The sequence below is a fragment of the Macaca mulatta genome, chromosome 1 (genome assembly GCF_049350105.2).
Source record: "Macaca mulatta isolate MMU2019108-1 chromosome 1, T2T-MMU8v2.0, whole genome shotgun sequence".
Classification (NCBI taxonomy): domain Eukaryota; kingdom Metazoa; phylum Chordata; class Mammalia; order Primates; family Cercopithecidae; genus Macaca; species Macaca mulatta.
Window position 1 is genome coordinate 130,464,711 of NC_133406.1, and position 107,413 is coordinate 130,572,123.

Below are 107,413 nucleotides of genomic sequence, written 5' to 3' on the forward strand. Positions count from 1 at the left end.
GGAAAAGAGAGTCCAGCGCAATTCTATGAAAGACTGTGTGAGGCTTACCATATGTACACTCCTTTTGCTCCAAATAGCCCTGAAAATCAGCTCATGATTAACATGGCCTTAGTTAGTCAAAGCGTGGAAGACAGCAGGAGAAAATTGCAGAAACAGGCTGGGTTTGTGGGTATGAATACCCTGCAGTTACTGGAAATAGCCAATCAAATGTTAGTGAATAGAGATGCAATAAGCTGCAGAGAAAGTCGTGAAGGAAGGTGAATGCCAGGCCAGGCGAAACGCCGACTTACTGGCCACGGCCATTAGGGGAATTCCCCCGAAAGGAGATGGAAAGGGGGGTTCTGGGAAGAACAAGCAATCTAATAGCCCACACTTGCATTGTAACCAATGTGCCTATTGTAAGGAAATAGGACATTGAAAAGATAAGTGTCCTCAACTGAAGGAAAAGCAAGGTGATTCAGAGCAAAAGACCTCAGATAAAGACAAGGGAGTTTTGTACAATCTGGCTGAAGGACTATTAGACTGAAGGGGACTGGGCTTAAGTGTTGGGGTCCGCGTGTTTCCTAAACAAAGGAATGAACACACAAGACAACACAGGATGAGACAAACATGGCAGCTGCCCCAAACGACACGCTCTGCTTTATTTTATACAGTCGTTTGTGGAATGTTGCCAAGTCATAAGACACATTGTTGTTTTTCTGACCTTTCCCTGACTTTCTGGATTTTCAAGATGTTTACACATAAACCAGCCCCCAGGGTCTGCTGTTTGCAGCTGGCTCCTTTGTCCTCCCTGTTTGCAGGGAAGGAACACCCTGCTTTGTTTGCAAGAGCAGGACTTATCGGGAACATCTCATTAGCACATAGTCCTCTACACTTAAGTGCCCCCAAGGAGCCCACAGTCAGGATTACAATTGGGGGCAAGGACATTAAGTTTTTGGTCGATACTGGTGCTGAACATTCAGTAGTGACCACCCCGGCTGCCCCCTTATCCAAGAAAACTGTAGATATAATCGAAGCAACAGGAGTTTCCACTAAGCAGGCTTTCTGTCTACTGCGGATCTGCTCGGTGGGGGGACGTGAAATAGTTCACCAGTTCTTGTACATGCCTGACTGTCCCTTGCCTTTGCTGGGAAGAGACTTGCTTAGCAAGCTGAGAGCCACCATCTCCTTTACAAAACAGTGCTCTTTACAGCTAAAGTTACTGGAAATAGGAGTTACCATGGCCCTTATGGTCCCCCGGGAAGAAGAATGGAGACTTTTTCTAACCGAGCCAGGCCAAGAGATAAAACCAACTCTAGCTAAGTGATGGCCCAGAGTATGGGCAGAGGATAATCCTCCGGGACTGGCGGTCAACCAAGTCCCCGTACTCATAGAAGTTAAACCTGGGGCCCAGTCAATTAGACAAAAGCAGTATCCAGTTCCCAGGGAAGCTCTAGAAGGAATCCAGGTTCATCTCAGGCACTTAAAAGCCTTTGGAATTATAGTCCCTTGCCAGTCTCCATGGAACACCCTACTCCTGCCTGTCCCCCAAGCACTAACAGCTAGTACAGGACTTGTGTTTGGTCAACCAAGCTACAGTGACTCTGCACCCAACAGTTCCTAAGCCTTACAAATTGTTAGGGTTGCCGCTGACTGAGGACAGCTGGTTTACCTGTCTGGACTTAAAAGATGCCTTCTATAGCATCAGACTAGCTCCTGAGAGCCAGAAGCTGTTTGCGTTTCAGTGGGAAGATCCAGAGTCAGGTGTCACTACTCAGGACAGTTGGACCTGGCTTCCCCAAGGGTTCAAGAACTCCCCTACTATCTTCAGGGAGGCCCTGGCTTGAGACCTGCAAAAGTTGCCTGCTAAAGACCTAGGCTGCATCTTGCTCCAGTAAGCAGACGACCTTCTGCTGGGACATTCCATGGTGGTCGGGTGCACAAAAGGGATGGATGCCCTGCTTTGGCACCTGGAGGACTGTGGGTATAAGGTGTCCAGGAAGAAAGCTCAGATCTGCAGATAGCAGGTATGCTACCTGGGATTCACTATTCGGAAAGGGGAGTGTAGCCTGGGGTCAGAAAGAAAGCAGGTCACCTGCAGCCTACCGGAACCTAAAACCAGAAGGTAAGTAAGGGAATTCCTAGGAGCTGTGAGGTTTTGTGGATTATGGATTCCAAACTGCAGTACTAGCCAAGCCTTTGTACAGGGTTACAAAGGGGGGTGACTGGGAGCCCTTTGAATGGGGACCTCTACAACAGCAAGCCTTTTGTGAGTTAAAGGAAAAACTTACGTCGGCCCCAGCCCTAGGACTACCAGATTTGGCAAAGCCCTTTACACTCGATGTGTCAGAAAGAGAAAAAAATGGCAGTTGGAGTTTTAACCCAGACTGTAGGGCCCTGGCCAAGGCCAGTGGCGTATCTCTCAAAACAACTAGATGGGGTTTCCAAAGGCTGGCCCCCATGTCTAAGCACCCTGGCAGTGGTGGCCCTGTTAGCACAAGAAGTAGATAAGCTAACCCTTGGGCAAAACCTGAATATAAAGACCCCCCATGCTGTGGTAACTTTGATGAATACCAAAGGACATCATTGCCTAACAAATGCTAGATTAACCAAGTTCCAAAGCTTGCTATGTGAAAATCCCCGCATAATCATTGAAGTCTGTAATACCCTAAATCCCACCACCCTGCTTCCAGTATCAGAGTGCCTGTTCGAGCATAACTGTAGAAGTGTTGGACTCAATTTATTCTAGCAGACCTGACCTTTGGGACCAGCCATGGGCATCAGTAGACTGGGAGTTATACGTGGACAGGAGCAGCTTCATCAACCCACAAGGAGAAAGATGTGCAGGATATGCGGTGGTAACTTTGGATGTTGTCATTGAAGCCAAATCGTTGCCACAGGACACTTCAGTCCAGAAGGCTGAGCTCATTGCTTTAACTCAGGCTCTAGAACTCAGTGAAGGTAAGGCTGTAAACATCTACACTGACTCTCTATATGCCTTTCTAATCCTCCAAGTGCATGGAGCATTATATAAGGAAAAGGGGGGTTAAACTCTGGGGGAAAGGACATAAAATATCAACAAGAAATTCTACAATTATTAGAGGCAGTGTGGAAACCTCAGAAGGTGGGCAGTCATGCACTGCAGGGGACTTCAGCGAGACTCCACCTCAGTGGCCTTAGGAAATTCCTGAACTGACTCACAAGCTCGAAAAGCAGCATCTACCCCTTACTGGGCATCAGTAGCAGGCCCTTACTCCATCAAACACCTCACCTGGTACCTACCTATTCTAAGGAAGAAAAAGACATTCCATGCAGAAGTGGGGCAAGTAATAAAAGAAGGATGATCAGACTGCCAGATGGGAGGGTAGCTGTGCCGCAGTTGCTGGGAACCACAATCGTACTGGCCGTGCACGAAACCACTCATCTAGGTCAAGAGTCAGTTGAAAAGTTGTTAGGCTGGTACTTCTACATCTCACACTAGCCAGCCCTTGCCAAAGCAGTAGCACAGCAGTGCATTACTTGCCAACAGCATGATGCAAGGCAAGGTCCCACTGTTCCACCCGGCATACAAGCTTATGGAGCAGCTCCTTTTGAGGCTCTTCAGGTGGATTTCACAGAAATGCTGAAATGTGGAGGTAACAAGTATTTGCTGGTACTTGCGTGTACTTACTCTGGGTGGGTGGAGGCTTATCCAACACAAACTGAAAAGGCCTACAAAGCAACCCGTGTGCTTCTTCAAGATCTTATTCCTAGGTTTGGAATGCCCTTATGAATTGGCTCAGATAATAGGCCAGCATTTGTGGCTGACTTGGTACAGAAGACAGCAAAGGCGTTAGGAATCACTTGGAAGCTACATGCTGCCTACCGACCTCAGAGTTCCGGAAAGGTGGAGCGAATGAATCAAACCATCAAAATTAGTTTAGGGAAAGTATGTCAGGAAACAGGATTAAAATGGATACAGGCCCTTCCTATGGTATTGTTTAAAATTAGATGGACCCCTTCTAAGAAAACAGGATACTCACCTTATGAAATACTGTATCATAGGCCTCCTTCTATACTATGGGGACTTCCAGGCACTCCCTGAGAGTCAGGTGAAATTGAGTTACAGCGACAGCTACAGGCTTTGGGAAAAATTACACAGACAATCTCAACTTGGGTAAATGAGAGGGGTCCCATTAGCTTATTCTCCCCAGTTCACCCTTTCTCTCCAGGTGATCACCTATGGATCAGGGACTGGAATGTAGTCCCTTTGCAGCCACGGTAGAAAGGACCTCAGACCATCATCCTGACCACCCCCACGGCTGTAAAGGTAGAAGAAATCCCATCCTGGATCCACCACAGCTGTGTGAAACCTGTAGCCCCTGAAACCTGGGAGGCAAAACCGAGCCTGGACAACCCCTGCAAAGTGACTCTGAGGAGGACGACAAGCCCTGCTCCAGTCACACCTGGAAGCTGACTGGTCCATGCACGGCTGAAGCATGAGAAGAATTATCATGGGACTCATTTTCCTTAAAATTTGGACTTGTACAGTAAGGACTTCAACTGACCTTCCTCAGACTGAGGACCCTTCCCAGTGTATACATCAAGTCATTGAGGTAGAACAAAAGGTTGCTACAGCCCTATTATTTTATGGTTATTATAAGCGTAACAGGACTCTAAAAGGAACTTATTTGTATAATGCTATACAAGGTATGTAGCCCAGGAAGTGACCAGCCTGTTGTGTGCTATAATCCATCTGAGCCCCCTATGACTACTGTTTTTAAAATAAATTGAGAGACTGGCAACTTCTGGGACCTGAAAAACCTCAATTATTAGACAATAGTGCAAGGGTGAGGAAGGAGTTCACCCTTCCTTTGGGAAGACTCAGCTACCTTGGGCAAAAACTGTATAGTACTACAAAAACAGCCACTTGGTGGAGTTCAAACCACACTGAAAGAAATTTGCTTAGTAAATTCCCAAAGTTGCAAACCATGTGGACCCACCCAGAGTCCTGTCGGGACTGGACAGCCCCCACTGGATTATACTGGATATGTGGGCATAGAGCTTACACCAAATTACCTGACCAGTGGGCAAGTAGTTGTGTTATTGGCACTATTAAACCATCTTTCTTCCTACTGCCCATAAAAATAGGCGAGCTCCTGGGCTTCCCTGTCTATGCTTCCCACAAAAAAAGAAGCATAGCTATAGGAAATGGGAAAGATGATGAATGTCCCCCTGAAAGAATCATACAATATTATGGGCCTGCTACTTGGGCACAAGATGGCTCGTGGGGATACCAGACTCCCATTTACATGCTCAACCAAATCATACGGTTACAAGCTGTCTCAGAAATAATCACTAATAAAACTGGCAGAGCCTTGACTATTCTGGCCCAGCAAGAAACTCAGATGAGAAATGCTATCTATCAAAATAGATTGTCTTTGACTACTTGCTAGCAGCTGAAGGATGGGTCTGTGGGAAATTTAACCTTACTAATTGCTGTCTACACATAGATGATCAAGGGCAAGTAGCTGAAGACATAGTTAGAGATATGACAAACCTGGCACATGTGCCCATGCAAGTGTGGCATAGATTTGATCCTGGGACCATGTTTGGAAAATGGTTCCCAGCACTAGGAGGATTTAAAACTCTTATAATAGGAGTTACAATAGTAATAGGAACCTCTTTACTGCTCCCTTGTTTGCTACCTGTACTTCTTCAAATGATAAAAAGCTTCATCACTACCTTAGTCCACCAAAATGCTTCAGCACAAGTGTATTATATGAATCACTATTGATCTGTCTTGCAAGAAGACATGGGTAATGAGGATGAAAGTGAGAACTCCCACTAATGAGTAAAGTTCTCAAAGTGGGGCAATAAGGGAGGAGACCACCCCTCATATTGTCTTATGCCCAATTTCTGCCTTGAAGAAAAAGTTTCTGCCTTAAAGAAAAGACAGAAATGAAATCAGTAGTCAGACAGCCCTGTACTGCATTCCAGGCCTGGTAGTTAACCCCTGACCTAACTGGTTCTGTTGTCTGTAGATTCCAGACATTGTATGGAAAAGCACTGTGAAAATCCCTGTCCTGTTCTTTTCTGTTCTGATTACTAGCGCATGCAGCCCCCAGTCACGTACCCCCTACTTGCTCAATCGATCATGACCCTCTCACACGGACCCCCTTAGAGTCGTAAACCCTTAAAAGGGACAGAAATTGCTCACTCAGGGAGCTCGGTTTTTGGAGACATGAGTCTGCTGATGCTCCCAACTGAATAAAGCCTTTTCCTTCTACAACTCAGTGCCTGAGGGGTTCTTGTCTGCGGCTTGTCCTGCTACAATGAGAATGAAGTCAATATTTCTAGAGCACTTGGGCCAGGTGTGGTGGCTCACGCCTGTAATTCCAGCACTTTGGGAGGTGGAGGCAGGTGGATCACTTGAGATCAGGGGTTCAAGACCAGACTGGTCAACATGGCAAAACCCCATCTCTACTAGAAATAAAAAAATTAGCTAGGCATGGTGATGCATGCCTGTAATCCCAGCTACTCAGGAGGCTGAGACAAGGGAATCATTTGAATCTGGGAGGCAGAGATTGCTGTGAGCCGAGATCATGCCACTGCACTCCAGCCTAGCTGACACAGCGAGACTCTGTCTCAAAAAATATATATATTTTAGAGCACTTGAAACAGATAAATGTTACATAAATTTATAAATATAAATTGCCAAAAAGCACCACATTCACTTTCATATTTTCACACTTTAATTCATGCTGTCCCCTCTGCCTCTTGCTTTTCTCCCACCTCCCTTAGCCTTCAAATCATATTTGAAGCCACATCTGGTAATCCCTGTGGTGATGGTCACCAAAGATTTCTGATTGTTTTCCCATTGGGAAAGCTTCATGACACTCTTTAACTTAAATGTGGTCTCCTGACTTGTTTGGCCAATTAAACACGAATAGAAATTACACACATTTTCCAGGTAGAAGTTTTAAGAGCCAGTGAGTAAGTCACCGTATCTGACTACCGCAGTGGTCTAGACTCAGAGCAGGTGCCAAGTTAAAGCCTCCATCAGCCTAGGTCTCTAACAGACTACAAAGAGCAGGGCCCCTGTTGATCACATCCAACATGAAGGGTAAGTAAGAAAAAAGCGTGTATTAAGCCACTAGGATTTGGTTTATCCTGACTGACATTTCTCTACTTCCCACAGGCTAATTTAAATGCACGTATTTTAAATTTTTGTTCCCACAGGGTACAATGCTTTCCTCCATCAGGACTTAACACACAACTCGTTGTTCATTTAGATGTTCGTCTCTGCTGCTAAATTATAAGTTGCCTGAGAGCAGAGACTATGTCTTATGCAAAATTTTATATTTAGTGCTTGCACAGAGTCTGACACAAAGTAGGCACTCACAACTATGCACTGATTCCTGTCATTTACTGAGAATTGGAAGAAAAAAAGAAGAGTTTGCTTGATACGTAAGTGCCTAATGCCCTCAAGGAACTTTAAAAAATTCCTCTTTGTTTTGACTGAGAGAACTCAGAAAAACAAAATGCCCTGTTCTTAAAACGGAGAGAGTTCAGGTAGAAGTGCTTGGAGTCAGAACTGAAGTTCTTGTTCAGGAAGGTCTCAGAGGATCAGCAAGACACTGAGGCTGGAGAGTAGGTTATGTGAGTTTGTGAAAGGAAAATATATTGGGCCCCTAAAATCAGTAAGCTAAAAAGAAAATTCAAGCTGGAAACTGCTTAGGGTAAACCTGCCTCCCATGCTATTCAAAGCCATCCCTCTGCTCATTGAAATAGATGCATATTCTGATCGCCTCCTTTGGAAAGGCCTATCAGAAACTCAAAAGAAGGCAACCATTTGTCTCTCACTTACCTGTGACCTGGACGCCCAACTCCCTCCCCTCTGCTTTGAGTTGTCCCCACCTTTCTGGATGGAACCAATGTACAACTTACATATATTGATTAACGTCTCATGTCACCCTAAAATGTGTAAAACTAAGCTGTGCCCCGACCACCTGGGGCACATATCATCAGGGCTTCCTGAGGCCGTGTCACAGACACACGCCCTCAACCTTGGCAAAATAGACTTTCTGAATTAACTGAGATCTGTCTCAGATTTTCTGGGTTTACAGTTTGGTAACCATGAAGGGATTCTGGGTGGAGATGCCCCTGACCTTTGACAAATCTCCTATTGGTGCTTGGTACCAGCATGAGCTAACTTTATGGCTCAAACCAACAGGACAATTTGCTGAGGTCTGAGGGAATCCCCTGCAGAGAATCCCTGGTTTCCAAAAATTTGGTCGAGATCTAAAGTTTATTTTCCTGTACAACTCCTCTTTTCTTTGGAATTTTACTTGCTTCCAATAAGGAAGGCAAGTTTTCCTGCTTCCATGATAATGGAAGGCAGGAAACTCCTTAATGGAGTTTGAGCTAGCTTCTAACAGGGAAGATGAGTCTTTTTCCTGCTTCTAGGATTGTAGAGAGCAGTCTACAGCCTGAGACACATCACTAGGTAAGAAACTGGTTTGGGATTCTGTCTGGCAAATTATTTTTAAATGACTAAAGTTAGCATTAACGACCAGCTGGTGTTAATTTCTGCTTACACTTAGAGCATTCAGAAATCATATAATTTGTGTGATCATTGTTAGTTTTGCTTAACTATTTTGTTGTTTGTTTCTGTCTTGTTGGGTTTTTTGTTTGTTTGTTTGTTTGTTTTTTTGCATATGTGTTTCGGTCCTTTCCTTACCAGATTTGACCAACTCCAAACACTAGCTCATGAGTGTGGAATCTTCCATTCTGAAGAAATAAGAGCACCTTGCTCCCCTTAGCCTTTCGGGGCATTCTCAGGCAACTGAGATCACATAAGCGCATCTGGGAGGAACACTCCCTAAGACCTGCAGTGGCTTCAAATAGGTTTTCTCCTCAGGAGAATATACTTAGGGTCTAATCTCAGCCAACAGGTGCATATAAGGAGCTGACCCTGCCCGCACCTTGAGCCCCTGGCACACTGTGCCAGGTAGCTGCAACACAGTTTGGTAGACCAAACTGGTTCAGGGTGTAACAGCCCTGAAAAGCTAGGTCTGCAAGCAGCACATTTTGGGTCCAACACACATCCTGACTTGGGTCAAATCCAAAGGAGAACTCCAAAATATGGGTAACAAGCCTCCAAAGTGGCTAAAATACCCATACACACACAAAAACGTGGTATGGGCCAGGCGTGATGGCTCATACCTGTAATCCCAGCACTTTGGGAGGCCGAGGCAGGCAGATCACAAGGTCAAGAGATCAAGACCATCCTGGCCAACATGGTGAGACCCCCCCATCTCTACTAAAAATATAAAAATTACCCGGGTGTAGTGGTGCACATCTGCAGTCCTAGCTACTCAGGAGGCTGAGGCAGGAGAATTGCTTGAACCTGGGAGGCAGAGGTTGCAGTGAGCCGAGATCATGCCACTGCACTCCAGTCTGGCAACAGAGCGAGACTCCATCTCAAAAAAAAAAAAAAAAAAAAATGGTTAGATACGGTGGGGGTAGAAAAATGGCCAGCAAAAGGAAACAAAAAAAGAGGAAAGATAAAAGGAAATAAAAAAAGAGGAAAGATTTTTTATTTTGACTACTAAAGGGACTTTATTACATAACAAGGCCACCTTTTTGCCAGTCAGGCCAAATTGAAAGAATTGGCTGCCCCCCACATTGCAGTTCGATGGCTAAGGTTCTGCCTTCTTTTTTTCTACTATGACACATTTGGTTCCTAAATCAAGCCCTTGCTGGTTTGATACTTGGTACTTCTGAAATAGCAGCAATTTGTCCTAGCTGAAATATAGTAATGAGATTTTAAAATATTTTTTAAAAAGGAGCTCGATGGTTAAATGTCAGCTTAATTAAAATCTATCATCCAAGATATGTGTGTGTATGTGTGCATGAGTGCATATATGTATTTAAAAGGCCTTTTTGTTTTTGTTTTTCTCTTCTAGGACCTTGTATTTTTTGAGCAAAAGATTTTTTCTTCTGAGTTGACTGAATTTTGTTTCACCTGATTTTTTTTTTTTTTTTTTTTTTTTTTTTTTTTTGCGACAGAGTCTTGCTCTGTCGCCCAGGCTGGAGTGCAGTGGCACGATCTCGGCTCACTGCAAGCTCCGCCTCCCAGGTTCACACCATTCTTCTGCCTCAGCCTCCCGAGTAGCTGGGACTACAGGCGTCCGCCACCATGCCTGGCTAATTTTTTTTAATTTTTAGTAGAGACGGGGTTTCACCATGTTAGCCAGGATGGTCTCCATCTCCTGACCTCGTGATCCGCCCACCTCGGCCTCCCAAAGTGCTGGGATTACAGGCGTGAGCCACCGCGCCTGGCCACCTGATTTTTTAACTAAAATATTTACTGTAACGGAGGCTACTCTTGAGTTAAGGAAGAATGTAGTTTAGACACTTAGACATGTCTTTGATTAAAAAAAAAATATTTTAAGTGTACTATAAAAGCATCACATGTTCTAGCCTCATGATAATTCTCCCTTTTTGGAGACCCAGGATTCAGTGTGGGTTCTGCCCAGAACTCAGAGATCCAGTTAAAAAAAAAAATAGGTAGGTAGTATCTAAATAAAATTGGTCTCCTTAGACAATCCAATGATAAATTTCTATAATTTTATGTTCAATTGGCAAATAAATCCATTTTTAATTTCCCTCTAGCTCACCATACATTCTCTTTGTACCACATGATGTACATTTAGCTATCTAAACTGTCAGGCCTCTGAACCCAAGCCTGCACATACACATCCAGATGGCCTGAGGCAACTGAAGAACCACAAAAGAAGTGAAAATGGCTAATTCCTGCCTTAACTGATGACATTACCTTGTGAAATTCCTTCTCCTGGCTCAGAAGCTCCCCCACTGAGCACCTCATGACCCCCACCCCTGCCCACAAGTGAACAACACCCTTTGACTGTAATTTTCCACTATCTACCCAAATCCTATAAAACTGTCCCACTCCTAACTCCCTTTGTTGACTCTCTTTTCAGACTCAGCCCACCTGCACCCAGGCGATTAAAAAGCTTTATTGCTCACACAAAGCCTGTTTGGTGGTCTCTTCACATGGATGCATGTGACATTTGGAGCTGTGACTTGGATCGGGGGACCTCCCTTGGGAGATCAATCCCCTGTTCTCCTGTTCTTTTCTCCATGAGAAAGATCCAACTATGACCTCTGCTCCTCAGACCAACCAGCCCAAAGAATATCTCACCAATTTTAAATTGGGTAAGCAGCCTCTTTTTACTCTCTTCTCCAGCCTCTCTCACTATCCCTCAACCTCTTTCTCCTTTCGATTTTGGCACCACCCTTCAATCTCTCCCTTCCCTTAATTTCAGTTCCTTTCCCTTTCTGGTAGACTAAGGAGATGTGTTTTATCTGTGAACCCAAAACTCCGCTGCCAGTCACGGACTCGGGAAGACAGTCTTCCCTTGGTGCTTAATCACTGCAGGGATGCCTGCCTGATTATTCACCCACGTTTCAGAGGTGTCTGATCACCACGGGTATGCCTGCCTTGTGCCTTCACCTTGGTGGCAAGTACCACCTCCCCTGGGTGGCAAGCACCACCTCCCCTGGGGGGCAAGTACCCTCCACCCCTTCTCTCTGGGTCTCTACCCTCTCTTTTCTCTAGGTTTGTCTCCTTCACTATAGGCAACCTTCCACCCTCCATTCCTCCTTCTTCTCCTTTAGCTTGTGTTCTCGAGAACTCAAAACCTCTTCAACTCACACATGACCTAAAACCTAAATGCCTTATTTTCTTCTGCAATACCACTTGACCCCAATACAAACTCGACAATGGTTCCAAATAGCCAGAAAACAGCACTTTCAATTTCTCCATCCTACAAGATCTAGATAATTTGTGTTGTAAAATGGGCAAATGGTCTGAGGTGCCTGACGTTCTTTTACACATCAGTCCCTCCCTAGTATCTGTTCCCAATGCAACTCTTCCCAAATACCCCCTCATCCCCAGACTGCTCCTCCTCAGGTCGTTCCCCGCCAGGCTGAATCAGGCTCCAATTCTTCCTCAGCTTCTGCTCTTCCACCCTATAATCCTTTTATCACCTCCCCTCCTCACACCCAGTCCATTCAGTTTCATTCCGTGACTAGCCATCCCCCACCTGCCCAACAATTTCCTCTTAAAGAGGTGGCTGGAGTTGAAGGCATAGTCAAGGTTAATGCTCCTTTTTCTTTATCCAACCTCTCCCAAATCAGTTAGCATTTAGGCTCTTTTTCATCAAATATAAAAGCCCAGTCCAGTTCGCAGCCTGTTTGGCAACAACCCTTAGACACTATACCCCAGAGGGGCCAGAAGGCCATCTTATTCTCAATATGCATTTTATTACTCAGTCTGCTCCCAACATTAAATAAGGCTCCAAAAATTAGATTCCAGCCCTCAAACTCCACAATAGGACTTAATTAACCTCACCTTCAACGTATACAATAATAGAGTTGCAATTACTTGTCTCTGCTGTGAGAGAAACCCCAGCCACATCACCAGCACACAAGAACTTGAAAACGCCTAAGCCACAGCAGTCAGGCATTCCTTTAGGAGCTCCTTCCCCAGGATCTTGCTTCAAGTGCCGGAAATCTGGCCACTGGGTCAAGGAATGCACATGACCTGGGATTCCTATTAAGCCATGTCCCATCTGTGCAGGACCCCACTGGAAATCGGACTGTCAAACTCGCCTGGCAGACACTCCCAGAGCCCCTGGAACTCTGGTCCAAGGCTCTCTGACTGACTCCTTCCCAGATCTTCTCAGCTTAGCAGCTGAAGACTGATGTTGCCCAATCACCTGGGAAGCCTGCTGGGCCATCACAGACACTTTGGGTACTTCTTAACAGTGGAGGGTAAGTCCATCCCCTTCTTAATCAATAAGAGGCTACCCACTCCACATTACCTTCTTTTCAAGGGCCTGTTTCCCTTGCCTCTATAACTGTTGTAGGTATTGACAGCCAGGCTTCTAAACCTCTTAAAACTCCCCAACTCTGGAGCTAGCTTAGACAGTATTCTTTTATGCACTCCTTTTTAGTTATCCCCACCTGCCCAGTTCCCTTGTTAGGTCTAGGCATTTTAACTAAATTATCTGCTTCCCTGACTATTCCTAGACTACAGCCACACCTCATTGCCGCCCTTTTATCCAGTTCAAAGCCTCCTTCACATCCTCCTCTTGTATCTCCCCACCTTAATCCACAAGTATGAGACACCTCTACTCTTACGTTGGTGGCTGATCATGCACCTCTTATCATCCCATTAAAACCTAATCACCCTTACCCCATTCAACGTGAATATCCCATCCCACAGCAGGCTTTAAAAAGGTTAAATCCTGTTATCACTCACCTGCTACAGCATAGGCTTCTAAAGCCTATAAACTGTTTTTACAATTCCCCCTTTTTACCTGTCCAAAACCAGACAAGTCTTACAGGTTAGTTCAGGATCTGCACCTTATCAACCAAATTGTCTTGCCTATCCACCCCATGGTGCCAAACCCATATACTCTCCTAGCCTCAATACCTACCTCCACAACCCCTCCACAACCCATTACTCTGTTCTAAATCTCAAACATGCTTTCTTTACTATTCCTTTACATCGTTCATCCCAGCCTGTCTTTGCTTTCACTTAGTCTGACCCTGACACCCATCAGTCTTAGCAACTTACCTGGCCTATACTGCCACAACAAGGCTTCATGGACAGCCCCCATTACTTCAGTAAAGCCCTTTCTCATTATTTACTTTCTTTCCATCCATCTGCTTCTCATCTTATTGAATATTTTAACAACCTTCTACTTTATAGCCCCTCCTACAAATCTTCCCAACAGAACACCCTCCTGCTCCTCCAGCACCTATTCTCAAAAGGTCATCACGCATCCCCCTCCAAAGCCTAAATTTCTTCCGCATCCATTACCTATCTCAATGTAATTCTTCATAAAAACACACGTACTCTCCCTGCTGATTGTGTCCGACTAATCTCCCAAACCGCAACCCCTTCTACAAAGCAACAACTCCTTTCCTTCCTAGGCATGGTTAGGTACTTTCACCTTTGGATACCTAGTTTTACCATCTTGACTAAACCATTATATAAACTCACAAAAGGAAGCCTAGCTGACCCCATAGATCCTAAATCCTTTCCCCACTCCTCTTTCTGTTCCTTAAAAACAGCCCTGGAACCTGCTCCCACACTAGCTTTCCCTAACTCATCCCAACCCTTTCTCATTACACACAGCTGAAGTGCAGGGCTGTGCAGTCAGAATTCTTACACAAGAACCAGGACCATGCCCTGTAGCCTTTCTGTTCAAACAACTTGACCTTACTGTTTAGGCTGGCTCCCACATTATTCCTGATACCACACCTGACCCCCATGACTGTATCTCTCTGATCTACCTGACATTCACTCCATTTCCCCATATTTCCTTCTTTCCTGTTCCTCACCCTGATCACACTTAGTTTATTGATGGCAGTTACACTAGGCCTAATTGCCACTCACCAGCAAAGGCAGGCTATGATATAGTATCTTCCACATCTATCCTTGAGGCCACCACTCTGCCCCCGTCCACTATCTCTCAGCAAGTCAAACTAATTGCCTTAATTGGGCCCTCACTCTTGCAAAGGTACTGCACATCAATATTTATACTGATTCTAAATATGCCTTCCATATCCTGCACCACCATGCTGTTATATGGGCTAAAAGAGGTTTCGCTATGCAAGGATCCTCCATCATTAATGCCTCTTTAATAAAAACTCAAGTCCGCTTTACTTCCAAAGGAAGCTGCAGTCATTCACTACAAGGGCCATCAAAAGGCATCAGATCCCATCACTCAGGGCAGCACTTATGCTGATAAGGTAGCTAAAGAAGCAGCTAGCATCCCAACTTCTGTCCCTCACAGCCAGTTTTTCTCCTTCTCATCAGTCACTCCCACCTACTCTCCCACTGAAACTTCCACCTATCAATCTCTTCCCACACAAGGCAAATGGTTCTTGGACCAAGGAAAATGTCTCCTTCCAGCCTCACAGGCCCATTCTATTCTGTTGTCATTTCATAACCTCTTCCATGTAGGTTACAAGCCACTAGCCCATCTCTTAAAACCCCTCATTTCCTTTCCATCGTAAAAATCTATCCTCAAAAAATCACTTCTCAGTGTTCCATCTGCTATTGTACTACTCCTCAGGAATTTAATCCTCCCTTCCTTATACGTCAAGCTCGAGAATTTGCCCCTGCCCAGGACTGGCAAATTGACTTTACTCACATGCTCCAAGTCAGGATACTAAAATATCTCTTGGTCTGGGTAGACACTTTCATTGAATGGGTAGAGGCCTTTCCCACAGGGTCTGAGAAGCCCACTGCAGTCATTTCTTCCCTTCTGTCAGATGTAATTCCTAGGTTTGGCCTTCCCACCTCTAAACAGTCCAATAACAAACCAATCTCTATTAGTCAAATCACCCAAGAAGTTTCTCAGGCTCTTGGTATTCAGTGAAATCTTCATACCCCTTACCATCCTCAATCTTCAGGAAAGATAAAACAGACTAATGGTCTTTTAAAGACACACCTTACCAAGCTCAGCCTCCAACTTAAAAAGGACTGGACAATACTTTTACCACTTGCCCCTCTCAGAATTCGGACCTGTCCTCAGGATGCTACAGGGTACAGCCCATTTAAGCTCCTGTATGGATGCTCCTTTTTATTAGGCCCCAGTTTCATTCCAGACACCAGCCCAACTTGGTCTGTGCCCCAAAAACTTGTCATCCCTACTATCTTCTCTCTAGGCAAATTCATAGTTACCATTCTCAACTACTTGTAATTGCCCTGCCCTTGTTTACACTGCCAGTTTGCACTTTTCCTCCAAACCATCATAAATGATATCTCCTGGTTTTACCTCAAACCACCACCCTTAAGTCTCTCTTGAAGTAGATAGAAGATCTTCAGTGGCAAGATACACTCCAATACTTTCACCCTGATGAAGTCCTATTCTTTACTTTTATACTCACTCTTATTCTTGTTCCTGTTCTTATGCTACTCTCTACCTCTCCCCAGTTATCTCCACCACACTATCAATCTCACTCACTCTCTCCTAGCCGTTTCTAATCCTTCTTTAACAAACAATTGCTGGCTTTGCATTTCTCTTTCCTCCAAAATCACCAAGGCCTCAACTTACTCACTGCTTAAAAAGGGGGATTCTGTATATTTTTAAATGAAGAGTGTTGTTTTTACCTAAATCAATCTGGCCTGGTGTATGACAACATAAAAAAACTCAAGGATAGAGCCCAAAAACTCACCAACCAAGCAAATAATCACGCTAAACTCCCTTAGGCACTCTGATTGGATCCTGGGTCCTCTCAATTCTTAGTCCTTTAATACCTGTTTTTTTCCTTCCCTTATTCAGACCTTGTGTCTTCTGTTTAGTTTCTCAATTCATATAAAACTGTATCCAGGCCATCACCAATCATTCCGTAGGACAAATATTCCTTCTAACAACCCCACAATATCGCCCCTTACCACAAAATCTTCCTTCAGCTTAATCTCTCCCACTCTAGGTTCCCACGCCACCCCTAATCCCGCTCAAAGCAGCCCTGAGAAACATTGCCCATTATCTCTCCATACCACCCCCAAAAAATTTTTCGCTGCCCCAACACTTCAACACTATTTTATAAGAAGACAGGAATGTCAGGCCTCTGAGCCCAAGCCTGCAGATGGCCTGAGGCAACTGGAGAACCACAAAAGAAATTAAAATGGCTGGTTCCTGCCTTAACTGATGACATTACCTTGTGAAATTCCTTCTCCCTGCTCAGAAGCTCCTCCACTGAGCACCTTGTGACCCCTGACCTTGCCAGCAAGAGAACAACCCCTTTGACTGTAATTTTCCACTACCTACACAAATCCTATGAAACTGCCCCACTCCTAACTCCCTTTGCAGACTCTCTTTCGACTCAGCCCACCTGCACCCAGGTGATTAAAAAGCTTTATTGCTCACACAAAGCCTGTTTGGTGGTCTCTTCACACAGAGGCACATGACATAAACAAACTGAGTTGCTTCCTTTAATATGCAATTTTAAGTCTATTTAGCTGACAACTGCCTGAGGTTGTGAAACAGCTTGTCAAGAATCTGAAAGTCTAAAATAGGAAAAAAGAAAACGTTTTTCTTTTATGAATCTATAAGATATACTTCTATGGGCATGCCTAATACATTCTATGTATTTATGTGTTGTGGTCACAATGTTTCACTACCAAAAATATATAAAAGGCTCTAGTTAATTGGCTTAAAGAAAAATAAAAGCATTTAAATCAAATACTTTATAAGGAAAAGAGAAAAGACTTGTTAAGTGCTTTTTCAAGTTTAGGTAACTTAAGTAAAATCTTTAGTAAATAAGCTAGCCAATTATGGGGAAAGTAATATTAGAAATGTCTTAAAAATTGCCAGCATACATTTTTGTTTGCATTCATTAATCAAGCAATTTCATTCTTACCCCTGCCAAATACTATAAGATGTCAAAATTTGGCATTGGGGTTACAAAACTATAAACCCAGCCCAAAACAGAATGACCTGTGCTTGTGTAATTTTTAATATATAAGACATTAATATTGGTTTAATGAAAATAGCTGCATCTTGAATTTAGTAAGATTACCATAACTTTTAATCCTGTGGCTTTAGGCAGTCTAGTCCATGGGCAGTAGGAGGTTTGTTTTGGGAAAGGACTGTTATCGCCTTCGTTTCAAAGTCAAACTATAAATTAAGTTCTTCCCAAAGTCCAGGAATGAACAAGGACAGCTTGGAGGTTAGAAGGAAGATGGAGTCAGTTAGGTCCTATCTTTTTCACAGTCTCAGTTTTAATTTTGCAATGACAGTTTCATAACTTTAAATGGTAACTATTACAGTTTTCATAAATAATCTTGGTAAACAATTAACATAAAATAGGTAAACATAATGGGATAAATACTTGTAGACAAATTTCTCATAACTTAGAATCGAAAGGAATATTAAATTAAATAATAGATATTTCATTATTTAGGTATGTTACAATAAATATATATTGTAGGAAAACATTCTTGCAAAAAACAAAAAAGTATCCCCTTTTTTAAAAAGGTGAACAAGTTTTGTCTAATTCAAAGTTTAGGCCAGGCATGGTGGCTCATGCCTGTAATCCTAGCACTTTGGGAGGCCAAAGTGGGCGGATCACCTGAGGTCAGGAGTTCAAGACTAGCCTGGCCAACATGGCAAAACCCCATCTGTCTACAAATACAAAAATTAGCTGGGTGTGGTGGTGCATGCTGGTAATCCCAGCTACTCAGCAGGCTGAGGCAGGTGAATCACTTGAACCCAGGAGGCAGTAGTTGCAGTGAGCCAAGATTGCGCCACTGCACTCTAGCCCCTGGGCAACAGAGTGAGACTCTGTCTCAAAAGACAAACAAACAAACAAACAAACAAAAAAACAAAGTTTATTTAATGGTTTTGTATAAAACAAGGTAAAAGAAACCAGGAAATAGAAAGAAAGAATGTTATAAAAATAAAGAGAATTTTTTTGTAGCAAGGAAGCTTAAAGAGAAATAATTTTATGAAAAAGAATCTTGTATGGTAAGTTCAGTCCTAAAATAAAATGGCTGTTTGTTTAAAAAGAAGGGGTGTTCAGGACAAACCAGAAAGTCCAATTATGTCACAAATGGTCAGTGCAAGTCACAATAATAGGATTTATTTTTTTAAAAAAAACAAAACTCTTATGTGATCAAGTTGTCATATTATTATTAAGCTTTGGTTTGCTTAGGAATAAAAACTGAGATTTAAAAATTTTAAATTAAGTTTATTACATCCATGTATCTTCCTGTATGTGCTTTTAAACTCCTTGTGACATTGCATTACAGGGTTTTGACTCCTGAGTCTAGAAAGGACAAAATCTTGCTAAATCCTGCTAAATCTTAAACACTGACAGCAATTAAATCCTCATTTTCAGGCTCAGCAGAAGATGCCAAATCAAAATAAACTGCATTCCTAAGACACACGGCCAGAAATTATAGCTATTCAATTCCTCAAGGCCCAGGGACTGTCATGGAAGAGGTAGGTGCATGACATTGTAAGGGCTGACTTTGAAAGATAAAATAAGTTCAATTGCTCTATAAATTAATTATTAATGTTAAAGGCACACTGATGCAAGACCAGCATATGGGCCCCTGTGTCAGATTAACAAGGTTTTCTTAAAGCATTAATTGACACCTTAATAAAGGTTATGAAAGGCTTATGAAAGCTATATTTTATGGTCAAGATTAAAATTTTATACATTCTTTATAAAATTTAGAAAAACAAATGTAATTGGCTTCATGCTGTTTTTATTAGGGCTTATTGTGTGGAAAATTAAGTCTCTTCTCTTGAAGGATAAAGATTTTCACCTGTTTTTAAAAAAATCCTTGAGTTATCACTTTGGTTAAATGAATGACTTATTTTACAATAACCTGTGATCCTATTTTGTGGTATCAAATGTTTTAAAACTTCGATATTTGACAAACATTCCAAAATCAAATTATAAATTATGTCTTTTTCTGACCTAATTAATTCTTTAAGATATTAGCTTCCCTAAAGCCCAAAAATGTCATAATTTGGCTTATTTGGTACAAAAATTATACAGGAAGCATTGACAAATATGAAATGGTGTTTGGTTTTCTTTGGGCTGAATTTGTGTAAATAAGTTATTGGTATGTGTTCCAAAATTATGGGACACTCCTATAATCCTGATATAATTTAGTATACATTATCAGTAATAATTATAATTCTTATGTTAAATTATTGTATGCCACAGAGGTAATAAATTTCCTTGTCAACTGTGCCTTTGACTATGGCTGCCCTAAAACTTTTTGTCATTCAAGGACAATAGTCTTTTTTTGGTCCTCTTTAGATGGTAGTAATTAGCTCTTTAGATGGTGTTCTTAAATGGAGGTGTCTGATAACTTTGGAGATTGTGACATTAGAATAGAGAAAAAAAACTTTCAGGACTCTAATGGAGAGCTAAAATGTTCATTAATACTAGGCAGAACATGAATTAACTGCATAAACTGAACTGATAGAAGACTAAAGTAGGCCAGGCACGGTGGCTCACTCCTGTAATCCCAGCACTTTGGGAGGCCGAGATGGGTGGATCACCTGAGGTCAGGAATTCAAGACCAGCCTGGCCAACATGTCGAAACCCCATCTCTACTAAAAAAATTTAAAAATTAGCCAAGCATGGTGGTGGTGGGCACCTGTAATCCCAGGTACTCAGGAGGTTGAGGCAGAAGAATTGCTTGAACCCAGGAGGCGGAGGTTGCAGTGAGCCAAGATCATGCCAATAACTCCATCTCAAAAAAAAAAAAAGAAGACTAAAGTAATCTTTTTAACCTTTGCTTTAAACATTGTTAATCCTTTGTTTTGTTTTTCAGTGTCTTGAAATTTTTCTTTTGAGCTGTTGACAGCTTTTAACAATTTAGTATACTCCTATGAACAAAATTTGGAGCACATTTGTTTCTGTCTACCTGACTTCTCCACAATTTGGAAACTATTTGTGAGTATTCTTAACTTATGGCAATACAGTTATTTGCGTAAGTGCAATAATGCTGCAGACCTTGCTGGACTGAACAAAGGAGGATGAATGCGGGAATAAAGACAAATACTAAGAAGTATATTTGGAAGAAGGGGTCAGGGGGCTCTTTGCTTCTAGTGACTAGGGCACTAAGCTTCTAGAGCCCTTCATATGCATTGACTAAAGGAGATAGGGAGAAGGGGGCGGTTGTGGTCAGCTGCTTGACTTAGTGCAGGGCTACATGACTGCATTATTTGAACGGTAGGCTCCAGATGTCCCAATAGATAACCTCAAGGAGCACGATGCCAGGGAGTGACCACCCTCAGCATACCTTCTGGTGGCAGGCGCAGATGCGAGTTTGCCCACATTCTGCATTCATAATAAACAGTTTGCTGCTTGATCATATAGCCTCCAGCAGAATGCTGAGTTGGTCACAACCCTCAGGCTTTTGGCTCCCAACACAATAAGAATCTGTTTTCATTTGTAACAGGACACAATTGGAGAAACTGGTTATTTTACCAAAGGTTTGACTTGAATGGTGTGCTTTCCTTTAAGGAATCAAACTTGGTTTATGGAGCCAATAAAGCCACTTGCAAAACTGGCCTTATACCTTTGTCCGCCTGTGGTAGGTAAAGAATGTCACTTTCTGACAGGTCCAGGAGCCCCAAGTTTATCTTGGAACCTCAAGGGCAGAGGATCACCCAATTCATAGGTATTTTATATCATAAATCCATGGCTGAGCTCAGCTTTAAAACAGTCTTTTCTAAGAGTCCTCCTGTGAACCCAGAAAATGTGAGACAAGTTCCAGAAAATCTGAGACAGGTCTTTATTTATTTACTTATTTGTTTTATTTGTTTATTTATTTTATTTGTTTATTTATTTATTTTTAAAGGGAGTTTTGCTTTGTCATCCAGACTGGAGTGCAATGGCACAATCTCGGTTCACTGCTATCTCCGCCTCCTGCGTTCAAGTGATTCTCCTGCCTCAGCCTACCAAGCAAATAGCTGCGATTACAGGCGTCTGCCACCAGGCCCAGCTAATTTTCGTATTTTTAGTAGAGATGAGGTTTCGCCATGTTGACCAGGCTAGTCTTGAACTCCTCATCTCAGGTGATCCACCTGTCTCGGCTTTTCACAGTGTTGGGATTACTGGCATGAGCCACCACGCCCAGCCAGGTCTCAGTTAATTTAGAAAGTTTGTTTTGCCAAGGTTGAGGATAAGTACCGGTGGCGCAGCCTCAGGATGTCCTGACAATATTTGCCCCAGGTGTTCAGAGCACAGCTTGATTTTCTACATTTTAAAGAGACATGAAACATCAGTTAATATATATAAGAAGTACATTGGTTTGGTCTGGAAAGGTGGGACAATTTGAAGCAGGCAGGAAGACTGGAAGCAGGGAGGGAGCTTCCAGGTCACAGATAGGTGATACACAAATGGTTACATTCTTTTGAGTTTCTGATTAGCCTTTCCAAAGGAGGCAAATCACATATGCATCTATCTCAGTGAGCAGAGGGGTGACTTTGAATAGAATGGGGGGCAGGCTTGCTCTAAGCAGTTTCCAGCTTGAGTTTTCCTTAGTGATTTGGGGGACCCAAGATATTTTCCTCTCACGCTCCTGTGGAATAATATTCCATCAAAGCACATTTAAAAGCCTATGCAGGCCTGGTGCGGTGGCTCATGCCTGTAATCCCAACACTTTGGGAGACCAAGGCAGGTAGATCACCTGAGGTCAGGAGTTTGAGACCAGCCTGACCAACATGGAGAAACCCTGTCTCTACTAAAAATACAAAATTAGCCGGGCGTGGTGGCACACACCTGTAATCCCAGCTACTCGGGAGGCTGAGGCAGGAGAGTCACTTGAACCCGAGAGGCGGAGGTTGCAGTGAGCCAAGATCGCACCATTGCACTCCAGCCTAGGCAACAAGATCAAAACTCTGTCTCAAGAAGAAAAAAAAAAAACCTATGTAAAAAAGAATTATTCTTGCACTGTTTACAAATAATTAGGCCAAGTACAATAAAGCAAACTAGTCCTACCATGATTTGTCTTTAGCGAAAATAGGAAACTGGAGAGAGAAAAATTATGTTTCAAAAACTATAGTACACCTAGTGTTAGATTTTAGTCTTGCCTAATGTTTTTTAATTTATATTATTTTCTACAGTTTGGACCAAATTCTAATTTTTCTTGGCCACAAGTCTTCAAAATAATGTTTTCAATATTTTTCTTCTTCTCTCCCATTTTTTCTAATTTAGAGTCATGGAAAACTAAGCTGTGCTTTCTTAAAACTCTGCAAACTAAAGCTAGACAAAATAAACTTCAGAAGAAAAATAACAGCAACATATTTACATACATAAGCCACTTTCATACCTGCCTACTAATGTATGGACTTCAGAGTAATGTGGCTTATATCGATTTTTCCAGGATTGTTCTTTTGTTTGTTGTTGCTTTTTCTCTCTTCCTCCCCACTGTTTTCTCTTCATAGGATGTGAGACCTCACAACCTGCTAAAAATCAACTTTCAGGACCTACACATCTAGGAATAAGCCATCCTAGCCACGAGAGATGAGATGAAACCTGAGACCAGAGACTCATTTTCTCCTAAAATGCTTTCTCCAAAAGATTTTTAAAAAGAAAAGGAGGGAAATGTGAAAGGAAAATATTTGGGGCCCCCAAAATCAGTAAGCTAAAAAGAAAATTCAAGCCGGAAACTGCTTAGGACAAACCGGCCTCCCATTCTATTCAAAGTCATCCTTCTGCTCACCGAGATAGATGCAGATTCTGATTGCCTCTTTCTGAAAGGCTTATCAAAAACTCAAAAGAATGCAACCATTTGTCTCTCCCCTCCCTGTGATCTGGACGCCCCCACCTGCTTCGAGTTGTCTAGCCTTTCTGGATGGAACCAATGTACTTTTTACATATATTGTTAAGCCATAGCTTTTACATATATTTACAAACCAAGCTGTGCTCCAACCACATTGGGGACATGTTGTCAGGACTTTCTGAGGCTGTGTCACAAGCACATCCTCAACCTTGGCAAAATAAACTTTCTGATTTAACTTGGACCTCTCTCAGATTTTCTGGGTTTACCAGTTCATGGTCTGGCTTATTTCTTCCTTGAGTAGGCCAAATTGGAATGAAACATTTCTGAAAATTAACAAGGATTGGCTCTTAATGTTCTTATGGGGTTTACAGTGGAAATAATTACAGATAACTGACACAAGAGACTTAAATTCGGAAGAAAAGATTAAATGGGTGTGTGTACATTTGAATTTTAAATGAATAGGTGCTGCTGTGTGGCCTGACTTGGAGACAGCAGGCCAACCTAGTGTTTGCAGGAGATGTTTTCCATGATGCAAAGAAAAAGAATAGAACATGTCAGCTAGTAATGTTTATGTTATATTGGAAGTTTGAAGGAAAATTATAATTATTAAATAGGCCTGTACTTTATCTTCTGTGGTACAACACTTTCAATTATATTAACAGATACTCTTTTTGAACCATGACCAAGACTCTATCTGCTTCTTTCCAAAATTATGTTTCAGGCCACGCGCAGTGGCTCATACCTGTAATCCCAGCACTTTGGGAGGTGGAGGGAGGCAGAGGCAGGACAATCACTTGAGCCCAGGAGTTCAAGACCGGCCTGGGCAACATGGCAAAACCCCATCTCTACAAAATACAGGGAAAAATAAAATTAGTCAGGCATGGTGGCATGTGCCTGTATCCCCAGCAACCCAGGAGGCTGAGGTGGAAGGATCACCTGAGCCCAAGGAGGTCAAGACTGCAGTGAGCCGTGATTGCACCATTTGCACTCCAGCTTGGGCGATGGGGTGAGACCTTGTCTAAAAAAAAAAAATAAAAAAATAAAAATTATGTTTCAACTGGGAAGAGAACTAAAGGTATGCAGGGAATGTAGGGTGTCTATTGGGCCTTTTGGACAGAATATGCTTTGAGAGGATTTGTTGGGGCTATTCCAAAAGGCAGAGTCCTCTGGGGAAAACCAGATCTGTTTACAAGGAGGATGACAATTACCATTTACAGAGAGACTTGTTCCGGAACCCATCAGAATGGACCACTCTCGCTCACTGCTTTCAAGTCTCAGGTTACCATGTGGTAGTGGCCAGTCTGTCTCTGTGTGTCTGTCATCAGTTAGAGTTTCCCTCACCATTCCACACTAGCCACATGAGCTTAAAAAAATGTAGGGTAAGGTCAGGCGTGGTGGCTTACGCCTGTAATCCCAGCACTTTGGGAGGCCGAGGCAGGTGGATCACGAGGTCAGGAGATCGAGACCATCCTGGCTAACATGGTGAAACCCCGTCTCTACTAAAAATACAAAAAAATTAGCCAGGTGTGGTGGCGGGCGCCTGTAGTCCCAACTACTCGGGAGGCTGAGGCAGGAGAATGGTGTGAATCCGGGAGGCAGAGCTTGCAGTAAGCCGAGATCGCGCCACTGTACTCCAGACTGGGTGACAGAGCAAGACTCCGTCTCAAAAAAAAATGTAGGGTAACAAAGTGGGATGACAGTAAACCTGAGTGGGTCACAGAGGGATGGAGATAAGAGCCAATCCAAGGAGTGACTTTGGGTTGTTCATATCAATGCTTAGTATATAAGTCTTATTATGCAATATCTCTTCAGAGTCCCTTCACCAAAGAAGTGCATTCTATAAGCATTGTAAATAAATGCAAAACAGCTTATTTGCAAATCTGAGTGCAGCCTGTTTTCTACTGTATCATACAGGCTCACCTAATTTTTCCCTTTGTTCCACTTGCCATTTCGTTTGTTATTTTATAGAGGGTGAACTGGGTTTGTTTTTACTCTTTCTTTCTTCCTTTATTATTATTATTTTTTCTCCAGAGATGAGTTCTCGCTATGTTGTCCGGGCTGGAGTGCGCTGGTTATATGCAGGTGCAATCATAGCTCACTGCAAACTTCGGTTTGCAGATCCTCCCACCTCAACCTCTAGAGTAGTTGGGACTGCAGGCCTGTACCACCACACCCTGCCCAAATTTGGGGTTATTAACTTTACACTTCAGTCTCTCGTTTTCAAAATATCAATATGAACATTACCCGCAGATTCCAAACTTGGAAATGGATGCAGTAGATGACACTTTGCTTAGTGTCTGTTTTGGGAGAAAGTGGGTAAATGTATTTTCATTTGTACAAGGCATGGTTGCATATGCTAAGCAGGAGCATTTTATAGTAGTGACTGTTATGGTAATAAATGGACATGGACATATGGAAAAATAATACATTGTTGTTAGGTATCTCTCATCTGTGTCTTTTTAACACTCTTCTCATAGGTGGGGAATTTCTCACATTAGAATCCCACCTTCCTGAGGTAGAAGACTGCTTTCCCAATGTCCATTCTCCCTACCTTCTTTTGTCACAGAAACTTCATTTCTCCTGGGCACATTACTTCCCAGGCAAAAGATGTCATTTCCAATGTGACTGCATTCTAGCCAATGATCATAAGCAGAAATGGTATATGTTATTTCTTGGAAGTTTCTTTAAAGGGGAGGGAGCAACTCCCATTCCTCTTTTTCCCTCCTGTTGTTTGGAATGCAGATGTGATGGCTGGACTCTAGCAACTGCTTTGGACAAAGAGGTGACATGGAGAAGGGAAACTACATGCTGAAGATAAAATTAAGAAGCTAAGTCACTAAGGCCATTGTCAAGCTGACATTACCAGCACTTAACTGTCTACCTCAAGACACCTTTTTACATGAGAAATAGATGTCTGTCCTATTTAAGCCACTGCTATTATTTGGCTATATATAGCAGAGCTTAATGCTAACTAATCCACTTGCTCTTCCAGCCTCCCTTGTGGCTGAGGCAAAGGCCTTGGCCCCAGACGCTGTTAATTGCACACAGTGGTGCAAGACTTCAGTTTTAAAGAAGCAAGCCCTGCTTCTTTGTTTTCTTATGAGAAGGGCAGTGATGGAGGGGTCAGGATTTTGGAGACAGCAGTGGTGAGACTGGTATCCAGTGCCACATGTCATGGGCAGGGGTTCTGGGGTTGGTGCCCAGCAATGGCTGTGGTGCCTTCTCTAGAATAATCCCACACATGATTAGGTGTACTTCCTGGCTACCCAGCTTCCAAGGCCAACTCCCTGGCCCTCCCAGGGATTCAATGAGCTACCTGATATCACTAATACATTCTTTTGCTGTTTTAGCAACAAGGAACTCTAAGTGATATGCCACCCACGTCAGGTCCAGCAGATTTTAAAGATCTTATCTTTAATACCTTAGCCTCGATCCTACCTGCTTTGAACCACTGGCTCAAACCCAAGATTTCTCCTACACTTGGGTTTAATTAACCTTTATTTCTACTTTTCTGGATGCGGGAGAGTTGTAATTGGCTACCAAAATCTATTGTTCCATTATAATATGCATCTATCCTTGCAACTAGATATAGCCACACAACTGAATCTCAGCAATCGAATGTGAATGGTTGTGATGTGGGCAACTTCTGCCTCACTTGCATAATGGAAAGTCACTTCCTTGGCTTGGGCAATACAGCTCCAACCAAGGAGATAAGGAAGCATCATAAGGAATGACAGAGGCACAAGATGGAAGGAACTGGAGTCCCTGAATAACTTCACAGAGCAGGACAGCTTCCCGACAACCTAGACTCTTCCCTGTAGAACTGTTACATAAAAGGAGAATCAACTGTTTCCTATAAGCTGCTGTCTTGGGGTCTCTTTCAGCTTCATCTTTTTCTGCTAATACAAGGGTAATGGAGGCATACAAGGCACGGAAGTTGTAATTAACAACAGATGATTACAGACCAATGCAGAAGCCACCAATACAGGCTGCTGGGTTCTCCCAGCGCATCTCATTTTCTGATTCTATTCTATTAATAGAAGGGGGAGACACACTGAACGCTGTATGAGCACTGTCATGAGGCACCGAACAATCTCACAGTCCAGGACTTCTGCTAGGTTCTAGCCACCATTAGATAATCCTTTTTGGTGGCTCAGTGTGAGGTACATAGGTTATATTACTTCTGTCTCTGACTTTAAAATGTATGTTTTTGTCTTTTATAATTTTGACCACAATGTTTAGAAAATCATTTTCATTTGCAACTCTCTTTGTTTACCACGTCTTCCCTCTTTTTTAAGGATTAAGTGTTTTTCTTTGATAATCACCTTTCAAATCTCAAATGTAATGCCTTACCTTTAATATAGCTATGCACTTTTAATTTGAGCTTCTAAATCGGGAATCAGAAAACTACCACCACCTACTGTTTTTTGTTCTGTTTTGGTTTTATTATTTTTTATTGTGGGAAAATACACATAAAATTACCATCTTAACCGTGTTAACAATTCATTGACATTAAATGTATTCAGAGTGTTATGCAGCTATCCCCACTATCTAGCTCCATAACTCTTTTCATCTTATGAAACTGGAACTCTATACACCTAAAATAATATTTTCCTATTCTCTCAGCCACTGACAATCAGCTTTCTACTTTCTCTTTAGATGTTTTTTGACTCTCTCAAATAAGTGAGATCACAGTTTTTGTCCTTTCGTGACTGGCTTATTTCACCTTGCATAATGTCCTGAAGGCCCACCCATGTTGTAGCATATGTCAGAATTTCCTTTCTTTGTGAAGGCTGAATAATATTCCTTTGTATGTATACATGATATTTCATTTATTCGTTCATCTGTTGATGCACACTTGGATTAGTTCCACATTTTAGCTGTGTGAATAATACTATTGTGAACATGGGTGTACAAGTATCTCTCTAAGAGCTTGCTTTCGGTTCTTTTGGGTGTGTACTCAGAAATTGAATTGCTGCATCATATAGTAATTTTATGTTTAATTTTTTTGAGGAACTGCCATACTGTTTTCCACTGTGGCTGTACCGTTTTGCATTCCCACCGACTGCACAACAGTGCACCAATATCTCCTTATTCTCACCAGCGCTTGTGATTTTCTGCTTTTGAATACCATCCTAACGGGTGTGAGGCGGCATCTCGTTATAGTTTGGATTTGCATTTCTCTAATGATGAGTGATATGGAGCATTTTTTCATGTGCTTAGTGGACATTTTTATATCTCTCTGGAGAAATGTCTATTCAAATCCTTTGCCCACTTTTGAATCAGGTTCTTTGGTTTCTGTTGTTGTTGCAGTCACCTGTGTTTGTAAATAAAGTTCCATTGGAATGCAGTGTCCCACCATTCATTTATGTATTGTCTATGACTGCTTTTACACTACGATAAGGCTGAGTCATTATGACAGAGCCCACTGGCCAGCAAAGCCTAAAATGTTCTCTACCAGCCCTTTGCAAAAAGTCTTTGCTGACCTCTCTTCTAGATCTATGTTTATTTTACTCGTTTCATATTTTCATACTATCCACTTATCTTTTATCACAGTATTAACTCCTAACTTCTATTACTTTTTCCTTTTTATTTTTATCCCTTCTGTATCGAAGTTAAACATTCATAAATATTTGGCCTAACTAATTTTTCTTACCAGTTGCATAAGATTCTAACTTTGCTCAAATTTTTTCTTTCTTTTTTTTTTTTTGAGACAAGGGCTCACTGTCGCCCAGGCTGGAGTGCAGTGGTGCAATCTTGGCTGACTGCAGCCTTGACTTCCCAGGGTCAAGCAATCCTCCCACCTCAGCCTCCTAACTGGGTGAGCGACACCATGCCCAGCTAATTTTTGTATTTTTTTGTAGAGATAGGGTTTCCCCATGTGGCCCAGGCTGGTCTTGAACTCCTAGACTGAAGCGATCCACCAGCATGGGCCTCCCAAAGTGCTGGGATTGATTACAGGAGTGAGCCACCGTGTCCGGCAAATGAGTCATTTACTTCTTAATGACCTTAATATTACACCTATTTCTCCCTTTTATAGTGCAGCTGCAGGCAGTGATCATCTGGACAATGGCCCCACAAGACTCTCCTCAAAATTTCCCTGTTCTGGGCTACGTCTTAAGATTGGGCCTTACTCCACTATCCAGCCACTGTTGGAGGAACCTGCTCATCAGATGGTGATCCAATGAGTCCTGCTCCTTTGCGGATGACTTGATATAAAATACCCACAACACCTGCTGACCACACAGATTGCTACTGTGTGACCCAACAACCAGGCTTCCCCATCTCAGTTTAAGCCATTCAAAGTACAGCTAGCAGCTACTAAACGCTGAAGTTACAGAGAGCTACTGGCTCATTCTCTAAGACACATACATGTAAAATCTTCTGAACGTTATCCTGTATCTTCTCTGGTTAAGACAACTATATCCAGAGCTCTAAATCCCAATAATGGCTGTACAGGTTGGCAGAATCTTCCCTTGAGGGAACTCTCAATTTTTCACATGTTTTAAACATTTACTATATTTAAGGAACGTGACTGATACTAGAGGTAAAAAGTTCAATAAGACATGGCTTTTCTCTTCAATAAATTTATGATTGAGTTTGGGTGAAAAACAAGTACCACAATTACAATATGGTGGGATTATGTTTTATTGAGAATTGTCATGACGAAGGAGATCTAGATCAGGGAAGGCTATCAGGACAGGGTGAAAGAAGGCAGTCTGCCTGGGAGCTGCTCAGCCCTCTTCCCCGTCAGCCCAGCCCCTCTTTGAACCATGCCAGTTCTAGACGGCCTACCGGAAAGCTGAATGAGGGAGGAACTTGGCACAGAGCACCTTTCTGTAGTAATCCCCACAGTGAGGAACAAAGGGATGTGGCTAGAGCGCAGAAATTACCAAGGAAACTTATGAACCTGCCTGACCACCATCCCCAACACACACACACACCCATCCACTAAGCTCTGGCTGTGGACAACAGAAGACAAAAAAACCACTCACAATTCGAGCACAGTCCTGAGTCAAGGGAGCCTCAGGGAATAAGACAACACAAGGCAGGCATGGTTTGGGCTTTACTGGGCATCACACAGGGCTGGGGTAGGGACCTAGCAAAGGGAGCAGGGCATGCAGATGGTCTTTGAGGACAGTGCTAGGGAGCTCAGAGATCAGTCTGGCTTCTCAAAGAACAGACAAGCACTGACAGGAAAAGCAGTCAGGTTGGCGTTAGTGCAGGAAAAGAAAGACGTTAGGAGGGGGACTGTGATGGAAGACGGTGGGGAGCTGAAGCTTTAAAGAGCCTTGATGCAGGGAGGGATGATGTTAGAAGAAAGGAAGCCAATGAGGCCTTGGGGAAGAGAAGAGAGCAGAAAGAAGGAGAAAGAAAGAAGGCGGGTCCAGGGAGTCAGGCTGTTCTCCCGGGTCACAGGCAGAAGGGTCGGCTCTTCCCTTCCATCTTCTGGCATCACGGGGCCCTATGTGCTGTTCCACGTGGCTGTCGTTCCAAACAAAAGACCTCGGTGGAATCGGCTGGACTTCATGTAGGCAGAGATCTTCTTCAAACCCTGAGGGCGGGAAGAAGGGGCCAGAGTCCGGTCTGTTGTCTGGTGGGGCTGGAGCAGCCTTGCTGCAGGCAGAGCAGGTCAGGGCCCTGGCCACAGCCTTTCCATGTGGGCTCAAGTGCTGGAGCATCACACAGTCTCTTGGGGTCTCCAGCTCTTCTAAGTTAACTCTTCTAACTTCCTTTAAGTAATGTTATACCATAATAACAGCTACCATTTACAAAAGAGCTACACTGTGCTGGGTGATCTATATCCAAAAGAAATTACAACACAGCCTTAGAAAATCCACTCGACTACTCTCCAAGGTCAGTTCTATTATCACCATTTCTCATATGGAAGAACAGAAGTTCAGCAACTTCCTCACACTCAAATAGCTAGTAAGTGGGACAGGGCTGGAATATAGCCTGGTTCTGTCTTCAGTTCTAGCATGTTTTTGCCAAATTCTCCTCCTCTTCCACCCAGCCACACCCCATGCCAGATCCTGTCACTCTCTGTCTGCACAAACATTCTCCTTTTTCACAGGGAGGTTCTTGGCTTGCCTAGGATTGCACACACAGAAAGGACCTGCAGCAGAACAAAGGGGTTCAGAACACACCTCTGCAGCCAAGAAGAGAGCCCAGATCTCACCCAATGGCTTAGCAAAACCTGGATGAACTGGATAGGGCAAGGGTGAACCAGCAAAAGATAGGCCAGACCAGGCTCTAATCATTCCCCTTAAAGCACAGAGTCCAAACTTCTCCACCTGGTACCTGAGCTAAACCTCCCTGTGACCCTGTGCCGCCACCACATCTCTAGACCTACTACTGCTAGCCAGGCCACATGACACTCAGGTGTGCTGCACACAACCTTACCAGGAATCAATGACCATGTAACTTCTAAAGAATTCAAAGAGATCCAGGGCTCCCTCTCCCCAAAGGGCCAGGGTCAGGCAGGCTTCAGGCCCCAGCCCTCGGCTGTTCCCCACTGCTCCCCTCCCACCACCTCTTACATAACCTCAAGGCTGCTCAGCCTGGACCAGAACCAGAGCTGATGGGAACTAGCTGAGCAAGCAGGCTTTTTGATGGGGAGTGGCAAAGGGAAACAGATTCTAGGCTCAGAAGTCTGTTGAACTAATGCCTTGAATCCCCAGATCTGTACTAAAGTAGGATTTGCTGCTCTCAAACAACTTCAGCACGGGTGAGGGATGGTTCCCCATGAGTGAGGGGCAGGCCCCGCACGCAGGTGGTGCCACACACACCTCACAGGCCGCTCTGCCTGCACTGCAGGCCTCTCGCTGCACTCATTTCCAGGATGGGGCGGTCATCTATGCATCTCCCACTGTGCCTCACACCCTGCCTCCTGCAGAGGAGAAGGTCGGTGAATAGGAGTAAAATCAGTGTGCTACTCATCTCACAGGGGGAACACTTGGAACATTGGAGGGAAAAAAGAGAGGAAGAAAGATAAAGAAGGACACTGCCCCAGCACAGAGCACTTCAACACACACTCCTTCAACAGGGGCACCCACATATGTCCCCTAATCCAGCTTCAGCCTCAGCTCCGTATCTCAGGATTTTCCACATGGGGGTCCGACCATGCAAAGCTTCTGGGGGTAGCTACGAATACTGCCTGTGGGTTTCGTACTCGACATCAATGCCACGGTGTGTCAGTCCTACTATTGCCAGCTGCATCCGCACTCCTGAAGTGCTCTGCCTCTTCCAAAGCGTCCTGGGCAGTGAAACCCAGGCTGGATGAGGCCTGAGGAGTTTTTCTTTTGTCACAAAAGGGAGAGCCCTGACTGCCACCCATAGATCCAGAGGCTCACAGGGAGCCCAGCACAGTCTCCATTGGCTCTGGGGCCTGAAGCAAATGCCCGACCCTCTCATTCTCAGTTTCCTTATCTCTAAAACAGGCAAGATAATTCTGTCACCCTGTAGGAATGTTGTAAAGTTCAAATTCCACACAATAGGTACAGTGTGCTGGGCACAGTTCCTGGCATAAAGCCAGCACTCAATAAATGCAAGTTATTCTTTGTGTAGCTCCAGGACTGGGAAAGCATCTCAAAGGAGGGAAAGGAACAAGGGGCATCAAAGAGAAAGGAGGATGGGGGCATCACCTCAAAGCGGGAGATGAAGTCCTTCAGGTTTGGGAAGGCATCCAGGCAGCCGGGCTCAACTATACGCCTCATGTCAAGGACATCATAGGCGAGGAAATCCACAAAGGTGATCTGCAGAAGGCCAAGTATGTGTGGTATGAAAACCCCGTAAAACATGAAGGAAAACAAATCTCATTCCCCATTGCACTCCTCCTTTACCTTGTCTCCTGTAAACCATGGCCGCTTCCCCAGAAACTGTGAGTAGAGCTTTAGCTTTTCAGGGAGTTCCTCCAAGTATTTTGGCTTCAGTTTCTCCTGAGGCAGAAAACAGCTGTCACCACCCTCAGACAAAAGCTCCCTGCATAGACATGGCCTCCCCAGGGCTGTGGATGGCCCAGGCTGGCCGTGGGCAAGCAGCCGTCTTCCCCGCAACTAAAACTGGGGCAGCGCCCAGGCTTCAACTGGATACATCAGCATTTATTAGACTCTGACTGGGTGCCAGACCCTATCTGAAGTGATCAGAAGGCAGAGAGGAATGAGATGCTGTCCCTGAATCTGTCCTCACTGTCCTCCCAATGGCCTCTGGGTCAGCCCCAGGAGCGCCTGAGCACCTGGCAACCTCTGGACCCAGACATGGGCAGAATCAAGGATGCAAAGAACTACAGGAGCTCAGGGAAAGAAGTAGAAAGTTCCTTCTAATGCGGTGGCAAGAGAAAACATGGACATTGACCAGTTTCCAGGGAGATGAGAAATTCAGGTTGAAAGGAAGAAGGGAGAGCCACCCTTTGACTGGCTCTGAGCTGTCTGTTATGAAAATGTGTGGATCCCTGTGCATTTCAATGACAGCACTTGGAAACTATTGAGAAGATGCAATTCAAGAGTGCCATTACATTCCTCTATCTTGTACTTGAGTCTATATATTCTAGGAGCAGGTAAGTGACGTGAACCAGCTGACAGAAATGACCCATGACAGAGGCCAGAGGCGATGAAGGAGATTCTGAACATGAACTTTACCATCTAGGAATTGAATTTCTATCCTGGGATGCCTGGATCGTGTCCTAAGATTGCTGGGAATTGCCTCTGCTTTTGTTGACATTGGAGTCGTGAGAATAACTGTTGATAGTATGGGAAAGCACTTGGAGGATGAGTGGTACCAAGGACTTAAGGAAAGACCAGTGTGTGCAGGAATGCAAGAGTCCTGGCCCCAAATCCAAACTCTGCCAGGTGCAGATCACTGGGGAGACTCACAAATTCTGGGTTGTAGCAGATCATGACCAGTTGCATCTGGTTGTCCATGATCTGGTTCTCCAAAATGTCCACACGACTCTTCAGAAGAGGAGATGATTCATGTGGATATTTTGTAGAACCAGGCTATAGACGTTTCCAGTGAGCAGGCCAGGGTCCGCTACAGGCCTGACTTTGTGAGTCCTTCTCTGCTCTGGGCCAGAAGCCAGGGAAAGGGGTGACTGGGAGTGGGGTGCAGGACTCACAAAATTTGGGTCAAAGCAGAGTCTGACCATCTCCATGCGGCTGTCCATAAGCTGGTTCTCCAAAATGTCCACAAGAATCTTCTCCTCTTCTGTCTCCCCACCTGCCACCCACAAAACACACTCACTCTGAGCATCACACCCCAATCCAGCCAAGGAGGAGGCCACCTTCCCCCCACACACTGCAGCCAACCACACTCACACAGGTTGTGCTTGCGGGCAATGTAGCGCAGGATGGCGTTGCTCTGGGTGATCTTGTGAGTCCCATCAATCAAGTAGGGCAGCTGGATGAATGGGAAACCGGGGAAGCTCAGTTGGGCCACCAGGCCCCCCAGCATCCCCATCCCATGAGCAAGGGCAGAGAGGAGACCGGGCACTCACTGTGCCTGCTCATGGCAGGCCTGAAATAAGAATACTGTCATATGGACGAATGAGCTTGGACACAGAACATCATGGAAGGGCTGTGTAGACAGCCAGGAGTGAGGGAATTGGGCAGAAGACTCCGGATCCTAACCCCTCTAAGCTGGGAGAGGAGATGCGGTCAGAGACACGTTGCACTTGCCCCCAAAACCGCCCCTTCCCCTGCACCTACATTGGGAAAGTCCAGGCCCAGCTTGAATTTTTCATTCAGCCACTGGCTTCTGTCATAGTCAGGAGCTGTGGTGCGGAAGATGAAATAAAAACAAACCTCCCCAGAGCCCAGCCCTCCTTCCCCGAGACCCTCTCAAGGAGCCAGTGGCAAGACCCCTGAGACAGGTGGATCTAGAACCTGACCACTCAGTCCCACATCCCAGGGATAAGGGAGAAAGAATCCCGGTGAGGGCTGTGGACCCCACGCGACTAAGGCTTCCAGGGTTTAGGCAAGCCCTGAGCGACACCCATCCCAGTTATCCAGACAGGGGGCCCAGCATCCCGCCCCAGCATTCTGCCTTGCAAGGCCAGAGGGCTCCCTCAGGTGGGCTCAGGGAAGGGACAGCCTGCAGCTCCAGCAGGGGAGGCCTGCAGAGGCAGCCACAGGTGGCCACCATGGGTTGCTTGGTGCCAACTCAGCGGGAGTGGGCAGGGCCCGGACACGAAGGTGCCATTACCGTGCCCCATCCGGTACTTCTTTTCCTCGTAGTTTGAGTCTGTGTATTCCAGGAGCAGGCGGATGGCGTGGGCCAGCTGGGAGAGATGGCACGCACGCAGCTCGGGTCAGAGATGGTGGGTCCCTGACTTGGTGACTTTCTCTGCACCAGTCGAGCCCCCAGTCTACACTGCACTAACCTGTCGCCTCCTCTACCCGCCCCCACCGCCAGACACACACACAGCGTCAGGCACAGGCCCTTCTGAGGGCGACCGCCCTGAAGAGGAACGGTCTCTAGAGCCCTTCCCTCAGCTGCTCCACACTTCCCTCCTCCACTTCCCTTCTCCACAGCCCTCGTCCCACCGTCCAGCGGACCCACGCTCACCCCGCGGATGTCCCAGTACCCCAGGATCATGGGCATGGTGCCTCTTGGTGCGGATTCTGCAGACAGGCCTCAGCCGAGCGGGGCTCAGACTTTATGAGAGACCCAGGGAGGGGAGAGGAGGGGCCTTGCTGCGACCCCGCCCCTCGGCCCGCCACGCCCCTGAAACGCGCCATTCTGAGGCCGCGGAGAGGGCGCCTGGGGCTGGAATCAGTAACACCCACGCCCGCCTCCCAGCCCCGAGGGTTCCCGGAGCGAGGTCAGGGCGCCCAGAAGCCGAAGGCCGGGATCACCCTCGCCAGCTTCCCCAACCCGCCCTGAGGCTCCACGAGTCCATCCAGCACTTGCTAAGTCCACAGCGACTTGGCCGTGCGCTTCAAACACCAGCCAGATCCTAAAGAAGCAAAAAGCTCTTCTCCCTTCTCCTCCCTGCCCGCGGAGTCCCTCAGCCTTCTCTCCGCTGCCGAGTTCCCGCGGGCTCTGGGAGACTCGGGCTGCAGGGATCAGACTAAAAGGTGGTGGCCCCAACCTGGGAATTTAATTCAGCCCGTCACTGTAAGAGCAGGACTTCCTCTGATTCGAAAGCTACTCCGAGGGCTTTGTCTCCCCTCTAGCCCCGCCTACACAGGAACGGTGTCAGTGGTATGGGAAGGACCCCCAAGAAATGGGTCAGAGTAAAGGAAATGTGGTCTGTGTTTTCTGTTAGGTGCCCTCGGGTACTGAGTCCTTTGGTCATCTGACTACGTACTATGTAAAGTAGCCACTTCGTATTTTGGCACAATTTATGAATCTAAATTAAAGGATCAGACCCAGCAAGTTGGTGAGGTATCTGAGGTGCCCCCTGGAAATGTCCAGCCAGTCCACTAGGTGAACCTCACATAGACCAAAACAGCAACAGCAGCAGTGAGTGCAGTGGCCACAGAGGGCAGGCGAGGGAGGGTGGAAGAACTTCCGGGACCAAACTGAGGGTCAGGCTGCTATTTCTCTAGGCCCAATAACCAGATGCAGATCACCTGGAGAGGAAGAGAGGTTTTATTTCTGCAACTGGTTACAGGGAGAAGATCTGGAAATTACCACCAGACCAACTCAAAATTACAAAGTTTTCCAGAGCATATATACCTTCTAAGCTATATGCCTACAAGTGAGTGTGCATCATCTAAAGACATAAGTGATTGACTTCTTTAATCTATAACTAAGTTCTGGGTCCTGAGACCTTACTCTGGAGCCTCAGTCTATTTACTTTATCTAAATAGGTCCAGGTGCCGGAGGTGATTACCCTTACCTTGTCCCCTGCTACCTCACGGAGGTGTGGGGAGTTCCTTCAGACCCCCAATAAAACTTGTTTAATCCTAAATGGATCCTGTTAAGAATTCCTTCGTTATTTTGTCATGCTTTAAGGTCCAGGAAAGGCCTAAGCAAAACTCTTGGTGGGCTTTTATTACATTCCAGCCTTTGTATAAAGGTACTGGGTTTTTTTAGCTTTGAATATTTAACTTAACCACTCAGTCAGTACTGAGCCAGTTGTTATGGAGGCCTGTGTTAGTGAGACCTGGCTTGCCACAGAACCTCTCCCTCAGAGAAGCCAGAACCCTGTCCTGCTGAAGAGGGAGGTCAGAGGATGGTGGCCAGAGAGGAGCCTGAGGGCTCCCCACAGGGCCACAGGCTGGGACCCTCACCTCTCCAGATCCACCGTTCTGGACCTGGCTCCGGCTCCTGACCCATGTGTGTTCTTCAGTATGGGACAGTGGGTCTGCAGAAGGGGATCCGGAACAGCGGGGATGAAGGAAGCTGCAAGTGTTCTGAAGGAAGGGGTTGTAGCCAGTTGTCACCACACAGAAACTCAGTCCCGACAGGGCCAGGTCTTCTAGATTTGATGTGCTGTCCGAATTGCAAAATGTGGACAAGTTCTAATTTTTAAAACAGCGCTGGCACAGACAGTCAAAATGGACCGGGTCCCATTTTACCAAGGGCCTGTAATGGGACCTCTGGACTGGATTTGATAAATCCTTCTGTCTCTTCTGTCAACATTCTTACATTCTCAAGACAAATTAACAGAAAATCTACATAAAATGTTGTCAGAATTGTAAAAACCAATCTATTAGAAACAAATACTGACAGACAAAATAAAATGTATCATACTTCATGGAAATTTATTAAAAGTCTCTTAAATATTGTTTGGGTAAATGTAGGAAATCCAAAATTAAAGAATCTTTTCTTCAATCTGAAAAGAAAATAAAAATCACCATTTGAAGATGCTACCAAAGTTGAATTGAGAAAACATTTTTCCAACACGCCTGTTATACCAAAAATAAGGCAAACAAACTAGAATTTCAAGAAAGTAGAACAGGAACAAAGTTAGAGATGAAAAAAGAAGGGGAAGCAAGAAGTTACCTTAAAAAATATTGAAACTTCAACTAATTTGCTTGTTATGTATAATATTTGATTCTCTTAAAAGCTAGCTAATTAACAGAGCATTAGTACAACAAAAACAAAAAATAAAATTACAAGTTAATGCAAATCAGAACTAATAAAGAAGATGCAGTACAAGTGATTTTTTTTAAATTGGGGAAACATTTTTTCTAAACTCTATGTTAACTGATGTTACCACCAAGCGGAAGAAACACAAACAGGTCAAAACATGTTAAGAGATAAAGATTCTGAATGAAGTAATGAAAGCGTAATAAAGAAAAATAACAACACAAAAGGGCACTTTACCCTCAGCATTAGGCTGGATATGTTTTCAAAAATTTTGAAAATGGCGTGGATGACACAGATTGTCATCAACATAAACGACAGACATGACCTAACATGGGAAGGACTACACAGGCAAGCATGATTATAAATCACTGTCACTTCTCAGCCTGAATCCAAACGTCAAGAATGCCGCCTCAGAGAAAAGAATATGGTGTTTTTCTTATAATTGGAGTTGTGCTCATAGGGAGCTTGCTGGGGGAGAGAAAGACAGAAAGGCGGGGGCAGGAGACGGAGGGGCAGAGGGTACTCTGGGAGGGCAGAAAGCACTAGAATGGAAGCATTAGTATCTAGGGTAATCAGAGTCATTTATAATCTTGCTACAAATTTCTCAAACTCTGACACTAGATCAAAATAAAAGGTAAAAAAATGACATATACATATACTCATGTTATTATTAATAATACTTATATTATTAACTTAAATGTTACATCAATAAGGACTTAAGTACATGAGTTACATTATGATCTTTTTTAAATTATTATTATTTTTGAATGCCAGTATCCATCCAGGCCACCACTGGATGTGATTCAAGTGAAGGTGATTTTGCCCCTCAGGGGACATGTACGTCTGCCTGGAGACTTTGTTCATTGTAAACAGCAGGAAGCGCCCATGCTATTAGTGGGGAGAGGATGGGTAGGATACTGAGCGCCCTGCGATGCTCAGGACAGCGCCTCACAACAAAGAACTCTGCCCTGCAAATCTCTGTGCAGCTGAGGTTAAGAAACCCTAGTCTATGAGCCAGGACTGGGTCAAAAGCTGCAGTGGGAGAAACAAGGTCCTCGAAATTCTGGTGGCAGGAAGGAGGCCAAAGGACCCACTTCCCTGGACACCAGCTGGCAGAAGGGAGGACCTAGAGACAATCTCAGCTGGCGCAGTCCCTGCGGGCATCAAGCTGCTCATTAGCAATGAGAGAAGGAGAATTGGGCAGGGAAACGGTCTACTAGGTGGACAGGCTGGGCAGTCTGGTCTTCCAGGATACAGGGTAGGGAGTGGTGGGACTCTCTCTGGCAGCCAGACAGCAGGCCTCCCCTGCAGCTCTGAGCACATTGTTCCAGAGCCAGGCAGCCCGAGCTCAGCACCATGTGGTAATTCTTCTAGAGCTACTGGGGCAAAGCTAGGCAGGATGAAATGAACTTATTTTCAAAAGGTATCCACCCTGATTGAGAAAGGTGTGTAGAAAGTTGCTACAAGTCACTGCCAAACTGTAATGGCTTGACTAGACCCTCCCTGCATTTAACACCCCCATAGGGGTGGCCAAAAGTCAAATATACAATAAGCACCTGATGACTGCCACAGATATGGATATGAGTGATGCCAGTCACCACAGAGGCAGCCCCTTTCCCACTGTTCACCCACCCTTCCAAGCCTGCCAGAGACCCTCACCCAAAACGAATCGTCAAAATGTGCAAGCAGATGTTTTGATCTTTGGAGCCTTTAAAATAATGATCATCAACAGACAGATTTACCAGGAGAAAAGAGGATATCTTCCCTCAAAATCTCCTTGGCGTTTACCGCAAGGCATCTCAGACAGTTCTTTCCGTATAGAAAAAAAAACCCAGCTGTGGGCAGAAGCCACCCAGGTGCCGAGGCAAGTGACCGAGGGCAGGAGCTGTTCCAGTGTAATAAAATATATAAAACAAGAAGAGTTATACTAGATCTAGATCATAGACATGATTATATATGAATATCATTAATCATTAGTTTGTAGCAACTGCTCTTTATTCCACTATTATAATAATCCTTGCTCTACAATCATAACCTAGGAAAACCCAGGCCATAGAGAGATAGGAGCTGAAGGGACATAGTGAGAAGTGATCAGAAGATAAGAGTGTGAGCCCGGCCGGGCGCGTTGGCTCACGCCTGTAATCCCAGCCCTTTGGGAGGCCGACATGGGCGGATCACGAGGTCAGGAGATCGAAATCATCCTGGCTACCACGGTGAAACCCCGTCTCTACTAAAAAAATATGAAAAGCTAGCCGGGCGAGGTGGCGGGTGCCTGTAGTCCCAGCTACTGGGGAGGCTGAGGCAGGAGAATGGCGTGAACCCGGGAGGCGCCAGTGCACTCCAGGCTGGGTGACAGAGCGAGACTCCGTCTCAAAAAAAAAAGAGTGTGAGCCCTCTGTCACGCCTATACGGAGCCACCAGAGGGCTCCTTGGTCTCGCGGTAACACGAGTGTCTGGGATGACGCCCCTTACCAAGCAGACCCTGTTCTAGCGGTAGCGTCAGTGCCAAGGAAAAACACCCGTTACTTAGCAGACGGGGAAAGGGAGTCTCCATTTCCCCGGGGGAGTTTAGAGAAGACTCCCCTCCTCCACCTCTTGTGGAGGACCTGACATCAGTTAGGCCTGCCCCCACTTATCCGGAGGCCTAACCGTCTCCCTGTGGTGCTGTGCTTCAGTGGTCACATTCCTAGTCCACTTTCATGTTCCATCCTGTACACCTGGCTCTGCCTTATAGATAGCAGTAGCAAAATTAGTGAAAGTACTAAAAGCCTCTGATATGCAGAAATAATGGTGTAAGCTGTCTTCTCTCTCCCTCTCTCCACCTTGGCTGCCAAATAGGGAAAGGCTCCCTGTCCAGTGGACATGTGACCCACGTGACCTTACCTATCATCGGAGATGGCTCACACTCCTTACCCTGCCCCTTTGTCTTGTATCCAATAAATATCAGCGCAGCCTGGCATTCGGGGCCACTACTGGTCTCCGCGTCTTGGTGGCAGTGGTCCCCCAGGCCCAGTTGTCTTTTCATTTATCCCTTTGTCTTGTGTCTTTATTTCTACAATCTCTCGTCTCCGCACACGGGGAGAAAAACCCACTGACCCTGTGGGGCTGGTCCCTACACCCAGCTAATAGATATGTTGTAGTGTTTTGTCCTGTGTTCGATGTTTTAAAACTTACTTATTGATGACGGTGACCCACTTGTCTTTGGTTTTTTGTTTGTTTGTTTGTTTGTTTTTTGCTATGTGTAATAGTCAAGGTTCTTCAAACTTTGAAGTGACACCACTAAGATAAGCCTGTAGGAAATTTATGTGTTTATTTATAAATTTAGGTATCTCTCATGGGAATTGGCTCACACAATTTTGCAATGAAGTCCCATGATCATCTGCTGCAGGATAGAGAAGCAGGAAAGCCAGTTGTATCATTCAGTGTGAGTCTAAAGGCCTCAGAACAAGGGTGGGGTGTGAGGCGACGGTGTTAGACCCTGATCAAGTCTGAAGGCCAGAGAACCAGGAGTGTGGATGTCCCAGGATAGGTGGAGATGGAAGTCCCAGTCAGAGAGATCAAATGCACCCTTCCTCTGTCTTTTTCTTCTCTCTGGACCTTGACAGTTTGTTGGAAGCCCCCTCCATTGCTGAGAGAAATCTTGGCTCAGTCTTCTGATTCAAAGGCCAATCTCTTCTGGAAACTCCCTCACAAATACAATAATTTTACCATGTGAGTATCCCTTAGCTTGGTCAAGTTAATGCACAAAATTAACCATCATATTATGCCACAGAAAACCAAGAACAAAATCACAATTAATTACATTGAGCCTGTGGGAGAAAAAGCCTTGACTGCCACGAGATCATTCTTACCCTTTCTCCAGGAGTTGACTAAGCCACAGGCAGAGAATGGGTAAACAGAGAGTTTTCTGCAGGAGAGTCATGAACAGGTAGATTCATAGAGTGTGATTCATTGGCAGAAACATGCACAACCAATAAACAAAAAAGGTGAAGGAAGAAAACTTGAAGGTATTCTTTTTTTTTTTTTTTTTGAGATGGAATCTCATTCTGTCTCAGTGCAATGTGCAATGGCACGATCTTGGCTCAGTTCAACCTCTGCCTCCCAGGTTCAAGCGATTCTTGTGCCTCAGCCTCCTGAATAGCTGGGACTACAGGTGCCCACCACCACGCCTGGCTAATTTTTGTATTTTTAGTAGAGACAGGGTTTCACCACATTGGCTAGGCTGGTCTCAAACTCCTGATCTCAAGTGATCCACCCGCCTCGGCCTCCCAAAGTGCTGGGATTACAGGCATGAGCCACCACACCCAGCCAGAAAATTTGAAGGTGTTCTTATTTTTTAAAAAATCATAAGATGAAATCTCCATCTCCTAAGTGTCTAAAATAGTGCAGAAAGGTCCGTGTACCCTGCTGGTGGCACCATAAATTAAGTTATTCTCTCTGGAGAGCAATCAAATTATCTGTTATAATACCATTAAACCATTCTCCCCTTTTACCTTGTAGTAATCGCCTCTGGGGATCTACTCAAAGTAACCAAAAGCGGGACGGAATTGTTGAAACATGATCACCCTGCTCTAAAAACAAATACATAAGTTAGAAAAATTCACATATCCCATAGCATAAGAATGACTAGGCAAACTACAGTTTATCCACAGGAACTAATGTTAGATAGCCATTAATATTAGAAGTAGGCATGCATATAGACTGCCAACATATACAGATTTTGTTTTGTTTTGTTTTTGAGACAGCATCTTGTTCTGTTGCCCAGGCTGGAGAGAAGCGGCACGATATTGGCTCACTGCAGCCTCCGCCTCCCAGGTTCAAGCGATTCTCTGCCTTAGCCTCCTGAGTAGCTGGGACTACAGGAAAGGGCCACCACACCTGGCTAATTTTTATATTTTTACTAGAGAAGTGGTTTCGCCATGTTAGCCAGCATGGTCTCGATCTCCTAACCTTGTGATCTGCCTGCTTTGGCCTCCCAAAGTGCTGGGATTACAGTCATGAGCCACCCCGCCCAGCCCATGTACAGATTTTTAAGTAAAATGTTAGGCCAGGCGTGGTGCTCACACCTGTAATCCCAGCACTATGAGGGGTAGAGGTGGGTGGATAACTTGAGGCCCGGATTTTGAGACCAGCCTGGATATCATGACAAAACGTCATTTCAACTAAAAATACAAAAATTAGCCAGGTGTGGTGGTGTATGCCTGTAGTCCCGGCAACTCAGGAGGCTGAGGCACGAGAATCGCTTGAACCCAGGAGGCGGAGGTTGCAGTGAGCTGAGACTGTACCATTGTGCTCCAGCCTGGGCAACAGAGTGAGACTCTGTCTCAAAAAAAAAAAAAGTAAAATATTAAAGAGAAAAAACTGTAGAATCTAAGAGTATACATGCACACCAGTCTCACCTATCCAAAGAAGTAGGCATGAATACAAATCTAAAGATAATTTGAAATGACACCATTAAGATGATCCTATAATTTGCTTAACAACTATTCAATGAGCACCTAATATGCTCAGGGACTGTCCTAGATGATGTGCAAACACCTGTAACATCAGTGAACAAGAAGAGACAAAAACACATGCCCTCATGACGTTGACATCTTATGCGGGAAAGCAAACAAACAAGAGCACACAAATAATGTAAGACACATGTGCATGCTTTTCACTGAAGTGTAATGTACATACAGTGCACAGGCCTTAAGTGTGCTATTCTGTGGGCATTTCCACTCGTATACTCTTCTGGAATCACCTCCCAGATAAAGAGAGAAAACTTACAGCACTCCACCAGGTGCCTTCAATAGGCAACCTTCCAGTTCTCACCAGGGTTACCAATCACCTGACCTGTGATACCATGGACTCATTTCCCTCTCCTGGTTCTCGTGTAAGTGGAATGAGATCGTGTGTCCTTTCTCCTGTCTGGATCCTTTTACTCCACACGTCCGTGAGGCCCATCCATGTTTTTGCACATAGCGTTAGCACGTTTATTTTCATTATAGCGGAGTAAGTATTCCATTATACGAATGATGGAATTATGTTGATAAACCAAGTTCATTTGTTCGTTCTTCTAGTCATGGAATTTGGGTTGTTTTCAGGTATTGGCTATTTAAAATAAAGCTGCTTTTGACATCATTATACCTGGCTCTTGGAATCCAACAGGACTCATTCCTGTAGAGTAGGACTTCTGGGTCCTGGGTAGATGTATGTTTAGCCCCAGCTGACACTGCCAGTATTCCAAAGTGACTTTCCCACCAGCAAGGCATGACAGTTCCAGTTACTCCACAAATCACCAACAATTGTCAGTCCTTTCAATGTCAGCCATTCTAGTGGGGATACAGTAGGATCTACGGGTTTTTAACTTTCTGCTGTCTAATGATGTTGAACACCTTCTCACGAGCTTATTGGCCATTTGGATATTCTGACTCATTTGTTAATTAGTTGTATTTTTAGATCTACACTTTTTGCAGAAGAGACCTTTGTTGATTTGTAACAAATTCTCTCTGCTGAGCCTTGTATGAATACTTGACCTACAGACTGAACAACTATTTCTGACATCACAGCTTAGGGACTGCTAAGCTATGAGATTCTTCCTCCGAAGCAGCTCACTCTCCAGTGAGATTTTAAATTACTTCAAGAAGATGCAATGCAGATAAAGCTATGGGATTGCTGTCAGGGTGGAGGAAGCCTGTGCTTAGAATGTTTCGGCAAGGATGTGAGTCAGCAAGACATCAACCTGTAGATCCCCGCGCAGTCTTTGGAATTACAGACCTCAGAATGGCAGAAAATGCTTAAGTAAAAAAGCAAAAGATATGGTCAGGTGCAGTGGCTCATGCATGTAATTCCGGCACTTTGGGAGGCTGAGGTGGGTGGATCACAAGGTCAGGAGTTCGAGACCAGCCTGGCCAACATAGTGAAAACCCACCTCTAAACCAAAAATACAAAAATTATCTGGGCACAGTGGTGCGTGCCTGTAGTTCCAGCTACTCGGGAGGCTGAGGCAGGAGAATCCTTTGAACCCGGGAAGGGGACGTTGCAGTGAGCCAAGATCACACCACTGCACTCCAGCCTGGGCAACAGAGTAAGATTCCCTCTCAAAATAATAACAATAATAATAACTTTAAAAAATCAAAGGATGCAGTCAGACGCATCCACCTACTCACCAGAAATGCTCAATTTCAGAAAAGAGTGGGTAAGTCTATTAGAGGTCTGAAGGTTTTCATCATAGAATTCTATCCCCAGCTGATATGGTTTGGCTGTGTCCCCACCCACATCTTACCTTGAATTGTAATAATCCCCAGGTGTCAAGCATGGGAGACAGGTGGAGATAACTGAATCATGGGGGCAGTTTTCCCCATACTGTTCTCGTGGTAGTGAATAATCTCACGAGATCTGATGGTTTTATAAGTGGGAGTTCCCCTGCACAGGCCCTCTTGCCTGCTGCCATGGAAGATGTGACTTTGCTCCTCATTTGCCTTCTGCCATGGTTATGAGGCCTCCTAGGCCCTGTGGAACTGTGAGTCCTTTAAACCTCTTTCCTTTATCAATTACCCAGTCTCAGGTATGTCTTTATTAGCAGTGTGAGAACAGACTAAAACATCAGCCAGAGTATTCAGTAAGTATGTAAAGACACTTTCAGTTGTGCAAGGACTAAAGACATTTCTCTCACAGGTACCCAGGAAACAGAGGAAATAAACCCAGAGAGAACGTCCTGATGACAGCTGTGCAGCAAGCCTGGAGAGGGTACCTGGAAGCCATCTGAGAAAATCAATAGAGATTGGGTCCTGGAGACCTAACAGAAGTGATGCAGTCATATAGTGGAGAAGGTAAAAGAGACCCTGGTTCTCTCTGATGGAGATTCCACCCCCTTGGGGTCCTATTCAATGAGACACAAGCTCTGGGTAATTATGGAAAGCACTCAGTAAGGCTGGATGAATGAATGGGAGACCCAGGCCCAGAAAGAGACATTCTTTCCACAGAGCCTCAGGGAGCTTCCTGCTCTGAGTCTGTCAGAAATGGGAGCAAGAATTGTCAAATGCCTTACTATGCCCAGCAGACTCCGTTAGAACCCGGCCACTGCCAGGATCACCAGCCAGTCCCTTGGAAGAGGCAGTGACAGACAGACAGTCTGGGTAGATGGCCAGGAGCAAATAAGACAAGACACAGCAAATGTGATTGAGGCTTTACTTCGATCAGGTAGGCCTAAGGCAGGGGCCATGTTACAGGAGCAGGGCCTATAAACCAGTCAATGCTGCTCTTTCATTCAGCACGGGTACAGCTTGGGGCTGAGCTCCACAGGCGAGGGGCTAGGCAGGCCCCTCAAAGCAGACACAACCACTAACAGGAAGGAAGGTCAGGCTGGCTTTAGTGCCGCGAAGGGTAATATTGGGAGGGGGATGTTCATGAAGGAAAGTGGGTAACTGAGGCTTTAAAGCACCTGCATGGGACAGGGGTTTAGGGGAGGTGAAGACGGGGACAATAAAGTCTTAGGGGTAAAGATGGGAATAAACAGGAGAAAGGAATGAGGAGCCAGGTGCTGGGATGCAGAGTCCAGCTGCGCTCCACAGCCTGGGCAGAGGGCTGAGTATGGGCACCTCACTCCCACCTCCTGGCCTTCCAGGCATTACTTGTTGCCCCAGACAGCCATCTTTGTGAACACAGGTCTTGGGAGGAAGCGGCTGGACTTCATGTAGGCAGAGATCTTCTCCAAGCCCTGAGACGGGGGAAAATAAGGCCAGAGCTCAAGGTCAGCTGCCCATGGGGACAGCCCCACTGCAGACACAGCAGGTCAGGGCCTTGGCCACAGCCTTTCCACGTGGGCTCAAGTGCTGGGACATCACACAGCCTCTTAGGGTCCCCAGATCTGCAGAGTTAACTCTTCCAGCTTCCTTTAAGTAATGCTATACCACAGTAACAGCTAGCACTTATGGAGATTCTACACTGTGCTGGCTGCTCTGTACCCAAGAGAAATTATAATACAAGCTTAGAAAATCCACTTGACTGCTCTGCAAGGCTGAATCTATTACCATCGTTTCTCATGTGGGAAACAGAAGTTCAGCAACTACCTCACATTTAAATACCTAGTAAGGGGAACAGGGCTACAATGTAGCCTGGTTCTGTCTCTCTCTGGTTCTGGCCTCTTTCTGCCAAATACTCTTCTTCTTCTGCCCCACCACCCCTCACACCGGGCCCTGTCACCCCTTGACTGCACAAACAGTCTCCTTTTCCACAGGGAGGCTCTTGGCTTGTCTGGGTGTAGACACACAGAAGGGACCTCCAGCAGAACAAACGGGCTCACAACACACTCACCCAATGTCTCAGTAAAACCTGGATGAAAGTGGAATGGGGGGTGGCAGCGCATAAGAAAATGAAAGGTGAGACTAGGCTCTAATCATTCCCCTTAAAGCGGAAAGTCCAAAGTTCTCCATCTAATACCTGAGCAGAATCTCACTGTGCCCTAACCCATGGCATCTCCAGCCCTGCTGCTGCAGATCAGGCTACAAGACACTCAGATGTGCTGTGCACAATCTTACCAGGATTGAATTCCCATATAAAGTATTCAAAAAGATCCAGCCAGGCATGGTGGCTCACACCTGTAATTCCAGCATATTGGGAAGCCGAGGTAGGTGGATCACCTGAGTTCAGGAGTTCGAGACCAGCCTGGTCAACATGGTGAAAGCCCATCTCTACTAAAAATAGAAAAATTAGCTGAGTGTGGTAGCGGCTACTTGTAATCCCAGCTACTCAGGAGGCTGAGGCAGAGAATTGCTTAAACCCAGGAGGCAGAGGTTGCAGTAAGCCTAGATCACGCCACTGCACTCCAGCCTGGGCAACAGCAAGACACAATCTCAAAAAAAAAAAAAAAAAAAAAAATTCCCGGACTGCTTGTTCTCAAACTGATTGACCTTGGCATGTCACAGGCCAGAGACCTCAGCTGTCCTCCACCCCTCCCTTCCCACCACATCTTACATAACTCCAAGGCCACTTAAGCCTGGACCAGAACCAGAGCTGATGGGAACTAGCTAAGCAAGCAGATCTCTTGATGGGGAGTGGGAAAGGGAAACAGATTCTAGGCTCAGAAGCCCTTTGGACTAGTGCCTCAAATTCCCAAATCTGTCCTAAAGCAGGATTTGCTGCTCTCAAACAAGATCAACACGGGTGAGGGATGCTTCTCCGTGAGTGAGGGCAGGCCCCGGGCCCAGTACCCAGGTGGTGCCACACACCCCTCAAGGGTTGCTCTGCCGGCAGGCCTCTCACTGCACTCTTTTCCGGGATGGGGCGGTCATCTATGCATCTCCCACTGTGCCTCACACCCTGCCTCATGCAGAGGAGAAGGTCAGTAAACAGGAGTAAAACCAGCGTGCCACTCATCTCACAGGGGGAACACGTGGAACATTGGAGGGAAAAAAGAGAAGAGGAGTAGCACTTAGGGAGGCCAAGGCGGGCAGATCACCTGAGGTCAGGAGTTTGAGACCAGCCTGGCCAAATGGTGAAACCCCGTCTCTACTAAAAATACAAAAATTAGCTGGACATAGTGGCGCACACCTGTAATCCCAGCTACTCTGGCAGCTGAGGCAGGAGAATCGCTTGAACCCAGGAGGCAGAGGTTACAGTGAGCCAAGATTACTCCACTGTACTCCAGCCTGGGCAACAGAGCAAGATTCTGTCTCGAAAAAAAAAAAAAAGGAAGACAGGTGGAGTAAGAAAGTGCCCCAGCACTGGGCATTTCAACATAAACTCCTTTAACAGGGGCACCCACATATGTACCTTAATCCAGCTCCAGCCACAGCCCTGGCTCTCAGGACTCCCCACACAGGGGTCCGATCATGCAAAGCTTCTGGAGGTAGCAATGAATATTGCCCGTGGGTTTAGCACTAGACATCAACGCCACCGTTGGGCCAGTCCTACTATTGCCAGCTCCATCCATGGTCACGAAGTGCTCTGCCTCTTCCAAAGTGTCCTGGGCTGTGAAACCCAGGCTAGGGGAAGCCTAAGGCTTTTTCTCTGGTCACATACAGGAGAGCCCTGACTGCCACCCATAGATCCAGAGGCTCATAGAGAGCCCAGCACAGCCTCCACCGGCTCTGGGACCCTGAGCAATGCCTGACCATCTCATTCTCAGTTTCCTTATCTCCAAAATGGGCGAGATAATTCTGTCACCCTGTTGGAATGTTATAAAATTCAAATTCCACACAATAGGTATAATGTGCTGGGCACGGTTCGTGGCATGAAGCCAATGCTCAATAAATGCAAGTTATTCTATGTGTAGCTCCAGGACTGGGAAAGCATCTCAAAGGAGGGAAAGGAACAAGGGGCATCAAAGAGAAAGGAGGATGGGGGCATCACCTCAAAGCGGGAGATGAAGTCCTTCAAATTTGGGAAGGCATCCAAACACTTGGGCTCAAATGTATGGTGCAGGTCAAGGACATCATAGACGAGAAAATCTACAAAAGTGATCTGCACAAGGCCAAGAATATGTGGGCTGGAACCTCCACAACACATGAAGCAAAACAGATCTCATTCCCTATATCACTCCTTCTTTACCGTGTCTCCTGCAAACCATGGCCGCTTCCCCAGAAACTGTGAATAGAGCTTTAGCTTTTCAGGGAGTTCCTCCAAGTATTTTGGCTTCAGTTTCTCCTGAGGCAGAAAACAGCTGTCACCACCCTCAGACAAAAGCTCCCTGCATAGACATGGCCTCCCCAGGGCTGTGGATGGCCCAGGCTAGCCGTGGGCAAGCAGCCGTCTTCCCCGCAACTAAAACTGGGGCAGTGCCCAGGCTTCAGTTGGATACATCAGCAATTATTAGACTCCGACTGGGTGCCAGACCCTATCTGAAGTGATCAGAAGGCAGAGAGGAATGAGATGCCGTCCCTGAATCTGTTATCACTGACCTCCCAATAACCTCTGGGTCAGCCCCAGTGGCGCCCGAGCACCTGGCAGCATTTGGACCCAGACATGGGCAGAATCAAGGATGCAAAGAACTACAGGAGCTCAGGGAAAGAAGTAGAAAGTTCCTCCTAATGGGGTGGCAAGAGAAAACATGGACATTGACCAGTTTCCAGGGAGATAAGAAGTTCAGGTTGAAAGGAAAGAGGGAGAGGAATAAAGGCCCGCTGGCTGCCTCTGAGCTGCCTGTTATGAAAATGCGTGGATCCCTATGCATGTCAATGACAGCACTTGGAAAACTGTTGAGGAAAAGATGCAATTCAACGGTGCCATTACATTCCTCTGTCTTGTACTTGAGTCTGTATATTCTAGGAGCAGGCAGGTGATGTGAACTGGCTGAGAGAAATGACCCAGGACAGAAGTCAGAGGCCAGAGGCGATGAAGGAGATTCTGAACATGAACTTTACCATCTAGGAATTGAATTTCTACCCTGGGATGCCTGGATCGTGTCCTAAGATTGCTGGGAATTGCCTCTGCTTTTGTTGACGTGACATTGGAGTTGTGAGAATAACTGTTGATAGTATGGGAAAGCACTTGGAGGATGAGTGGTACCAAGGACTTAAGAAAAGACCAGTGTGTGCAGGAATGCAAGAGTCCGGGCCCCAAATCCAAACTCTGCCAGGTGCAGATCACTGGGGAGACTCGCAAATTCTGGGTTGTGGCAGATCATGACCAGCTGCATATGGTTGTCCATGGTCTGGTTCTTCATAATGTGCACACGAATCTTCTCCTCTTCTGTCTCCCCACCTGCCACCCACAAAACACAGAGTCTTTCTGAGCATCGCACCCCAATCCAGCCAAGGAGGAGGCCACCTTCCCCCCACACACTGCAACAAACCACACTCACACAGGTTGTGCTTACGGGCAATGTAGCGCAGGATGGCATTGCTCTGGGTGATCTTGTGAGTCCCATCAATCAAGTAGGGCAGCTGGATGAATGGGAAACCAGGGAAGCGCAGTTGGGCCACCAGGTTCCCCAGCAACCCCTTCTCATAAGCAAGGGCAGAGAGGAGACCCGGCACTCACTGTGCCTGCTCATGGCAGGCCTGAGATAGAAATACTGTCATATGGACAAATGAGCTTGGACACAGAACATCATGGAAGGGCTATGTAGACAGCCAGGAGTGAGGGAATTGGGCAGAAGACTCCTGATCTTGACCCCTCTAAGCTGGGAGAGGAAATGGGGTCAGAGACACGTTACACTTACCCCCAAAACCGCCCCTTCCCCTGCACCTACATTGGGAAAGTCCAGGCCCAGCTTGAATTTTTCATTCAGCCACTGGCTTCTGTCATAGTCAGGAGCTGTGGTGGGGAAGATGAAGTGAAAACAAACCTCCCCAGAGCCCAGCCCTCCTTTCCCGGGACCCTCCCAAGGAGCCAGTGGCAAGACCCCTGAGACAGGTGGATCTAGAATCTGACCACTCAGGCCCGCATCCCAAGGTTCAGAGAGAAAGAATCCCGGTGAGGGCTCTGGACCTCACAAGGCTAAGGCTTCCAGGATTTAGGCAAGCCCTGAGGTACACCCAACCCAATTACCCAGACAGGGGGCTCAGCATCCCGACCCAGCATTCTGCCTTGCAAGGCCAGAGGGCTCCCTCACAGGGGCTCAGGGAAGGGACAGCCTGCAGCTCCAGCAGGGGAGGCCTGCAGAGGCAGCCACAGCTGGCCACCATGGGTTGCTTGGTGCCAACTCAGCGGGAGTGGGCAGGCCCCAGACAGGAAGGTGCCATTACCATCCTCCCTAAAGTACTTCTTTTCCTCATAGCTTGAGTCTGTGTATTCCAGGAGCAGGCGGATGACGTGGGCCAGCTGGGAGAGAGGGCCGGCAGCTCGGGTCAGAGATGGAGGGTCCCTGACTTGGTGACTTTGTCTGCAACAGGAACACCCCCAGTTTACACTGCACGCACACATCGCCTCCTCTGCCCACCCCCACCCCCAAATACACACACACACAGTCTTGCACAGGCCCTTCTGAGGGAGACCTCCCTGAAGAGGAAGGATCCCTAGAGCCCGTCCCTCAGCTGCTCCACACTTCCCACCCTGCGCCCTGGTCCCACCGTCCAGGGGACCCTCGCTCACCCCTCGGATGTCCCAGTACCCCAGGGTCATGGACATGGTGCCTGTTGGTGCGGATTCTGCAGACAGGCCACAACCGGGGTACAGACTGTAAGAGCTCCACAGAGGGGAAAGGAGGGGCCTTGCTGCGATCCCGCCCCTTGGCCCGCCAAGCCCCCGAAACGCCGCAGTCTGTGGCCCCGGAGCGCGCCTCTGGGGCCGGAATCAGTAAGACCCACGCCCGCCTCCCAGCCCCGAGGGTTCCCGGAGCGAGGTCAGGACGCCCAGAAGCCGAAAGCGGGAATCACCCTCGCCAGCTTCCCCAACCCACCCTGAGGCTCCACGAGTCCATCCAGCCCTTGCTAGGTCTACAGCGACCTGGCCCTGCGCTTGAAACAACAGCCAGATCCTAAAGGAGCAAAAAGCTCTTCTCCCTTCTCTTCCCTGCCCGCGGAATCCCTCAGCCTTCTCTCTGCTGCCGAGTTCCCGCGGGCTCTGGGAGACTCGGGCTGCAGGGATCAGACTAAAAGGTGGTGGCCCCAACCTGGGAATTTAATTCAGCCCGTCACTGTAAGAGCAGGACTTCCTCTGATTCGAAAGCTACTCCGAGGGCTTTGTCTCCCCTCTAGCCCCGCCTACACAGGAACGGTGTCAGTGGTATGGGAAGGACCCCCAAGAAATGGGTCAGAGTAAAGGAAATGTGGTCTGTGTTTTCTGTTAGGTGCCCTCGGGTACTGAGTCCTTTGGTCATCTGACTACATACTATGTAAAGTAGCCACTTCGTATTTTGGCACAATTTATGAATCTAAATTAAAGGATCAGACCCAGCAAGTTGGTGAGGTATCTGAGGTGCCCCCTGGAAATGTCCAGCCAGTCCACTAGACCACATAGTCTCACATAGACCAAAACAGCAACAGCAGCAGTGAGTGCAGTGGCCACAGAGGGCAGGCGAGGGAGGGTGGAAGAACTTCCGGGACCAAACGGAAGGTCAGGCTGCTATTTCGCTAGGCCCAATAACCAGATGCAGATCACCTGGAGAGGAAGAGAGGTTTTTATTTCTGCAACTGGTTACAGGGAGAAGGTCTGGAAATTACCACCAGACCAACTCAAAATTACAAAGTTTTCCAGAGCATCTATACCTTCTAAGCTATATGTCTACAAGTGAGTGTGCATCATCTAAAGACATAAGTGATTGACTTCTTTAACCTATAACTAAGTTCTGGGTCCTGAGACCTTACTCTGGAGCCTCAGTCTATTTACTTTATCTAAATGGGTCCAGGTGCCAGGGGTGATTACCCTTATCTCGTTTCCTGCTACCTCACGGAGGTGTGGGGAGTTCCCTCAGACCCCCAATAAAACTTGTTTAATGCTAAATGGGTCCTGTTAAGAATTCCTTCGTTATTTTGTCATGCTTTAAGGCCCAAGAAAGGCCTAAGCAAAACTGTTGGTGGGCTTTTGTTACGTTCCAGCCTTTGTATAAAGGCACCGGCTTTTTTTTTTTTTTTTTCTTAGCTTTTAATATCTAATCACTCAGTCAGTACTGAGCCGGTTGTTATGGAGGCCTGTGTTAGTGAGACCTGGTCTGCCACACAACCTGTCATCAGAGAAGCCAGAACCCTGTCCTGCTGAAGAGGGAGGTCAGAGTATGGTGGCCAGAGAGGAGCCTGAGGGCTCCCCACAGGACCACAGGCTGGGACCCTCACCTCTCCAGATCCACCGTTCTGGACCTGGACCTGGCTCCTGACCCATGTGTGTTCTTCAGTGTGAGATGGTGGCTCCAGTGGCCTTTGAAGTCACACTGTGATATGTGACTCGTGGTACAAGCTCCACAAAAACAACGTTCAACCTGCCAACTTTCTTCTTTCAAGGTAGAAAGGAGACTATTTCGAAAGAGTTGTGCAATGGCTTGGCCTGGGGTTGACTTTGCTTTGTTTAAAGGATATTACAAATAATAATGGATATATGAAAACAGATGATAGACCTTTAAGGAGAAATCTTTTTACAATGTAAAGGACAAGGTTATTGCACTGTGCTCTCTCTCTCTCTCTCTCTCTCTCTCTCTCTCTCTATATATATATATATATATATATATATATATTTGGTAATTAGCTAAAACATTGTTAGGACTCCAGAGCATGAACCCAGTATATCAAAAAAGTTTCAAACCACCTGGATAACGTGTGGATTGGGGTTGAGTGGCACAGGTAGATTTCATCACATCCCTATTAGGCCACAGAAATCAGGTGGTCGGCAGGTGTCTGCTAAGTTGGGGCACTTGGACACTGTGTCACTGAGGATGGCAAGGCGCAGTCCTTGTTGCAAACACTCCCCACCCATCCAGACCTGGGCAGTACTCCCAGCTCAAATACCTGGTAGGTATCCACGTTTAGGAAGCAGTTTTGGCCTCAAAGTGAATTCTCATGTAGATTTTCCTGCATTGAGGCAATAGCACCAGCACAGACACAAGTGCCTGGCCCTAGGAATTGTTACATTTCTCATTATGCATTAAGAGTTTATGATTCTGAGTTTGTCCATCTTGAGCTGTGAAAGATAAAATGTCTAGATCCAACTAAAAGAAATGAATTTTTAAGAAAGCTAACACTCATGAGAATAATAATTTTGAAACACATAGAACCGGTACTGTTACATTGGTATTCACATATTTGGTAATTCCTCTAATGAAACAACAGTTGTTGAGATCCTACCACATTCCAGGCACTATGAATAAAACAATGCTTCAAGGACACTGTACTTTGCCCATCTCCAACTACATATCAGGTGGGAACTTCAGGGGAGAGATTTTGAAAATACGGGACACTTCTTAGTGTTTTTGCACACTGAGAAGAAGTGGAGTGGGAGAGGGATTGAGTGCAGGAGAGAGAAGCAGTGCCTGCTGTTGCAAGGACTCTGAGGAGCCAGGAAGATGGGCCCCAGGCCCCAGGTGGCTTCTTCAGAAGGAGGAGTATAGCTCTGCGGAAGGCAGGAAGGGCTGGACCAGCAGGATCTCCAAAGTAGCTGCCACAGTGGCCACGAGAATCACACCAGCAGGGCAGTGCGTCTGTGGATGGGGAACTGGAGCAGCGGGGATGAGGGAAGATGCAAGTGTTCTGAAGGAAGGGGTTGTAGCCAGTTGTCACCACACAGAAACTCAGTCCCGACAGGGCCAGGTCTTCTGGATTTGTATGTGCTGTCCGAACTGCAAAATGTGGACAAGTTCTAATTTTTAAAACAGCGCTGGCACAGACAGTCAAAATGCACTGGGTCCCATTTTACCAAGGGCCTGTAAGGGGACCTCTGGACTGGATTTCATAATTCCTTCTGTCTCTTCTGTCAACATTCTTATATTCTCAAGTCAAATTAACAGAAAATCTACATAAAATGTTGTCAGAATTTTGAAAACCAATCTATTAGAAACAAATACTGACAGACAATAAAATGTATCCTACTTCATGGAAATGTATTAAAGTCTCTTAAATATTGTTTGGGTGAACTTAGGAAATCCAAAATATAAAGAATCTTTGCTTCAATCTGAAAAGAAGAAAATAAAAATCACCATATCCAAGATGCTACCAAATTCGAATTGAGAAAACATTTTTCCAACATGCCTGTGATACCAAAAATAAGGCAAACAAACTAGAATTTCAAGAAAGTAGAAAAGGAACAAAGTTAGAGATGGAAAAAGAAGGGGAAGCAAGAAGTTACCTTAAGAAGAATATTGAAACTAACCAATTTGCTTGTTATACATAATAGATTATTTTCTTGAAAGTTAGCTGATTAACAGAGTATTAGTACAACAAAAACAAAAAATAAAATTACAAGTTAATGCAAATCAGAAAGAAGATGTAGTATAAGTGATTTTTTTTTAATTGGGGAAACATTTTTTCTAAACTCAATGTTAACTGATGTTACCACCAAGCGGAAGAAACACAAACAGGCCAAAACATGATAAGAGATAGAGATTCTGAATGAAGTAATAAAAGAGCAATAAAGAAAAATAACAACACAAAAGGGCATTTTATCCTTAGCTTTTGGCTGGATATGTTTTCAAAAATTTTGAAAATGGCGTGGATGACACAGATTGTCATCAACATAAACGACAGACATGACCTAACATGGGAAGGACTACACAGGCAAGGATGATTATAAATCACTGTCACTTCTCAGCCTGAATCCAAACGTCAAGAATGCCGCCTCAGAGAAAAGAAAATGGTGTTTTTCTTATAATTGGAGTTGTGCTCATAGGGAGCTTGCTGGGGGAGAGAGAGACAGAAAGGCGGGGGCAGGAGGAGGGGCAGAGGGTACTCTGGGGGGCAGAAAGCCCATGTGGGAACACTAGTATCTAGGGTAATCAGAGTCATTTATAATCTTTCTACAAACTTCTCAAACTCTGACACTAGATCAAAATAAAAGGTAAAAAAACATTAAATATACATGTAATCATTAATAAGTATTAATAATACTTACATTATTAAATGTTGCATCAATAAGGACATAACTATATGAGTTACATTATGATTTTTTAAAATTATTATTATTTCTGAATGCCAGTATCCATCCAGGCCACCACTGGATGTGATTCAAGTGAAGGTGATTTTGCCCCTCAGGGGACATGTACGTCTGCCTGGAGACTTTGTTCACTGTAAACAGCAGGAAGCGCCCATGCTATTAGTGGGGAGAGGATGGGTAGGATGCTGAGCGCCCTGCGATGCTCAGGACAGCGCCTCACAACAAAGAACTCTGCCCTGCAAATCTCTGTGCAGCTGAGGTTAAGAAACCCTAGTCTATGAGCCAGGACTGGGTCAAAAGCTGCAGTGGGAGAAACAAGGTCCTCGAAATTCTGGTGGCAGGAAGGAGACCAAAGGACCCACTTCCCTGGACACCAGCTGGCAGAAGGGAGGACCTAGAGACAATCTCAGCTGGCGCAGTCCCTGCGGGCATCAAGCTGCTCATCAGCAATGAGAGAAGGAGAATTGGGCAGGGAAATGGTCTACTAGGTGGACAGGCTGGGGGCAGCCTCGTCTTCCAGGATACAGGGTAGGGAGTGGTGGGACTCTCTCTGGCAGCCAGACAGCAGGCCTCCCCTGCAGCTCTGAGCACATTGTTCCAGAGCCAGGCAGCCCGAGCTCAGCACCATGTGGTAATTCTTCTAGAGCTACTGGGGCAAAGCTAGGCAGGATGAAATGAACTTATTTTCAAAAGGTATCCACCCTGATTGAGAAAGGTGTGTAGAAAGTTGCTACAAGTCACTGCCAACCTGTAATGGCTTGACTAGACCCTCCCTGCATTTAACACCCCCATAGGGGTGACCAAAACTCAAATATACAATAAGCACCTGATGACTGCCACAGATATGGATATGAGTGATGCCAGTCACCACAGAGGCAGCCCCCTTCCCACTGTTCACCCACCCTTCCAAGCCTGCCAGAGACCCTCACCCAAAACGAATCGTCAAAATGTGCAAGCAGATGTTTTGATCTTTGGAGCCTTTAAAATAATGATCATCAACAGACAGATTGACCAGGAGAAAAGAGGATATCTTCCCTGGAAATCTCCTTGGCGTTTACCGCAAGGCATCTCAGACAGTTCTTTCCATATAGAAAAAAAAACCCAGGTGTGGGCAGAAGCCACCCAGGTGCCGAGGCAAGTGACCGAGGGCAGGAGCTGTTCCAGTGTAATAAAATATATAAAACAAGAAGAGTTATACTAGATCTAGATCATAGACATGATTATATATGAATATCATTAATCATTAGTTTGTAGCAACTGCTCTTTATTCCACTATTATAATAATCCTTGCTCTACAATCATAACCTAGGAAAACCCAGGCCATACAGAGATAGGAGCTGAAGGGACATAGTGAGAAGTGATCAGAAGATAAGAGTGTGAGCCCGGCCCGGCGCGTTGGCTCACGCCTGTAATCCCAGCCCTTTGGGAGGCCGACATGGGCGGATCACGAGGTCAGGAGATCGAAATCATCCTGGCTACCACGGTGAAACCCCGTCTCTACTAAAAAAATATGAAAAGCTAGCCGGGCGAGGTGGCGGGTGCCTGTAGTCCCAGCTACTGGGGAGGCTGAGGCAGGAGAATGGCGTGAACCCGGGAGGCGCCAGTGCACTCCAGGCTGGGTGACAGAGCGAGACTCCGTCTCAAAAAAAAAAGAGTGTGAGCCCTCTGTCACGCCTATACGGAGCCACCAGAGGGCTCCTTGGTCTCGCGGTAACACGAGTGTCTGGGATGACGCCCCTTACCAAGCAGACCCTGTTCTAGCGGTAGCGTCAGTGCCAAGGAAAAACACCCCTTACTTAGCAGACGGGGAAAGGGAGTCTCCATTTCCCCGGGGGAGTTTAGAGAAGACTCCCCTCCTCCACCTCTTGTGGAGGACCTGACATCAGTTAGGCCTGCCCCCAGGTATCCGGAGGCCTAACCGTCTCCCTGTGGTGCTGTGCTTCAGTGGTCACATTCCTAGTCCACTTTCATGTTCCATCCTGTACACCTGGCTCTGCCTTATAGATAGCAGTAGCAAAATTAGTGAAAGTACTAAAAGTCTCTGATATGCAGAAATAATGGTGTAAGCTGTCTTCTCTCTCCCTCTCTCCACCTTGGCTGCTAAACAGGGAAGGGCCCTCTGTCCAGTGGACATGTGACCCACGTGACCTTACCTATCATCGGAGATGGCTCACACTCCTTACCCTGCCCCTTTGTCTTGTATCCAATAAATATCAGCGCAGCCTGGCATTCGGGGCCACTACTGGTCTCCGCGTCTTGGTGGCAGTGGTCCCCCAGGCCCAGTTGTCTTTTCATTTATCCCTTTGTCTTGTGTCTTTATTTCTACAATCTCTCATCTCCGCACACGGGGAGAAAAACCCACTGACCCTGTGGGGCTGGTCCCTACACCCAGCTAATAGATATGTTGTAGCCTTTTATCCTGTGTTCGATGTTTTAAAACTTACTTATTGATGACGGTGACCCACTTGTGTTTGGTTTTTTGTTTGTTTGTTTGTTTTTTGCTATGTGTAATAGTCAAGGTTCTTCAAAATGTGAAGTGTCACCACTAAGATAAGCCTGTAGGAAATTTATGTGTTTATTTATAAATCTAGGTATCTCTTATGGGAATTGGCTCACACAATTTTGGAATGAAGTCCCATGATCATCTGCTGCAGGATAGAGAAGCAGGAAAGCCAGTTATATCGTTCAGTGTGAGTCTAAAGGCCTCAGAACAAGGGTGGTGTGTGAGGCGACGGTGTTAGACCCTGATCAAGTCTGAAGGCCAGAGAACAAGGAGTGTGGATGTCCCAGGATAGGTGGAGATGGAAGTCCCAGTCAGAGAGATCAAATGCACCCTTCCTCTGTCTTTTTCTTCTCTCTGGACCTTGACAGTTTGTTGGAAGCCCCCTCCATTGCTGAGAGAAATCTTGGCTCAGTCTTCTGATTCAAAGGCCAATCTCTTCTGGAAACTCCCTCACAAATACAATAATTTTACCATGTGAGTATCCCTTAGCTTGGTCAAGTTAATGCACAAAATTAACCATCATATTATGCCACAGAAAACCAAGAACAAAATCACAATTAATTACATTGAGCCTGTGGGAGAAAAAGCCTTGACTGCCACGAGATCATTCTTACCCTTTCTCCAGGAGTTGACTAAGCCACAGGCAGAGAATGGGTAAACAGAGAGTTTTCTGCAGGACAGTCATGAACAGGTAGATTCATAGAGTGTGATTCATTGGCAGAAACATGCACAACCAATAAACAAAAAAGGTGAAGGAAGAAAACTTGAAGGTATTCTTTTTTTTTTTTTTTTTTTTTGAGATGGAATCTCACTGTCACCCAAGCTGGAGTGCAGTATGCAATGGCACGATCTTGGCTCAGTTCAACCTCTGCCTCCCAGGTTCAAGCGATTCTTGTGCCTCAGCCTCCTGAATATTTGGGACTACAGGTGCCCACCACCAGGCCTGGCTAACTTTTGTATTTTTTAGTAGAGACAGGATTTCACCATATTGGCTAGGCTGGTCTCAAACTTCTGACCTCAAGTGATCTGCCTGCCTTGGCCTCCCAAAGAGCTGGGATTACAGGCATGAGCCACCACACCCAGCCAGAAAATTTGAAGGTGTTCTTATTAAAAAAAAAAAAAAAGATGAAATTGCAATCCCCTAAGTGTCTAAAGTACTGCAGAAAGTTCCGTGTACCTTGCTGGTGGCACCATAAATTAAGTCACTCTCTCTGGAGAGCAATCAAATTATCTGTTATAATACCATTAAACCATTCTCACTCTTTACCCTGTAGTAATCGCCTCTGGGGATCTACTCAAAATAACCAAAAACAGGAAGGAATTGTTGAAACATGATTACCCTGCTCTAAAAACAAATAAATAAGTTAGAAAAATCCACATACCCCATAGCATAAGAATAATTAGGCAAACTATCCACAGGAACTAATGTTAGGCAGCCATTTAGTATCAGAAGTAGGCATGCATACAGACTGCCAACATATACAGATTTTTTTTTTTTTTTTTTTTTTTTTTGAGACAGAGTCTCGCTCTGTTGCCCAGGCTGGAGTGCAGTGGCACGATCTTGGCTCACTGCAGCCTCCACCTCCCGGGTTCAAGCAATTCTTCTGCCTCAGCCTCCTGAGTAGCTGGGACTACAGGCAAGCACCACCACGCCCAGCAAATTTTTGTATTTTTTTGTAGAGACGGGGTTTCACCATGTTAGCCAGGATGGTCTCCATTTCCTAACCTCACTGCCTGCCTCCCAAAGTTCAGTTCTGGGATTACAGGCATGAGCCACCACATCTGGCCCATATACAGATTTTTAAGTAAAATGTTAGACCAGGCGCGGTGGCTCACACCTGTAATCTCAGCACTTCGAGAGGAGGAGACAGGTAGATAATTTGAGGCCTGGAGTTCGAGACCAGCCTGGCCATTGTGGCAAAACCTCATCTCTACTAAAAATACAAAAATTAGCCAGGTGTGGTGGTGTATGCCTGTAGTCCCAGCTACTCAGTAGGCTGGGCCACAAGAATTGCTTCAACCCATGAAGCGGAGGTTGCAGTGAGCTGAGACTGCACCACTGCGCTCCAGCCTGGGCAAAGGAGTGAGAATCTGTCTCAAAAAAAAAAAAAAAAAGTAAAATGTTAAAGAGAAAAAACTGTAGATTCTAACACTATACATGCACACCAATCTCATCTGAAGAAGTAGGCATGAAAAAAAACTAACGAGAATTTGAAATGACACCATTCAGAAGAACCTATAATTTGCTTATTAACTATTCAGTGAGCACCTACTATGCTCAGGGACTGTCCTAGATGATGTGCAAACACCTGTAACATCAGTGAACAAGAAGAGACAAAAACACATGCCCTCACGACGTTGACATCTTATGAGGGAAAGCAAACACACACAAGCACACAAATGATGTAAGACATACATGCATGCTTTTCACTGAAGTGTCATATACATACAGTGCACAGGCCTTAAGTGTGCTACCCTGTGGAATTTCTCACTTGTATACTGTTCTGGAATCACCCCCCAGATAAAGAGAGAAAACTTACAGCACTCCACCAGGCGCCTTCGATAGGCAACCTTCCAGTTCTCACCAGGGTCACCAATCACCTGACCTGTGATACCATGGACTCATTTCCCTCTCCTGATTTTTGTGTAAGTGGAATGAGATCGTGTGTCCTTTCTCCTGTCTGGATCCTTTTACTGAACACATCTGTGAGACCCATCCATGTTTTTGCACATAGTGTTAGCACGTTTATTTTTATTATAGCGGAGTAAGTATTCCATTATACGAATGATGGAATTATGTTCATAAACCACAGTTCATTTGTTCGTTCTTATACTCATGGAATTTTGATTGTTTTCAGTTATTGGCTATTTAAAATAAAGCTGCTTTTGACATCATTATACCTGGTTCTGAGAATCCATTAGGACTCATTCCTGTAGGGCAGGACTTCTGGGTCCTGGGCAGATGTATGTTTAGCCACAACTGACACTGCCAGTATTCCAAAGTGGCTCTCCCACCAGCAAGGCATGACAGTTCCAGTTACTCCATAAATCACCAACAATTGTCAGTCCTTTCAATGTCAGCCATTCTAGTGGGGATACAGTAGGATCTACGGGTTTTTAACTTTCTGCTGTCTAATGATGTTGAACACCTTCTCATGAGCTTATTGACCATTTGGATATTCACTTTTGGGAAATGCTTGTTGAAATTCTGACTCATTTTTTGATTAGTTGTATTTTTGGATATATAGTTTTTGGAGAAGAGACCGTTGTTGATTTGTAACAAGTTCTCCCTGCTGAGCCTTGCATGAATATCTGACCTACAGACTCAACAACTATTTCTGGCATCGCAGCTTAGGAACTGCTAAGCTATGAGATTCTTCCTCTGAAGCAGCTCACTCTCCAGTGAGATTTTAAATTACTTCAAGAAGATGCAATGCAGATAAAGCTATGGGATTGCTGTCAGGGTGGAGGAAGCCTATGCTTAGAATGTTCCGGCAAGGATGTGAGTCAGGAAGACATCAACCTGTAGATCCCCACGTAGTCTTTGGAATTATAGACCTCAGAATGACAAACAGTAGAAGCTTAAGTAAAAAAGCAAAAGATATGGCCAGGCGCAGTGGCTCATGCATGTAATTCCGGCACTTTGGGAGGCTGAGGTGGGTAGATCACGAGGTCAGGAGTTCGAGACCAGCCTGGCCAACATGGTGAAAACCCACCTCTAAACCAAAAATACAAAAATTATCTGGGCACAGTGGTGCGTGCCTGTAGTTCCAGCTACGCGGGAGGCTGAGGCAGGAGAATCGTTTGAACCCAGGAAGGGGACGTTGCAGTGAGCCAAGATCACACCACTGCACTCCAGCCTGGGCAACAGAGTTAAGATTCCCTCTCAAAATAATAACAATAATAATAACTTTAAAAAATCAAAGGATGCAGTCAGACGCATCCACCTACTCACCAGAAATGCTCAATTTCAGAAAAGAGTGGGTAAGTCTATTAGAGGTCTGAAGGTTTTCATCATAGAATTCTATCCCCAGCTGATATGGTTTGGCTGTGTCCCCACCCACATCTTACCTTGAATTGTAATAATCCCCAGGTGTCAAGAGTGGAGGCCAGGTGGAGACAACTGAATCATGGGGGCAGTTTTCCCCATACTGTTCTCATGGTAGTGAATAATCTCACGAGATCTGATGGTTTTATAAGTGGGAGTTCCCCTGCACAGGCCCTCTTGCCTGCTGCCATGGAAGATGTGACTTTGCTCCTCATTTGCCTTCTGCCATGGTTATGAGGCCTCCTAGGCCCTGTGGAACTGTGAGTCCTTTAAACCTCTTTCCTTTATCAATTACCCAGTCTCGGGTATGTCTTTATTAGCAGCGTGAGAACAGACTAAAACATCAGCCAGAGTATTCAGTAAGCATGTAAAGACACTTTCAGTTGTGCAAGGACTAAAGACATTTCTCTCACAGGTATCCAGGAAACAGAGGAAGTAAACCCAGAGAGAACGTCCTGATGACAGCTGTGCAGCAAGCCTGGAGAGGGTACCTGGAAGCCATCTGAGAAAACAATAGAGATTGGGTCCTGGAGACCTAACAGAAGTGATGCAGTCATATAGTGGGGAAGGTAAAAGGGACCCTGGTTCTCTCTGATGGAGATTCCACCCCCTTGGGGTCCTATTCAATGAGACACAAGCTCTGGGTAATAATGGAAAGCACTCAGTAAGGCTGGATGAATGAATGCGAGACCCAGGCCCAGAAAGAGACATCCTTTCCACAGAGCCTCAGGGAGCTTCCTGCTCTGAGTCTGTCAGAAATGGGAGCAAGAATTGTCAAACGCCTTACTATGCCCAGCAGACTCCGTTAGAACCCGGCCACTGCCAGGATCACCAGCCAGTCCCTTGGAAGAGGCAGTGACAGACAGACAGTCTGGGTAGATGGCCAGGAGCAAATAAGACAAGACACAGCAAATGTGATTGAGGCTTTACTTCGATCAGGAAGGCCTAAGGCAGGGGTCATGTTACAGGAGCAGGGCCTGTAAACCAGTCAATGCTGCTCTATCATGCAGCACGGGGACAGCTCCGGGCTGAGCTCCACAGGCAAGGGGCTAGGCAGGCCCCTCAAAGCAGACACAACCACTAACAGGAAGGAAGTTCAGGCTGGCTTTAGTGCCGTGAAGGGTAATGTTGGGAGGGAGATGTTCATGAAGAAAAGTGGGTAGCTGAGGCTTTAAAGGGCCTGCATGGGACAGGGGTTTAGGGGAAGTGAAGTGGGGATAATAAAGTCTTGGGGGTAAAGATGGGAATAAACAGGAGAAAGCAATGGGGAGGCAGGTGCTGGGATGCAGAGTCCAGCTGCGCTCCACAGCCTGGGCAGAGGGCTGAGTATGGGCACCTCACTCCCACCTCCTGGCCTTCCAGGCATTACTTGTTGCCCCAGACAGCCATCTTTGTGAACACAGGTCTTGGGAGGAAGCGGCTGGACTTCATGTAGGCAGAGATCTTCTCCAAGCCCTGAGATGGGGGAAAATAAGGCCAGAGCTCAAGGTCAGCTGCCTATGAGGACAGCCCCACTGCAGACACAGCAGGTCAGGGCCTTGGCCACAGCCTTTCCACGTGGGCTCAAGTGCTGGGACATCACACAGCCTCTTAGGGTCCCCAGATCTGCAGAGTTAACTCTTCCAGCTTCCTTTAAGTAATGCTGTACCACAGTAACAGCTAACACTTATGGAGATTCTACACTGTGCTGGCTGCTCTGTACCCAAGAGAAATTATAATACAAGCTTAGAAAATCCACTTGACTGCTCTGCAAGGCTGAATCTATTACCATCGTTTCTGATGTGGGAAACTGAAGTTCAGCAACTACCTCACATTTAAATACCTAGTAAGGGGAACAGGGCTACAGTGTAGCCTGGTTCTGTCTCTCTCTGGTTCTGGCCTCTTTCTGCCAAAATCTCTTCTTCTTCTGCCCCACCACCCCTCACACCGGGCCCTGTCACCCCTTGACTGCACAAACAGTCTCCTTTTCCACAGGGAGGCTCTTGGCTTGTCTGGGTGTAGACACACAGAAGGGACCTCCAGCAGAACAAACAGGCTCACAACACACTCACCCAATGTCTCAGTAAAACCTGGATGAAAGTGGAATGGGGGGTGGCAGCGCATAAGAAAATGAAAGGCGAGACTAGGCTCTAATTATTCCCCTTAAAGCAGAAAGTCCAAAGTTCTCTATCTCACTGTACCCTAACCCATGGCATCTCCAGCCCTGCTGCTGCAGATCAGGCTACAAGACACTCAGATGTGCTGTGCACAATCTTACCGGGATTGAATGCCCAGATAAGGTATTCAGAAAGATCCAGCCAGGCATGGTGGCTCACACCTGTAATCCCAGCACATTGGGAAGCCGAGGTGGGTGGATCACCTGAGGTCAGGAGTTCGAGACCAGCATGGTCAACATGGTGAAACCCCATCTCTACTAAAAATACAAAAATTAGCCGGGCATGGTGGCGGGCAACTGTAATCCCAGCTACTCAGGAGGCTGAGGCAGAGAATTGCTTGAACCCAGGAAGCAGTGGTTGCAGTGAGCCGAGATCATGCCACTGCACTCCAGCCTGGGCAACAGGCTTGACCCTGGCACATCACAGCCCATAGCCCTCCGCTCTCCTCCACCCCTCCCTTCCCACCACCTCTTATATAACTCCAAGGCCACTCAGCCTGGACCAGAACCACAGAACCAGAGCTGATGGGAACTAGCTGAGCAAGCAGATCTCTTGATGGGGAGTGGAAAAGGGAAACAGATTCAAGGCTCAGAAGCTTGATGGACTAATGCCTCAAATTCCCAAATCTGTAGTAATGTAGGATTTGCTGCTCTCAAACAAGTTCAGCACACACCTCACAGGCTGCTTTGCCTGCAGGCCTCTCATTGTACTCATTTTCAGGATGGGTCAGTCATCTATGCATCTCCCACTGTGCCTCACACCCTGCCTCATGCAGAGAAGGTCAGTGAATAGGAGTAAAATCAGCGTGCCATTCATCTCACAGGGGGAACACGTGGAACACTGGAGGGAGAAAAGAGAGGAAGAGGCCAGGCACGGTGGCTCATGCCTGTAATCCCAGCACTTACGGAGGCTGAGGCAGGTGGATCACCTGAGGTCAGGAGATCGAGATGAGCCTGGCCAACATGGCGAAACCCCATCACTACTAAAAATACAAAAATTAGCTGGACGTGGTGGCACACACCTGTAATCCCAGCTACTCAAGAGGCTGAGGCAGGAGAATCACTTGAACCCAGGAGATGGAGGTTGCAGTGAGCCGAGATCACTCCACTGCACTCCAGCCTGGGCGACAGAGCAAGATTCCATCTCCAAAAAAAAAAGAGGAAGAGAGGTAAAGAAGGAAAGTGCCCCAGCACAGGGCATTTCAGCATAAGCTCCTCAACAGGGACACCCACATATGTACCCTAATCCAGCTCCAGCCACAGTTCTGGCTCTCAGGATTCCCCACATGGGGGTTTGATTGTACAAAGCTTCTGGAGGTAGCTACAAATACTGCCTGTGGGTTTAGTTATTCAACATCAATGCTACTATGTGTCAGTCCTACTATTGCCAGCTGTATCCGTGGTCCTGAAGTGCTCTGCCTCTTCCAAAATGTCCTGGGCTGTGAAACCCAGGCTGGACAAGGCCTGAGGCTTTTTCTTTTGTCACAAAAGGGAGAGCTCCGACTGCTGCCCATAGATCCAGAGGCTCACAGGGAGCCCAGCACAGCCTCCACTGGCTCTGAGACCCTGAAGAAGGACTGATTCTCTCATTCTCAGTTTCCTTATCTCTAAAATGGGGGAGACGATTCTACCACCCTGTAGGAGTGTTATAAATTTCAAATTCCACGCAATAGGTATAATGTTCTGGGCACAGTTCGTGGCATGAAGCCAGCACTCAATAAATGCAAGTTATTCTTTTTTTTTTTTTCCACTTGAAATGGAGTCTCACTCTGTCATCCAGGCTGGAGTGCAGTGGCGCAATCTTGGCTCGCCGCACCTTCCACCACCCGGGTTTAAGTGATTCTCCTGCCTCAGCCTCCTGAGTAACTGGGATTACAGGCACTCACCACCACGCCCAGCTAATTTTTGTTTTTTTGTTTTTTTAGTAAAGATGGGGTTTCACCATTTGGGCAGGCCAGTCTCAAACTACTGACCAAAGGTGATCTGCCTGCCTCAGCCTCCAAAGTGCTGAGATTACAGGCGTGAGCCACCGCGCATGGCCATAAATGCGAGTTATTCTTTGTGTAGCTTCAGGACTGGGAAAGCATCACAAAGGAGGGAAAGGAATAAGGGACATAAAGAGAAAGGAGGACGGGGGCATCACCTCAAATCGGGAGATGAAGTCCTTCAGGTTTGGGAAGGCATCCAGGCAGCTGGGCTCAAATACTTGGTTTCTCTCAAGGACATCATAAGCGATGAAATCCACAAAGGTGATCTGAATAAGGCCAAGGATATGTGGGCTGAAACCTCCATAATATAGGAAGTATGACAAATCTGTACTGTCCCCATCACATGCCCCCATTACCTTGTCCCCAAGAAACCATGGCTGCTTCCCCAGAAACTGTGAGTAGAGCTTCAGCATTTCAGGAAGTCCCTCCAGGTATTCTGGCTTCAGTTTCTCCTGAGGCAGAAAACAGCTGTCACCACCCTCAGACACAAGCTCCCTGCACAGATGTGGCCTCCCAGATTTGTGCATGGCCCCAGCTGGCCATGGGCAAGCAGCCATCTTCCCCACAGCTGGAACTGGGGCAGTGCCCAGGCTTCGATTGGATATATCAGCATTTATTAGACTCTGACTGGGTAGCTGGAGTCTTCCTGAGGTGATGGGATGGCAGAGCGGAATGTGACACTGTCCCTAAATCTGTCCCCACTGACCTCCCAACAACCTCTGGGTCAGCCCCAGGAGCACCTGAGCACCTGGCAGGCTCTGGACCCAGATATGAGCAGAATCAAGGATGCAAAGAACTAAAGGAGCTCAGAGAAAGAAGTAGAAAGTTCCTCCTAGTGGGGCAGCAGAAGAATACAATTGTCATTGAGTGGTTTCTGGAAAGATAAGGAGATATTCAGAGGATGAGTAGAAGAAAGGAGGGGAAAAAGAAGCCTCTGGCTGCCCCTAAGCTGCCTGTTAGGAAAATTCGCTGATCTCAGTGTATGTCAAGAGAGCACTCAGAAGACACCAAAATTGCAGGTGCCATTAGATTCCTTTGTTTTGCACTTGTTTTCCTCATAGTTTGTGTATTCCAAAGCAGGCAGATGATATAAACCACTGGGAGAGATGGTCCAAACCACTGGGAGAGAGAATCTGGAAAGAGGTCATGGGTCAGAGATGGAGGGGACTCTGGAAGTAACCATTACTGTCTAGAGAGTGAATTCATACCTGGAGAGTCAGGATTCTGTAAGTAGATTGGTGGGGAATTGATTTAGAGGTTTTATTTGACATGACTTTGGGGTTTGAGGGTCACTCTGGTGGCAGTATAGGAAATAGCTTGAAGGATGAGTAGCACTAAAGAGTTCAAATGGAAAACAGGACCCATGTAGATGGCAGGACCAGAGTCTTGGCTCCCGATCAAAACTCCGCAGGGAAAGGGGAGACTGGGAGTGGGGTGGGAGACTCACAAAATCTGGGTCATAGCAGAGTCTGGCCAGCTGCATGCGGTTGTCCATAAGCTGGTTCTCCAAAATGTCTTCCCGAATCTTCTCCTTTTCGGTCTCCCCACCTACCACCCACAAAACATAGACTCACTCTCAGCATCGCACCCCAATCCAGCCAAGGAGGAGGCCACCTTCCCCCCACACACTGCAGCCAACCACACTCACACAGGTTGTGCTTGCGGGCAATGTAGCGCAGGATGGCGTTGCTCTGGGTGATCTTGTGAGTCCCATCAATCAAGTAGGGCAGCTGGATGAATGGGAAACCGGGGAAGCTCAGTTGGGCCACCAGGTTCCCCAGCATCCCCTTCCCATAAGCAAGGGCAGAGAGGAGACTCAGCACTCACTGTGCCTGCTCATGGCAGGCCTGAAATAAGAATACTGTCATATGGACGAATGAGCTTTGACACAGATCATCATGGAAGGGCTGTGTAGACAGCCAGGAGTGACAGGAATTGGGCAGAAGACTCCGGATCCTAACCCCTCTAAGCTGGGGAGAGGAGATGCGGTCAGAGACACGTTGCACTTTCCCCCAAAACCGCCCCTTCCCCTGCACCTACATTGGGAAAGTCCAGGCCCAGCTTGAATTTTTCATTCAGCCACTGGCTTCTGTCATAGTCAGGAGCTGTGGTGGGGAAGATGAAGTGAAAACAAACCTCCCCAGAGCCCAGCCCTCCTTCCCCGGGACCCTCCCCAGGAGCCAGTGGCAAGACCCCTGAGACAGGTGGATCTAGAACCTGACCACTCAGCCCCGCATCCCAGGGTTCAGAGAGAAAGAATCCCGGTGAGGGCTCTGGACCCCACAAGGCTAAGGCTTCCAGGGTTTAGGCAACCCCTAAGGGACACCCAACCCAATCAGACAGGGGGCTCAGCATCCCACCCCAGCATTCTGCCTTGCAAGGCCAGAGGGCTCCCTCACCAGGGCTCAGGGAAGGGACAGCCTGCAGCTCCAGCAGGAAAGGCCTGCAGAGGCAGCCACAGGTGGCCACCATGGGTTGCTTGGTGCCAGCCTAGTGTGAGTGGGCAGGGCCCAGACACGAGGGTGCCATTACCATCCCCCATTGTGTACTTCTTTTCCTCGTAACTTGAGCCTGTGTATTCCAGGAGCAGGCGGATGGAGTGGGCCAGCTGGGAGAGATGGCCCGCAGCTCGGGTCAGAGATGGAGGGTCCCTGACTTGGGGACTTCTCTGCACAAGGGGAGCCCCCAGTTTACACTGCACATACCCATCGCCTCCTCTCCTTCCTGCCTCACACCTCCCCCCACCCCGCCCCGCCACACGCACACACAGCGGCAAGCACAGGCCCTCCTGTGAGGGGCAGCGCTGAAGAGGAACCTTCCCTAGAGCCCGTCCCGCAGCTGCTCCACACTTCCCCACCCCCGCGCCCCCCGTCCCACCGCCCAGCGGACCCTCGCTCACCCCGCGGATGTTCCAGTACCCCAGTGTCATGGGCATGGTGCTGGTTGCTGCGGATTCTGCAGACAGGCTTCGGCGGGGCGGGGCTCAGACTTTGTGAGAGGCCCAGAGAGGGTAGAGAGGGAGCCTTGCTGAGACCCCGCCCCTCGGCCCGCTCTGCCCCCGAAATGCGCCAATCTGGAGGCCCGAAGCGCGCTCCGGGGCTGGAGGGAATAAGATCCCCTCCCACCTCCCAGCCCCAAGGGTTCCAGGAGAGAGTTAACCATGCCCAGAAGCCCGGCGGGGGCGGTGGTAGGGGGAGAACTGTTTGAGCCCAGGGGTTCGAGGCTGAACTGAGCTATGATTGCGCCGCTGCACTCTAGGTTAGGCAAGAAAGGCTCTCTCTAAAAAAGAGAGAGAGATTCTGAATAAAGTAATAATAGCCTAATAAAGAAAAATAACACAAAAGAACATTTGGTGCTCAGGGATTCACTGGATAAGTTTTCAAAACTTTTCAAAAGGCATGTATGATATAGATTGTTATAAACTGCAGACACACATGGCATGACAGACCTAACATGGGAAGGACAACACAGGCAAGGATGATTGTAACTGTCACTTATCAGCCTAAATCCAAACGTCAGGAATGCCGCCTCAGAGAAAAGAAAATGATGTTTTTGTCATAAGTGGTGCTGTGCTCCTAGGGAGCTTGCTGGGTGGGGAGAGAGAAAGGCGGGGAGCAGGGGCTGGGGGACTCAGGAGGAGGGAGGAGAAAGCCCATGTGGAAACGTTAGAATCTGGGGTAATCAGAGGTCTTTGTATTAATTCCTTTTGCAAATTTTTCAAACTCTGATATTAAATCAAAATAAAAAGTTTAAAAAAACAAACTACCAGGACAGACATATACAAATATTATTAACTGAAATAAATGTTCCATCAAAAACGACTTACCTTAAGTACATGAGTTACATTATGATTTCTATTATTATTTTAATACTAGTCTCCATCCAGCACATCACTGGTCTTCAAGTGGAGGTAACTTTGCCCCTCAGGGGACACGTAGGTCTGTCTGGAGACTTTGTTAATTGTCACCACTGGGAAGCGCCCATGGCATCTAGTGGGTAGAGTTTGGTTAGGACGCTGAACACCCTGCGACAGGACAGTGCACCACAACAAAGAATTCTGCCCTCCAAAATGACAGTACTGCTGAGGTGAAGAAACTCTCATCTAAAATCCGGCCAACGTGGTGAAACCCCGACTCTACTAAAAATACAAAAAATTAGCCAGACCTGGTGGCAGGTGCCTGTAATCCCAGCTACTCAGGAGGCTGAGGCAGGGGAATCGCTCGAACCAGGGAGGCAGAGGTTGCAGTGAGCTGGGGTTGCACCACTGCACTCCAGCCTAGGTGACAAAGTGAGACTCTGTCAAGAAAGAAAGAAAGAGAGAGAGAGAGAGAGAGAGAGAGAGAGAGAGAAAGAAAGAAAGAAAGAAAGAAAGAAAGAAAGAAAGAAAGAAAGAAAGAAAGAAAGAAAGAAAGAAAGAAAGAAAGAGAGAGAGAGAGAAAGAGAGAAAGAGAGGAAGGAAGGAAGGAAGAAAGGAAGGAAGGAAGGAAGGAAGGAAGGAAGGAAGGAAGCAAGGAAGGAAAGAAGGAAGGAGGGAGGGAGGGAGAAAGGGAAGGAAGGAACCCAGGAATGGGTCAAAAGTTGCAGTGGGAGAAACAAGGCCCTCAAAATTCTGGTGGCAGGAAGGAGACCAGAGGACCCACTTCCCTGAACACTAGCTGGCAGAAGGGAGGACCTTGAGATAATCTCAGCCGGTGCAGTCCCTGCAGGAATCAAGCTGCACATCAGGAATGAGAGAAGGAGAACTGGGCAGGGAAACGGTCTACCAGGTGGACAGGCTGGGCAGCCTGGTCTTCCAGGATACACGGTAGGGAGTGTGGGGCTCTTTCTGCCAGACAGCCTGCAGGCCTCCCTCTGCAGCTCTGAGCACATTGTTCCAGAGCCAGGCAGCCTGAGCCCAGCACCAGAGTGGGTAATTCCTTTAAGCTGCTGGGGTAAGGCTAGGCAGGATGAACTGAACTTATTTTTGGAAGGTATCCACCCAGCCTGGGAAGCATGCTGAAACACTGTCTACCAAATACACGAAAACTAGCTGGCCATGGTGGCCCTTGCCTGTGGTCCCAGCTACTTGAGAAGCTGAGGTGGGAGGATCACTGGAGCCTGAGAAGTTGAGGCTGCAGTGAGCCGTGATCACACCACTGCACTCCAGCCTGGGTGACAGAGTGAGACCCTGTCTCAAAAAAAAAAAAAAAGTAAAAAAAAGTCAAATTTAAAAAGAAGGTATCTACCTGACTATCGTGCGTAGAAAGGTCTCAAAAGTCACTGCCAATTTGCAATGACCTGACTGGACTCTCGCTACATTTAACACCCCCATAGGGGTGGCCAAAAGTTGAATATATAATAAGCACCTGATGACTGCCACAGACGTAGACATGAGTGATGCCAGTAACCACAGAGGCAGCCCCCTTCCCACTGTTCACCCACCCTTCCAAGCCTGCCAGAGACCCTCACCCAAAATGAATCGGCAAATTGTGCAAGCAGGTGTTTTGATCTTTGGAGCCTTTAAAATAATGGTCAATGGGGAGATTTACCAGGAGAAAAGAGGATACCTTCCCTCAAAATCTCCTTGGAGTTTACTGCAAGGCGTCTCAGACAGTTCTTTACATATAGAAAAAGCCCACAGGTAATAGATATGCTGTAGCGTTTTATCTTGTGTTTGATTTTTTAAAACTTACTCATTGATGATGGTGACCCACTTGTAGTTTTTTTGTTTGTTTGTTGTTGTTGTTTGCTATATGTACTAGAAAGGGTTCTTCAAAATTTGAAGTGACGCCACTAAGATAAGCCTGTAGGAAATGTGTGCATTTATTTATAAATGTATCTATCTGTTATGGGAATTGGCTCACACAGTTTTGGAATGAAGTCCCACGATCTGCCGACTGCAGGATAGAGAAGGGGGAAAGCCAGTGCTATCATTCAGAGTCTAAAGGCCTCAGAACAAAGGTAAGGGTGGGAGCCGATGCTGTTAGTCCCTGATCAAGTCTGAAGGCCAGAGAACCAGGAGTGTGGATGTCCCGGGATAGGCGGAGATGGATGTCCCAGTCAGAAAGATCAAATTCACCCTTCCTCTGTCTTTTTCTTCTCTCTGGGCCCTGACAGTTTAGTGGATGCCCCCCTTCATTGCTGAAGGAAATCTTTGCTCAGTCTTCTGATTCAAAGGTGAATCTCTTCTGGAAATACCCTCACAAACACAATAATTTTACCAGCCATGTGAGCATCCCTTAGCCCAGTCAAGTTGATGCAGAAAATTAACCATCACATTATGCCACAGGAAACCTAGAACAGAATCACAATTAATTACATTGTGCCTATCGGAGAAAAAGCTTTGACTGCCACAAGATCATTCTTTAACCTTTCTCCAGGAATTGACTAAGCCACAGGCAGAGAATGGGTAAACAGAGAGTTTTATACAGGAGATTCAAGGACAGGTAGATTCATAGACTGTGATTCATTGGCAGAAACATGCACACACAATAAACAAAAAAGGTGAAGGTAGAAAACTTGAAGGTATTCTTATAAATCTTTAAAAATATCATAAGATGAAACTGCGATCCCTCAAGTACCTAAGGTAGTGCAGAAAGATCCATGTGCCTTGCAGATGGCACCATAAATTAAGTTATTCTCTCTGGGCCGGGCATGGTGGCTCACGCTTGTAATCCTAACACTTTGGATGGCTGAGGCAGGCAGATCACCTGAGGTCAGGAGTCTGAGACCAGCCTGGCCAATATGGTGAAACCCCATTTCTACTAAAAATACAAAAATTAGCTGGGCGTGGTGGTGCGCACCTGTAATCTCAGCTACTCAGGAGGCAGAGGCAGAAGAATTGCTGTAACCCAGGAGGTGGAGCTTGCAGTGAGCTGAGATCACGCCACTGCACTCCAGCCTGGGTGACAAAGCGAGACTCCATATCAAAAAAAAAAAAAAAAAAAAAAAAAAAAAAGCTATTCTCTCTGGAGAGCAATCAATTTATCTACGATAATACCATAACATCATCCTCACCTTTTGCCTTGTAGTAATTGCCTTTGGGGACCAACTCAAATAAAGTAACCAAAAACCAGAGAAGGAATTAGTTTAAACATGATCACCCTGTTATAAAAAGAAATAAATTAGAAAAATCCACATGCCCAATAGGGTAAGAATGACTAGGCAAACTATAATTTATCCACAGGAAGTAATGATAGTCATTAAATGTTAGAAATAGGCATGCATATAGACTGCCAACATGTACAGATTCTTAAGTAAAATGTTAAAGAGAAAAAAACTGTAGAACCTAAGAGTGTGTATGCACATCAATCTCACCTATCCAAAGAAGTAGGCATGAATACAAACCTAAGAGAATTTGAAGTGACACACTACGATAAGCGTATAATTTGCTTAATAACTATTCAGTGAGAACCTACTATGCTCAGGGACTGTCCTAAGTGATATGCAAACACCTGTAACATCAGTGAACAAGAAGAGACAAAAACACATCCCCTCATGACGTTGATATCTTATGAGGAAAAGCAAACACACACAAGCACACAAATGGTATAAGACTTTTGTGCATGGTTGTCATTGAAGTGTAATGTACATACAGTGCACAGGCCTTAAGTGTGCTACCCTGTGGGCTTTTCCACTTCTATACTCTTCTGGAATCACCTCCCAGATAAAGAGAGAAAACTTACAGCACTCCACCAGGCGCCTTCAATAGGCAACCTTCCAGTTCTCACCAGGGTCACCAATCACCTGACCTGTGATACCATGGACCCATTTCCCTCTCCTGATTTTCGTGTAAGTGGAATGAGATCGTGTGTCCTTTCTCCTGTCTGGATCCTTTTACTGAACACGTCTGTGAGACCCATCCATGTTTTTGCACATAGTGTTAGCACGTTTATTTTTATTATAGCGGAGTAAGTATTCCATTATACAAATGATGGAATTATGTTGATAAACCACAGTTCATTTGCTCATTCTTCTATTCAGGGAATTTGGATTGTTTTCAGTTATTGGCTATTTAAAATAAAGTTGCTTTTGGCATCATTATACCCGGCTCTTGGAATCCATTAGGACTCATTCCTGTAGGGTGGGACTTCTGGGTCCTGGGTAGATGCATATTTAGCTCTAGTTGACGCTGCCAGTATTCCAAAGTGGCTCTCCCACCAGCAAGGCATGACAGTTCAAGTTACTCCATAAATCACCAACAATTGTCAGTCCTTTCAATGTCAGCCATTCTAGTGGGGATACAGTAGGATCTACGGGTTTTTAACTTTCTGCTGTCTAATGATGTTGAGCATCTTCACATGAGCTTATTGGCCATTTGGATATTCATTTTTCAGAAATGCCTGTTCAAGTTTTCAGTCATCTTTTAATGGGTTGTATTTTTGGATACACAGTTTTTGGAGAAGAGATCTTTGTTGATTTGTAGTAAGTTCTCCCTGCTGAGCATTACCTGAATTCCTGACCCAAAAAATCAACAACTATTCGTGGTAACACAGCTTGGGAACTGCTGAGCTGGGAGAACCTTCCGGTGGAGCAGCTCACAGTAGAGCTTGGGTCCTAGAGATCTAAGAGCTGTGATGGGAGTCAGACAGTGTGGAAGACAGAAGGATCCTTGTTCTCTGTGACGGGAATTCCACCACCTCTAGGCATCTAAGACTTATTCTCTGAGACTAGCTCTGCCTATCCATGGAAAGCACTGAATAATACTGAATATAAATAAATGAAGATCTAGGCCCAGAAAGAGGCATCCTTTCTATAGAGCACTTTATGTGGCTTCCTGCTCTAAGGCGATCAGAAAAGGGATCAAGAAGTTGGAAACAGGGCCAGGCGTGGTGGCTCATACCTGCAATCCTAGCATTTTGGGATGCCAAGGTAAGAGGATTGCTTGAGCTCAGGAGTTCCTGACCAACCTGGGAAACATAAAGAGACACCATCTCACAAAAATTTTTTAAATACGGCCAGGTGTGGTGGCACACCTATAGTCTCAGCCATTTGGGAGGCTGAAGTGGAAGGATTGCTTGAGCCCAGGACTGGATGCTACAGTAAGCTATGATCCCACCAGTGCCCTTCACCTTGGAAAGCAGGAGACTTTGTTTCAAAAAAAAAAAAAAGTTGGAAACACCTTACTAAGCCCGTCATAATCTCTATGAACCCAGCTACCGCCAGGGTCACCAGCCAGTCCCTCGGAAGGAGCAGTGACAGACACGGTCTGGGCAGCCAGGAGCAAATAAGACAAGACTATATATAGCAAGTGTGGTTGAGGCTTTATTTTGATCAGGAAGGCCTAAGGCAGGGGCCATGCTGCAGGAGCAGGGCCTGTAAACCAGTCAATGCTGCTCTTTCATGCAGCACGGGTACAGCTTGGGGCTGAGCTCCACAGGCGAGGGGCTAGGTAGGCCCCTCAAAGCAGACACAACCACTAACAGGAAGGAAGGTCAGGCTGGCTTTAGTGCAGGGAAGGGTAATGTTGGGAGGGTGATCTTCATGAAGGAAAGTGGGTAACTGAGGCTTTAAAGGGCCTGCATGGGACAGGGGTTTAGGGGAAGTGAGGAAGTCCAATAAAGTCTCGGGGGTAAAGATGGGAATAAACAGGAGAAAAGGACAAGGAGCCAGGTGCTGGGATGCACAGTCCAGCTTCACTCCACAGCCTGGGCAGAGGGCTGAGTATGGGCTCCTCACTCCCACCTCCTGGCCTTCAAGGCATTACTTGTTGCCCCAGACAGCCACCCTTGTGTACAGAGGTTTTGGGAGGAAGCGGCTGGACTTCATGTAGGCAGAGATCTTCTCCAAGCCCTGAGATGGGGGAAAATAAGGCCAGAGCTCAAGGTCAGCTGCCCATGAGGGCTGGGGTAACCCCACTGCAGACACAGCAGGTCAGGGCCCTGGCCACAGCCTTTCCACATGGGCTCCAGTGCTGGGACATCACACAGCCTCTTAGGGTCCCCAGATCTGCAGAGTTAACTCTTCCAATTTCCTTAAAATAATGTCATACCATAATAACAGCTACCACTTATGAAGATTCTACACTGTGCTGGGTGGTCTATATCCAAGAGAAATTACAACATAAGCTTAGAAAATCCACTTGACTCTTCTGCAAGGCTGAATCTATTATCACCATTTCTCATATGGGAAACAGAAGTCCAGCAACTACCTCACACTCAAATAGCTAGTAAGGGGGACAGAGCTGCAGTGTAGCCTGGTTCTGTCTCTCTCCAGTTCTGGCCTCTTTCTGCCAAATTCCCATCCTCCCCCAAATCCCTCAGGAGGTCCTCTTGCTGTCTGACTGCACAACATTCTTCTGTTTCACGGGGAGGCTCCTGGCTTGCCTAGGTTTGCACACACAGAGGGGACATCTGAAAATGTCCGTGCAGCCTGGAAGAGAGCCCAGATCTCACCCAAGGACCAGGCAAAACCTGATGAAAGTGGACAAGGTGTGTTGGGCCAGCAAAAGAAAGGTCAGACCAGGCTCTAATTATTCCTTGTAAAGCAGAAAGTCTAAACCTCCCCACCTGGTACCTGAGCTAAATACCACTGTGCCCTAACCCACCTCATCTCCAACCCCACTACCACAGACCAGGCTGTATGACACTCAGGTGTGCTCTGCACAATCTTCCCAGGATCAAATGGCCATGTAATTTCTAAGGATTCAGTCAGAGCCAGGGCTGCCTATTCCCAAAGGGCCATGCCCAGATGGACCGTATGCTGCAGCCCTCAGCTCTCCTCCCCTCCCACCACCTCTTACATAACCCCAAGGCCACTCAGCCGGGACCAGAGCCAGAGCTGATGGGAACTAGCTGAGTAACCAGATCTCTTGATGGGGAGTGGGAAAGGAAAACAAATTCTAGGCTGAAAAACTTGTTGGACTAATGCCTCAAATTCCCAAATCTGTACTAAAGTAGGATTTGCTGCTCTCAAACAACTTCAGCACGGGTGAGATGGTTCCCCGTGAGTGGGGGCAGGCCCTGGGCCCGGTACCCAGGTGGTACCACACACACCTCACAGGCTGCTCTGCCTGCACTGCAGGCCTCTCGCTGCACTCTTTTCCAGGATGGGGCGGTCATCTATGCATCTCCCACTGTGCCTCACACCCTGCCTCATGCAGAGGAGAAGGTCGGTGAATAGGAGTAAAATCAGTGTGCTCCTCATCTCACAGGGGGAACACTTGGAACATTGGAGGGAAAAAAGAGAGGAAGAAAGATAAAGAAGGACACTGCCCCAGCACAGAGCACCTCAACACACACTCCTTCAACAGGGGCACCCACATATGTCCCCTAATCCAGCTCCAGCCTCAGCTCCATATCTCAGGATTTTCCACATGGGGGTCCAACCATGCAAAGCTTCTGGGGGTAGCTACGAATACTGCCTGTGGGTTTCATACTCGACATCAATGCCACGGTGTGTCAGTCCTACTATTGCCAGCTGCATCCGCACTCCTAAAGTTCTCTGCCTCTTCCAAAGTGTCCTGGGTTGTGAAACCCAGGCTGGATGAGGCCTGAGGCTTTTTTCTTTTGTCACAAAAGGGAGAGCCCTGACTGCTGCCCATAGATCCAGAGGCTCACAGGGAGCCCAGCACAGCCTCCACTGGCTCTGGGACCCTGAGCAAAGGCCTGACCCTCTCATTCTCAGTTTCCTTATCTCTAAAATGGGCAAGATAATTCTGTCACCCTGTAGGAATGCTGTAAAGTTCAAATTCCACACAATAGGTATTAAGTGCTGGGCACGGTTCCTGGCATAAAGCCAGCACTCAATAAATGCAAGTTATTCTTTGTGTAGCTCCAGGACTGGGAAAGCATCTCAAAGGAGGTAACGGAACAAGGGGCATCAAAGAGAAAGGAGGATGGGGGCATCACCTCAAAGTGGGAGATGAAGTCCTTCAGATTTGGGAAGGCGTCCAAGCACTTTGGCTCAAATATACGGTGGAGATCAAGGACATCATAGGCGAGGAAATCTACAAAGGTGATCTGCAGAAGGCCAAGAATGTGTGGGCTGGAACCTCCGTAACATAGGATGTATGACAAATCTCTAGTGTCCCCATCACATGACGCCATTACCTTGTCTCCAACAAACCATGGCCTCTTCCCCAGGAACTGTGAGAAGTGCTGCATCATTGTAGGAAGTCCCTCCAAGTATTCTGGCTTCAGTTTCTCCTGAGGCAGAAAACAGCTGTCACCACCGTCAGACACAAGATCCCTGCACAGATGCGGCCTCCCCAGTTCTGCGTATGGCCCCAGCTGACCACGAGCAAGCAGCCATCTTCCCCACAGCTGGAACTGGCTTAGCTGGACATACCAGCATTTATTAGGCTCCAAATGGGTAGCTGGAGGCTTTTGTGGCAATGGGATGGCAGAGAGGAACACAACACTATACCTGAATCTGTCCCCACTGACCTCCCAACCACACTCCTCTGGGTCAGCCCAGGAGCACCTGAGCACCTGGCAGGCTCTGGACCCAGACACGAGCAGAATCAAGGATACAAAGAACTAAAGGAGCTCAGAGAAAGAAGTTGAAAGTTCCTCCTAGTGGAGTGGCAGAATAATTAAATGGACATTGAGTAGTTTCTGGAGAGATGAGATTTTGAGAGGCTGAGTGGAAGGAGACAGAGGAACAAAGGCCCTCTGGCCACCACTGAGCTGCCTGTTAGGAAAATGCATTCATCCCTGTGCGTGTCAAGGAGAAGCACTAGGAAAAGAATAGCATGGAATTCCACAGAGGAGGGTGCTATTACTTCTCCACTACGTACTTCTTTACCCCATAGTGTGAGTCTGCATATTCCCCAAACAGGTAGATGGAGTGAACCAGCTGGGTTAGATGACCCGTGGCAAAGGTCAGGGGTCAGAGGTGAAGGGAATTCTGAATGCATGACTTTATTGTCTAGGAACTGAATTTCTAGCTTGGGATGTACGGACTTCCTATGATTGGTGGGGACTGATTTCAAGTTTTTATTTTATAGAGTTTAATGATATGTCAGTCACTCTGCTACAGTACAGGGAACCCTGAGAGAACCAAGAGCAGTGAGGAGTTCAAATTGTGAATAGGACCAGAGTAGATGGGAATACAAGAAGTCTGGCTTCTAGCCCAGACCAGGGAGGGACTCACAAAATCAGGGCTGTAGCAGACTCTGGCCAGCTGATTGGAGACGTCCATAGCCTGGTTCTCCAAAATGTCCACACGAATCTTCTCCTCTTCTGTCTCCCCACCTGCCACCCACAAAACACACTCACTCTGAGCATCGCACCCCAATCCAGCCAAGGAGGAGGCCACCTTCCCCCCACACACTGCAGCAAACCACACTCACACAGGTTGTGCTTGCGGGCAATGTAGCGCAGGATGGCATTGCTCTGGGTGATCTTGTGAGTCCCATCAATCAAGTAGGGCAGCTGGATGAATGGGAAACCGGGGAAGCTCAGTTGGGCCACCAGGTTCCCCAGCATCCCCTTCTCATAAGCAAGGACTTATGAGAAGAGAGGAGACCGGGCACTCACTGTGCCTGCTCATGGCAGGCCTGAAATAAGAATACTGTCATATGGACGAATGAGCTTGGACACAGAACATCATGGAAGGGCTGTGTAGACAGCCAGGAGTGAGGGAATTGGGCAGAAGACTCCGGATCCTAACCCCTCTAAGCTGGGGAGAGGAGATGCGGTCAGAGACACATTGCACTTGCCCCCAAAACCGCCCCTTCCCCTGCACCTACATTGGGAAAGTCCAGGCCCAGCTTGAATTTTTCATTCAGCCACTGGCTTCTGTCATAGTCAGGAGCTGTGGTGGGGAAGATGAAGTGAAAACAAACCTCCCCAGAGCCCAGCCCTCCTTCCCCGGGACCCTCCCAAGGAGCCAGTGGCAAGACCCCTGAGACAGGTGGATCTAGAATCTGACTACGCAGCCCTGCATCCCGGGGTTCAGAGAGAAAGAATCCCGGTGAGGGCTGTGGACCCCACGCGACTAAGGCTTCCAGGGTTTAAGCAAGCTCTGAGGAACACCCATCCCAGTTACCCAGACAAGGGGCCCAGCATCCCGCCCCAGCATTCTGCCTTGCAAGGCCAGAGGGCTCCCTCACCAGGGCTCAGGGAAGGGACAGCCTGCAGCTCCAGCAGGGGAGGCCTGCAGAGTCAGCCACAGGTGGCCACCATGGGTTGCTTGGTGCCAACTCAGCGGGAGTGGGCAGGGCCCGGACACGAGGGTGCCCATTACCGTCCCCCATTGTGTACTTCTTTTCCTCATAGCTCGAGTCTGTGTATTCCAGGAGCAGGCGGATGGCGTGGGCCAGCTGGGAGAGATGGCCCGCAGCTCGGGTCAGAGATGGCAGGTCCCTGACTTGGTGAATTTCTCTGCACCAGGCGAGCCCCCAGTCTACAATGCACGCACCTACACACCTGCCCTTCTTCTTCCCCCAGTCTACACTGCACTGCACCCCTCTCCGCCTCCCCGGCACACACACACACACACACACACACACACACACACACACACAGAGGCATGCACAGGCCCTCCTGTGAGAGACAGCCCTAAAGAGGAACCGTCCCTAGAGCCGGTCCCCAGCCGCTCGGCACTTCCCGCCCACGCGCCCGGTCCCACCGTGCAGCGGACCCTCACTAACCCCGCGGATGTCCCAGTACCCCAGTGTCATGGACATGATGCTGGTTGGTGTGGATGCTGCAGACAGGACTCAGCTGGGCTGAACTGCGACTTCCTCTGGGGTTCCTGGCGTGCAGGGGCGGGACCTAGTGCCAGACCCGCCCCCTCGGCCCCGCTGCGCCTGCCGATCTTCAAGGTCTTCACTTCCAACCGGCCGATCTTCAAGGTTGTCACTTCCAACCAACAGGCGCGGGGGGAGGCACGGAGAAGATTGCTGGATCCTCACTGGCTGGAAGGAGTAAGATCCACCGCCACCTCCGAGGGTTCAGGGAGCAACGTCCGGAGGCCCCAGGCGGGGCTGGACCTCGCCAGCTTCCGTAGCCCCGCCCTGGGGCGTTCCACCCTGCCGCGCCCCGCCCCACCCCACCGCGCCCCGACGCGCTTCAGAACTCTGCTGGGTCCCCAGGGACTTGGCTGTGCCCGTGAGAGTCAAGCCAGATCCTAAGAGAAAAGTTATTTCCCAGGTTCCTTCTTCTCCGGACGTGGCCCAGCCTTCCGCCTCTCGGCTGCCGAGTTTCCACAGGCTCTGGGAAACTGAGGCTGCCAGAGTCAGACCAAAGAGAGGTCTCAGAGAGTTTAATTCAACACTTCTTGGCAACTAAGTCTTAGAAGTCTGATGGTGTGCTCTCTCTGCTGAGTTGGGGAGCGTGGATGGAGGCCATGTCACTGAAGCTGGTAGAGCGCAGTCTCTGTCCCAGATGCTCCCGACCCTTTTGCGCTGGGCCAGTTCCCCAGCTCTGAGACGGTCCAGGCTCAGGAAGTGGCCTGTGTGTCAAGGTGGATTCCCATGTAGGTTTGCCTACAGCAAGGCGATAGCACCATGCACACACAAGTGCTTGGACTTCTGAATAGTTATACTTCTCATTATACATTAAGATATTAAGAATTTATCATTCTGCGTCTTTTTTTTTTTTTTGAAACGGAGACTCACCCTGTTGCCCAGTCTGGAGTGCAGTAGTGCGATCTCGGCTCATTGCAACCTCCGCCTCCCGGGCTCAAGTGATTCTCCTGCGTCAGCCTCCCGAGCAGCCGGGATTACAGGTGAGCGCCACGACGCCCTGCTAACTTCTTTGTATTTTCTGTAGAGATGGGGTTTCACCCTGTTGACCAGACAGGTCTTGAACTCCTGGTCTCAAGTGATCCACCGGCCTCCGCCTCCCGAAGTGCTGGGATTACAGGCATGAGCCACGGTGCCTGGCCTGTCATTCTGCGTTTATCCGTCTTGAGCTGGGAAAGATAAAATGTCTAGGTCCAATTGTGAAAATGATTTTTTAAGAAAGCTAACACTCATTAGAATAATAATTATGAAAGAAACCAGAACTGATATTGTTACATTAGTATTCACCCATTTGGTAATTCCTTTATTGAAACAACAGTTGTTGAGATCCTACCATATTCCAGGCACTGGAAAACAATCCTTCAAAGACATTGTACTTTGGCCACCTACGACTAGAAGTCAGGTGGGAACTACAGGGGAGATATTTTGAAAATACGGGACACTTCTTAGTGTTTTTGCACACTGAGAGGCAGTGGAGTGGGAGAGGGGTTGAGAAGTAGTGCCCGCTGTTGCAAGGACTCTGAGGAGCCAGGAAGATGGGCCCCAGGTGGCTTCTTCAGAAGGAGGAGTACAGCTCTGCAGAAGGCGGGAAGGACTGGAACAGCAGGATCTCCAAAGTAAGGGCCACAGTGGCCACGAGGATCACACCAGCGCGGGAAGTGGGTCTGTGGACAGGGATCAGGAGCAGCGGGATGGAGGAGGCAGAAGTAGTGCCCTGGGGAAGAATGTGCACGCTGTTGTCAGTTCATTTTCTGCATGTCTGTGAGATCTAACTGGTTCACTGTGTGTTCACATTCTGCATTTCCTTACTGACGTTCTGTCTCAGCCTTTCCAAAATTGAAAGAGGGGTTTTAAAGCCTCCCATTGTTAATGTAGAACTGTCTATTTCTCCCTTCAGTTCTGTCAAATTTTGCTGCATATATCTTGGTTTATTCCTACTATGGGAATTGCATCCTGTATGAGAGAAATCAGTTATCCTTCCTGGATGGTCTACCAGATGACCTGTGCTTTCCTCATTTTAGAAGCTCTTGGTATTTTTTTTTTTTTTTTTTTTTTTTTTTTTTTGAGATGGGAGTTTCGCCCTTGTTGCCCAGGCTGGAGTGCAATGGCGTGATCTCAGCTCACCACAACCTCCACCTCCCAGGTTCAAGCCGTTCTCCTGCCTCAGCCTCCCGAGTAGCTGAGATTACAGGCATGCGCCACCATGCCCAGCTAAGTTTGTATTTTTAGTAGAGACAAGATTTCTCCATGTTGGTCAGGCTGGTCTCGAACTCCCACCTCAGGTGATCTGCCCCCCTCAGCCTCCCAAAGTGCTGGGATTACAGGTGTGAGCCACCGTGCCTGGGCACTTCTGGATATCTTTTTTAAGAAAACATGATTTCCTGGTGGGATGGTAGTTTTAAATATCTTGCAATCTGTAACAATTCATTGGAATCACAGGGTAAGTTACTGGGCAGTGGACAGAATGAGCCTGATGTCATGTAAGAAATAGGATTTTAGTGGAGCACTGATTACACTGGTATTAAGTATCATTTATTACAATAGGAATGAGTCACTTTTGTGTTCCTCAAGATGAACAGATTCCTTGAGTAGAATTAAATAGTTTCTGCAAAGCATGCTCAGATGTCTCTGAAGAAAGCAAACAACCATGGTAGCCAGAATAAACCCAATATTAGTCCTGATTGATTGGCCTTGTAACGGCCTCAGCAGAAGCAATTTGTTGGCATGAAGTCCAAGCGCAATTGTTGCAAGACTGAAGATTGGGATTAATGATGTGAGTGAAACATAATTACCATAAGGAGCCAGTTAAAGGGAGGTTGCCTTGTGAAGTTTTTAAAAGGACAGCTATGAAATTTTTGTCAGCAGGGTTGTTAGATTCGGAGTGGCAGCAATGGTCTGGGAAAAAAAAAAAGTATAAGAAAATTTTGTTTTCTATTAAGTGGTAGATCAAGAACATAAGAGGTCAGAAGTAATAGGATGAGGGCCAGGTACAGTGGCTTGTGCCCATCATACCAGGTACTTGGGAAACTGAGGTGGGAGGATCACTAGAGCCCAGGAGTCTGAGGTTGCAGTGAGCTATGATTGTTCCACTGCACTCCAGCCTGAGCAACAGAGTGAGACCCTGGCTCTAAAAAAAAAAAAAAGAAAAGAAGTAATAGGATAAAAATAAGGAAGCTAACATTAATATTTAGGTGGCTTCAAAGTAGAATAATAGCCAGGAAAGGGTGTTGGGTCAGAATGTTAATCCTTATCCAGAGTGCGGGGCAGAAGCTATCCACTTCGGAAGTCAGCATCTTCTGCAGCACACCTAAGAATCTCAGTTGAAGATTTCCAGTGGCGGCCGGGTGCGGTGGCTCACGCCTGTAATCCCAGCACTTTGGGAGGCCGAGGCGGGCGCATCACAAGCTCAGGAGATCAAGACCATCCTGGCTAACATGGTGAAACCCCGTCTATACTAAAAAATACAAAAAATTAGCCAGGCGTGGTGGCAGGTGCCTGTAGTCCCAGCTACTCAGGAGGCTGAGGCAGGAGAATGGCGTGAACCCGGGAGGCGGAGCTTGCAGTGAGCCAAGATCGAGCCACTGCACTGCAGCCTGGGCGACAGAGCGAGACTCCACCTCAAAAAAAAAAAAAAAAAAAAAACAGGCCGGGCGCGGTGGCTCAAGCCTGTAATCCCAGCACTTTGGGAGGCCGAGACGGGCGGATCACGAGGTCAGGAGATCGAGACCATCCTGGCTAACATGGTGAAACCCCGTCTCTACTAAAATATACAAAAAACTAGCCGGGCGTGGTGGCGGGCGCCTGTAGTCCCAGCTACTCGGGAGGCTGAGGCAGGAGAATGGCGTGAACCCGGGAGGTGGAGCTTGCAGTGAGCTGAGATCCGGCCACTGCACTCCAGCCTGGGCGGCAGAGCAAGACTCCGTCTCAAAAAAAAAAAAAAAACAAAACAAAAAAAAAAACAAAGATTTCCAGTGGAATGGGTGTCCCAGAGTCCGGAGGAAATTTATGTCTTTTGAGCTAGGAAATAGTTAACCTAAGGATCCATACTTTGGAGTATTACTGCTGCGTCAGTTGTTAACAGTATCTGATAAGGTCCATTTCCTCGAGGATCAAACGTAGTTTATTTCAGGTCTTCCCCAGAACACTAAATCTCTTGTTGTGGATCATAGGTGAGTGGTTTGGAAATGCAGATCATATCTGTTGATGATAAAGTGGAAGGTACTCTATGACGCCCTTGCAATTCTTAATCATATTTCATCATCATTGTAATAGGACCAAATCAAAGATTGGTAGTGAAATTTTCAAATACATGGACGGGCCATTTTTCTTTTTCTTTTTTTTTAGAGACAGGGTGTTGCTATATTGCCCAGGCCAGAGTGCAATAGCTATTCACAGGTGCAATCATAGTGCAGTACAGCCTCAAACTCTTGGCATCAAGCAGTCTCCCACCTCAGCCTCCCGAGCAGCTAAGACTACAGACACGAACCACCACACCCAGCTTGGCCTTGTACTAATTCAGAGGTATCAATGGTGTGAGCCCAAAGGTCCAAAAGGTGTTGCAGCTTCTTCGCCTTCATCAAATCTTCAATGGAACCTTTGTGAAGCTCAACAAGGCTTCAGTTAACATGCTGAGGATTGTAGAGCCACACATTGCATGGGGGTACCCAAAATCTGAAGTCAGTAAATGAACTAATCTACAAGCGTGGTTATGGCAAAATCAATAAGAAGTGAATTGCTTTGACAGACAATGCTTTGATTGCTCGATCTCTTGGTAAATATCGGAGGTATATTTAATATATAATAAATATCAGAGGTATATCGGAGGTAAATAAGGAGGTGACCTGTTGGTCCCAGAAGGGGTTGATCTTATACACACTGAAGCTAGAAGTAAGATTTTATTTTATTTTTATTTTTCAATTTGAGAGCAGGTACTGTTTATTAACTGACCAGCTTAGAAAAATAATCATGGAAGACACCTTAGTTCATTCTTCTAATAAGCCTGTTGATCTGGTCCTCCCTGTTGCCAGCATCTCCACCTTCTACAAAATGGGTGGTCTTTTTCTTCATTCCACCTTGTGGAGAAGATAATTTGAAGGGCCACAGGAAGTTATTTGTTTCTTTGCAGAGTTTTCCAACAGTATAGATCCCATGAATCAGATCCTTCATGCAGATGATGCCATATTTACCAAGAGATCGAGCAATCAAAGCATTGTCTGTCAAAGCAATTCACTTCTTTTTGATTTTGCCATAACCACGCTTGTAGATTAGTTCATTTACTGACTTCAGATTTGGGTACCCCCATGCAATGTGTGGCTCTACAATCCTCAGCATGTTAACTGAAGCCTTGTTGAGCTTCACAAAGGTTCCATTGAAGATTTGACGAAAGCGAAGAAGCTGCAACACCTTTTGGACCTTTGGGCTCACACCATTGATACCTCTGATCCTGATGACAAACACCAATGTGGGTTCTGCAGGCACATAGAAGTTGCCAGCTTTTCTTACCCCCCTTGCTAGTTGAATTTCAGTTCTATACATCTGCCTATTTGCTTTTTCACAGATACGCTTCCGCCTTGTCTTTTGAAGCATCTTTTGGGCAAACTTATTTCTCAGGCGCTTGATCTTCAGTTCTGTGAAATTCCTTTTCTTTTTCTGAAGGTTTTCTGGCACAGCAGAAACCTTCTTCTTCTTCTCTTTGACACCCTCCATGGTTCCAGCCAGAAAAGAGAAGATTTTAGACCACTGGAGTTTAAGGGAGGTTTGTTCATCTTAGCTGCCAAATTTCATTAGTTCCCTCTGTTTTTCCTGAGGACCATGGATGATAAGGACAGTAAAATTTTGGGGTAAAAGGCAAACTTTACAGAGTTCCTTAATAACAATACCAGTAAAATGAGTGTCGTTGTCATTATTAGAGAAATAAGTGGAAATTTCCAGGTTGGAAAACTAAATCAAGCAGAAATTTTTGCCACAGTTAAAACAGCCATAACTCTCTGGCAAGGAAAAGCTTTAATCATCCATCTTGAAAGAGAAAATAATAATAATAATAATAATAATAATAATCAGAACATATTTATAGTGCATTGCAGGAGGCATTCATATAAAGTGATTGGAGGTCTGAAGGGCCCTCGAGATCTTAGTTCTTATTCATATCCCACCTTTGCATTTACTAGGATCACATTGCTGGCAGTAGGACAAGTTTTTTAAATATCCTTAGGAATACCTCTAAAATTACCCCTACCAATGTTGGTTTAGTATTGTTGCCAGTTTATCCCTGCTATTATGAGTAATGTCACAAAGCATTTTTCTGAAATTCCACTTTCAATTATTTGGCATTATGTGTCAGCTATCCTGAGAGCATTAAATAATCTCTTTTGCCATGAACACCCAAAATTTTCCCACTTCCAGATTTGTTCACTTTTCTACTTTTTGGAATCAGAGGTTTGTCTCTGACAGTTAAAAATGGCCTCTTTGAATCCTCTAAGACCCCTCTTTTCTGTGTGATTTTCAGGAGCATTGATCTTGGTGATGCTACTTGGGTTAGCATGGTGGTCCGCTAAAGTATTACTGGAAATTCTGGGTCTTTGTGCATTGAATGGTGGTCTACTTTTATTACAGCTATTTCCTCAGGTAACAGCAAAGCAGCTGAAAGTTTTATTTTTCATCCATCATCCAATTTTTGCAGGTTTTTGTGGAGGTTAGAAAACTCTTCATTTCCAAAGCATTCCCAATTCACAGACTCCCCAAAAGTGCATCTGCCATTAGTGTATATGCTTACTCTTTTACACTTTACCAGCCAGCAGACCCAGATGAGGGCAATTATTTCAGTCATTGCAGCTGATTTACTTTCTGGAGTGGTCTCTACTTTAAGGGTGAATTTAGGTCTGTGATAGCATTTTAAAATACGAACAAATGAAATCAGATCAGGGCTATCCAAGGGAATTTCCAACAAGATATTTTAAGAGCATGTGAAAAACACTGAGAGTTAACAGAATAATTTGGTGAAAAAAAGAACTTCTAGTAATCTGGGTGTAAAACAACTGAGTCATTTCACATGACAGAGCCAAATCCTAATTTTACTGCTTTAGTACATAATTTTCTAATAGATTATAATAAAGGCTCTATTAATATTCCTTTATTTGTATGCATTTAGGCATACACAGATATATAAATATACAAATAGGTAACAAATTAAAACTTTTTTAAGTTGTAATAAAAACACTTAAAATGAGATCTGCTTGTTAGTGGTGGAGGGCGTTCAGGTTCTTGGCATTTTTTTTTTTGTTGTTGTTGTTATACTTTAAGTTCTAGGGTACATGTGTACAACATGCAGGTTTGTTACATATGTATACATGTGACATGTTGGTATGCTGCGCCCATTAACTCGTCATTTACATTAGGTATATCTCCTAATGCTATCCCTCCCCCCACCCCCTACTCCACGACAGGCCCTGGTGTATGATGTTCCCCACCTTGTGACCAAGTGTTCTCACTGTTCAATTCCCACCTATGAGTGAGAACATGTGGTGTTTGGTTTTCTGTCCTTGCGATAGTTTGCTCAGAATGATGGCTTCCAGCTTCATCCATGTCCCTGCAAAGGACATGAACTCATCCTTTTTTATGGCTGCATAGTATTCCATGGTATATATGTGCCACATTGTCTTGATCCAGTCTATCGTTGATGGACATTTGAGATGGTTCCAAGTCTTTGCTATTGTGAATAGTGGGTTCTTGGCATTTTGAATAAAGCAAGGAGAGAATGAAGCAACAAAAGCAGAGATTTATTGAAAATGAAAGTATACTCCACAGCGTGGGAGCAGGCCAAGCATAGGGTCTCAAGAGCTTGCATTCAGAATCTTCTGGGGTCCAAATACCTTCTAGAAGTTTCCCATTGGCCACTTGGTGTTCACCCCATGCAAATGAATAGTGGTCCACAATCAGAGGCTGAAGTGAAGTTACAAAGTTACACTGCTATGCAAATATCTGATTGGTTGCTTTCTGCAACCAATCAGAGGAACTGTCCATTTTCCACCTGCAGAGCCCAATAGCAGGGGGTTTGCAAAGGGAGTAGCTTCTCGTCCTTTTGTTACTTCGGCATGGAAAGTTGGGATTTTCTTTTCGATTTAGTTCTAGAAAGTCAGTGTGAATCAGCCTTAGGTTCCCTGCCTCCAGACCCTATTCTCCTGCCTCACACTCTCTTAGCAAATTTTTAAGTACACAGGTACACAGTATTGTTAACTGTAAGCACAGTGTTGTACAGCAGATCTCTAGAATATGTTGTATAACTGAAACTTTATACCTCTTGAATAGCAACTCTTCATTTCGTTACTGAAACACCAGGGATTCAGTCTGAGTCCTGCTGTTTGCTGCAAAGATAGCCAACAACTGAGATGATTACTGCCAAGTAAGAAGGCTTTAATTGCTGCAGTAGAGGAGATAAGAGATCAGTCTCAAATCCATGTCCCTGACTGGCTAAAATTAGGGGTTTATATAGCAGAGAAAAAGTGTAACTATGTATGGGAAAACAGGAATTCTGGAGGGCTAAGGAAGCAATCACGACAAATGAGGGGCCTGGCATCTCATTGTCTGAATGTGATGATCTGTTGAGTTTCCGTTCTTTGATACCTTTTGAGAGGCTTGGTATTTCGTTATCTGGATCTGGTGAGATTCAAGCTTTAAGTTTGTTTTAAAAAACAAAAACTGTCTATGGCCGGGTGCAGTGTATCCCTGTAATCCCTGTACAGGCGTATCCCTGTACGCCTGTAATCCCAGCACTTTGGGAAGCCGAGGCAAGCTGATCACGAGGTCAGGAGATTGAGACGATCCTGGCTAACACAGTGAAACCCCGTCTCTACTAAAAACCTGAAAAATTAGCCGGGCGTGGTGGCGGGCGCCTGTAGTCCCAGCTGCTAGGGAGGCTGGGGCAGGAGAATGGCGTGAACCCGGGAGGCAGAGCTTGCAGTGAGCCAAAATCGTGCCACTGCACTCCAGCCTGGGCAACAGAGCGAGACTCTGTCTCAAAAAAAAAAAAAATTTAAAAAAAAAACTGTCTATGGACAGTTGGATTGGTTTTAATTTCCTCCTCTCCCAGTCCCCTGAAAACAGTCATTCTACTTTGTTTCTATGAGTTGGCCTATTTTGGATACCCCACATCAGTGGAATCATGTAGTATTTGTTCTTCTGTGATAAGCTAATTTCTCTTAGCATAATGTCATCCAGGTTCATCCATAGTGTTATATATTGCAGAATTTCCTTCTTTTTAAGACTGATTAATATTTCACTGAATGTACATACCAAATTTTCTTTATTCATTCATCTGTTGATGAATATTGAGGTCGTTTTCATGTCTTGGATATTGTGAATGGTGCTACAATGAACAAAGGACTGCTAATATCTCTTTGGGATCCTTCAGTTCTTTTGGATGTATACCCAGAAGTGGGATTGCTAGATCATTTAGTAGTTCTGTTTTTAATTATTTTATGAACCTCTATACTGTTTTCCATAGTGGCTGCATGATTTTACATTCCCACCAACAGTGTACAAGAGTTCCAGTGTCTCCTCAACAGCACTTGTTACTGGTTTGGAGTTTGTCTCACTTTGTTTACCTTTTTTTTTGGACAATAGCCACTCTAACAGGTGTGAAGTGATATTTCATTGTGGTTTTGATTTGCATTTTCCTCATGATTAGTGATGTTGAGCATCTTTTCATGTACCTGTTGGCCATTTGTATGCTTTCTTTCGAGAAATGTCTATTCAAATCCTTTGCAAGGATGGCTCATCATATGTAAAACAATCAATGTAACACACCACGTTAACAAAATGAAGGATAAACATCAAATGATCATCTCAATAGATGCAGAAAAAGCATTTGACAAAATTCAACATCTTTTCTTAGTAAAAACTCTCAACAAACTAGGTATAAAAGGACAAAATAAAGACCATATATGACAAGCTCATAGCTAACATTATACTCAACAATGAAAAACTGAAAGCTTTGTCTGTAAGATCAGGAACAAGGTAAAGGATACCTGCTCTTGCCACTTCTAGTCAACATAGTACTCGAAGTCCTAACAGAGCAATTAGGCAAGGAAAAGAAATTTAAAAGTCATACAAATTGGAAACGATTAAGTAACACTTTCTCTGTTTGCAGATGACATAATCTTATATGTAGAAAACCCAAAGACTCCATACAAAAAAACTATTACAATGAATACACAAATTCCATAAAGTTGTAGGATACAAGATCAACATACAAAAGTTAGTTATGTTTTGGTACACTAACAACAAAGTATCCAAAAGAAAATTACAAAAAACAATCCCATTTGCAGTAGCACCAAGAAGGATAAAATAGTTAGGAATAAACTCAACCAAGGAGATGAAAGACTTGTACATAACACTGATGAAAGAAATCAAAGAAAACTACATAATATTGATGAAGGAAATCAAAGAGGACACAAGTAGATGGAAAGACATCCCATGTTTATAGATTGAAAGATCTAACAATGTTGTTTAAATGTTCATGTTCATGCTACTTTAAATGATCTACAGATTCAATGTGATCCCTATCAAAATCTAATGGCTTTTTTTTTTTTTTTTTTTGAGAGAGTCTTGCTCTGTTGCCCAGGCTGGAGTGCAGTGGCGCGATCTTGGCTCACTGCAACCTCTGCCTCCTGGGTTCAAGCAATTCTCCTGCCTCAGCCTCCGGAGAAGCTGGAATTACAGGCACCCGCCACCATGCCTGGCTAATTTTTGTATTTTTAGTAGAGACGGGTTTCACCTTGTTAGCCAGGTTGGTCTCAAACTCCTGATCTCAGGTGATCTGCCCATCTTGGCCTCCCAAAGTGCTGGGATTATAGGCATGAGCCACCTCACCGAGCCTCTAATGGCATTTTTTTACAGAAATAGGAAAAAAAATCCTAAAATTCATATGGAACCACAAAAGATCCCAAATAACCAACACAATCTTGAGAAAGAAGAACAAAGCTGGAGGCATCAACTTCCTGATTTCAAAATATATTACAAAGCTATAGTAATTAAAACAGTATAGTACTGTCATGTAAACAGACACAAAGACCAATGGAACAAAACAGAGAGCCCAGAAACAACCTATGTGCATATAATCAACTGATCTTCAACAGGGTGCCAAGAATACACAATGGGAAAACGATGGCCTCTTTAACAAATGGTTTTGGGAAAACTGAATATCCACATACAAAAGAATAAAATTGGACCCCTATCTTACACCATACTCAAAAATGGGCTCACAATGGATTAAAGATTTTAATATAACACCTAAACCTATAAGACTCCTAGAAGAAAACGTAGGAGAAGGTCTTCATGACATGGGCCTAGACGATGATTTCTTGTATATGATACCAAAAGCACAGCCAACAAAAGCAAAAATAGACAAATGGAATCACATCAAACTAAAAACCTGCACAGCAAAAGAAACAACATTGAAAAGGCAGTCTATGGAATCAGAGAAAATATTTGCAAACCACATATCTGAGAAGAGGTTAACTAACATCCAAAATACATATAGAACTCCCACAACTCAATAGCAAAAGTTATTTTAAAGCTTTTAACTATAGGTTTACAATATAATTGAATAAAATATGTGTATATTAAATGTATCTTTTGACTAAACTGTAGTAACTTTTCTAAATAAACAGAAAATCATACCTTATTCTGTACACATACCTGTATCTCTCTGCATTAGTGTATCCAGTACAATTAGCCATCTATTCTCATTATTATATTTAATTAGAGTAACCAATCTTTTCTTGTTTTCTCAAAAAAAAAAAAAAAAAAAAAAACCCAGAGAATAGAAAGTTTAAAAACTGTCCAGCTAAGACTGGGCACGGTCCCACCATGCCCAACCCAGTACTGACATTTTCTGAGATTTGATCTCACACTTGGCTGCGGGCCTTTTACACCTAATTCCTTGGAGAACAATCCTACCTCTGCTACCTTTGGCCAGCCATTGGAAGGGGCATCTGACTCTCTGCCAGCCACCTCACCCTACTCAGACAGGGGGCCCAACTCCACCTCAAACCAGCAGAGATGGAAACGAGTCTTTTTTCCTGCTGTTCGTCTGAAGGTGCAGGTCATCCCTAAATGCAAGTGGCAGTCCAGGTCTCCCCTGCACCCTGGAACATCCTTCTCCCTGGCCTCTGCTCCTGGGTGTCTTCAGGAACATAACTTCTTGATCACCAATTTAAGTATGACAGAGATGTTTAGAAAAAAGCTATGTTCCCTTCAAAGAAGGGGCTTATTCGCTTTTGCTAATAACCCCAGCCAATACTTATTGAGTGTCTATGACATGTCTACTATATATACCTCTTCACCAAATTCTCAAAACATCTCTTTGAATTATTTCTTTCTTCCCTCATTTTATGGATGAGAAAACTGAGTCTCAGGAAAATTAAGTAACTTGCCCAACGACACACAGCTAGCAAGTCACCAAGTTGTATCTAACTAGTCCAGTCAACCACAAGGCCTGGGTCTACCCAGGACACCACACTGCCTACAAAAGGCTGCAGGGTGAAACCACAGGACCCAAAGAGCCAACAACAATCCAAGACTCTCCAGACACCGTGGGGGCTGATAGTAGACAAACTTGCACTAAGTCGAGAGGCCCTCACGTGCCAAGCGCAGTAGGCATTTCTTAGAATTCTTTGTGTCTTTTGTTTTCATTATCAGCAAGAAATGCTAGTTCACAAGGCTGGAATATTGCAGTGTAATGTAGATCCTATAAACACACGCTAAGCGGGGAGTAAACAAGGCAGCAGACATGCGGGGGAGAGACCTGAGCCGACTGCGTGGGAAAGCTGCAGAGCAGTGCACCGGGGAACACAAACATCATTGGCTGCAAAAAAAAAAAAAAAAAAAAAAAAGCTCCCTGTAATGAGTCTTTGGGGTTTACTGTTGCTGTTTCCCTAAATACAAGAAAGTGCACAGAGAGAACGAGGTCAAGAGGTGGGAGGCGATGAGTTGGATCTGGCAGGAATGCAAAGTAGGTTTTAAAGACAGCCCCAGAAAACGGGAGCTGGGCCATAGATGCATGCAGGGGTCTGACCCGGGGTTGGGGACAACCAGGTAGCAATCTTGGTGGTGGTGGGATTCTATCAGTTTTGTCTGTGGTGCAGCATCAGGGGTTAGGGACCTCCTCCAGAGGAGCGGCGAGGGAAACTAGGGGTGTCGGTAGACGATCTGGGATTCCAGGTCGCCTCCAGCCTGGCTGAGAACTGCCGGATCAAACAGAAAGCAGAGGTGATGCTTTCTCATGCAGACGGGCTGGGTGGGAAGGAAAGGCTGTGGCTTTATGGCACACACAAAGTGTGTGGGGTCAGGACATACCACAGATCCCCAGCTCCTCTGCCCGCCTCTCCCGCGCTGGCCCAGCCCCGCAGGCAGAGGCATGGGCCATTGATGCAGTATTTGGGGGTGGCTGATCCCAAGCAGGAGGTGCAGCCTCTCCCTGAGACGGGGTGCAGGCAGGAGAAGAGTGGGAGAGAAGCCTGTAGGTCTCCTGTGGCCAATGGGCCCCATGTCTGCCCCTCAGCAGCATGGGATGACTGGCGAACCCCGGCAGACCCCACATTTACTAGACTCCACAGCTACTGGTAGGGTTACAAGTTTAAGTGACTCTGAGGCCTAAACCTCCGTCCGATTTCCGGGAAGGGAGATTCCAGCAGCGCGCCCTGGTGGCCAACCGTGCACCTCCCAGGTAGGGAAAGGCCCTCCCGCCTGCGGGATCCCCAGGCCAGTCCCGCGGGCGGGCGCTGCTCTGCTCTCAGCGCTACCCAGCTGTAAGGGGCACGGCTCTGACCACAGTAGAGGCACAGCCCTCTACCTCGCAGCTACAGCTCTTTGGGCTTTTCGGTTCTTTGCGCAGGAACTTAAGCCACGTTCCCCAGGGGCCAAGAAAGAGATTTGGAGCACCCCTTGTTGCAACCCCAGAGAGTAGCATTCAGAGAACACTGGCTACCCTTTATTCAATAGCTGAATGCTGGCCACTTTGCGCCTATTATTTTATTCCTTACTACCTCTCCATGAAATAAGTAGTGTTATTAGCCTCTTTTTACTAGTAAGAACACTGAGGCTGGTTTTTCTCTCTCTCTTTTTTTTACATCGAAGTGAAATTCACATAATTTAAAATGAACAATTTTAGAGTGAACAATTCCGTGGCAATTAGTACATTCACAATGTTGGGCAACCACCACCTCTGTCTAGTTTCCAAACATTTTTATCACCCCCAAAAGACACCCCATACCCATTAAGCATTTGCTCCCCATCATCCCACTTCCCCAGCCTCTGGAAACAACCAATCTGTAGATGTCTCTACAGATATACTTATTCTGGCTATTCCATATAAATACAGTCATACAACACGTGATCTTTGTGTCTTGTCTGGCTACTATTGCTCAGCATGTTTCCAGGTTCACCCACTGAATGGAAGCATCAGTACTTTATCCCTTTTATGGCTGAATGACATTCATTATATGGATATAACACATGTTGTTTATCCATTAATTTGTTGATGTACATTTGGACTATTTTCACCTTTTGGGTATTGTGAATATTACTGCTGTACACATGAGAGTGTGTGTGTAAAACATTTATTTATTTGTTTGTTTGTTTGTTTGTTTATTGAGACAGAGTCTCACTCTGTCACCCAGGCTGAAGTGCAGTGGCACATTCTCGGCTCACTGCAACCTCCGCCTCAGGGGTTCAAAAGATTCTCCTGTCTCAGCCTCCTGAGTAGCTGGGATTACAGGCATGTAATCAGGCTAATTTAGTATTGTTTTAGTAGAGACGGGGTTTCACCATGTTGGTCAGGCTGGTCTCGAACTCCTGACCTCAGGTGATCCACCTGCCTCGGCTTCCCAAAGTGCTGGGATTACAGGCGTGAGCCACCATGCCCAGAGAGTGTACATATATTTTTGAAGTACCAGTTTTCACTTCTTTGGGGAATATACCTGGGAGGGGAATTGCTGGGTCATGTGGCAATTATATGTCTAACATTTTGAAGAGCCATCAAATTGTTTTTCATAGTGGCTGCACCACTGTACATTTCCACGAGCAGTTATGAGGGTTCCAATTTCCCCACATCCTTGCAATATTGATTTTCCATTCTTGTCTATTGTAGTCATCCTAGTGGGTGTAAAGTTGTGCTGAGACTTATGTGGATAGGGTGGGTGAGACTGAGAAACCCAAGTCCTATAGCTTGGATAGAAAAGCGCTTTCTGCAGGCCTGTCCCTCTCTATTGGCCCATGCCAACCCCAACCTTAACTCCATAAGAGGCCAGCAAATCTTCTTTTCTATTCCCTGCCACACAGTGAGCTCCTGGTCATCCTCTTTAGGGCAAATCTCCTCAGTCAGAGGACCATCTTTTTGTCTCTCACCTTAATACCAAGAACCTAACCTTGGAGCCCCAAGTGTCCTTCCTGGGCTCTGCTATGGCCCTGTGTCCTTATCCAAGATCAGCAGGGTTCCCAGGGCTAAGCACACACTGGGAACAATTATTGGACTAAGTGTCATGGGACAAGCTTCCCGTGCCAGCAGAGCGTCTCTCTCTCTCTCTCTCTCTCTCTCTCTCTCTCTGAAGAAGGCAAGGAGATCATCTGGTTTCGATTTCAGGGAGACACTAGTCTGAGGGTGAAGGGCAGTGCCATCCTCTTCTACCGTGGGCCTTTGGAGCACTGACCCCACACCAGAGCAGGATGGGAAGATGCCCCCAACACAGTCCCCAAATGCCTTCCTCCCTCCTCCTCCTCCATGCAGGCTTTCCCCATCCTTACTGTCTGGTCAAAGCCCATCGCCTCCTTGGAGACTTACCCAAGTGCCCCAGACCCTAGAGCTTCCTCGCTGCCCTGACTACCCACAGCCCATGTAAGCCTCCGCCAGGGCTCTTAGCAAGGAGCTTTATCTCCTTTGGGAGCTTTATCTCCTGGGGTGTGACCAGGCTATGAGGGTGACAATTAGGCCTTCCTCAAAGCTCTGAAGGTTACCAGAAAATCCACTCAGAGATGAAATAAACACCCCCAGAAAGGACAGGCACGGTGGCTCATGCCTGTAATCCCAGCACTTTGGGAGACCAAGGTGTGTGGATTGCTTGAGGCCAGGAGTTCAAGACCAGCCTGGGCAACATAGTGAGACCTCATCTCTATAAAAAGTACAAAAATTAGCTGGGTGTGGTGGTGTGTGCCTATAGTCCCAGCTACCTGGGAGGATGAGGTGGGAGGATTGCTTAAGACCGAAGATGGAGGTTCCAGTGAGCCAAAATCATGCCAGCCTGGGCTAGAGAGCAAGACCCAGTCTCGAAAAACAAAAACAAAACACACCTGCAGATATCATCTAGAAATTCAGAGGCATTCCACTTGAAGAACAGGAAGAGTCTGGAAATCCCATTAGGTTTTGCCGATGTGAAGAAGATATGGCCTAACCACATGTGGCCCACATATCTGGAGGAAAAAACGTGGTCACGAGATAATGCGGATGGTGTGGGGGCTTAGGACAGGACAGCCAAAAAGCCAGTGTGTGCATGTGGCTCCAGCCTTGCCCTGCAGAAAGGGGGTCCGCCTCGGCTAGTGGCAGTGCAGCTCTCCTAGTGGGGATCCTGGCGTGAACCTAAGCCGTAGCTTTCACTGGAGGGGTCATGAACCAGCCTGCCCACCACGCTGGTAGGTGGGGACCCAAGTGTGCCCGCTGCCAAGTTAGTGGGCATGGGTGCCTAGAGAGGGTGCTGCAGCCCATCCATTCCCAGAACCCAACCTCAGGCAGGAGCTGTTCTCAGGAGGTACCGCCACCCTGTGGACAAATTGGGTACTGCACAAGGACTACCAGCCAAGGGGCAAGCAGGAGCTGAAACCCAGCCTACACTCTGCTAACCCAAGAACTCACACTGCACAGCTGCAGTCACCTGGAGAGAGAGACACTCTTGTATACCAAAAGATGCCCTTCGTTCTTTGAGCTTTCAGGGGTAATATCTGCCCAGAAGGCTCACCTTTTCCTAACTCACACAAAGGTGGCAGGAGGGTGTTTCAGCTCTGGGTTTGTGCATGACCCCAGGGCTCAAGCGGCCCAGCAAGGTATCTGGTGCACAGGGAGAGGATGTGACAGAGGGAAAGGAGAGAGCCATACACTGGGGTTCTTCAGGGTGGGGGCTGTGGCCCCCATGGCTGACCACTCTGGGAACACTGACGCATGAATATGCACACTCCCATGGCAACCCAAGGTGCCTAGGCAGCTCTGTGGGCACTGAGCCGTATTCAGCTGCAGGACACAATTGGGGTGGAGCTGGGGCTGCTGGAACTCCAGTTGATTTACAAACTCATGTAGGATGCTGCCTGGAACGTTGAGACCTGGCTAGGTGACATCCTCCAAGAGTAGGCACAAGAACTAGTGGCATCAGTGAGAATGCAGCTACATGTGCACCCTCAGGCTGTGGGCGCTCCGGGGACCCCCAGCCAGGCTGACACAGATATCAGATGGGTTACATGCTGCGCAAGAGCCTCTGGGGGCGGAGGGGAATCATGGACTGCAAACCAGCCTGTGCTCTGCTGGCCAAGCTGTGCTCCCCATCAGGAGGCTGTGTCTACCCAATGAAGGGACATCTTCTTCTAAACCAATAAACGCACTTTCTGGGCCAGCAGGGCTCTGCTCAAGTGCACATGGGTGCAGAGGAGAAGGAGGCCCAGGGCTGACCAAGACTCTTCAAAACCCCGTTTCCAACATACTGCTCATCAAGCCACTTCTGGTTGACTTTTTATAAAAACCCTGTGCTTGTTGTTTGAGTCTTTATCGTAAGCTGATAAGGAGCTTATCAGCTCCTGTGTGCTGGGTTAGAGGAATTTGTTTCTATGGGCAGTCATATTTGCATGAGAGAACAGAGCGAGGGCCTGCCCAGTGGCCTCCTGAACACCAGCTGCTGGTCCATCTTGCATCTGTCCACCCAGGGCCTTCGATGAACACCGTGGAGGAGCCTCTCCTCCTCTCTCCCCTCCTCCTTCCACCTCGCCCCAGCACCTCCTTCTCTCCCAACCAACTTCCATCCTGACTCCAGGCTCTGAGGAGAGAGCTGTAACAGGCCAGGCCCCTGCAGCAGGTATTGGCCTCCTGGCCTGCTGGGGAGAAGGAAGAGGTGGGTAGAGAGAGGGAGGCAGTGAGGAAGCCATCAGGAAGGCAGGAGGACCAGTTAGAGCAGGCACACCCACGCTACGAGGCAAGAAATATTCCCCCACAAGGGAGCAGTTGGTGGGCCGCTGGGTATTGTCCCGGGTTCCCCTGCTACCCTGTGACAGAACCTGAAGGCCGCTCATCTCAGCCGCATCCTGGCTGGATGCCGCTGTGTCTCAGCTGGTGTGGGATTCCGATGCTCTGAGACAGCTTGGTCGTGCAGGATTCTGGAGGTTGGCAGTCCTCTGGAGACGATACGCCATAATGGTTCCGCTTGGAATCTGGAACTGGATGGGCCTGGAGCTGAGTCCTGGCTCTACCTCATGCCCGCTGAGTGACCAGAGCTGATTACTTAATTTCTTTGTGCATTAGGATAACCATCTGTGAAATATGGATAACGCTAATACATACTGCACAGTGCTGCTGTGAGAGTTAAAAAAGAACAGTTACTCAGGAAAAGAAATGAGGTAAATGGGAGTTAGCTGATGGGGCCAGGAGCAGAAGAGCAGGAACAGGTGCGAGAGAGGCTGAGATGAGGGCAGGGCGCCGAGCCTCCACAGCTGCCCAGGAGGTGCACTGAGATTCAGAGCCAGCAGGGGATCTCCCAGAAGACGCACAGGCCCAAGGCAGTAGGAGGAGCAGAGAGGAGGGAGCTCAGCAGAGGTAAACGGACACACATGGGGCCAGGCGCAGTGGCTCATGCCTATAATCCCAGCACTTTGGGAGGCCAAGGCGGGTGAAATCACCTGAGGTCAGGAGTTTGAGACCAGCCTGGCCAACATGGTGAAACCCTATCTCTACTAAAAATACAAAAATTAGCCAAGTGTGGTGGTGGGCACCTGTAATCCCAGCTACTTGGGAGGCTGAAGCAGGAGAATCACTTGAACCTGGGAGGCAGAAGTTGCAGTAAGCTGAGATCATGCCACTGCACTCCAGTCTGGGTGACAAGAGTGAGACTCCGTCTCAAAAAATAAAAACATAAATAAATAAATAAATAGACACATGGGCACTTGCCTTTGAAAGTCTTGGCCAGGCGCGGTGGCTCATGCCTGCAATCCCAGCACTTTGGGAGGCTAAGGCAGGCAGATCAACCTGAGGTTGGGAGTTCAAGACCAGCCTGACCAACATGGAGAAATCTCATCTCTACTAAAAATGCCAAATTAGCCTGGTGTGATGGCACATGCCTGTAATCCCAGCTACCTGGGAGGCTGAGGCAGGAGAATTGCTTGAACCCGGGAGGCGGAGGTTGCAGTGAGCAGAGATCGCACCATTGCACTCCAGCCTGGGCAACAAGAGTGAAACTCCATCTCAAAACAACAACAACAACAACAACAAAACGAAAGTCTTAGTGACTCCATCAAGGCCCAGACCTCACACCCTGTTCCACCCTCGCCATCCCCACCTCAGCTTCACAGTCACCTAGAGTCATCCTCCCACCCCCAGTTAAGGCCCCTGGCCAGGCTCTGACTCAAAGCTCCAGCAGGTCCCAAAGGGAGCACAAAGATAAGAACACTGGGCTGGGAGTCCGGCGCCAGGACCTCACTCCACTCTCCACCTCCTATCCCCGTGACCAGGCAAAGTATGGGACTCTTTGACTTTTGGTACCATTATCCATTATGGACTTGTAACATTTTATGGCTTCTGTTTAGTCCACACCTGGTTCCAAAAGGATTTGAGGCTGCTGGGAGGAATAAACACTCTCTTGACCAACTCAAAAGGCTGTTGCAAAAACTAAATATGGCCGGGCGCAGTGGCTCAAGCCTGTAATCCCAGCACTTTGGGAGGCCGAGATGGGCAGATCACGAGGTCAGGAGATCGAGACCATCCTGGCGAACACGGTGAAACCCTGTCTCTACTAAAAAGTACAAAAAAACTAGCCGGGCGAGGTGGCAGGCGCCTGTAGTCCCAGCTACTCGGGAGGCTGAGGCAGGAGAATGGCGTGAACCCAGGAGGCGGAGCTTGCAGTGAGCTGAGATCCGGCCACTGCACTCTAGCCTGGGCCACAGAGCAAGACTCCATCTCAAAAAAAAAACAAAAAAACAAAAAAAACTAAATATGGAAATTTTTTTTTTTTTTTTTTTTTTTTTTTTTTTTTTTTTTTTTTTTTTTGAGACGGAGTCTCACGCTGTTGCCCAGGCTGGAGTGCAGTGGCGCGATCTCGGCTCACTGCAAGCTCCGCCTCCCGGGTTCCCGCCATTCTCCTGCCTCAGCCTCCTGAGTAGCTGGGACTACAGGCGCCCGCCACCGCGCCCGGCTAATTTTTTGTATTTTTTTTTAGTAGAGACGGGGTTTCACTGTGGTCTTGATCTCCTGACCTTGTGATCCGCCCGCCTCGGCCTCCCAAAGTGCTGGGATTACAGGCTTGAGCCACCGCGCCCGGCCTAAATATGGAAAATTATAAAGCACAAAGCAAGCATGGTATTATTGCTATTTTCTCCAAAAAGGAATTAGCCCACCCTTCTCTGTCCCCCAGTGGAGTTTCTGTCCTAGCTCCATAGTTGTTCAAGTCTCCTGTCCTTGAACTCAGCCTTATAAACAGCATTTAATCTCCATGGCAAACCAATAGACGTGGACCCCGATATCCTCATTTGATAGATCAGAGAACTACAGCTCAGAGTTCCTAGAAATTTTTCAGGATCTTATGGCTAATAAGTGATAGCTGTGCCATGGGATAGAACCCAGGGATCACAAGCCCAGTACCTCCCTGGCCGTGTATGGACTGGGATGGGTATAAGGTAACCGGGAGGGGTCAGGCTAGCAGCCGCCTCAGAGCATTCATATTCTCCATCTCTCATCAGGCTGTGCCAGCCAATCACAATCCTGTGGCCACCTCTACCGCTTCTGTCTTAACTACTGGTCTTAACAGCCTCCCCACAAAAGCTCCTCTCCACCCACACTGCCACCAGCCAGGTCCTTGTCAATCACACCCGGGATGTGGCAGGAGCCTCCTGCATGACCCTTCTGCCTCCAGACTCACCCGCACTGATCCGCCTGCTCATCAGAGCCTGACCCTGTCCCTTCCCTGAGCACCCCACCCCTAGAGGGACCCCCTCAACCAGACACATATCGCAGGGACCATGATAGAGTAGGAGGAACAAAGACTTTGCAGCCTGACAGTTCTCGGGTCACATCCCAGCTCTGGCACTCATTAGCTGAGTCATTCTGGATGAGTTACATAACCTCCCAAACCTCATTCTCCCTGTTGACGTGCGGGAAGATGGTGATAGAGATCATGCAGAGTCCTAGGAGCTGGAAGTACATTCACACTTACTTACAAAGAGCTCAGCCCAATGCCAGGTGCTCATAGGTATTTTACCCCAGCATGGCAAATGCGGAGTAGATACACCAGCATACCCCAGCCGTGGCTTGGGACCCAGCCTGGGAATGGATTGTAGCCACTCCCCTTTGCATATCTCCTCCAAGCCTGGGAAGTCAGGGAGGAGGGCTGACTTGCCCAAATAATAAACAGAACATTCAGGTTTAAACCCAGGTCAGTGGGCCGGGCGTGGTGGCTCACGCCTGTAATCCCAGCACTTTGGGAGGCCGAGATGGGTGGATCACGAGGTCAGGAGATCGAGACCATCCTGGCTAACACGGTGAAACCCCATCTCTACTAAAAAATACAAAAAACTAGCCGGGCGAGGTGGCGGGCGCCTGTAGTCCCAGCTACTCCGGAGGCTGAGGCAGGAGAATGGCGTGAACCCGGGAGGCGGAGCTTGCAGTGAGCCGAGATCCGGCCACTGCACTCCAGCCTGGGCGACAGAGTGAGACTCCGTCTCAAAAAAAAAAAAAACAAAAAAAAAATAAATAAATAAACCCAGGTCAGTCTCTCATCTGCAAAGGGGAGACAGAAATTCCAGCTGTGCGTATCCGTTGCACAGATTCAGGGAAGATGCCAGTGGCAGCAGTAGCTGCTCCAAATCTGCCCAGACTATTTAGGGAGGCAGGAGGGGCTGAAGGTGATGGCAAGACCAACAACTGAGCCAACCCCCTGGCCCAGAGTGGGACTGCGGGGCTGAGCCATTTTAAGTAAGTCCTTTATAGACCCTACATCTGATTCTTGGAGGCCCCACCCTCACTTGCATTTAAAATGCACCCACACCCCTCATTAAATAGAACTCTACTTTGCTTTAAAGGGGTTTTTATAAATTTGCTTTTGAAATTACTTGACTCTGAGTAACTCACTTAATTTACTATTGGCTATGATTTCTGTTTCATCATATTGCATATTCTGGAACTCTTGTCAAAAATCCAAGTTACAAATTGTTTTCAAATATAATGACATGTGACTTAACAAATATTAAAGTTGACATGCAACTTTCTGAAGGCATTTCATTAAACATTTGTCAATTTCAACTTTTTTTTTTTTTTTTTTTTTGCAGCCCTCAAAGCTTTTCTTTCAGCTCCCTGTGTTGCCCGGGGGTGGGCGGCATTGAGGGCCTGCCAGGAGAAGACAGGTGTGCGCACAAAATCAAGGCATTTGGATGGTCCCCATCTCTAGACCTGCAGGCTGCCCGCTTCAGGTGCAGCTGCAGAGACCACCCACCCCAGATTGTTCAGGGCATCCTAATTTGGGCAATTTCACTCTCATTTTGAAAATAAAGTGATTTGTCAAACATTGGATTAAATCTGAGTTAATGCTTAGGCCTTTATTGGAATTTCATATGAATACATTCATAAGTGAGGCAATACTTTGATATGGTAAATGTTCTGGTGTAGGGTTTAGAAATCAGGATTATTGTCACCCAACCAAACACCCTTACCCGTCCTCTACCCCAGCCTGGGGACCCAGATAGCTCCCCAGTTACTCTCCTCCACTCCCCCAGGAGTGGGCATGGAGAGGTGACCCCATGCAGGGCATGTGAGATGTGGCCTGGCACATGGCCCTCATGCTTCCGAGTCCGAAAGCTTTAGGGACAGATGAGGGACAGTCCCTCAGTGTCGACTTCACTCAGGACAGGCCCCAAACATTGGTTGGGTTGCCTGTTTTATTTACTCCCTCTGCCACCCACCCTCTTTCCCCCACCCCCCGATTCCAAGTAAGATCTGGCCCCTGACCAGAAAGAAGATGTGGGCTCCTTCACACACACAGGCACACAGAGCAGGTCGAGAGGAAGGGCAGGGCGTGGGGCTCCAAAAGAGGAGAGGAGGTGACGGGCTGGCATGGAAGGTGCAGGCAAGGTCGAGGGCAAGGAAATGACTTTTTATTTCGGCTCACATACTTTGATTCATTTCTATCAAGAACAGTAAAAAAATTCTACCTTGGACCTGGTGATTTCACTCAGGGCATCTACACTAAGGGAATAATCCGGAGAGATTTATGCAAAGATAATAATAGCTTATATTTACTGAGTTCTTGCTTAGTGCTTTATATCCAGTGGCCGATTGAATCCAAAATCAACCCATGAGAAAAGTGCTATTATTATCCCCATGAAATGGGTGAGGACCTGGAGGCACAGACAGGGGAAGTAACTTGCCTAAGGTCACACAGCCTGAAAGTGGTGGAACCAAAAGTCAAACCCAGAGTGCACATTGTTGGTCACATTAGGCCACAGTTATTCTTAACGGAGGAGAGCTGTAATCATAAACCACGGGAGGCTCACCAGGGGGTGGTGCACAGTAGTTCACATTCATATTTGCAGAGTATTTTAATGACATGTGGAAAGACATATGTTAAAATAATTTTTAAAATAGGCCGGGGTCAGGCCCGGTGGTTCACACCTGTAATCCTAGCACTTTGGGAGGCTGAGGTGGGTGGATCAGCTGAGGTCAGGAGTTCGAGACCAACCTGACCAACATGGTGAAACCCTGTCTCTATTAAAAATACAAAAAATTAGCCAGGTGTGGGTGTCACGCGCCTGTAATTCCAACTACTTGGGAAGTTGAGGCAGGAGAATCACTTGAACCTGGGAGGCAAAGGTTACAGTGAGCCAAGATTGTGCCACTGCACTCCAGCCTGGGCAACAGAGTGAGACTCCATCTCAAAAAAATAATAATAAATATTTTTAAAAGCCCAAATTATCCATGTGAAATCAACTCAAAAATACGATTTTTAAAAGAACTGAAAAGAACGCACAAATATGCATAGATACGTATTAAAATATCTACATACATCTCAGGCATGCAGCAAATACTTGGTGAAACTGAATATTTGGTAGATTATGAGTGGGCTTTTTACTTCTTCCTGTTTTTCTTTATTTTCCAATTTTTTTTTTAACGAAAATGATTTTCTTTTCAGATAGGAAGAAGTATTAAGGGCTTACTGTTTTAAGATTATTTTCTCTTCACAAATATTTGAAAGAGAAATTTCTGAGAAACTAAGAAACCAGAGGGAAGTTGTTTAAAAAATAAATTGTGGGTTGGGCGCGGTGGCTCACGCCTATAATCCCAGGACTTTGAGCCCAGGAGTTCAGGACCAGCCTGTGCAGCATGATGAAGGTGGCACGTGCTTGTAGTCCCAGCTACTCATGAGGCTAGGGTGGGAGGATCACTTGAGCCCAGGAGGTCACTGCAGCCTAGATGATAGAGCAAGACCTTGTTTCAAAAATAAACCATGGAGAGGCTGCTAGGAACTTCAAATTAGTAATATTCTTAGAGCTAAGCCTCAGCACACACTAAGAAAAACAGGAGACAAGAATGTGAACTGAAGGATTCTATTAAATGACAAATTCAACGAGTAAATATAGAGTCCTAAGTGCTGGCAGACGGGACAGGCAGTTCTTGCCTCCGAAAGACCTTCTAGAAAGATCTTTTAATCCTGCTTCCTTGTTAAAACAAAGACAAGACACAGCTCAGGTGTGTTATTATTCACCTACTTGAAAAGTGAGTCCCTCTCACCCTTGTAAAGGGGGATCTTTGGGCAGCCAAGGCCCAGCCTGGGTGGGGGAGCCGTGGACTCACCACCTCCCACCCTCATTGGGCTCCAGCATTCAATTCTGTGACATGTAAGTGGCCAGGATGAATTGGCAAGGGGTGTCTTCTGAACTGAAGGGCCTCGGGTCTTGACCGGGAGAGGG

At 46.4% G+C, this 107,413-nt stretch overlaps 4 protein-coding genes and 1 pseudogene across 10 annotated transcripts; all 5 read right to left on the reverse strand.

Moving 5' to 3' along the window:
• Positions 1-29,953: 29,953 nt before the first annotated feature.
• On the reverse strand, positions 29,954-35,994 carry GSTM5 (glutathione S-transferase mu 5). Of its 2 annotated transcripts, XM_077971372.1 has the most exons (9): positions 35,885-35,950; positions 35,522-35,597; positions 35,026-35,090; positions 34,636-34,717; positions 34,509-34,537; positions 34,195-34,272; positions 33,166-33,261; positions 32,968-33,078; positions 29,956-30,878 (listed from the first exon to the last, which is right to left on the reverse strand). In XM_077971372.1, the coding sequence occupies exons 1-9, from the start codon at positions 35,918-35,920 to the stop codon at positions 30,789-30,791; spliced, it is 663 nt and encodes a 220-aa protein (XP_077827498.1). In that variant the 5' UTR covers positions 35,921-35,950; the 3' UTR covers positions 29,956-30,788.
• Positions 35,995-46,523: 10,529 nt separating this feature from the next.
• On the reverse strand, positions 46,524-52,444 carry GSTM1 (glutathione S-transferase mu 1). Its single transcript, XM_077952050.1, has 8 exons — positions 52,376-52,444; positions 52,030-52,105; positions 51,534-51,598; positions 51,144-51,225; positions 50,943-51,043; positions 49,892-49,987; positions 49,694-49,804; positions 46,524-47,060 (listed from the first exon to the last, which is right to left on the reverse strand). The coding sequence occupies exons 1-8, from the start codon at positions 52,409-52,411 to the stop codon at positions 46,971-46,973; spliced, it is 657 nt and encodes a 218-aa protein (XP_077808176.1). The 5' UTR covers positions 52,412-52,444; the 3' UTR covers positions 46,524-46,970.
• An 11,877-nt stretch (positions 52,445-64,321) lies between these two features.
• On the reverse strand, positions 64,322-70,556 carry GSTM2 (glutathione S-transferase mu 2). Of its 3 annotated transcripts, none has more exons than XM_077952012.1 (8): positions 70,451-70,543; positions 70,084-70,219; positions 69,592-69,656; positions 69,200-69,281; positions 68,999-69,099; positions 67,908-68,003; positions 67,707-67,817; positions 64,322-64,863 (listed from the first exon to the last, which is right to left on the reverse strand). In XM_077952012.1, the coding sequence occupies exons 1-8, from the start codon at positions 70,484-70,486 to the stop codon at positions 64,774-64,776; spliced, it is 717 nt and encodes a 238-aa protein (XP_077808138.1). In that variant the 5' UTR covers positions 70,487-70,543; the 3' UTR covers positions 64,322-64,773.
• A 2,781-nt stretch (positions 70,557-73,337) lies between these two features.
• On the reverse strand, positions 73,338-82,483 carry GSTM4 (glutathione S-transferase mu 4). Of its 4 annotated transcripts, none has more exons than XM_077951895.1 (8): positions 82,127-82,483; positions 81,721-81,796; positions 81,224-81,288; positions 80,825-80,906; positions 80,626-80,726; positions 79,581-79,676; positions 79,380-79,490; positions 73,338-73,824 (listed from the first exon to the last, which is right to left on the reverse strand). In XM_077951895.1, the coding sequence occupies exons 1-8, from the start codon at positions 82,160-82,162 to the stop codon at positions 73,804-73,806; spliced, it is 588 nt and encodes a 195-aa protein (XP_077808021.1). In that variant the 5' UTR covers positions 82,163-82,483; the 3' UTR covers positions 73,338-73,803.
• A 4,643-nt stretch (positions 82,484-87,126) lies between these two features.
• LOC699805 (large ribosomal subunit protein uL30 pseudogene) lies at positions 87,127-87,999 on the reverse strand (annotated as a pseudogene).
• Between the last annotated feature and the right edge of the window lie 19,414 nt (positions 88,000-107,413).

Bases quoted from the DNA above. Each gene is read 5' to 3' on its own strand.
- GSTM5 (XM_077971372.1), bottom strand. From the start codon at position 35,920: ATGCCCATGATCCTGGGGTACTGGGACATCCGCGGG. The intron at 34,538-34,635 runs GTGAGTGTGGTT...TGTGGGTGGCAG, and splicing joins TGCCCGCAAGCACAACCTGT to GTGGGGAGACAGAAGAGGAG. The intron at 33,262-34,194 runs GTGAGTCTCCCC...TTTCTGCCTCAG, and splicing joins TCTGCTACAACCCAGAATTT to GAGAAACTGAAGCCAAAATA.
- GSTM1 (XM_077952050.1), bottom strand. From the start codon at position 52,411: ATGTCCATGACCCTGGGGTACTGGGACATCCGAGGG. The intron at 49,988-50,942 runs GCGAGTCTCCCC...TTTCTGCCTCAG, and splicing joins TCTGCCACAACCCAGAATTT to GAGAAACTGAAGCCAAAATA. The intron at 47,061-49,693 runs GTGATGCCCCCA...CCCCCGTCTCAG, and splicing joins ACTTCATCTCCCGCTTTGAG to GGCTTGGAGAAGATCTCTGC.
- GSTM2 (XM_077952012.1), bottom strand. From the start codon at position 70,486: ATGCCCATGACACTGGGGTACTGGAACATCCGCGGG. The intron at 68,004-68,998 runs GTGAGTCTCCCA...TTTCTGCCTCAG, and splicing joins TCTGCTATGACCCAGATTTT to GAGAAACTGAAGCCAGAATA. The intron at 64,864-67,706 runs GTGATGCCCCCG...CCCCCATCTCAG, and splicing joins ACTTCATCTCCCGATTTGAG to GGCTTGGAGAAGATCTCTGC.
- GSTM4 (XM_015146846.3), bottom strand. From the start codon at position 82,162: ATGTCCATGACACTGGGGTACTGGGACATCCGCGGG. The intron at 81,289-81,720 runs GTAATGGGCACC...TCCCCACCACAG, and splicing joins GAAGTACACAATGGGGGACG to CTCCTGACTATGACAGAAGC. The intron at 80,727-80,824 runs GTGAGTGTGGTT...TGTGGGTGGCAG, and splicing joins TGCCCGCAAGCACAACCTGT to GTGGGGAGACAGAAGAGGAG.